Raw genomic sequence first — 121,740 nt, 5'->3', positions numbered from 1 at the left:
TATGGAGAAGAAGAGAATGTGTGCACTAGTTTGGAACACGATGAACACCCCAAGAAGAAACAGAAGAGGAGTAGGTTGTAAACCTTTTGCTTTCAGTTTTGATGTGAAGTAGGTTGTAAGCCTTTCGCTTTCAGTTTTGATGTTTTTATCGTATGGGAACGTTGTGAGGTGAAATTTTTATTTGTGTGTTGTACAACCAAGTGAAACTTTTTTCCTTTACTGGTATAACTACGATAGGTAAACTGAGTAATATGATTGTAAATTCTAAACTTGTTAATAAGTCATGGAAGTAATAAGATGGTGATTTATTATTAAAATTATGATTTAATCAGAATTATAAAAATTTCACTTCATTTCATTGCTTGTTAGCAATCATTTAGGAAATACACTGAGTTCTCACAGCTTTTTCGTTAATACTCACCTCGTAGCATTTAAAAATTTGCTAATGGTAGGAAATCAAGTTTATTTGTACATGATCGTATGAGAAATGAACCAAGAAAACATAATATAATTGGTATAACTACAAAATCAGTCATTCAAGTAGAGTATAACTAATATAAATAGAAATAATTAAAAAGTACAACTTTGATGTTTTCTGTAAAACTAAAATCTTGGTGAAACTTCGACCACGAAAATCCTTGGATAAAATTTCCCGCCCAGCTTTTCGAATTTCGAATTTCCCTCTTCCCAATTTGATAAAACCCCAAAATCGTTTAATCGAAGTATTAAAGACCTTTTTTGGTTTTCCCCATTCGCTATCTTCTCCTTTCTCTCTCTTCCCTAATTTATCTCTCTCCCATTCGAACTCCCCCCAACCCCGGGAGAGAAATAGTGGAGATGCCCGCTTCATCTTCCACGACCAGTGGTCGGAGATGAGTACAAACTCCGGGAATACCTAGTAAGTGTTGGTGCGAGGTGGGCATCACCGAGCTCATCTCCAAAACAAATCAAAACCCATATCGCCGGTATTATCGGTGTATCTATGCGGCGTCACTAAGGGTACATCCGTTTAGCTTTTGTTATTGAAGGCTTACTCCTTCTTCTTTTAATTGGTACGTTTAATCCGTTATAGCTTTAGAACGACAATCACGTCTTCAAATGGGTTGATGAAGTTTTCAACGATGAGATACAACAGTTGGACAACCAAGTTCGAATGCTAGAAGAAGAAGTTCAATTTCTCAAAGCAACAATAAGGAGTGAAAGTGAACTCGGTGAAGGTCCCAAAATAATGGAGCCCAAGATAAAGATATCAGGAGGTTGTGTTATTCTTGATGTCGTTTTAGTTCTAGGAATTATGATGTACAAGAAGTAATTCCTAAGAGACTTCCAGCTACTTTATGTTTTTTCTAAGTTTTTTTGTTAGTTTCTCCTAAGTTATGCGAAGTTGGATAACTATGTAGTTTGATCTATCGAAAAAGTTTCTATAATTTTTATGATGTTAGACAATTGAGAAAGTGAAAGTAACACAAAGTCTGACCTATTTAAACGAAAACGAATTTTAACTTTGTCTAAATTTTACAAAGTTGGACAATTGATTAAGTGAAACACACAAATTTTTACCAGTTTATACGAGCACGAACTTGTAGTTCATCTATTTTTTTCGAAGTTGGAAAATTGAAAAAGGTAAACCACGATCTTTCACCAACATTTGACATAGTTTCACCAACATTTAAACAAAGTTTCACCAAGTTTAAGACAAGTACGAAGATGGAGAACATTGAGAACAACAAGATTTACAAAAGACCTACAGCCCCATATCGCTGAACATAAGGGTCACTGCGTAGTAGAGACTGCCTGAACTCCTCAACCTCCGGCAAACGCGGATTGAACCTGATGTTAGATAATCCACCCTCGGTCTCAAGCCATAGATCAGGAGGACCAAAATAACCTGTGTAAATGAGTTTAGTAAACGTTTTACTCAACTATCACGTTTAAAACTAGACACATAAACTACACTTACTAAAAAATTTCCAGACCCTCCATATCTTAAGGACCACAATCACCTGTCCACGACCCTTCATGTTTTCAAGACCATCCCGGAAGGCATAAGCATCAGCGCCAGTTTCCAAACATTTTATCCGACTGTCACTATTCAGAATAAAAAAAGGTGCGTCAATTACAGTATAGATAAATTTTGCTTTGATCATTTGTTACTTTCTACTTACATGTTGTCCCTTATGTAAAACACCATCCTTGGACTTGCAGGGTCTTCGAAATGGGCTTCCGTGTTGAAGACCACTCCCATTGTATCTACCATATAAGTGCTACGTTTATCTTAGTTTCATAAATTTAGACAATCTAAATCACTTAGTTTCACTTACTTATACATAGTTATATTTTTAAAACATTAAAGCTATACAAAGTTCCGAATCCAAGACATGCGACAGTTGCGGTTACTAACATCTAAATCTGTGAATATATTTTAATTCTAGTAGCATTTATACCTATGGGATAGTTTCGGTCCCTGTGGTCCATGTGAGGGATTGCATGGATGTTCTTGAAGTCCATGAAAAGCCGATTGTTCAGAGGATCGATGATGTGGACTTGTGTGTTGTGCGTAGCAGATAGATTGAACCGAGAGCTAGTTGCCTGGAAACCTGGATAGGAACGGTTAACTTCTACTCGAAAGATTTCCACCCATTTTCCCTCTTGCTTCTCTAGGCCTCGAAACCTATCAGAATTCCCAAAAATGGTCATCTCCATCTTGGTTCCCTACATAAATAAAGTACAAGGATCAAGTTTTTATTATTCACCGTTACATGTTATTAGAAACTCGACAGATGATGATTTAACACGTACCTCTTCATCTGCTAGGACATATTTATAGAAAGGTCCACTGCTGGTAACATATGAATAGAAAGGGTAGATCCTGTGTATTTTGACTCTGAAACGCCAAGACGTGATCTTGGGGTTATAAGAAACTTCAGAAAGTTTATTGTAGTGTGTCATCTTGTTTGTTGAGAGAGGAGATGATGAATCCTTTTTGCTTTTCTTTTTGGTGAATTTTGCAGAGAAATGTTATATCCAGACTGAAGGAGACAATTTAACTTACTGTCGTGGAGTTTAAATGCAATGGTAATGATGATTGTAGACGGTGTAGTGTTGTGGCGTTTAAACGCAAATGTAATTATTTTATAAGAGACTTTTTCATGCGAGACGGGCAGTTATTTCGCGGAGTCCATCATTATCATTAATTACAGGTTTTTTCTCAAACTAAATACTAACATTTACATTTATTATCTCTTATACTGCTAGTTTATGTCATTAAATATATCCACTAAGTATAATAAGTTTTGGATACTGATCATTTCTATCAAAATATAACAATATACTATCTAAATTTTGTTAAGTTTTACATAGTTTCAAATATTTATACAATCTAAATTGTTACGTTTTTCTTAATTTCATAAATTTAGACAATCTAAATAACTCAGTTTCACTTACTTATACATAGTTATAAATCTTAATAAATTAAATTTATACAAATTTCCAAATTTCAGACATGCGACTGTTACAGTCAGAAGGCGTGTGAGAGAAGTCTTGCTTTCTCGGGGAGTCAATCAAATCACCCTTAAATGGACACGCCACTGCTTGAATCATTAATTACAGGATTTTTTTCAAACTAAATATTAACTTTTACATTTATTATCTCATATACTGCTAGTTTCTGTAATTAAATATATCCACTAAGTATAATAATTTTTGGATACTGATCATATCTTCCAAAATATAACAATATACTATCTAAATTTCGTTAAGTTTTACATAGTTTAAAATATTTATACAATCTAAATTGTTACGTTTTTCTTAGTTTCATAAATTTAGATAGTCTAAATCACTTAGTTTCACTTACTTATGCACTGTTATATCTTAATAAGTTAAAGTAATACAAAGTTCCAGTTTCAATTCCAAGAGATGCGACTGTAGGAGAGAGAAGTCGTGTCTTCTGAACTCGTGTCTCGTCGCGCCGTCTCCCCTTAAATGGAAGAGTTACAACTTGAACTTAAGTGGGGTAATAAATACTCAGTTTATACTTTTCTCTACACGTCAGTTGAACTTCCATACTACGTGTATTTCGGTTAGAGGATCATCCCCATTATAAAAGGGTTTATCACCTTCTCCAAATAAGTAAAACGAAAATCTCTCCATTTACCTGATTAAACAAATATCTCTCCATGTCGAACTTTAACTTGGCTTCTCTCCCTCTTTCCATGCTTCATAAGATTCTCTCAAAGGTAGCAACAAGCCATCTCCGGGACTTCGGTAGTGCAAGAATTTCTTTCTCTGGGTTCAATCAAATTGGCAGAGAAGAATACTTCTACCGATCTGCAGATCTCTTTAACTTGAATGACTGGATTGATGAGGCTAATGCTTTAAAGACATTCAGGCTTAGGTGCTACCAAGCCGGTAATCTAAAGTCCATCTACATCCGAGTTCTTCGTCCTCCATTTACTTGATGAAAGAAGGGAAAAAATCTGTCTTGCTGGTGAGACAGGATTGTTGTGGGCCAAGTATGTAGATGGAATGCTGAACTTAGCGTTTAGTGTTGATGCTAGAGGATTTTTTTCACAACTATCCTAGCTTTAGTCGTGAATTTGTTGATCGGATGAATTACATGATCACGACTTCGGTATCCTCAGGCCATTGGGGTTACTAAAAACCTGAGGTGTTTATGTCTCTACTGGAAAGAATAAATCTCAACGTCTCACATGATTGTTGGTGCTCCGCAGTAATAGAACCGGTGTTTGTAGTCTCCTTAGATGGATCTAGAACAAGGTGGACATGCAATCGTTGTTTCTGGCAATGTGCATTAACCCAATCTCATTATGCTCAAACAATATTAGAGAGATTTAAAAATTACTCTAAAAGTACGGCAAAAACTCCGTTAGATCCCCAAATGCACTTAACAATTCAGGTGAAGCGGTTTCACAAAATGAGTATGCACGTGTGATCGGAAGTCTCATGTACTTGACCAATTGTACCAGACCAGATCTAGCGCATGCAGTAAACGTACTTAGTCGATACACAAGTAATCCATGTCATACACACTGGAAAGCTATAACAAGAGTACTCAATTACTTGCGCTACACCAAAGATTTTGGGCTTCACTATAATAAAGAACCAACAGTTTTAGAAGGATACAGTGATGCTAACTGGATATTAGATTCTAAAAACTCCAAATCCACAAGTGGATATGTCTTTACACTAGGAGGAGCAGCAATATCATGGAAATCTACCAAACAAAAAGTGTTAGCCAGATCCACCATGGAATCTGAGTTCAAAGCCTTAGACAAAGCAGCAGAAGAAGCTGAATGGCTTAGAAATTTTTTGGAAGATATTCCTATGTGGGAGAAACCTGTGCCAGCTATACGCATACATTGTGATAGTCAATCAGCTATAGCTCAGGCTCAGAGTAATCTTTACAATGGTAAATATCGTCACATCAGAAGATGACATAAAACCATTAGACAACTTATCTCAACTGGTGTAATCACAATAGACTACATCAAATCGGCTGACAACCTAGCGGATCCATTTACAAAAGGTTTGCCACGAGATGTTGTTGCTAAATCATCAAAAGGAATGGGTTTAAAGCCTATAACGAATGAGGATGCTTGATTGCAACCCTACCTATCATGACTGGAGATCCCAAGACGTAGGTTCAAAGGGAAAACAAAATCAAACTGAATCTAACCAAAGCACTTGAGACAAAGTAGTCTCTTCCCAGATCCTAAGATGATAAAAGTGCTAACGAATGTGAGAAGGATAAGCATAAGCTTTTAATGATTCCATAGCTTCTAAAGCGGAGTATTACTCAATACTTTTCATGGTCAATCACCTAATGAGTGTGAAATGGGATCGTTTCTAGGAGAATGAATGCAAGACTATATTCTCTAAGTTCACTCATGAAAACCAGGAATAGTCCAGGGCCACAATGAACACAATAGAGAACTAAGTTCTACGAGAAAATGAAACTGCGTTATGCATGTTGTCTCGGTCTACATAAAACACTGGTTGGTTCAAGACACCATGTTCACCTTCTGGTAAAGTAAACCCAGCAGATATTAACTATGAGTGGCTCAAGGCTTAAAAATGCCACCAACTCAAACACAGTAAATTTTTCGCAAACACTCTCGATAAGTCTGTCTAGTCTAGTCAGGATTAGAATAAGTATAGTTTTTAGAGTCTATCGAGTCTGCATATGTTTAGAGTCATTTCTATTCATGTGGGGGATTGTTGGATCAAATAAAAAGGCCAATGGCTTTTTAATGAAATGTGAAAAGAAATGTTGTGTGCTGGTTAATTATAAAGCCCAGAATATTAATGAAATTGTCAAGTTGACAATGTCTAGAGTCCCACATCGGGGAGAATGAGAACAAGAGAGTAGTATATACACACTCACTTGATTAAACGGCTCAGAGAAAGAAAGAGCTCTCCATGCGCGCGCCGCCGCCGTCCGGCCGGCTCGGCTAGGCGTGGGCTTGGGCTTGGGTTTGGGCTTGGTCTTGGTCTTGGGTATTGGGTCTTGGTGGAGGGTCTCCGGCCCAATAAGATTCTTTTTGGACCAAGTTAAGCTCAACGTTTTGCCATTTAATTCCCGAAAAAAACAGCATGCATTTTATTTTAAACAACACGTAGTTCGTTTAAATACAACACGTTGTCTTTCTTCTTGATGATAAATTTAAACGAGAAAGATCTTGCGGAGGAAGTTTCGTAACGCCTCGCCTCCGATATCCTTGGGAGATTTCCGCCAACGTGCGCACATGCTGAATCAGTTACGGAAAGTGGCTCGCTTCTCCTCTTTATAAACTCGTCTCCTCCTTCATTTCATTTTAAGTTTTTACACAACGAAACCAGCAAAAATCCCTTAACGTAAGTCATAAATCCGAGAGTGTTTCGTAGAGTTTATAGTTCGATAGGGTGATCACGAGTGAAGCGTGATTCGTCTGCCATAGTTGTATCCTGGGACTCTATATTCGTACAGTCTCATCTCATTAATGGAGCGAATATTTTGAGTTAAGAAAAGAAATCATATCTCGACTCCATGTCTGTTTGCGAATACAATTTCTTATCGTTCTTGTATTCACATTCGTCTATTTCCTTAACATCGCTTTTATTATATCGTTTAGATCTGTCCTGTTTACCGGCTTCTACAATCTTAACTCAAAATTGCTTTATGTTTAAAGCTCTAATCGGGTTGAAAAACGATTAATAAAAACGGATTTTGGAACCGTGTTTGTGATTTGCTTTCTAGCACTTCCGCGAAACCTTTGTTCTTATCTCATTACGGGGTTTGCGATTTGCTTTCTAGCACTTCCGCGAAACGTTTGTTCTTATCTCATAACAGTGTTTGCGATTTGCTTTCTAGCACTTCCGCGATTATTTCATAACGATTTGCCGATTGCTTTGTAGCATTATTTATTTCATAACGATTTGCGGATTGCTTTGGAGGATTTTGTAAAGACACCCAGTTACAAACTTGAAAGTCAAGTCATGGCTTTCGAACTATCGTCAAGGGCCTTGGGGAGTTGGACTTTGAACATGATTATTTGCGAGAGGCCCTCTGATGAATAAAATGATGGTCAAAGCCTTGTCCGAGAGGATTGAGAGGTTCGATGCTCAAATCAAAATCATGAAGTGTAGACTCAAAGCTAAGGAAACTACCCTCAAAGTTCTCTTGAGAATCTCTTTTAAAACCTGCGAATATGATCAACCAAGAAAAACAGAGTTCGTCGTAAGTAGAGAATATCTTGCATAGTTTAAGGATCTGATCAAAGCTTCACATCTACTCTTGTAATGATTTTTTTCACAGAAACGGTATATGTTTTGTATTATCTTGTTCTATGTAATAAAAATAGTAAATCATCTTTACTTCTCTAATGTTTAATAACTAGTCTCTTGTGTCTATATGTTTCCATCACTTTACAAATTCGGTATACATGTATAAATATCAAATCAACATGTGGTTTTGTTTTGGAAGAGATTTTTTTTTCTAAACTGTAAATTTCATATTAATGAAAGGAAGATTGTACAAAAGCCAATCTAAAATATGTTCTATCATGGCAAAAAGAAATAAAAAAACAAGATAGAACAATGGTTGGGTTGGCACCCTGAGATTATAAAATCCAAAGAGACATCAGATGCTTAAACTTCTTCATGCTTTTCCTTGTTGTAATCCAAAGAGATGTTAATTTACTTCTGCTGTAGCTTTTCAATCACGATTTCATACTTTTTCCAAAAAATTAATCTTCCAATTGCATATAAAACTACTACACCGTCTTTATCTCATAAGAGACTTTGAACGCCTCATGTAGGGTATCTCAACAGAACCAATAACTCCCTTCATCCCTTCTTTCCGCTTCTTCATTTTCTGAGTGATGTCTGTTAGGACGTGAGAATCCAGATTGAAAATTACGAAACAAAATATGATGATAACGATAATATAAAGCGGTAAAATGTTTTAAAATCGATATAAAAAAACGAATACATGGAGTCGTGATTTAATCACTTTCCTTAACTCAATAAATAACCCTTAGGTGAGACGATTTCTGTACGATTTTGAGTCCCAGGATAAAACCACGTGAGACTGTTTTGCATCTCCCAAAACAGAATATGCGAATCAACTACCACGCTATACTCTCGAGACTTACTTTGAAAGACTAGAGGTATTGCTGGAACTTTGTATGTGGAAGCTTATCTTTATGATTCTTATCTAAGCGTAAGTCAATTTAATGGATAGGTAAGATGTCTATTTATAGGAGAGATTCACAAAGCTTAGTCATAAAGCAACTTGACCTGTGTCATTGAGTTTGCTTAAGCTTTTGACATTTGTTACTAAGTCATCAAGGTTAGACACCAAGTGGGCTTTAGCTTTTGCCATTTGTCACTAAGTTGCATAGCTTGGTCACAAAGTTAGATTAGTCACCAAGTTTACTTAGCTTAAGCCATTTTTCACCAAATAGACTTAGCTTAGTCATCAACTTAGTAAAGGGCTTTTCCATTATTTTACTCAGCCCATGGGCTTGCAACTTTGATGGACTTTCTCCATATAAATTACAACATTTACTTCATATTAGATTAGATTTTTTTAACTCAGGCCAATAGGCTTGTAAAATTCTATTCACACATACTTAATTTCTACTCAGCCCAATTGGCTTGTAATAATAGTTCCAACAATCCCCCACATGTATAAAAATAATCTAAACATATGCAAGACTCGAAAAAACTTATACAAATTCGATTGACTCGACTGACTAGACTTAACTAAGACTAGACAGACAGACTTTACGAGAGTATAATTGCGAAAAACTAACTGTATGTGACGTAGTAGCATTTTTCAGCCTTGAACTACTCACTGTTAGTATCTGTCAGATTTACTTTTCTGGTGGTGAACTTGATGTCTTGAACCACCTGAAATTTTATGTAATCGAGTCAACAGATATTAACACAACTGCGTTTTCTCGTGGTGTTAAATTCTCATGTTTGTGTTCATTTTGGCCGTGAACTTTCCTGGTGCTTCATGAGTGAAGTTGGAGGGTGTAGCCTGATCACCTCCTAGAAACGGCCCCATTTCACACTCTCTAGGTGATTGCCATGTGCACATGTCATAAACACAATAAAGTACCCTGTTATACCTTATATACATGTATATGAAGGCCATGGTCTTATCTCATTAAAAGCCAATGTTTAACCTTATACTTACAAGAGCACTGTTATCATCTTGGGATATGGGCTGGTTTCAGTGCTTTTATCGGATATTGTTTGATTTAGTTGTCAGATATCCTGTTTGATTTCGAGTTCTTAGAGTCAGATATCCAGTTTGCATCATTGTATCCTTCTAAGACTCATGGTTCTTTACCATAGTGCAGCCCATAACTTTTGGTGTATCGTAGATAATTCAATACCCTTGTTATGGCTTTTCAGTGTATATGACATGGATTGCTTGTATAGCGACTTAATACGTTTACCGCATGCGCTAAATCGGGTCGTGTACAATTTTTTAAGTACATCAGACTTCCTATGACCCTTTCATTCTCCACTTGCGACACTGACTCGTCTGCGTTTTTAGTTAAATGCAGTTGAGTGTCTAGGGGAGTTTTCGCAATTCCACTTGAGTAATTTTTAAACTTCGCAAGTATCTTTTAAGCATAATGATCCTGAGATAAAATTATCCCATCAGGAGTTCTTGTGATTTTAATGCTGAGAATAACATCCGCAAGACCCATGTCTTTCATGTCAAACTGACTATGAAGCATGTTCTTGGTTCGTTGGATGATAACTCTGTTACTGCCGATGATAAGAATGTCATCAATGTACAGACATAACAAAACATACCCGCTAGGAGTACATTTGAAGTATATGCATTTATCACATCCATTGATGCTGAAGCCGTTTGACATCATTACAGTATCAAACTTTTCATGACATTGTTTCGGTGCTTGATTGGGCCCATACAATGACTTCACAGGTCGACAGACTTTGTTCTTGACCCTGGACAATAAAACCTTCGGATTGCTTCATGTATATATCCTCTCCTAAATCTCCGTTTAGAAAAGTAGTTTTAAGATCTATTTGATGGATTTTCATGTCTCTTAATGCTGCAATTGCAATTAATATTCTGATTGAAGTTATTCTCGTCACAGGAGAATAGGTGTCAAAGAAATTTAGACCTTCTTTTTGTCTGTTTCCTTGCACCACAAGTCTGGCCTTGTACTTATCAATTGAGCCATCAAGTTTCAACTTGGTTTTCATTAGCCATCTACACCCTAGTGCTTTAAGCCCTTGAGGTAACTATGTTAACTCGTAGGTATGGTTCTGCATTATAGAATCCATTTCACTATTGACTGATTCCTTCCAAAAAGGTGCGTCGGGTGTAGACATGGCTTCGTTGTAAGATTTTGGCTCATTCTCAGTAAGAACTACCATTATAAAATCTTCACCATACGACTTTTTCTTACGAGCTCTTTTGTTTCGTCTAGGTTCGTCTTTCATTTCTTCTGCTTCAGTTACAGAAGTGCCAGAAGTACTCGCCTCATTAGAAGAGGTCACCGCATCTCTTTCTTCACGAGTGCATTTTGGATATTGTTTATCCTTACATGGAAATATATTTTCAAAGAATGAAGCATTCCTTGATTCCATGATTGTATTGACATGAATGTCCGGTATATCTGATTTATGAACCAGAAACCTATAACCACTGTTGTTGCGTGCATAACCGATGAATATACAATCCACGGTTTTCGGTCCAATTGTGACCTTTTTCGGAGGTGGCACTGCCACTTTTGCTAGGCACTCCCACACTTTGAGGTATTTGTACGATGATACATTACCTTTCCAAAGTTCATATGGCATTTTTCCAAATACCTTATGAGGTAATTTGTGGAGGATTTCATTTGCGGGAAGAAGAGCTCCCCCCCCCCCCCGCTGGGCTACACCAGATTCCTGCAACATTGCATTCATCATCTCTTTTAGAGTTCGGTTCTTGCGTTCCGCAACTCCATTAATTCCGGTGAATAGGGAGCGGTTGTTTGATGGATAATGCCATTTTGTTGACAAAACGTATTAAATCTTCCATCATACTCGCCTCCTCTATCACCTATGGCTATTTGGATAGTTTTTTCCAGTTGTTTTTCAACTTCGAGTTTATACTCGTTGAATTTTTCCAAGACTTCATCTTTACTACGTAGTAACTATACGTAGCAGTACCTTGTGCAATCATCAATGAAAGTCACAAAATACTTTTTACCGCCTCTAGTTTGTACGTACTTTAAGTCGCACAAATCTGTGTGTATTAAACTTAGAGGTTCGGTCGTTCTTTCGACATGAGGCGATGGTGTTTTCGTGAGTTTTGCTTGGACACAAACTTCACATTTGTCATTACTAATTTTGGACCTTGGGGATCATGTTTAAATTCATTAGCCTTTGTATAGACTTTTGATTTACATGTCCTAATCTTTCATGCCAAATATTAGATGACTCAATGATATAAGCAACTGGATTCTTATTCATTGATTTTTCGGAAATAGGTACATCATTTTTCTTAAGGGTTGTCATTGCACACATTTTGACTAATCCAGATTTAACAAAGCCTTTTCCTATGAAAGCACCATTCTTTCTGAGTATCAGCTGGTCGGATTCGAAGTGAATTCCAAAACCGTACTTACTCATCAGAGATCCGGAAATAGATTTTTCCTCATGTCTGGAACATGTTTTATGTTGGTGAGAATGATCTCCATTTCAGAAGTCATCTTCAACACAACTTTTCCAGTACCTTCGATCTTAGATTGACATATGTTCCCATCTTTACATGATCTTCAGATTTACATTTCTGATAGGTACTAAACATATCTCTATCAATGCAGATATGTGTAGTGGCACCTGTGTCATACCACCAAGTTTTGGGATTTTCTTCAACCATCTGAGCTTCCGTGACCACAGCACACAGATCCGCTTCAGTTAGGTTGGATTGATTTTTCCCAATTGCTTTCCTACGACATTCAGATGATTTATGTCCCATCTTGCCGCAATTGCCACATCTCCCTCTGAATTTATTCTTCATCGGAGGTTGAGCTTGTCTTTTCAAGCTCGAGGGTGATTTTTGAACAAGCTTCGGCTCGGATTTTTGAAATCTTGCCTTCCCTTTACCCTTGTTCCGGTACTCAGAAACATTAGCATCTTGAGTACAGAATTGCCCATCTTTGTCACGTTTCAGTGACTCATTCTGAAGCCGGGTAATTAAGTTTGCCAAAGTCAAGGCCTTTTGCTTGTAAGCAAGATAATTTTTGAAGTCTTCCCAACTTGGAGGAAGCTTCTCGATGAAGCAATTTACTGTGAAAGTTTCACAGAGCTTCATGCCTTCGTCAGCGATCTCTTGAAAGATCAATTGTAGCTCATGAATATGATCCATGTTAGGTAGTGAATCGACCATCACGAAGTTGGGAAATTTTACCGTAGCAAATTTTCCCAAGCCTACATCGAAGGATTTATATTTCTTCTCCAAAGCATCCCATAGATCTTTGGAGGTTTAGACCTCACTGTATACATTGAACAGCTGGTCCACCAAACGGTTTTGGATGTAGCCTTTACATAGGAAGTCACCATGCCTCAATGCTTCAAGGCTTGCCAGTGCCCTTGGATCAGTATTGTCCGCAGGTAGCACTGGTTTGACTTCGATAAGATACCGAGACAAATTCAGTGTTGTCAGAAAGAAGTGCATTATTTGCTGCCACAATTCTTTGCTGCCACTGTTTGAAGTTCGATCCATCGAACCTATCGGGCTGAAGTCCGCTTACGTTGCTTGGTACAACCGGAACTTGTGGAGGTTGCGATCCAAGTGGTAGATCATTCCCGGATTGGGTTGTCGGCTCACTTGTCGAATCACCTTTCGCCCCACTGACCGTAGTCATTATTGAATCTGTTCACAAATTACAAACCGTAGTAAGTAATGTGAACTCAATTCGAACATGCAATTTTAAATTGCAGATAATCGTTCTCAGAATCGCTAAGAAGCGTTCTTGAACTTTGATAGTCGTTTTCCGGATTTCGCCAAAAGGCTATCCTAAACGCTATTTTTCCTTTAGAAAAATGAGACCGTGAACCTTTCAATGAATGTCACGTAAATCATTTTCTAAGGATGATTCGTCTTTTTAACCAAAATGTTCTGAAGAAAAGCTAAAGAGCGTTCTCAGAACCGTTTTTAGACGATTTAAAAACGTTATAAATCCGTTTATAAAATCATTTAAAAATATTGTTCGCAATATTCAATCCGATTCAGGCGATAAGCAGGAAGTGGATTTATTGAGTTAAGTATGTTATGACGCTAGAATCCAGATTGAAAATTATGTGATGATAACGATAATATAAAGCGGTAAAATGTTTTAAAACCGATATAAAAAAAAGACGAATACGTGGAGTCGTGATTTGATCACTTTCCTTAACTCAATAAATCGTCCGTAGGTGAGACAGTTTCTGTATGATTTTGAGTCCCAGGATAAAACCACGTGAGACTGTTTTGCATCACCCAAAACAGAATCTGCGAATCAACTACCATACTATACTCTCGAGACTTACTTTGAAAGACTAGAGGTATTGCTGGAACTTTGTATGTGGAAGTTTATCTTTAAGATTCTTATCTATGTGTGAGTCAATTTAATGGAGAGGTAAAATGTCTATTTATTGGAGAGATTCACAAAGCTTAGCCATAAAGCAACTTGATATGTGTCATTGAGTTTGCTTAAGCTTTTAACATTTGTTAGTAAGTCATCAAGGTTAGACACCAAGTGAGGTTTGGCTTTTGCCATTTGTCACTAAGTTGCATAGTTTGGTCACTAAGTTAGATTAGTCACCGAGTTTACTTAGCTTAAGCCATTTGTCATCAAATAGACTTAGCTTAGTCATCAACCTAGTAAAAGGCTTTTCCATCATTTTACTCAGCCCATGGGCTTGCAACTTTTTTTTAACGCTGATTTATTATGATCTTACAATTATGATATGAGAAAGATTACATAGACGATTCGACAACCGACAATACTACCTGCCTTATGAAGACCTACGCCTAACTGCATCACCTGAGCCGTCCTATGAAGATCCACGTCTGGCCAGATTTACTTGCACCATGTTGAAGATCCCTTGTAAGCCTTTCTTCCGTAGTCTGCATAATTGTTTAATAAATCGCTCTCTCCGGGAGTTGAAACCTGGATTTCCTGTAATCTGCAATAAATTGCATAATCTGGGATTCGAACCCCAGACCTGGGTGTAGAAACCTTTAAACATTAACCAGTAGGCTACGGTGCTTCCACATGGGCTTGCAACTTTGATAGACTTTCTCCATATAAAGTACAACATTTACTTCACATTAGATTAGATTTTTTACTCAGCCTAATAGACTTGTAAAATTCTATTCACTCATACTTAATTTTTACTCAGCCCAATTGGCTTGTAAAAATAGTTGCAACAATGTCTCCTCCGTAACATTCTGCAAGAACCTTCTTTCTCATCGCAGTGATCTTTGAGCCAAAAGCAGCTTGTATCATTGCTTCAAGCATCTGCCACTCTCTATGAAGTCACATTTTACTTCACCATGATCGCATAGGATTTTGTTTCACATCGTTCTCCAGCACTAAAACCATACCCATGTCTGTCCCTTTATTCTTCTTACCTCGTGAACTTTTCACTTTCACTAAAACACAATGGCTACATGTTACAACATTCTTTTTATGGTATGTGAGCTGCTGAGCAACACTCACAAGCTTCTCTAGTTGCTCTTTGATTATAGTATATCTTGATTAAAAGCAGCTCCACCTATTTAGTTTTGGAATGATGCATGTGGAAGTTTTGCAAACCTGTTTGCCTTAAATTCTCATGTGATTTCTATCTCTTCTTGAAGAAGTTACATTTTGACAGAAGAAGAAGAGAAGGCTAAACAGAGGAACCGAGTAAAAGAAGTGAAAGAATGATGCTGAGCTGGCTCTAAGTTGATGAGGTGGAAGTGCAGTTGAAACTTGAAAGTCAAGTCTTTGGAGTAACTTTTAACACCATCGATTAAACGCGTCGTTATAGAACCGAATCCTCGAACAAAATAAAACTTTTATAATTTGAGATAACCGGTGCGTTTAGAGAGTTTGGGGGACGTGCGGCACTGATTGGTAGATTTATATTTTGGGGACAAACGACAAGCCCGTAAATGGGAAGTTTGATATCAAACTTTTGTAAGTGATTCGCCAGCTGAATCGATATCATACGAAAATCTAGCAAACAAAATCTAAAGGCACATGACCTTTACCGTGTTCATTAACGAGGGAGATAGAGAAGGGTAAAAGGAAAATCTGAAGTGAATCTTTCCTTTTCTCACAAGCCTCTCAACGGCTAAATAATTTGTGAAGTAAATCTTTCCATTTTTTTTTACCAGACGTTAAAGAAGAATCTATAAATATATCCAATCCAAATCAATTCACACAGTTTCTCACGCAATTTCATTTGTTTTCTTCTTTCTTCTTCCTGTGCGATAGAAAAGAAAACAACAACTTTTTTCGAGAAATCAACAAGAAAAGCCACCATGCGATCACCTCGTTCTTCCTCTTGTTCCAAGTGCTCTTCTTCTTCTTCTTCTTCAAGTTATTCACTCGCTGCAACGAGTTTGAAAAGCAGACTCTTGACGATATTCAAGAAAGCTCAGGAGCTTACTACTCTCTGTGATATCGAAGCCTGCGTCATTCATTATGGACCTGACGGAGAAATGAGGACATGGCCTGAGAACAGAGACATAGTGAGATCCCTCGCTCTCCGCTACATCCAGTTAGACCAAGCCAAGAGACGCAAGAAAAGCGTCAATCTTTACGAGTTCCTCAACAAGAATAAGGAGAAGAAGAAGATGATCGACAATTTCAAGAAGGCGAAGAGGAATGTTGAAGAACTAAAGTATCCAATCTCTGATCATTACACTCCCGACCAAATCAACCAACTGATTCACTCCTTGGAACTAAGCTACTCGAAATTGCAAGAAAGACGTCGTTTTCTTGCGGCAAAAGCAAACTTGGATGACCGTCAACATTCTTTGAACCCCAACCACTTCACCAAGTACCCACAAGAGTCTTGTGTTTATGATCAGAACAACAACAACTACAACTTTCAACATCTTTGCCTTTCAGATTACTCAACGTTACATTATCAGTTGATGCCTTATGGTGGTTCTGATCAGAACATGATGTGTATGGTTAACAACTTTCAACATCCTTGCGTCTCCTCAAACACAACAGATTACTCAGTGTTTCCACTAGAGCTACAAGAATCTGTGAGCAACTACGAGTTGAATCAGTTGATGCCTCATGAGCTTAATTATGGCTTTGATCAGAATATGTGTATGGCTGATACTACCAACAGCTGCAACGTTGAAGATCCATGTCTCTCAGATGACTTCTGCTTTGATTTTCAGGACCCTTATAGTGGTTTCATGGTCGGTAACCCTAGCTTCTCTCATGATTTTAATCCCGTTATGTCTTCAAGCTATGTCGATGAGAACAGACTACTTCAGGCATCTACTCTACCATCCCTCTAGCTCCAACCTTCCTAATCACAACTCTGAGATTCCAAACAATTTACCTGATGATCACAGAGAGTGAAGCTGTTTATGCATCTGCATGTTTTTATTTTGAATACGCATATATAAATATATGTAACTCTGCAAGACATAATTTTTTGTTCTGTTTATTACACTATTATTCATATATCTTTAATAAAACCTCACTGAATTTCAATGGACTATTTTATTTAGAAACATTGTGATATGTATATTTCTCGTTGACTGCCACAAGCAAACCCTTCTTTTGTCTCAACAGAATTAATTTCAAAACAATTGCTTCTGTTTTACGTTAATTCACTCTCACTCTGTATAACAACCAAACCAAAGCACCAAAATTTGATATATTTTTTTTGAATGAATGTTAAATTATATTCATCAAAAAAATCTGATTACAACTAGTGCACCTTTGTGTAAAACTACTCCTTACTCCTTTACATTTCTAGATTATAACCCCCAAGAAAATTTATTTCTATTCACAATCTAGCTCCAAACCAATACTGCAAAACTCCTTATATACCTTTCCCACCCTTTGTTCTCATCAGACTTAGCTTATTGCGAACTCCTTTCTCAATCAACTTCTGTAGAGCTGTTAGAGGCAAAGGCTTATCATCATGCTTGATCTTATTTCTCTCCCTCCATAACGCGTGGACCGCAGCTTGAAACGCATATCTGATGCAGAAAAGTTTCTTTCTTTCCATGGACTGATCTGTGATCAAGATTACTACGGCGTTCCAGTCATTTGTATAAGCACTACCCAAGATCCCTTTCACTAGGTGTTCCCATACCTGAGAGGAGAAGGAACAATCAAAGAAGAGATGATTCCACGTTTACCCAAAATGTCAATAAGAACTCCTTTATCTGACCATCTATCATACCAGAACGAGGTGTGCCTACCATTACCCACTGCTTTTTTGTAGAAAGAACTTGCCACCCCTCTCAATTTAAGCATCTTCTTCCACATCCAAGATCCCATTTAAATATTTTCCCTTACTTCCCAGAAGCTTTTCTGCTTTAGAAGCTTGAGCTTTATCCATTTTCCCCATAGAGATACACCAGATAACATTCTCCATATGAGTTTTAACCCATAAACTATGTTTAATTCCTTCAACGGTCGAATTCCCAGCCCACCTTCACTTTGCAGTTTACAAATGTCTCTCCAAGCAACTTTTGCCCCAGTTGACTTTAGCTCAGGACCAGACCAAAGAAATGATGAGCGGAGTTGTTCAATCTCTTTCATACACTTACTAGGAAGCCTATAAACCCCTGTCCAAAAATTTACAATACTCATCAGGACTGATTTGATCAACTGAAGTCTTCCAGCGTATAAAAGAAATCTACATGTCCAAGAGTTGATCCTGCTTCTGATCTTTTCCACCTGAGGTAGGTATTCTTGCTTCTTCATCCCTTGAGTCATCAGTGGAAGTCCCAAATATCGAACCGGAAGGTCCCCATCCGCAAACGGGAAGTTAGTTAAGATTCTCCTCTTCTCTTCTACTGAGACACCAGCCATATAAACTGTGGACTTCTCTATACTGATACAGAGACCTGACCATACAGCAAATTCATCAAATACTGAGAGGGCCCCCTCTATAGACTCCTTAGATCCTTCTACGAACACCATCAGGTCATCCACAAAACAAAGGTGAGTAAGTGATAGCTCTTTGCACTGCGGGTGAAACCTGAACTTACCCTGCTCCACTGCTTTATCAATTTTATGAGATAGGACGTTCATACACAACACAAACAAGTATGGCGAGAGAGAGAGCAGCCCTGCCTCAAACCTCTTGTACTTTAAAAATAGCCAGCAAGGTCCCCATTGACTTAAACGGAGAAAGATGGAGTAGTAATACACAGCTTAATCCAGTGAATAAATTTCTCCGGCATTCCTAGAGCCTCCAAACTCTTCAGTACAAAATACCATTGAACTGAGTCAAAGGCCTTTGATATATCAGTCTTCATCACACACTTGGAGAAACTTCATCTTTGTGGTAGATTTTTTACGAGCTCTGAAGCCAACAACACATTTTCCATCAGTAACCTCCCCTTCAAAAATGCTGACTGATTCTCTGTGATCACTTTAGGAAGAAGCCCCTTCAGCCTATTTGCAAGGATCTTAGAGACAATCTTGTATAGAACATTGCAGCAGGCAATGGGCCTGTATTCCTTCATCTCCGTAGAGTCTGTCTTTTTAGGAACCAGAGCTAAGATTGTAGAGTTGACCCCTTTAGGAAGAAAGCCAAACCGAAATACTGTCTGGTCTGCAATGATAAAATCCTTACCCAGAAAAGACCAAGTAGCTTTGAAGAACTCGCAAGAATAGCCATCAGGGCCTGGTGATTTGTACGATGGCATAGAGAACAGAACCTTATGTACTTCCTCATCAGTAACTTCCGACTCAAGCAAACGACAATCCTCAGCAGAACATCTGAACCCAAATAGATTTTGCAACTCTTCCACAGAGGTACCTTGGTAACTATCAGGTATCTGGTTTAAAAACTCTGAGAAAAATTTCTCAGCTTCCTTCTTTATATCCGAGTGGGTAGAGACTGTGTTACCATCTGAGCTCACGAATAGCGTTCTGAGCCTGTCTGCTTTTGATAGAATTGTGGAATGTCTTATTGTTTTGGTCACCCACATCTAACCAATGAAGCTTCGCCCGCTGCTTAAGAAAATCCTCTTCCAAACCCGCTACATGTAACCATTTTTCATAAGCATCAGTCTCCTCTTGAATGGTACTACTACTCGGATTTAGCAGAGTCTGATTCTGCTTGTCACAAAGAATTTCATGCGCCACTTTTGCTCTCTTTGATAGGTTACCTAGCTTCTCACGATCCAACTCCCCAATAAGAGGCTTCAATTTCTTCAGCTTTTTTGAGAATCTAAACATCGCAGAAGTGGAATGAAAAATATTTTCTGTTGTGTCCCAATACTCCTTTACCAAAGGAAAAAACTGAGGGAGACTACCAATGGCGTTGACGTACTTGAAAGGTCTTCGGATTTTTTCACTCGGCGCCAACAGTTGAATCTTGCATCTCATATGATCTGAACATCCTCCTGACTCAAATATCCAAAAAGCACTTGGAAATCTTTGCAACCCAACGTCATTTATCAGCACTCTATCCAACTTCTTGCAGATCACACCGTCCTCTCTTTTATTACACCATGTAAACAATGGACCCTGGTAGCCCATGTCAGACAGATTACAGTGAAGCACCATCCTTTGAAAATCCCTCATTCCACAAGGAAGCCTTCCCAAATCTAAGAATCTCGAATTTTCCTCACCTTCTAAGATTTCGTTGAAGTCTCCCATAATCAACCACGCCTTATTTTGAAACAAAGAAGAATTCTTGTGGTGACATATATCCTCCCATAACTCCTTTCTTCCTTCCACCAGATTACTTGCATAGATGAAGGTGCAAAAAAACTCCTCTTCACCTTGCATACCCACAGAACATGTAATCATTAGATCTGATTTGTATACCGGAGTGACACAGATTGTATCCTTCAAGACTAGCCAGATTCGACCACCTTGGATGTGCTCATAGTTTGTCATAGAGCTCCAATCCAGAAAAACCGTCTTTAAAATCCCTTATGCCTTTCTTTCCTTTACCCTTGTCTCAAAAATACATCCAAACTTCAAAGCATTTCCATTTACCCAATCTCTTACCACGGAATGCTTCAAAGGTTTGTTGAATCCGCGTACATTCCAGAAGAAACACGACATAATTATAGGTTTCGTCGAGAAGACCTTGTGCTCATGAGATTTGCATCTTGAGCTTTAGCCTTCCGACCTCTCTTCATCCCCTTTTTGTGAACTGACTTATCTTTCTCTTTGCTCTGCTGATTCAGAATGTGATCTTCCAACAGATCCGTATCAGAATCCCCCCCCCCCCTGGTTCACTAGCTTCAAATTCATTCGTTTGATTTCCCTGCTGCTCTTCTACCGGAATTTCCCCTTCCTCCACTTCATCACTAAGAATGGAAAACTTGGAAGCAGATATCATGACTTCATCAGTTTGCTTCTGTGGTGATTATATCTGAGCTCTTGCCACTTTAGATGGAGATACTAGCAACCAAGCTTTTGCTGGAGCCTGATATCACTCAAATTACCCTAAGGAGTGAATTACTCTCTCAAATAAGAGGTTCGGATGTAGTACTTAGGGATCGAATCCACAGAGACTCTAGGATTACACAATAGATTATGATCTTGAAATAAATATAGATCGAATGGTTTATAAGTTTTAAAGCAGTAAATGGATTGGTGAGCAAGTTTATTGCTCGATTGATTGTTTTGAAGTTGTTAACAGTTGGGTAAAGTAGCTAGATTCGGGTATATTCTCAGGTATAATAAGTAAAACTTAATTTGGGTTTTTAGGGTTTTATTAATATTAATTGTTCTTGAATTCAAACTAAGATATAATCCATTTGATTGTCTAATCTGGATCTCGGATCTCAACTCTCGTATGTTAATCAAGAGAAAGTGTCAATCGATAATTCTTTATGAATATCGATCGATACACCTTTCAAAATATCGATCGACAGGGCTATCGCTGCGTCGATCGATACTTCTTCCAGAAAGCTTTACGGACAGGTTTAATTTATATTCTCTAACTCACTAGATCAACTCTCGTCTGTATCCAGTCAATTAGATGATACTAGTTATTTTCAGGTATTGAGTCAAGCAATAGCTTGATCCCAATTAATCCTAAGATCTAAGTTTAAAGGGTGATATATCCTAAACTTAGCTTTAAGCACAACTAGATGAATGAACTATATTTCTAAACACCCTAACAATTGTTGTGTCAGTATTACATTTATCAACCCATTTGAGAAACCTAAATCTAACAGTAAGGACTACTCAGACATATTCATGAAACACATAGTTATGATGGTCTGAATAATACTTAGATAAAATAAACAATAAAAGTAAACAGAAATAGTGAAAGCAAAGGAGTTCAAGATCTTCTCTGTTTTGCAGTAGATGATCTATCTCTTCAATCCTAAGCTCTCCTCTTTCAGAATGGTGACTTCTTGCCTCCTCCCAACTAGGTCTCAAAGGTCTCTAGGCAAGTCTACCTCTAAAATGATACAAAACCCTAATAAATAGCCTAACAGGCGGTCAGAGACTAATGATGTAATTATTGAGACTTTTCTGAAACTTGAAATCTTCTAATTTGTCGTTAACTCTCGGGTGGCTTCACTATCGACCGATATGAAGAGCTCAACATCGGTCGATATTTGGTGATAACTGTCGGTCGATATTGAGTGGTGACCGTCTTGCTTCCAGCGAAGGTCAGAAGACCTTCAAATAGTTCCAAATATATCATTTCCTTGCAGATAGTACCTGGACCTGTAAATACTCTAAATAGACTCTATATAGTAGTAAATATATCTTAAAACACTTATAAACCATGGCTAATAATGGGTAAAATTCATGGTCTATCAGAGCCTCCTGAATCTCCACAATATCTGACTCTGCACTCTCTGTGATGATTTCTTTACTACCCTCATCCTCCAATACTTTCTCATGTACCTTTGCCACAACTTCTGTATTGACATCAATCTGATCATCAATTCGAATATTACTTCTTTCTCTCAGCTTCTTTCTCATCAATTTGATATTTATAACACATGCTACTCATGTTCTGTAGTCAGGGTGTTCCCAAAGGAGGTAAGGAAGTTTTGTTTTCAAAAGGAGAATTGGAAGTTACAGCGGCATAAAGACCAATGTTCGCAAGGAGAAGAATACACACTCCACTCTCGCAACTTGTTCTACAAACTCAGATCATAGTCCAAATACCCACTTCGCTTCACTCTCACGTCTTCATACTACTTGTCCTGTAAACTCAAGAGTCGTAATACAAATGTACACGCTTCAATCACACAAACGCGATTTTGACAGATTGTAAACAGGTCCGTTTCTTCCATTCACTTGTGACATTCACAAATTGTTAAACTACGTAATCTTATATAGCTTTGATCTCCTCTACTCTCTGTGCAAGTGATCGGTTTGGTTTGGATCCCATATAAATCTCACGATTCCCCAAAATTCAATCACAAAAAAAAAAAAACACAGAACAGTTCTCGTCTGTGAAATCTATTTGGAGAACAAGAAAGATCTGGAGACTGATCCTAAGAAGAACAAGAAGCTCATTTTGTCCAGTAAAGCGATGGACCAAGAACTCTCTTATTTTGATTTTTTAATCAGTCAAAATCATTTCAGTAACACATATCTCTCATGAAAGCTTACTGAAGACTTTTGGCATATAGTCAGATCCTTTTATATCATTTGCGCAAAACAAAGATCATACTAAAGTATTTATCTGACAAGGGAAATAGTTGTACAGAAGAACGAAGAAGAAGAAGATGATGAGGAGTATCAATGTACAGGCTGCATTGGTGATACGTTTCTCTCTGAATCAGTTCTCACATGTGAGCTGTTGTTTCTTTGATTTCATCTGACGTAATAGTCTGCACCAAAACAAATGAAGAGATAGGGCATCACATCTCAATACGTAAAAGTTGCTATGGTTTTGCTTAAAATGGAATCAGAATCTCAAGCTTGCAACTAGGGAAAGTATATTGATTTGAGGGTTGGTGGTTACCTGATCCTTCCCGGCGAAATCATTGTCAGGAGTTAAGAAAAGCATACAATGGCACTCCTTCCTGATGCACAAATGATAAAAAAATTCAGCACACGAGTATTATCAGAACATATAATTAACATATGCTTATTTAAACAGTTTATGAGAGAGCTAAGAGTTTTTTTTTTTTTTGGTTCGACAATTATTGCCAATTATGGGGTAAATCAAACCTCTACTTGCCCAGCAATCTGGCATTTGTAACCTCTATGGAAACTATAACGTGCGTATGCTTCTGAACACTATCAAATTACTAACCATAAACAATTCAGAGACAGTCCAGCTTATAACATATAGCCGGTGGTTTCCAAAAGAACCTCCTATGCTTAGTATACAAAACAAACACACACACGTAATGCTTTCTGCAGGAGGCAAATGTAGCTACTTCTTACCTCTCTCTCATAGGAACACAAGGACAGTTCCAAAAGCCCTGTCCAACCTCAGCAGCTTTATCATCATAATGTCTACACCAAAAAAAATAACAAATATGAGACTTTGTTCGGTTGATACAGACATTTCAAATGCTCTTAAAAAATAATGATAGCCCAGAAGCAAAGATCACCTGCAAGGACAAAGCGGTGCACCATACGAATCTTTATGCTCAGCCAAACCCTGTTCCCATAAATAGCCACTTCATTAGTTAAGAGCAAGATGTCTAAATGTTCACATGCATCGACCAATCTATTCTACAACTAGAAAGAAGAGTTAGCCCACTTGGTCAGTTAAACACTAGAACTCAAGAAGATGTTCACTAATACCAACTCAGCTTCACAATTAGAAGAAGAAAACTCAGCAACTTAAGCACTAGATTTCAAGATCAGCACATGAAATAACTCAGTTGCTTCTCCAAGTAGTTCGTAATCAACGCAGAAAGATAGAGAAGCTTTAGACGAAAACAACCACCTATTCAAGATTTCAAATCAAGAAAACAACGCTAAATCTTCTTCTGGCAAGTCATTATATACAAGTAGAAAGACGCAATCATATAATCAATCTTTGAGCAAAGAAGAAAGTTGGAAACTTTTTAAGGTTAAATTAATCAAACCTTGATGACGACCGAAGTAACACCTTTGTCAACACAGAAGTAAGTCCCTGAGCGACGAGCGTACTGCTCCGAGAACTTCCTCATAATCTCCACTGATTTCTCCGATGGTTCCGCTGCAACAACAAGAAGATGATGAATCCAAGAAGACTGAATCAAACTGGGGAATGAAGAAAGTATTTTTACATTTAGCTTGGATTACAAATCGCGAAGTTCTGGGAGAGACAAGTGGAGCAGACACGAAGCCGAAGCAGCTACACGAAACAGCTTGGGGATTCATTGAGAAAGTTTTGAGTCTTTCAAGATCAAAAGCTTAAGTTTTTTCTTCTTCTTGAAATCTGATTCTTTTATCTCTTTAGATCGAGTTAAAGATTTTTTTTATGTTGGTGCTTTCAGATATTTTTTTGCCACTCGTTACCAGAGACCAATGGTCGCCACACACTTGACTTACCCACAAAAACTCTGACTGGGTTAGAGACTCTTAATCATTGATTATAATCAAACCGGAAATAACCAGAGCTTCGGTTAACACCTGGATATTTGATTTCTTAGGTTCGTTTCGGTTGGCATTTAGCCTTTTCTATGACGGATTGGAGCTTCTCTGGATTACCAACGACACATTTTTCCTCTGTTTTTTTTTTTTTTTCTAACACAAGCAAGCAACCACAGGATATTTGTAACAAAAAAATAGGCGTATGAAATACCTAAAAGAATAATGAATGTTGTACTTAAAAAATTGAAACTAGTCTAGATTTTTAGATCAAGGTGACAAGATCTATGCCCAAAAGAAGTTACAAGGTCTGAAAGAACACTCGGTATAGAATTTGAATAAGACATGAGCTAGATAAATAACAAAAAAGATGTATAAAAGTTAAAACTAGTCATATGTCAGAGTTTTGGACGTTCGAATGTACGTACAATCGAAGTTTAGTGTCTGTCAGGTCGGCAAAACTTATTAACTAAACAGAAACCAATTGACCAGTCTTGCTCAAAACAAAAACGAATGAAAAGGGACTATAGTCCAGTCTTACAAGTAGTGTGAAGAAGTGAGAGTGAAGTGTGTATTTGGACTATGATCTGAGTTTGTAGAACCAAGAGTGGAGTTTGTATTCTCCTTGCAAACATTTGGTCTTTATGCCTCCGAGTCCACAGGACAAGTAGTATGAAGAAGTGACAGTGAATTCTCCTTTGGACTAAGACTACAAAAAAAAAGACATGTACTTTACTTGCAAGCATTGGTCTTTACACCGCTGTTACTTCCATATTGGTGTTTTGAAAACGCAACTTCCTCAGCTCCTTCAACATCATGAGTAGTCTTTGTTTTAAATTTGTAAGTGTGGTATTTTGTTTTGGTTGTTATATAGAGTAAGAGAGAGAAATCAACGTAAAACACAAGCAAATAAATTCGTGTTTAGACAAAATTTTCAAATTTCATTCGAACCATGGACAAACTTACAGCACAAGTAAGAAACAATTCTCTACTTTGTTAAAGATCACATGTTAAATGTTGACGGTGATGGACGGTGAAAGGGTTGTTACGTGGAGACATAAGCCCTGTTCGTTTGGTTGCCGCAGGTTTCAGCGTCAGCGTCAGCGGCAGCGTTAGCGGCAGCGTCAGCGGCGGCGGCAGCGGCGGCGGCAGCGTCAATGAAGACAGTTGTTGTTCGTTTCGCAGACGCTGACGCTGCCGCATATTATATCACGACCGCAGGTTTTATCGGCGTCAGCCGCAGGACGCGGCGTTCGGACGCGGCGTCAGACGCAGCTTCCTGCGTCAACGAAACGAACAAGAGTTGACGCAAAATGTTGACGCTGTCGCTGCCGCCGGTACCTGCGGCAACCAAACGAACAGCCCTATAGTGATAGCAAAGTCAAAAAGGAAAGGCTTGGTCACTTTGTCAACAACAACTTCTCACCAAACTCTCGTAAGCTCTCCTATAAATACATGATGTCTCTCATTGTTCAGTAGTATCCCAAAAACAAAATCACAGAGAGAAGTGAAGAAGAAGAAGAACGTGAGAGAGAGAGAAAAAAAAAAAATTCTTACGGGTATTTGGGATCGGGTTGAGAGAAAATTATTTAGAGAGTTCGGGTATTTTCTCCTATTATAATGAGAAAATTATTAATCGATTTCTCCGTTATAATTGAGAGGTTATAACTCCTATTATTTTTCTCGTAATAAATTCTTCTACCTTGTCCGTGGTTTTTACCCTTTGGGGTTTTCCACGTTAAATCTGGTGTTCCATTTATTACACTATTTCTCAAATAATTAGCTGCGACCCTGCTCTATCCGGTCCAGTTTTACAACAAGTGGTATCAGAGCATAGGTTCTGGAAGAAGCAATGGCGGCAAAATTTGAGATCGAAAAATTCAACGGCAGTAACTTTGCGCTGTGGAAGTTGAAGATGAAGGCTATCTTGAGAAAAGATGGTTGTTTAGCGGCCATTAGTGCAAGACCGGCTACATACACAGATGATGATAAATGGAACGAGATGGATGGGAATGCTATGGCAAATCTTCATCTTGCCCTTGCAGATGGAGTGTTGTCAAGCATAGAGGAGAAGAAGACTGCAAAGGAGATATGGGATCACCTTGCAAAATTGTACGAGGCCAAATCGCTGCACAATAAAATTTTCCTCAAGAGGAAGCTTTATACCCTTCGAATGGGAGAATCTACTTCAGTGACGGAGCACATCAACACCTTGAATACTTTATTTTCTCAACTCACTTCGTTGAGTTATAAAGTAGAATCACAAGAACGTGCTGAGCTTCTACTTCAAAGTCTACCAGATTCATATGATCAACTCATCATCAACTTAACAAATAATGTCTCCACCGACAGTCTAGTCTTTGACGATGTTGCAGCTGCGGTTCTAGAAGAAGAAAGTCGGCGCAAAAGTAAGGAAGACAGACGAGAAAATTCTCAAATAGAGGCATTGACGGTGATGAGAGGGAGATCAATGGAACATGGCTCAAGTGGGAGTCACAAACATGGTAGATCAAAGTCAAGAAGTAAGAAGACTTTTAAATGCTACCACTGTGGCAAGAAGGGTCACTTGAAGAAGGATTGTTGGGAATTGAAGAATTCCAACCCTCAAGGAAATGTCGCAAACACTTCAGATAATGGAATCGCGCTATGTTGTGAAGCAGCAATTTCAAGCGAAAATAGAAGAAGGTTCGCTGATATATGGTTGTTCGACTCAGGAGCTACATATCACATGACCTCTAGAAGAGAATGGTTCCATCATTATGAACCCATCTCAGGAGGATCTGTGTACAGTTGCAATGATCATGAACTTAAGATTGTTGGCACTGGATCCATTCAACTGAAGATGTATGATGGTACAGTTTGTACTATTCATGAGGTGCGACACGTGGAAGGCCTGAAAAAGAATTTACTATCTGTGGGGCAACTTGATGATCTTGGTTGCAAAGTTGAAGTTCAAAATGGTACTCTAAAAGTAATTAGAGGAGCACTTGTGCTTATGAAAGGAGAGAAGATAGCTGCGAAGTTATACATGTTAAGAGGAGAAACTCTGTCAGAATCAGAAGCATCTGTTGCTTCAAGCAGTTCCAGTGAGAAAGCTACTACGGTGTGGCATCAGAAACTTGGGCATATGTCTGAACAAGGCATGAAAATTCTTGCAGAGAAGAAGTTACTTCCGGGTCTCACAAAGGTATCACTATCCTTTTGTGAGCATTGTGTGACAAGCAAGCAGCATCGGTTGAAGTTTAGCACGTCAAATTCTAGAAGTAAAGTTATTCTAGAATTGGTTCACTCTGATGTGTGGCAAGCACCAGTTATATCACTAGGAGGAGCGAAGTACTTTGTGTCCTTCATCGATGACTACTCCAGGAGATGTTGGGTGTATCCTATCAAGAGTAAGGCAGATGTGTTTTAGTTTTCAAAGTTTTCAAAGCACGGGTGGAACTTGAATCTGAGAAGAAGATCAAGTGTTTGAGGACAGATAATGGAGGTGAATACACTGGTGATGTATTTAGCCAATTCTGTAAAGTAGAGGGCATCAAAAGGCAGTTCACTACATCATACACTCCTCAACAAAATGGAGTGGCAGAGCGGATGAACAGGACTCTGTTAGAAAGAACAAGAGCAATGTTGGGAGCTACAAGCTTAGAGAAGAAATTCTGGGCAGAAGCAGTCAACACCGCCTGTTATGTGATAAATCGGTCGCTATCAACTGCAATTGAGCTGAAAACACCGATGGAGATGTGGACAGGAAAGCCCGTCGACTATTCAGACCTCCATATATTTGGGAGTCCAGTGTATGTAATGTACAATAACCAAGAAACTACAAAGCTAGATCCAAAGTCTAGAAAGTGTGTGTTCTTGGGATATGCTGATGGAGTAAAGGGGTATCGCCTGTGGGATCCCACTTCCCACAAGGTTATAATCAGCAGAGATGTTATCTTCACAGAAGATAAGAAGATGGAAGAAGGAAGAAGCAGTTCAAAAGAAAGGTCAGAGACTGTAGCAGTACAAGTGGAAAAGGAGAATTCTTCTGGAGCAACACCAGAACACGAGGAAGCCGAACCTGCCGAGTTGGAAGAAGAACTTGGTAAAGGAAAACGTGTAAGAACTACACCAGCTTGGCACGAGGATTATGATCTGAACTGCAACGTTGCATATTGTCTTTTAACTGAGGACGGAGAGCCATCAAATCTCCAAGAAGCAATGAGCAGTCCAGATGTTTCTCAGTGGATGGAAGCAATGCAAGAAGAAATTGAAGCTCTACATAAAAATAAAACTTGGGAGCTCGTACCATTACCGCAAGGAAGAAAAGCCATTGGAAACAAATGGGTCTATAAGATCAAGCGAAATGGTGATGACCAAGTGGAGCGGTATCGTGCTAGATTGGTGGTGAAAGGATATGCTCAGAAAGAAGGCATTGACTGCAAGGAATTTTTTCACCTGTGGTTCGACTTACAACAGTTCGGATACTGTTGGCAATGTGCGCTACATTTGACTTACATCTAGAGCAACTAGATGTGAAAACAGCATTTCTTCATGGAGATCTTGAGGAAGAAATTTATATGCTCCAACCAGAAGGTTTTGAAGAAAAAGAAAAGGAAAACTTGGTTTGCAGCTTAAACAAATCTCTGTACGGTCTAAAGCAGGCGCCAAGATGTTGGTACAAGAGATTTGATTCCTTCATCATGAGCCTTGGATATAGCAGACTTCATGCAGACCCTTGTGCATATTTCAAGAGGTTTAGTGAAACAGAGTTCATTACTCTGCTGTTATGTAGACGACATGTTGATAGCAGGCCCCAACAATGATCGTATCAATGAATTGAAGGCACAGTTGGCTAGGGAGTTCGAGATGAAGGACTTGGGACCAGCAAACAAGATTTTAGGGATGCAAATTCACCGAGACAGAAATAATAGGAAGATTTGGCTGTCACAGAAGAATTATTCGAAGAAAATCTTGCGGAGGTTCAACATGCAAGATTGTAAGCCAATCTCTACCCCACTTCCTATTAATTTCAAGTTATCCTCCGGTACGAGTCCTAGCAGTGAAGAAGGAAGGATGGAAATGTCTCGAGTACCGTATGCATCAGCAGTGGGGAGCTTAATGTTCGCAATGATTTGTACACGACCAGACATTGCACAAGCAGTGGGAGTAGTAAGTCGGTACATGGCGAATCCTGGCAAAGAGAATTGGAATGCCGTAAAGAGGATTTTATGGTACATTAAAGGAACCTCGGATGTTGCATTATGTTATGGAGGATCAGACTTTGTTCTCAGAGGCTATGTTGATTCAGATTATGCAGGCGATCTAGATAAAAGCAAATCCACAACCGGTTATGTGTTTGCACTCGCTAGCGGAACTGTAAGTTGGGTTTCAAAACTACAGTCAATTGTGGCTACATCGACAACCGAAGCAGAGTATGTAGCAGCTACACAAGCTAGTAAAGAGGCGATGTGGTTGAAGATGGTAATGGAGGAACTCGGGCACAAACAAGAGAAAATTTTTCTTTTTTGTGACAGCCAGAGTGCCGTGCATCTTGCAAGGAATCCAGCCTTTCATTCAAAAACCAAGCACATACGAGTCCAGTATCACTTCGTTCATGAGAAAGTGGAAGAGGGCACGGTGGATATGCAGAAGATTCATTCAAAAGAAAACGTAGCGGATTTTATGACGAAAGCAGTCACTACTGACAAGTTTATTTGGTGTCGATCCTCTTGTGGCCTGAAGGAGACGTAAGCAATATGGAATGACAAGGTAGAAAGAATGGTGTGAAGATCCGATTGATCCTCAATCAAATCTTCAAGTGGGAGATTGTTAAAGATCACATGTTAAATGTTGACGGTGATGGACGGTGAAAGGGTTGTTACGTGGAGACATAGTGATAGCAAAGTCAAAAAGGAAAGGCTTGGCCACTTTGTCAGCAACAACTTCTCACCAAACTCTCGTAAGCTCTCCTATAAATACATGATGTCTCTCATTGTTCAGTAGTATCCCAAAAACAAAATCACAGAGAGAAGTGAAGAAGAAGAAGAACGTGAGAGAGAGAAAAAAAAAATTCTTACGAGTATTTGGGATCGGGTTGAGAGAAAATTATTTAGAGAGTTCTGGTATTTTCTCCTATTATAACGAGAAAATTATTAATCGATTTCTCCGTTATAATTGAGAGGTTGTAACTCCTATTATTTTTCTCGTAATAAATTCTTCTACCTTGTCCGTGGTTTTTACCCTTTGGGGTTTTCCACGTTAAATCTGGTGTTCCATTTATTACACTATTTCTCAAATTATTAGCTGCGACCCTGCTCTATCCGGTCCAGTTTTACAACATATTTGATCAAACCACACACATACAACAAAGAGGTTAAACTTATACTGTTGTTTCTGGAGACAAAAAATAGAAATTTAGTTACAAATAAGAAAAGAAGAAAACTTTTGATCAGATCGGTACGTAAACTTTGCAAGCGATTCCCTACTTTTGATGACGAACTCTTGAATTATGTTGGTGATCAGAGTTAGGTACTAGGTAGATTATGGAAAGAGATGCTCAACTTTGAGAGAAGCTTTCTTGGCTTTGAATCTACACTTGATGGCTTTGATTTGAGCATCAAACCTCTCGTCTTCCCCAAATCATCATGTTCAAACTCCAATTCCCCAAAGCCCTTGAGGACACTTCGAAAGCCATGAGAGAGGAGCTTTGCGATAAACTCCGTTAAGTTTCTGCCCAGCAACACTCCAGAGGATTTCATAAGAATGTCTCTGCGAAGCTTTTTCAAGTCCCAAACGACGAACACGTTAGGGCTGCTTTTGCTCCACGAGATGATGGGATCCGACGAACGATCATCGACAATCTTGGCCCTGTTCGTTTCGTGAATTGGATGAGAATTCCAGACGCTGCATCCGCACGCAGTAATTGGATGCAGCAATCAAATGTTGTTCATTTGCGATTCTGGAAATTTTGGATCATGCTTCTGGAAACTGTATCTGGATACAGTTATGTTCTTTTTGTATTTCTGTATTTTGTAACTGGATGAGTTTTATGTCAAATGACCAAAAACTCTTTATCTTCTCTTTTGGTCTAAACATATATATATCTAAAAATTCAATTTTCATGTTTTCACTCGTAAAAAATTATGTTTAACAGCAAATAAAATAGACATAAATAAAAATAAATATCAAATTCAATTTTTCATGTTTTATAACATTATAAAGTAACAATAATAAACATTAAACTCAAAACTCAAAGTCTTGAAATAACAAAATAAAAACTCAAAGTCTTGACTCAAAACACTCAAAGACTGAAACACTCAAACCTGAAACATAAACCATCGACATAAACTCAAGTCTGAACAATAGTAAACATAATCCCTTGACTTCAAGAAGATCTTCAAATGTCTTTAACACTCAAACCTGAAACATATAGTAAACAATACATCACACATGCTTCCTACAAGCAAATAAACAACTGAAAGACACAGATGCTTAGACTTTTAAGATATACACAAGTGCGTATACAAAATACTCCCATTCAATTTCAAAACATTTCACATACTAGAGCTATATATATAAACTCTTCACACATGCTTCCTTACAAGTAGTCTAACAACTTAATGACACATATTTCTAAGATTTTTATGCTAATCACAAGCGCATATACAAACGTGAGATGCGAGAGAGAGAGAGAGAGAGAGAGAGATGAGAATAAAAACTTGGAGGAAGTGACTGCTTGATGATCACCAGCACAATACACAACACATGCTTCCTACAAGTATAAATAAACAACTGAATGATCAGCAGCACATCAACAGGCACAACAATACTTTAAGAACTCAAATGACATTTTAACCAAGACAATAAAACTCAAATACAAACCTCTTCATATGTGAAGCTAATATGGAAGTTGACTTCCTCTTGCTATCCTTTCGGTGATTGCATCATGTCGAATCTCCATTGCTCTATCACCAGATGGAATGTATGGAGTATGCTCAAGCTATTCTACTGCTTGGTCACCATGATGTTCATACTCATTTACTGTTTCCCAATAAGTGAAATCACGGTCTTCATACGATGAATCTCGAATAAAACTGTGAAGTTCCATAGTTGTTGTCACAATCTTCACCCACTTTTTAACCTCATACTTCGGATGTTTTCTATCTAAAACCCTCCACTTCGCTTTCCAAACACCAAATGTTCTTTCAATCACAGAACGTAAACTAGCATGCCTCCGGTTAAACAGTTCTCTAGAGTTTGTTGGTGGTCCTCCCCTAGAAAACTGGTCAAAATGATACCTAGTTCTACGATGCGGACCTAGATAACCGGTTCTAGTTGGATAACTGGAGTCAACTAGATAGTACTTACCATCTGGTGGATGAGGGAAGAATCATGTGTCGCACAATGTGTAAGAACTTTTGTGTCATGAGCTCTACCAGGAACTCCCACGTATGAGTAGATGAATCCCATTTTCAGATTGCATATTGCAAGAACATTGATTGTCGGTTCTCCTTTCCTGCCTCTGTACGGTTTCGGATTATCAGACGGAGGACGAACAGGTAAGTGTGTTCCGTTCAAAGCACCAATGCAGTCTTCAAAAAACGGCATGTACCTATAAACAAAAATCAAGGTGGAGAGATCAATTTCACAAATTTGGCATTTGAAATGAAACAAGGTGGAGAGATCATGATTATATCAAGAACCTACCTATCATTGTTTACTAGAACAGGACTTGGAGTAGTAAACTCTCCTCTTGATGGCTTAATGATGTCTGCAGCAAGCTTTAATAGAACAGAGAGAACTTCATCTAGTTTTCTGTCCACCGTATCCACTGAACGTTGATATCTCTCATCCAAAACTCGAACTGTTAAATATTGTGCAACCATTTCAACAAACATTGCCACACTCTCTTCATGATAGACGTTGCATGTTTCTTCAAGTTTGTAGTATTGTTGAAGCCTAAAGCATAGATTCATAAAAGTACCTTGATTCATCCTAAAGATGTCAAAACATTGCTTGTCACTCTCAAACATGAGGCGCTGAACACGGCGCCAACCTCCACCTCTGTTTGTTCTGAGTATTTGCCGAGGAAGAGGAGGAAGATTTGTAACTCCATAAACATCTTCTAGCATATGATACATGATCTCTTCCTCTTCTAACATCAAATCCATATCATCATCCTCATTTAGCAATGTGAATGTATCTAATATCTGCCAAATAACAAGTAAACATGTTAACATTGTCACAAATTTCACAAAGCTCAACACAATACAGCTTTACTTTTCAAATCACAAACATCAAAGCAAAGGGAGCCGAGATGCTTTAGAAAAGAGACAGTTACCTCAAAGGAATAGATAGGTTTCCGAGACTTGTTGTTTCCGAGATGAAGCTTGAAACTTGTTGTTTCCGAGAACTCACCGGCGCAAGACTGCTAGAGGGAGACCAAAACAAATGAGATTTCCAAAAGGGTATCTAAGTTACAGACTAAATGTGACGAAAAACTTACCAATAGAGCCTGAGAGAGGGAGAGACTTCGATAGAGAGGAGAGACTGAGAGAGAGAGAGAGAGAGAGAGAGAGAGAGAGAGAGAGAGAGAGAGAGAGAGAGAGAGAGAGAGAGAGAGAGAGAGAGAGAGAGAGAGAGAGAGAGAGAGAGAGAGAGAGAGAGAGAGAGAGAGAGAGAGAGAGAGAGAGAGAGAGAGAGAGAGAGAGAGAGAGAGAGAGAGAGACTGCGAGAGAGAGGACTAGATTTAGGGTTCTGGGATCAAGGGTACGAGAGAATTCATGGTTGAAGAGAGGTTGCAGAGAAGAATCAGATTTGCTTTGACGGCGACAAAACAATTTTAGGTTTAGAAATCAAAGGTAAAATTTGTAATTCTTAGGATAAATTAAGGGTATTATCGACTTTTAATACTTTTGGATAAGTTTACTGTTTCTGGAAGCGTTTAAAAATCTCATCCAAAATTCCCGAAAAATCCGGATGAGTTGTGAAAATATATATGGATGTTGCGTCCAACTTAACCTCCTATTTCGCACCAAATGAACATCGGCCCGCGTCTACGTCTGAATGTCGCGTCCAGTTCACGAAACGAACAGGGCCCTTATATAACTGGATGTAGAACGAAGATATCATCCTTCTAATTAGTTATTATCGGTGGTGTGGTAGTAAAACCCTAAACCTCTTCTGAGATAGAGACAGAGACAGAGAGATCAAACGCAAAACGAGTGAAAGGAGATAGTAAAAAAGGAAACTTTGTGATTAGCTCTTTGGGAGGGGAAGCTGTAATTATATAGTGTGATTAATTTCAACGATCATATCATTTTAAATTTCTTTTTCTCTGTTCAAGCAATTGGACGGTCAAAATGTGATCCGATGAATTTCAACGGTCATCTGATTAAATTTCTTTTTTTCTGTTTGGTATTTTCCATCTTTTCCTTCGCAAATGGACGGTCGAGATGTGATCTAACAAATTTCAACGGTTAATGAATTACAAAGTCATTTTACATAGATTTCAAATTTATGTTTGGTTGAAGTATGTTTTGGGACAATTTAAAAGTTCAGGTACTTATGAATAAGCCGTTTTTCCGATGATATAGCCACAAGAGAAAGTCAAAACAAAAATGAAGAGCACAAAAGCATTAATAAATAGAGATCATTCCTTGACGAACTCGAAACTCAAGCAGAAACTTATAACAAATCACATGGCACAAAAATAATCACATGCCAAAGAAAAACTATAAGAATCAAAGAGACAAGACATTTAACAAATCAAACTATGTACACTTGTAAATTTTATTCATAGCAATATATTTGTATATATACTGTACCTTCTTGAATTTGGTTTGTGGTAATTTATGAATACTTTTATATTCATCATGTCCACATAAAAGTAATTGAAAGGCTATATTATAAACAACAGTCATTTACAGAAGAGCTGAATACAGTTTTACTCTGTTCCAATATACAAGGTTGATGATGCTTCTTCTTCACCTTTTGCTCATTTCCAGCTGCCATTTTCATAAAAAGGAAGCGACTTTGGTCCTGAAAGACATTCAAAAGCTATGAGCTCCAAACACTAAGACAAAACCACATTTGTATATCTCGTAGTTTGGTTTCCTAGAGATTACCGATGTTTTCTAAAAAGGGTTCACGGATTGGTACTTACTCCTTGTAACGAAGGTATTCATCTACAGTGATGGATTTAGCTCCACCATACCAGTTTATCAGAAATATATTCATTATCTCCAGTTTGAAGACACTGAACTCATGTCCCTCAGGCCAATCTACAACAAAAAGAAACACCAATGAATACAACTTTCATGAATCTGAAGCTAACAGATCAGAGAAACATATGTTCATTTACCCATCATCTCTGGATGCTTTGTGAAGAGAGCTTTTTTGGCTTCTTTATCTTCCTCAGATCCTTCATCCAGTTGCAACAACTGAGACATTATATGAGATACAGAACCGAAGCATATGTAAAAACAAGTTTGTAGTTTAATAAGAAAAAAATATCGGTTTTCTTGCAGAAGTTTATACTTTTCCGGTGAGAGTTAGTTTAGAGCAAGTAGGGTCCATAGGATCTCTTTTGCAAGTTCCAATGGGAGATTCACTGATTGCGAATGAAGCCCTCGAGTCTTTCAGTGCGTTTCTTGTGGTTGGATCAAGCATTGTCAAGTAAAAGTATGGTACACCCTTGCCTTTCCCCGGCAGACCATCACTATATGACACAACATTCCTGCCAAAAACAAGTTTGAAAGAGATCAAGATCCTAATAATTTATAACATATAATCTGCACACCCTAATGAGAAGACATATATCACATGTTTAGGTGATCAATAGATTAAGATTGAAAATCAAGTCGAATTTCACATGTTTAGAGGTCCAAAACCACAACGAATATGATTCCTATTAACATACCAAGGAAAAATAACACATTGAAGACAAAGATTACCCGAAAGGTGCTCCATCATGCTCAATGGACAATGTGCTGCAACAAGAATAAAATCACCAAAACGAATTAGTAACAAGGTTGGCAACAATTATATCAATACATATTTTTGCCAACGATTAACTCTTCCAACAATCTTCTCCATTCATACATACAAAGCTAACAATAAGTAACTAGTAAGATTTCTTGCTGAAGCCAATCCATGGCAAAACAAAGTTCCTGGATACATACACTTATCAATGATTACATTCAAACGGATCTCCTACTTGACTTTGTGTCAAAACCCAAATCAATTTCGATTTCAAAAGGGATCAAAGCTTGATGAAGCTATTCAACAGAAGAGAAGATCTCAGGAACCCAAATCATTTCTCAATCTCAATTTTGCAAGGATCAATCTTGATGAAACAAAACTCACCAACTTTAATAACATTCTGCTAAAAAGGCAACGAACTTTCCGTAATAATATGCCCCAAAAAGCTTCTAGTTGATAATTGAGAGAGACCCAGATCAATCAACTAAAAGCCCAATACTTAAAGAAGCTCAAGAATCATATTCTGGAGAGAAGAGTTTGCTCAAAGTTAGATACCTGAGAACACCCCAAATGTTCTGAGAGACAAGCCAACGAGCGCTTGCGGCAATATCGTGCCTATCAGGCTTGGCGATTCTCAAAATCCGAGAACAAGAAGCATGTTCAAGAACGGTCAAGAAGAGAAAGAAGAAGATGATGAGTTGACGAAGTCGAACTTGAAGTTCCATGCTTCTTTTCTTTTTGAGTTTGTGGGAATGGATGATGACAGAAACGAATCGAGAAAAGAAATATGAAGAGGAGAAATGTCAACTTCACGACCAGACCAGACCAGACTCATCCCCACTATGGGTTTCACTTTTTTTATAATTGAGTCTTATCTTCTCTTTGGATTTCTTATCTTCCTCTTTGGAGTATCTCATTTGGACAAGTTTTCTTTTCTTTTCTTACTTTTGTACTTATGTAAAACAGAAAGAAAAAAAGCAGAACTTACTTATCTAGAAAGCAAATGTTTGAACTTCGATTTCCATACGCCATTGATTTATGTTTTTTTTTATTATTAAATAAGAATGCTTTAGAATTGCCTGAAACTGAATAATCAATTAACGGGAAACGTTATTACTTTTGGTGAGCACATCGAAGGTTTTACATCCACTTTGGACAAAATGCAAAGCAAAGGTCTTTGGCGCTTGGAGTATCTTTTTCTCGCCAACAAACACTCTTATATCCATCTATTAACTTGTTGCAGCACCAACAGTCTTGATGCAATGAGTAGAGTGTGCATTCGGTGTGGATACAAGAGGGGCGTGCGATCTTGCTCACTGTCCCTGCGTCTCTACCTACACATTGATTTGAAACACAAACCAAAACTTTGTCGACAGAAAAATTTAAAACAAAATAGACATTAATAGATATGAGAAAAGATCTTTTACATTCATGCAGAGCGAAGAGTGAGATCATGACTATGCAGATTAAAGCTATATGTGATGATTTCATGCTTTTCCTGTATTGAAAGGATGTGTTATGCTTCTTGTCTTATTGAGTTTTTGTAATTTTAAATGGATTTTGATTTACATAAACCAATAATTTGATATTTTTGAGATAAAACAAAACAATAATAATTTGAGATAAATAATATTTTTTTCAAGATTTTCGTCAATGGTCAATTATCTCGGTCAACTTTCTATCTCTATTAAGCAATTTAATTTTAGTAAAATTATTTTTAATGCATTTTTATATGAGGCACATTGTTGAAAATAATAAAACTGCAAAAGTACTAAAATATGCAACTCTAGTAATCTCTATGCATGTACATCGGCGACTATGCTTTTAAAGCATATCCACTAAGAGATATTCTATGAGTATCTTATCAATAAAAAAAATTGAAGAATAAAAATACTGGAAAAAAAATTTTGGAAAAAAATTTAAAAACATTCATAACAAATATTTGGTTAAACTTTTTTTCTTTTTTTTTGAAACATAACTTTCATTAAAACTTAAGCATTCATGCCGCTACGCTAACGAGAGTTAATCATAATTCATTACAATCAATAACAATTTTAAGTATAAATAATAAAATTAGAAAAATTTTAAGATAAATCGACAGTAAATTCCGAATATGACTCAAATGCATTAAAATGTAGTTCATTACAACGCAATTTTTTTTTGAAACTTAGTCATTTTTTGATTTTTTTTTTGAAATTCCACATCTGAAGATATCATCAAAACGAGACATGTTACATCTTATAGTTTTATGATTCTGTCCAATCCAGATATCAATTCCGCTTTTTTTTTATTTTTCGGTTTATAAAGAATAGCTACCATATTAAAATTATATCTACTTTAGTTTGGTTCGGTGTATATACCCTCAGTTTATTCGGTTTATACCAAAAAACTATAAATATATTTATCCTTTATATTTTTGTGAATTTTACTTTATATGAGTAGATATTAGCTTTAATATAACACAAAGATAACTTGATTTTTAAATAGACTATTTTTTATTTTTATTTTACTATTTAAATAATTAGTAAACATATTTAGTTAATAATAGCAATAGTTTTATAGAATATAAATAAAAATATTAATAACCAAAATACTAATAAATAACTAAATATTAACACACATATTTGTCAAAAAGTAAAATTTCTATTTTTTTAATTTGATAAAAATAAAAGATAACTTTTAACTTAAAATAAAATAAAATATTACTAAAATCAACATTTTAAGTATGAGGATCATATATCAAATAAATTATGTATATATTATTAATACTTTTCTCGGTAAAAAGGTTTATTAATACATTTTCTTATGTGTTTTCGTTTTCCATGCAATAAGACGACATTGTCGGTCGAATCGCCACCATGTATTTATGAAAACGTTACCGCCTTTTTCAAATTTAGCGTACAACTTATACGTTAGCCAGTACTACCTTGACTTATAGTTTGTGAACATATACCCTATGTATGGGCATTCTGGGTCCCAATCGGGTTTCGGTTTTATCCATTCGGGATTTAGTTATTCGGGTTTATCAAAGTCAGTCTCATTCAGGTTAATAAAAGTTCGGTTCGGGACCGGTTCGGGTCGGGATTAGTGAATCTCCAAATAACCGGTATAACCCATTGTACTTTCGGATTCGGGTACCAATCGGTTCTTCGATTTAAAAATACACGATTTGTACATATTTTGTAACTAAAACATAAACGAAATCGGTTCTTCGAATTTAAAATACATGATTTGTACATATTTTAATAGCCAAAACATAAGTAAAATTGATTCAAAAATAAATAAAAACATCAAACGTGATCATTCACAATTAAGCGAAAGATAAACATAGTTAGTGATAGAAAGAAAACCAGATAAATGAAATCATAAAACAAAAACTAAGTTCTCGTGAAATGAGAAACATTATTCAATGAAAACAAAACCAAAATCTAAAACCTTTAGGCTTCAATTGCCATATTCCACCATCAACCTTCGTGTAATAGATAATTATTTTAGAAATTCAATAATATTTTAAAGTATTTTGGATACACACTATAAGAAAACATGCCTATAACGAGGAAAAAATACGAGGAAATATATTCCTCGTAAATTTACGAGAAAATTACTATGATTTTACGACAAAACTGAATTTCGTCGTAAAGTCGTAGTAAAGTTACAAGGAAAATGTTTCGTGGTAATTTACATGTAAATTTACGTCGATTTTACGAGGAAAGAGAAAATTCGTTGTAAAGTCCTTATAACTTTACAAGGCTTTTACGACGAAACATGTTACCATTAATTTTTGTGAAAATGTGTTTTAAGCATGCTTTACCAAACTGATACCCTCGGTTTAGATATTTTGGAATAACTTGATTAGCTGCTATCAAAGTTACACCTCGTGAACGAATAGTTGCTAGAGAAGAATCACTTTTGCAAGAAGAAGTGTGTATCACTGAAGTGGAAGTATTTGAACAACAAACTGATGACATCCTTCTAATTGATGTGGATAACCGTCAATATGAAGATCTTTTCGACGATATGACGGATGAAGAAAGTGAAGAAGAGTTCGATGCAAGCGATGATAATCATTGTACTGATATTGTTGAAAACTCGAATGATTCAGAATGATGTAATATATGTTTTAAATATTTTTAAAAAATATATAAATCAGTTTAAGACTTAATGCAAGTGTATATTGTTTGGTTATAATAATTATTTGTTGGCTTTTAAGGATTTAATTGGAGTTTAGGGTTTAAGAGAAAATAGGATAAATGGGAGAATGGGGGAATGGGGTAAAAGGGATATGAGGTTATAGGTAAGAGACTTTGGGGGTTAGGGATTTGATTTTCGGGGATTCAGATATAGTCGTAGTAAATTCGTCGTAATGGAAAACACGGGCCTGGTTTATTCCTTGTAATACACGTGTCCTTGTAAATTCGTTGTAATCATTTCTTTGTAAATTCGTTGTAAAGATTTCCTTGTAAATTCGTTGTAATGCTCTCTTGCAAATTCGTTGTAACTCTAAAAACGCGGGCCTGGTAGATTTGTCGTAAACATGTGTCCTTGTAAATTCGTTGTAATTCTTTCTTTGTTAATTCGTTGTAATGCTTTCCTTGTGAATTCGTTGTAACTTTACAAGGATTTTTTTGCACGAAACATGTTAACATTATTTTTGGTGAAAACGTGTTTACGCTGTTTTACCAAACTGATTTTGTTGTAAGCATTCTCAAGCCAAGCAAGTTAACTTCATTTCATACCCTCGGTTTAGAGATTACAGAATAATTTGATTATTTTGCTATCAAGTGGTTGTTTGATTATAGTACTTATAACTTGCGTTTTAAGGATTCAATTGGAGTTTAGGGTTTAAGAAAAAATATGATAAAGGGGATGATGTGGTAAAAGGGTATGGTGTAAATAGATAAGTGATTTTGGGGTTTAGGGATTTGATTTTCGGGGTTTCAGATATAGTCCTAGTAAATTCGTCGTAATAGAAAACACACGGGCCTGGTAGATTCCTCGTAATACATGTGTCCTTGTAAATTCGTTGTAATACTTTCCTTGTAATTTCATTGTAAAGCTTTCCTTGTAAAGTCGTCGTAAAATTTTCCTTGTAAATTCGACGTAAATATTCCTTGTAAATTCGTTGTAATTCTAAAAACGCGGACCTGGTAGATTCCTCGTAACATTAAAAATGCGGGTCTGGTAGATTCCTCGTAAAATTACGACGACTTTACGAGGAATGTTGTTTTCTTATATAAACTCGAAACATGAATGAGGAATTCCTCCTTCATTCATCTCAAACCACTCCTCTCCTTCTCTCAAAGGTTTATTGTTTTTAATATTAATTTAGGTTTAGGTGGTTAGTTTAGGTGGTTAGTTTAGGTAATTAGTTTAGGTGATTAGTTTAGTTAATTTGATTAGGTGTTTAGTTTAGGTGGTAATTTTAGGTAACAAAACTATATTCAAATATTAGGTTGAGGCATTTAAACGACTGATTAGATCTTTTTTAAAAAAAATTAAATATATTTTATTTTCTTATAATTTTATGTAATTAATTATATTAATATGTTTCTTTTTTCAAGGTGGCTCCTAAAAAGATGGAACTGACGGTATGAATAAGCTTCATCAATGAAGCCACAAGGACGTCTTCATCCTACTCTTCGAGACGGAACCCATAGATGAAGTACGAGACTCTCCAGTAAGAAACACCTCCAACAACTACTTCGACGGTGTTCTCCCTTAGCTTTTTATTTTTCAATTTTTTTGTTTTCTATTATTAATTTGAATATTATTTTATGACATTTATATATTTTTTAAAAAAAATATTTTAATTTTCAATATTTTATTTTATAAATTATATATTTTGATTTTGAATATTTCAGAATAATATAATAATATGACAATGAGATGTAAATTTCTCGTAAAGATTACGAGGATTTTACAAGTACTTCCTTGTAAAATCCTCGTAATCTTTACGGGAAATTTACTAGGAAATATTTGTAAATTCCTCGTAAATATTACAAGGACTTTACATTAAAAGACTTGTAAATTCGTCGTAAATTGTACACGTACTTAAAGACGACTTTACAAGGAAACTATACGAGTCTTTTACGATGAAGCGTAACTACGAAACTACGATGAAATACTCTCTTTCGCTTTTACAACGAATTTATTTCGTCGTAAATGTTACATGGAAGTTACGACGAATCTTGCATTACGACGGGCGTTTTACAACGAAATGCTATTCCTTGTTAATTCGTTGTAACCTATCTATTACAATGAATTAACAAGGAATATGACCCTTGTAATAAATATGTTTTCTTGTAGTGACATATTAAGAATTAAGATCATATTTGGTAGAAGTTATTTTTTGTGATTTAAATGTTTCGGGTTCTATCGGATATCCATTTAGGTCCGGATTCGGTTCGGATAATACCCTTAATCCAAAATACCAAAAAACAAGATTCATTTGGTATTTATGTCGGGTTCGAATCGGTTCAGATTCATTTTTATCGGATCGGGTTTGGTTCGGATTTTCGGGTTTCAGTTTATTTACCCAGCCCTAATATACCATGTGTTTCAGATCCCTTTTTTTGTACCGTCACTATTCTATCTTTTATGGCGAAAGGCTTACCCAATCAAATGAGATAGTTAAGAATTTATTAATGATTTTACATTAAGATTTTTGTATTTTAGTTAGTACATACAATTTATCATTAGTTAAGCACATATTATGTTAGAAAAAACTTTACATCAGATTTTTAATATGCTGTAAACAGAATCATCAGTGAATAGAATCGACAACCATGAACTTTCACAATATAGTTTAATTTGTTGTAAGTATAATATTTTCTTTTTCTAATTTGTGAGAGAATAAACCAGTATTAGAAAATACACTCATCAAGCCTCGAACTCCCGAAAAAAGCTCCCGACAAAAGCAAACCAACCAAATACTCAGATCTGCTCCGGCGTCGTCCGGCGCGTTCGCGCGCGTCCGGCCGCCGGAGGCTTCCCTCCTTCTTGCTCTGTTTTCCACTTTGCTTCCCGGTCACTCCCCTCCGCTGTTGCTTTGTTTCGGGCTCTGGTCAAGCGTCTCTTGTTGATTCCGGTGACCACTCGCGAGATTCGTCGGAGTTTGCTATTGATTCAGCTTGTGTTGGAGTCAAGACGCGGTGGTGTGTAGTGGATTTGGCCGTGGAGTTTCTTTTTTTTTTTTTTTTTTTTCGTGGCTGAGAGAGAGGATTGTGTTTTCTGAATTTCTTTTAAATTACGAACCCACACTTTACTGTGTTAGTAAGTACTGTCGTGTCTACATGTCTAATTTAAGGGGTCAAAGAGATGTTTCACTTTGCGAGACCATTTCTAGTGTTTGAGAGGATCGAAAGGAGATAGATATTAATTCTGGAGCTTGTGCTTCAGTGATGGTCGATTGTCGCTGATTTGCTCGTGTTAATGTTGGATTTGGAGTGGTTTTTATCTAGTTACCGGCTGTTGAATAAGACGTAGTCGGAAAGCTTTCTTAGGCTTTGCCTTAGGGTGATGGTATGTTGGTGCGTATGAGGCGCGTGGAGAACTCTTTCAAGGTCCAATGGCGAGACTTAGTTGGGATTGAAGGATGTTTACAGCAACGGTTAAAGATTCTAACCTCTTTTAGTTCAGTTATATGTATTGGTGATGTTCGTGTGCTTCCAGTCCTCCTTGTTACTCCTTTCTACTGGTGTTAGTGGTTGATGAGGTCTCGCTAGGTAAGTTCATCTTCGAGTGCATGGTTGAGCATTCCTTGCTGAAGCTTGGTTTTCACTCTTGTGCCTTTTGTCTCCTTTTTCTTGATTATATATTAGCTTTAAGGGTGTGTGTTATGTTTATCTTTTGGCTCCGGGTGGTATTTGTTACCTCGCCGGCTCTTGGCTTCGGGTGGTATTTGTTACCTCGCCGACTTTTGGCTTCAGCCATTGTCGTTATTGTATGCGTGTAACCGAATGTTTGATATAATTTTAATCTACTAGATGACAAAAAAAAGAAAACTAGCAAGTAGAATTAAGATTGGTATAGTTCTGCAGATTAAACTCTGATTAGTAGGGTTAGAGATCGAATCTGTCTGGTTTAACAAGTCCACGTTTTATTTAAAATTTAAACGGAAAGGGCGGGTCAACAGACTTGACGTTGACATAGCTACTACCGTTGTCGAGATACAATATTTTAATCTTATTTTTTCCGTTTACATGAATAATAATTTACCGTTTTAAATTATCTATATTATGCATCGAAAGAAAACCCTTTACATAAACAACTGTATATTAAACACCTCAAAGCAAAAAAAAAAAAAGCAAAAAAAATTCAGAACACAAATGTAACCATTCTGCGCGTAGTTAAGATTAAGTAATCTTCTTTTTATATATAAAAGACTTTGAATCACTTCCAGAGTGTCCACATAGGATTCCAGCTCAACGATTCGAAGCCCGTCCTATTGATACGTGTCATGTTTTTTTAAAACGCAACACTTCATTTAAATGAAATACAATACAAGTTTTTTTATGTATTGGGCTTTTGTTTCACTAGAAATATAAGTCTGCCAGCCCAGCCTTAAACAAAGAGACCAAGATCTTCTTCGCCAATGGCGATTTCTAAAACTAGGGTTCATTGTCTTCTTCAGCCTTGACAACCTAAGCCATCAATGGAGTTTCAGGAGGTTGAATGAGATGAATCGTCATGAAGAATCTATGTGTCCGGTTCGATTGTCGTTTCATCTTATGATCCTTCCTCTCATCTAGAACGTTACCTGATTCATTGAATCATTGCCTTTAACAACCTTCTCAACTCAGCAAGATAAAACATTCAATGTTTGGGATCTTATATCTCTTCTAGGCGGTGGATCTCCATCTATAAAAAGGACAGCTTTCATCCCTGATAACATCAGTCTCACAACTCCTGATAATACTAAAAACTTATTTTCAGTTTAGTGCTTCTTATTCTCATCGTTCTCACAATTCATCGGACGATCAAGATGCCCATTAAAGATCCTTCAATCAATCCTCCCAATACGTCTTGCTTTTGGAAGGTCCGAATGTGAAGAGGAGGTGCTCCCAAGAAGACAATGAAGAAGAATCGTTTCGCTACTCACCTCACCAGATCCAACGGCTTGAAACGTTTTCTCTCTTATTCTCCTCTCAACTATTCTCTCCAGTTCTTTCTTTCTGTTCTCTTATGATTGTGTTTGCAGGGCTTTCGATGAGTGTCTGACATTCAGAGGATGCAACTTAGCTTTGATGAACAGAAGCTTCAATTTAAACTGCACAGCTTAGAGAAGAGGTTCTAGCGTTTTCTTTATGAAACCTCTTTCATGCATTGTGATTGATCTTAGAGATTAAACTTCCACTAACATCTTTTTTGGCAGCTCGAGAGGGCTTCAAGCATTGCAGCTAAATCATGGGAGGCCACTTTCTCATCTCCCACCACTACTAAACCAGATGCACGTTTCTCCATTAGAGTTACTCCACAGTGGTCTTTTGCTTGATTTTATTCTTCTTCCAGGAAGTTGTTCTTCAATGACTGCCTCGAGTTTATTGTATCTTGGTTATCTCAGACAAGTCTCTGAAGATTAACATTGATTCGACCGCTATGAAAGAATTGCTTAGGCTTACACAAACTAATGAGCCTCTGTGGATCAAAACAGATAGATGCCTAGACGTTCTCAGTCTCAAAAGCTATGAGACTGCATTCCCAAGATTCAGTATTCGTGGAGGAAAGAACCACAACCTTAGAGTGGAAGTAATAGATCTTCTGGCATTGTTTTCACTAATGCAGTGACACTTGTGGAGATGCTCATGGACTCTGTGAGTAACCAACTTTATGTAGATTCTACACAGGTGGTTTGCTTTTTTGTCTCATATAATATTTTTTCATAAATTTCAGGTCAAAGCTCGAGAGCTTTTTCCTTCAGTCGTTGCAGCATCTAAAACTATTGGAGTGGTTTCATCTAGATTGCATGGAAATCACGGAGATGCCTTACATTTGACAACAACATGATCTGAAGGCGGTGGGATGATTCTGGAAGATCAAAGACGTGACTGCTTCTGTTTTGTATTTTGGAATCAATAAGATTAGCTCTGTTAAGCTTCTATGGAATCAAAAAGAAAAAAGATTAGTTCTGTTTTGCGACACTCACCGAATGCTACTTTCAATTATTTTTATATGAAACTCTATTTTCGTTTCAGAGCACTAAAACTCTCATTCTAATAGTTAAAAAAAATATATAATGGAAGATAAGTTATGACGCATATAAACAACCAATTATAAATAGAGAAATTAGGTCCAATAACACTAAAAAAAACTATAATTCACTAACTAACTAAAAAAGACCATAGGTGAATAAAAAATCAAAAATACAAAACGAAGACCAATTTTATGTGTTATATGTACTCTGCAATAATAAATAAATTATACAGCTTACCACAAAACGCAAAAAAACGTTACCATCAAACCATATAAACTTTATAAGAGTATTCAATCCAGTAAATCCAAACTAATTAAAACCAAACAGAACCAAAATAGAAACAATGTTTTGGATTTAGTAATACCAAAAATAGCGAATGAATGTTATTTTTAAGAAATCGCGGTATATGGATATGATTTGGTATATAAACCGATCAGACCGAATAAACCAAATAAACTGATCAATTAAAAAAACAGTAGTACAATTATATGTAAATTATATAATATAATTAATAATATATACAATTTTCTTATAATTGATTTTACTAATATGATCTTCATACTTATAATGTTGATTTTAGTAATTTAATATTTTATTTGGATTTTATTTAAGAAAATTATTTAAACAATACATAATTTTTAATTTCCTGCAAACAATGTGTGCTAATATTTAGTTATTTAATAATATTATGAATTACTTATTTTCTTATTTTTATTCTATAAAAACTATTATTATTATTAACTTAATATAGTTACTAATTATTTTAAATAGTAAAAAATAGTCTATTCAAATTCTCAAATATATTTGTGTTATATTAAAACTGATTTTTAATCAAATAAAGTCAAATTTATGATAAATTATAAAATACATATATATATATATATGTATATATATTTATGATTTTTTGGATTAAAACCAAATAAATCAAAAACTGATTATATAAAAACCGAGTCAAACCAAAATAAATATGATTTTGATGTGGAAGTTTTTTTTATAAACCGAAATATCGAGAAGCCAAAAACAAACCAAAACCGAACTGATATTCGGATTGAAAACCTCTAACTTTACAGAACATATATAATCGTTGTTGTGATAAAGAACATTTACTTATTTAAAAATATAAGTCTTAAAAACAAAAAACTAACTACTATAAAGACTATTTTTGGGATTTCGTATAGCGTTAAAATATCTTCAAACTTAACAGCCCAAACCATTCTTAGGAAATACAATAACAATATCCATAACCTCATTATTCATAGAATCGATAATTTAATTCTATATTAATCCTACGAATTGTGATTATCTACTAAAATGTAAGTGAAAAAACATAAAAATTATGCCCAAAACAATAAAAAAGACCAAAAAAAACGCAAATTTCCTAAAAGACACAGACACTAAAATGTAATTACCTACCAGTTTGTTACATAATACACAGACAATTATAATTTACAAAATATACGTCGATATATTATACATAGAGCGCATATTCCGCCCGTAGGGCGGGCCTATCCTAGTTTTATTATATAAAGTAGTGTTTTCTCTCTTCTCAGCTCGCCATGTCATCAAATAAGGTGAGGAGAGAGTAATCACAATATTACACACAAAACAAGCATATTATACCGGTTTGACGGACCGACCCTAGTTCAGTATATACACCAATGTTTAATTTATTGCTATTGTCTCATCTTCTTTGTATTTCTCTCCTTATAGATTCACTGATAATTTTTCATAGGATGCTTGATTTAAAAAAAAATGTTGGTAATTAATAATATAATGTTAGTTTTTTTAAGTCAAAACGTTATTTTGTTTAATTTTCGATTGATTTTCAGATGTTACCAGTATGATAATTAGTTCTAAACTAGTTCAATTTAATTAAAATTTTGAAACATAGGAAAATGATTTTTTTCTGAGTTTCTCTATTGAAGATATGAGGTATAATCCTTTCAGAATGTATTATTGCATAATTTAGATGTCATAACATTATTTGCTATGTATAGTGTGCAAAATTGAAAGCCAAGCAGTAGATGGCATTGCGATTCGGTTTGAGAAATAACGTGTTCGTTGTCGCCAGATGCTGAAATATGTATTATGATGGTGACATAGTTAATCCATTCTCATATGGTATTTTTGTGTTGTAGTTATAAAATAAAATAACAGTTTCTCTCATAATATTACTAATTAAATTTACTTCTACATAGTTATTCTCAGATGATGTGTTTGAAGTTAATAACCTATGTTTGAGGTATGTTAAATATTATCTAACTAGATATAAAAGAGATTTATTATTTCATGCTACTAGTTATTAGAATTTAAACTCAAGTCCTTTTTTGTAATTCAATCAGTTCTTAAATTTTTTATAAGGAAAAACACATTAAACCTCTTAAATCATTAATAAAAACTTAATAATAATTTATAAAACATTTATAGAAATTTATAAACTCAACTCTAACCTCTAATAATAAACCCTAAATAATAATCACTAATTCTAAATCCAAATGTGACAGTATTTTTGATTAAATATATTTTTTTAAATGATAACAAACTTGAAAGTATTTTAAACAATTTCTCATTTATCTAATATAATATTGTTTTAAGTGTTTTGTTAATTACTATATTTGAAAACTGTTGTTTGTGAGTTTCTAGTAAAAAGTTTTAACAAAATTAGGCCGTTTCTCAAAACAAAAAAAAAAAAAGGTTTTTACAAAATTGCACCCCCGAAAATAATTATAAGGCGGGCATGACTAGCTGTCAGCGACTCAGTGGCGAGTGGTATCTTGATCCGTTTCAATGAAAATCTCTGCAAGAAACAACAAAATGAATAAAAGAATTAAAAATAGTGTTGCTTATGACATCCTTGCATCTCTAAACAATTACCAGTAAAAAAATATCATCGAACGGGTCGGATATGTTTCATATCGATCCAACGTTTGTGGTGACTTAGATCACAACAGGGACTCCTCTACTTGTAGTAAGTAGGCTCCATCTTTGTTTTCTTTCACCTGGTCCATCCAAAATCAAATAACTCGTAAATTTTTGGTCAGTCGAAAAAAACTGAGGATCGCTCGTTAATTAATTCGCTTAATCTTCACCAAAAAGGGTAAGGATTTACTTTTAATTCTCTGATCAAAGATTGTAGATTTCGCAATTACGATTCAAAGACCGTACTTTCATGTCTTGTTGTTACTAATCTCATACGAACTTCTCCTGTTTTGCCCTCTTTCGCTCCTAAAGAATTGAATTGTTCTTTTTCTTTTTCCAAATCGCCAGATTATCAGTAAAGTTTCTGAATGATGCAGCTGATGTAATGGATCAGAAGAAAAGAATTATGACAAAGAAAACGAGGAAACTGGGTAAATATGAGGTTGGTCGGACCATAGGGGAAGGCAGTTTCGCTAAGGTTAAGTTTGCGAGGAACACAGACAGTGGAGAAAACGTTGCCATTAAAATCATGGCTAAGAGTACTATACTTAAGAACAAAATGGCTGATCAGGTACCCTGACTGTTAAATGTTGTATGGTTCTTGCTTTTGCTTGAAACTCTCTTTCTAATTTTTTCTTGTCCAGATCAAAAGAGAGATATCTACAATGAAGATTGTACGACACCCTAACATAGTCAGGTTGTATGAGGTCTGTCTATGTTTCCTTGCATCCGCCAAGTTTGTCTCTCCTTTTGCATGATGATGTTGCTTCGGATGTAGGTCTTGGCGAGTCCTTCTAAAATATATATCGTTTTGGAGTTTGTGACTGGAGGAGAGCTCTTTGATAGAATTGTATGTCATTTTATACTTTGTTATTACTTGAAAGTCTATGTAGTTCTAGCTTTCCACTTCAATTCTTGTTTTGGATGTCGTCTTCACTTCGTGCAGGTTCATAAAGGGAGACTTGAAGAAAGTGAGGCTCGCAAATACTTTCAACAGCTTATAGATGCTATTGCTCATTGTCACTGCAAGGGTGTTTACCACCGTGACCTCAAAGTATTATCCCTTTTTTGTTTTGGTTCCTTTTTAGAACATTTCTACTTGCATTCCAGGCTTTGATAATCTATGTGTATGATAAAATTGCAGCCTGAAAATCTTTTACTCGATAACAATGGTAACCTGAAGGTTTCGGATTTCGGACTCAGTGCATTGCCTCAGCAAGTAAGTTCTCACCACTGACTCTTGTTCATTTAGATACTTTTGATCTCTTTTTTTTTTTTAAATTTGTTTGTTATGTATTGAATCAGGGAGTAGAACTTCTGCGGACCACGTGTGGAACTCCAAACTATGCAGCTCCAGAGGTGCTTAATGGCCAAGGCTACGATGGTTCAGCAGCAGATATTTGGTCTTGCGGGGTTATTCTTTTCGTCATTATGGCTGGATTCTTGCCCTTTTCTGAGACAGATCTTCCATCATTGTACAGAAAAGTAAGTGGTAATTTACTCTCTTTTTTTTTTTTTTGCATCCTTATCAGGAAAATTGAATTAGTCATCATTACTTTTCTTACAGATTAGTGCAGCAGAGTTTTCTTGTCCACAGTGGTTCTCTGCAGATGTGAAGTCTTTAATACAGAGGATACTTGACCCCAATCCCAATACAGTGAGTGTTTTTGATTCGTCCTCTCCAAGCGTTCATGTTTGTTGCTATTTATTTAAAGTCTTTGGTAAATTTTTATCTCCTTATCTGTGGATGTTTCCCAATTAGTGCAGCGTATTCAAATTCAAGGAATTAGGAAAGATCGTTGGTTCAAGTTGAATTACATGCCTACTCGAGCAAAGGAAGAGGAAGAAGTTAATTTGGATGATGTTCGTGCAGTTTTTGATGGAATTGAGGTTGGTCTTTCCATGCTCTTTGTTCGTGAAATTTCATTTAACTGTTAAGATCGTTTAGGAACATTAATTATGCACAGTGACTTATCAAACATGTATCTCCTACTAAGATTATGAAAGCTATGGTATGGCCCACAAATCTACAGTGTTTAGTGCTCGTCCCAAAGTGGTAACCAAAATGCAAAGAAAACATCCTTATGTGTCTTAGCTCAAGCTAATTTTGGTTGCTTTACATACATTTGACCCTGTCAGTTGCACTTTTGTTCACAGGGAAGTTATGTAGCGGAGAATATAGAGAGAAGATATGAGGGACCCCTAATGATGAATGCTTTTGAGATGATTACATTATCACAAGGCTTAAACCTATCAGCATTATTTGACAAGCGACAGGTAGTACCTGTTTTGACATACTTATGGATGGTGTTAACCTTTGAATGGTGCGGTGTTCTAGTTCTGTAAAAAAAATATAGGTTCATAAGATAATTGGTTGCTTGGCATATTGGTAGATAGAAATGGAATCCGTGATGTTCCTTGCATGCATATTGGTGGCTTATCCTTTAAGATCTGTCTCTCGCAGGATTTTGTGAAAAGGCAAACCCGTTTTGTTTCTCGAAGGGAGCCTAGTGTGATAATAGCTAACATTGAGGCTGTTGCAACCTCAATGGGGTTTAGGGCTCATACGCGCAACTTCAAGGTATCTAATTCCTTATATCACCTACTATTATGCGTTTCTTCTCAAACTCTCTACTTTAATAGGTTTTATGTGTAAATTGATATGATTGCCAAGGAAACTTAGTTTATATCTCTTACGTTAAAAAATGGAAGATCTAGCGTAAACTTTTCAGTTTTCTAATGTCGAGTTGCTATGAACTGTTTTCTTGACAATGCACGCTATGTGTGATGAACAGACAAGGCTGGAGGGTTTATCTTCAATCAAGGCAGGGCAATTTGCTGTTGTGATAGAGGTTGTATTTCTAGTCTAACTTCATCGAGAAAAGGGGTTTCTATAAAGTTTTAAAATGAACGTAATATGCAGGTTTACGAGGTGGCACCATCGCTTTTCATGGTAGACGTTAGGAAGGCTGCTGGTGAAACACTTGAGTACCACAAGGTTTGTTAAATAATATCTGAGCTACAGCAATTGCGTTATCAAAAGAGAGAATGCATCATTGTTGTGTTGATTTTTGTGGGTATTGCATTTGCAGTTCTACAAGAAGTTATGTGAGAAACTGGAAAACATAATATGGAGAGCAACGGAAGGAATGCCAAAGCCAGAGCTATTCAGAACAATCACGTTTTGATTCAAGCCAGGTCCTCTCCTACTTCTGAATAACTCTACTTATAACATGCAATGGAGACGTCGAATAAAATGTAGTCGGGTATGAATAAATGTCAGTAAATATTCTCCAAGAAGATTGGAAAATATAAGCATCATGAGACGATTTTGGATCCATCCATTATTTGTGTATGGGGGGGACATACTTGGTTCTGAAAAGAAAGAAAAATACATGTCTGTGTGGGTTTGATTCAAAGGGATTGTGAGACTGAATGTGAGGTAAACTTTGTTATTGCAGTATGATTTATTGATTCGAAAGGAATGATAGTTATAAGAAAAAAAGAATTGTACCGGCGGTACAAAGAAGTGACGCTAAATAAAAGCTTTTCAGTTACCACACAACATGTGGATGCAGCATCAAAGCTCAAGAAAGGTGGGGTGAGAAGTCTCTTTGATGGCTCTTCCCAGGGTTTTTGTTCTGTTTCACTATTTGTAACGCCAAATTGATGCAAAAGATTAGAATGGTTGGAAAAGAAAACAATGCCCATCACGTGCCTTGGATTTTTGCACTTATTACACAAATATTGTTCTTAATTTCACTTCACCGATAAGATATCTCTACACATATTTGGTAACACACGAGAATAAACAGCCAAAAAGTTAATGGAGTAGAGGCATAAGCTATTTGTGCTTTGGGAGATTTAGTGTACCCACAAATGAGATTCAAATTAGAGACTTGCGCATTGAGTGACAACTGAGGCACAAGACACACAGTTGTGTTCAACAATGGACAAAAATGCTTTTTTCCATCTGACACAATGTCCAGTTCGTTGCAGAAAATTGCAGAGAAGTCAAAGTACTAATATGTACTGACAGAGTATAATTTCATGTTTCTTCTTTTAGACTGGCACCTACTTCACTTCTGCTCCACACACGTTTGCATGTAGAGTTTTTTTCCACATTTTTTTTTTGTTTTTTAGTTAACTTTATGGTTTTCTTACTCGACCACTCTTTTTTTTTTTTTGATTTTTTCTTCCTTCCTCTCATGAACAATTCTCTTTCTAAACTCTAAACTTCAATTCTCTTTCTCCTTTTCCTCTAAACAATTCTCATCTAAACTTCAAACAATTCTCACTAAAAATAAATTCAAGAAAGCAAGATCAGCAACACTCGGTAACAAAAAAAAAAAAAAGTCAAATGGAGAAAGAAAAGAAGAGGTTTGTGCTTGTCCACGGGGTCTGCCATGGGGCATGGTGTTGGTACAAGATAATACCACATCTCGAGGCTGCCGGTCACGGCGTGGTTGCAGTGGATCTTGCTGCGTCGGGTATAAGCACGATCAAAGTGGAAGAGATCCAGAGCTTAGAAGATTACTCCAAACCCCTGCTTGAGGTTCTCAGCTCGTATGATGAAGAACAAGTGATAATTGTTGCTCATAGCATGGGAGGCATACCAGCTGCTCTAGCTGCCGACATCTTCCCTCGTAAGATCGCTGCTATCGTCTTCTTGACAGCTACTATGCCCGACGTCACGAACCCTCCTGCTTACCCTTTCGAAAAGGTAATAATAATCTCTTCACTGATTGAAACAGTGTTGATCAGTTTCAGCTGATTCTGAGTAAAATTTTATAGTTTGTCCCAAGCATTCCACAAGAAGAGTTGTTGGACACCTTGTTCCGTAGCTACGGATCTTTACATACTGTTCTTTTCGGACCAGAGTTCATGGCCAAGAAACTATATCAACACTCTCCCGTCCAAGTAAGAGTATTACTCTAAGCTTAATCAAACCTCTATTGATTTGTTAGTAACAGTGAGTCCAATCGTATGTTAGGATCTTGAACTGGCCAAGTTGTTGGCGAGGGAAAGTCCTGCTTTAGCTACGGACAATCTTGCAGGGACAAGAAGCTTCAGTGAGGAAGGGTATGGATCGGTTACACGTATTTATATTATCTGCGGGGAGGATAATTTAATAGGTGAGGAGTACCAGCGTTTGATAATCAACAACTTTAAGCCAAAGGAAGTAATGAAGATCGAAGATGCAGATCATATGGCAATGTTATCCAAGCATCAAGAACTATGTGCTTGTCTCTTAGAAATAGCAGATAAATATGCATAAATCAAGACAACAGAAGCTATATTGGAATATCTATATTTAACTTCCAAAAAACACATAAATCAAGGGCTGAACAGTTTGGTTAACAGTGTAAGGGGATGCAAACTCTCATATACTTATGTTTCAATGTTATCCAAGCATCAAGAACTATGTGCTTGTCTCTTAGAAATAGCAGATAAATATATACATAAATCAAGGGAACATGCGATATGAGAAACTGTTAATGAATTTGCATCGCTTGGTTAACAGTGTCAGGTGCAAACTCTCATATGTTTCAATATGTTGCAAGTAGTCTTTTTCAAAGTTTTTTGCATTAGATATAACTCAAAGTTATCTATAACTTTCATACACCAAAAGAAGTAATGGAGTTCAAATATACACATCATATGTCCAATCCTCAAGAGGTCTGAGCTTGTCTATTTGAAAAAGCAGGTTTACACATTGATCACCTGGGATTGCCACAAACCCAGGCTAACAGTAAATCGTTTTACAAAAATTAAGATTCCAGCACAAAAACGAGGCTATATGAGAATTACATCCAGTTGCACATTGATAACATTGGATGGGGATTGTCATACTTTAAAATTTCGTTGCTGTTACATCTTTTGGTATCTTGCAAGTATATATTCGTTATTATATCATCCAGATACGGTTTATAGATCTTGACGTTTCATTGATATATAAGTTATAACTAGATTTTTGACCCGCGCTTAAAAAGCGCGGGTTTTATTTTTGTTGTTTTATCAACAAATAGATCGATAAATCTTTTATTTTGATTATATAAAATGTCACATGATCAATTTTCAATTATGCGGGTCAGTTATTTGTTACTTAGTTATATAAAAATGGTGGATATATGAATAGTTGAATATTTCTATAAATTAAATATAAGTCATATGATTTGATTATATAGAATAAGAAACTTTATAGTTTGTACAGTATGAAGAAATTGTGTTTTTTAAAATGTCTCACACAACCGTTTTATGTTTGTAAATAAGTTAAATAATGGTTGTATTTTTAGACATATAAAGCTGTCCAATTTTTTTTTAGTTTTATGATAAAGTCTTAAAATCATTTAGTTAGAAAATTTCAATATCTAATATTACTTTTTAAATTATTGGAGATTTTAATTTATTTGTTATTATCAAAAATGTTTATAGGCTATGAAATGGATTATAAATAAACATAACCCATTTGATTAATTAACAGATTTGACTATCAAAAGTTTATAGGCTACGCTTCTCAGATTACCAAAACAGTTTGATATATCGCAAATATTGTGGAGTTAGAAGAATATTCTGATTATAAATTTGGAATAATATCCTGGGTGTACCTTCGTTTTAGATTATAAACGGGTATTAATAATGGGGTATATTCGCTTGCTTAAATCAAAGGTACGTGTAAATCAAGGTAACATCATAATCCTTAAGCATGAATTTAGGTTTTATCTAAGTATATTGTTGTAGTTATATAAGCCCAAAGAAGTTAATTATTTAAGCCCGATTGTAGATTTCATTTAAGTATATAATTCTCTTGTTTTAAAAGTGGCGGTGAAACTAATACGTCCAAATCAAAGTCCATTTAAATTTAATGATAAGCCCAAATTTCGAATGACAATAATGCCATTAATGATAATTTTAATTTGTTCATAAAAGTAAGGTCAAAATTGGAAAACTTAAGTATTTCATTAAGGGTAAAAAATGGGAATGATCCCCTTTTAATGGTATTGATTTGATTAATTAACAGATTTGGCTATCAAAAGTTTATAGGCTACGCTTCTCAGATTACCAAAACAGTTTGATATATCGCAAATATTGTGGAGTTAGAAGAATATTCTGATTATAAATTTGGAATAATATCCTGGGTGTACCTTCGTTTTAGATTATAAACGGGTATTAATAATGGGGTATATTCGCTTGCTTAAATCAAAGGTACGTGTAAATCAAGGTAACATCATAATCCTTAAGCATGAATTTAGGTTTTAGCTAAGTATATTGTTGTAGTTATATAAGCCCAAAGAAGTTAATTATTTAAGCCCGATTGTAGATTTCATTTAAGTATATAATTCTCTTGTTTTAAAAGTGGCGGTGAAACTAATACGTCCAAATCAAAGTCCATTTAAATTTAATGATAAGCCCAAATTTCGAATGACAATAATGCCATTAATGATAATTTTAATTTGTTCATAAAAGTAAGGTCAAAATTAGAAAACTTAAGTATTTCATTAAGAGTAAAAAATAGGAATGATCCCCTTTTAATGGTATTGATAAGAATAACAAAAGCAATTATAACAATAAAAATATTCAAAAATTGGTAGGCATAATATCACAACTCAGAAAAAAAACACAGAAAAAAACATAAAAGAGAGAGAATTTGGATTGGGTCATCAGATAGGAGCGAAAGACTATGCTTCAGATTTGTAATCATGGTGATCATCTGAACTATGCATTATTATTCCTCACTTGACCCTTCCTTACTAATAAACTCAACAACAGTAATAATAGATAACAAAACAGCCTCATTGAAAGATTAGGTTTATCAACATGGATTAATTCAGACATATGCTTGTCTTAATCGTTTTAATCATCGGCCAAATTAAAAAAAAAAAATCACGATAAAAGGACTCAGAATATGGGTGGTGATATAACAGAATGGTCGGCAAATAGGCTTTTTTACGGCCAATGTTACGACGAACGAGACCTTAATATCAATCGTCACTGTCCCAACAAAAACTAAATCAAATCAATCGAAAACTAGTGGGAAGTAAATTTCAGTAAAGCCAGCGTTTTTCACATCAAAGTTCAGACGGTAATTCCATATTTTAGCAATAATCATCATCAATTCTACTTCCCACTAATCACTATTATTAAAAAATGTAATCGCCTAAATGGCTCCGTAGACCACAATAGACTCAAGATCCACAGGTTCCTATCAGAATAGCGAAACACAAACATCCGTTTATGTCCAATGTAGCATCGATGATCATTGCCAATAAAGCTATCGTCGACGTGGCATCGGACAATTATAAAAACAAGAAAATCAAACCCTCAGAAACCCGTTTAAAATCAACCACACAGAAGCGGACACGGAAACGGTGGGAAGTACGGTTATGATAGCCCAGCCCGGTCCGGGCAGCTTCGAACACGAGTCGTAAACGGACCCGGGTTAGGACCCGCGTACGGTCGTGGGGAGAAGACTGAACGGAGGATTGAGATACCAAAAACCGGATGCAATCCTCGATTCAGTCCGCCTCTGCGTTTAAAGTGTCATACGGCACTTCCTATCTTTTGGGAATTCTTCTTCATCGGGCTTTTCTTTTATCGAACTAAGAAACTATAAACACACAATCGATTAAGGATAAAGTCTAAGGAAACAGAGAAACAAAAGCTAAAGAAGACAAATGAGAAGATAATAGAGGTAGAAAGAGGAAGCTCAATTTATATAGAGGGTTGCTAGGCGGCGTAACTCAAAACCCTAATTCCTATAAGTTTTTTCCTTTCTCAAAATTAAATTTCATTAACCGGAAATATGGTTTACGGTTTACTCGTTTATCTAATCTAATAACCTATCTAAAATAGAAGTACAAAAAAGAAATAGCCATGAGTTTTCCTCATTAATTACCATCTCATACCATTACCATAAAACACAACCGTTTGTAGCTATTACTAAACCATTACTAAACCAGAACATTAATGAACCAAATAAATAAAGTTTATGTGCTAGATACAATAGATACTTTCCTATGTATCGTTGCATATTATTAAAACATTGAATGCAATTGTGATAATACATGAGTTCCTCTTAGTCTACAGAATCAAAACCATCAATCAATTCATTCCTACGTACTTTTTCATAACATTACTAAACCATCGAATGACATTGGATTAATTCCTCGGTTAATCTTGGTCTACAGAATCAAAACCAATATTTTAGATATATTAGATAGATACAAAATTAATTTGATTTTGTTTCATGGTTACTATGATGATATAGTATGATCGATATTAAGACCAACATGTAAACCATCTCTTATAAATATACAAAACCAGCGTAATCTAATTGATAGAATTAATTAAATTTTAAAATACTTTATTAGAAATTATCGAGGCACAAAATCACAACTAATTATTTATTATTTTCCGTTTTGAATTTACCTTCCAAAATTTTTTCCTATATCTAAGCAATCACCATAACAATTACGATTTCAATCAACTAACACAAGATTCTTATTTTCTTTCAAATCTTGCAACACGCATAATATCTAATCGTTAAAAACAAATATACTTATTATTATGATAAGTTTTTATAAAATGAAAGAATTTTGAAAAAATCCATAAGTATATTCGCTTTTTAATCCATTAAATCACAACTAACAAAATCTTTAATAAATATTTCGCATTTACCAAACCCTTTCCTATGCCAACTATATATATCTCTTCCCCAATAACGTGAAAATCATATCATCCTACACAGAGCATCCTAAAATATGTTTGTAAGCTGAAAACCATATCAACAGGTTACGTGAAAACCATATCAACAGACTTATCGCTTGGTGATCAACAGGTTACGTGAAAACCATATCAACAGACTTATCGTTTGGTGAAAATCATACACGGTTCTTCAATCTAATAAATTATTTTAGAATGTCCTACTTTGCTTTCACCTTACGAATTAATTACAATTTATAAGTAATAACTAACCGTGTGTGTGATAAGTCTGTGTTGTTGTCTTCTTTTGCAGCTCGATTGCTGGTACTTTGGTTCTCAGAACGTCCAATATCATGCAACACATTTTAAAAGGTGAATATCATTATATTCGTATTTATAAGACCTATGAGACAATCGTATCAAACCAAGAACACATACTTTTAACTTTGACTAACTGATTAGTGTGCATTCCCTTTGTTCTGTGATGTTAGCTTGAAATCCAATAACCTGCCCAAAATAATAGAGATGACAAGAGCTTGAACTTTTTTGTCAATAGATGTAATATACAGAATGGCAACACCCTACATTTGAATAGACCCCACGCCTCTTAGCCCAGTACTTCATGCATCTTAATGTTGATGGCTTACAAAATGTAATAGTCTATTTACCAAAAAAAAAACTAGGATTCAGCTGATTTTACCTCGAAATTTTGAACGAGTTTAAGAATCTGATCAGCAACCCTACCACCATTCAGACTGCGGGCAGTTTGCTCATCAACATTACACAACACGGAAGAGTTGAAGACATCCACATCCTGTTAAGAACAAGGGACCTGACTCAGCAAGAATATTTTAACTTTAGCGATAATTCATCTGAATACATGTATAAATCATGTCCGAAGGTTTAAAAAAAGGCATCCCAACATCTAAGTTTTCATTAAGGCCAACAATTTCCGAAAAGAGGTTTTTTGATATCTCAGCCCTAGGCCGAAGAGTAGGACAAAATAGCTTTGCTGAAGGTTTAAAAAAGGACAAAATATGTGAACGATAACATGCAACACAAGCACGAAAACCACCAAACAAAATCCAAGATAGCGTAAAATTAAACTATTACTAAAATCACCACTAAGTTTGTCCGGAAACAGAAAGTGCATATACTGAAATCACCTGTGGTATAACAAGAAGTGAAACGCTAGCATACAGAAGATCAATCGATATACCTTGGAACTTAAATTTCATGACAGGGACATGGGCATCGGTAACAGGTGTTGAAATTCAGTCACTTCTTCCATGTCATAGAATATATCACACAATAAGATGAAGAAATCCTCCTGCAAGAATAAACCCGTTAGAAACTTAAACAATATGCATCATTAAGATTTGTACAAGAGCCACCTCTCGGTTGACATAAGACGGGCCAATACATAAAGTGTCAATATCAGCCCCAGGTCCCATGTACCTGAAATCAAGACAAAGTCCTGGAAATTATTACGTTCAAAGGAACTTTCTGAGCGAATGAAAAATATCGGTAGAAGGCGTGTGTCTGTTTTTTCCCCGAAAAAAAAATATGGGTTTCGATTGTTTAAGGTCCACTATGTAATTGTAAAATATGATGGACCAAAATTTTAATCATAACAAAATGGCCCAGTTAAATACCTTAAATTGAGCTTGCTATATAAACTTTGCAAAAATCTGTACTTATTTTTGAATGTTTTTTAGTAACTTTTTCATTATTTTTGTAATGTTACTGTTTAAAAAATGTATTTGTTTTTAAAAAATCTCAATAAAACAATTTTAACTTTAAAATCAAATTTTAATCACAATATTTATAGTATAATTTAATAAAACACACACAAGTATACTTAAATCTCTAATATTTTAAACTTTAATGTTTACTTTATCAAGTAAAATGAATAAAAGTACAATAAAAGAAGAACACAATCTCATAGTTTTTAAACCGGCGCCAAACAAATTGAACAAGACACACCAATGTCAAAATTCATTAACCTATGAATCAATAACAAGAACATGAGCAATTATTTTTATAATGTTATTACAAATAAAAAATATATACTATGAAGAACAAATACCCGCGCGGGCGCGCGGATCAAAGGCTAGTTAACTTTACTTCTTGTAATATTTATTCTTACGAGTGTTAATTGTTAAAAATCAACAAAACTTTACCATAAATTTTGAAATTTTACTCTTCCTACAAAATTTATGCGCAATTTTGTGCTAATTGTAATAAACAATCAAAAGCAAGCTTTTCCTCTTACTTGATGAATGATGATATTGATGGCTTCCTGTGACTTCATTTCTTTGGTAAAGTCCTTGTCCTTTGTAAGTTTTTAGTTTTAGCATGGTCGGAAAGATGTGTGCTGTCTTTGGCTTCGATTGGTAAAACTTGAGTAATTGAAAAATGGTGGAAGATAAATTGAGTTGCAGAACAAAAAATATGAAATTTAAAACTTGCTGAATGCATAAGTTGGCTTGGGTAAGACAACAAACGTTGATGCATAGTTAGCTTGGTTAAGATACCGTATTGCAGCTCGCCAAAATGGTGTACGCTTGGGGATATCAACACCTCTATGAACGTTAGTGGCATCTTGGTAGAAAAGGATAGCACCATGTTGTTCACGATACTCCGTAATAAAATGAGCACTATTTTCAATCGCTTTTTCGATGGCAGACTTTCCTCGAGGTTGTCTTCCATGCCTTGAAGAAATTTGTGATCCATTAGGTGTTTCTGCTATGTCTTCGTTTTGGTTTGTGTATGTCACTGCTTCTTGTGTGTTTTGATGACTGGTTCATCTTCAACGATTTGAATATTCGGTATTATTTCTTCGGCCTTTATCAGATTCATTGTTTATTGATTTAGTCGACTTAAACTTGGTGACTGAACTGGTTCATCGCCGAATCTACAGTTTCTAAATACACTTTCCATGAGATCATACAAGAGGATGCTTTTTTATATGCACGGCATCAAGTATCTCCTATTACCACCATTTAAAAAATAGAGAAATTAGGAGCTCTACCAACGTACTTACGCGATATTTGCCATATACCAAAGGCGCGAATTGATGCAACTATTCATGGTGTATTTTTACCCTGCTACCCCTACTTCATAATCGTTTCAATAAGCCAGAGAAGTGGAGCAAATCTTCCTTTAAGATACGGAGAGATTTGTTTTCGACCGAATCTCTTTGTCAGAGGTTGCATATCAGTTACTGGTGGTTATACGAAACTTTTCGAGACTCGGAAATTTGATATTTGCCCTTTCTCTCTTCTCTCATTCTTCCATCACAAAATTAAACAATTTTCTGCTCTCACTCAACCAATCTATTGAGGAGAACGACGGCAGGCGACGGCCCCCTTGTCTTCTCCTGGAAAGGATTTTCGCTGTCGGAGAAGAACCCGCCGGCGTTAGAGTAACTCCATATCACAAGGCATGCGCAATCAGGCAAATCCTCGATGTTCTCGATCCTGACGAGGTTGAACACATTAGGGTTTCGCCATTCGGAAAATTGGTTGAGATCGCCGACAAACCTAGTTTTTCCAGGAGGTTTGGGCGATATATTATATCCAGACAACTCAAGGTCGCTAAGAAGCACGAGGCGTGGTTCCTCTTCGCTGGAAAACCAATTAGGTTTTCAATTCGAGAATTCGCTTTGGTCACGGGCTAAACTGCAGCAAATTCCCGAGAAGAAGCAAAAACAAATCGAAGAACTTCATGACTGAGAAACCATACTGGGGTGAGCTATTTGAATCACTGAAAGAGGTACCCGTCTCATCTGTGCTTAGGATGCTGGAGAAGAAAACAGTTGTTGACAAAGACATCAGGTTGAAATACGCATACCTCTCCTTATTGGCCTCCGTTATACTCCCGACGACACATACACCTCGGATCTCCAAAGAATGCGCCGAGAAAATCAAAGATCTGGATGCATTTTTAGTGTATCCCTGGGGGAGGGTCTCATTCGACATGTTGATGACCAGCATAAAGGAGAGAAAGGAAGTTTCCATGTCCCAGAACACAATTGCTCTTAAGGGATTTGTACTTGCTCTGCAACTTGTCATCGTTGAATGTGTACATGCGCTCACCGAAGTGGTGCAGGAAGGAGGTTCATCTGGCTCTGACGGTGATTCTGAGGGTGATGATGATACCAATGAGAGTGACAAACGTGGTAAAAAAGGCATCAGCCCTGGACACGCGTGCGACACATTTGCTGCAGAGAAGGTATACATATCCATATCCAGAGCATATTAACAAATTTGTTGCGGGGAATTTGTCTGCATCTACCAAAATGTAATGTCCTAATGTTTGGTCACATGCAGGCATTAGTTCAGTCGATCATGTTAGATGCGAACGGAGAGACAAACGTTGCTGCAGAGTACGAATGGTTAGACGACGAAGACGATGTTGGCGTCTCGAATATGTTGAATCTAATCGACCGACGGTTTGGTTTCAACTCCCAATGCTTTGTAGGTGGGTCAACGAAGTAGGAGGTTAATAGGATGCAGGAAGAGGGAAAAACAGAATTGGTAGGCCGCAAGATGGTCAAAACGAAGACAGGTAGCTCCTCTCACGGCCAAGAGGGCGTAGACATTGATTTGTTGGCCTATTTAGTCTCTGAAAAGCTCAAGGACGACTTCCAGCTCCTACATGGCGCCATATCAACGATCCAGGAATCAGCTAATGCCTTCACAGAGACTATCCTTGCAAATATCAGCGAGGTTTTTTGCACTGTCCAGGGTAGTGTCCACCAAATCGCATCCCTATCTGCTGACATACGTAAGCTAGCGGTGACGGTGCATGTATCTCCTCCAGATATGGCAAACAACCGACCCAACGTGGTGGATGCTGACACTCAAACAGTCCCAGATGTCCCAACGATAATTTCTGATGCAATCAACTTTGCAAACCGATCAACCCAATATGCTACTGCTGTAAGTTTATAGTTATACGGCTAAAATAATGTTGAACCGGTTAAGCATTATTCTCCCAGCTAACTTAATTTATATACAGGGTGGTCAAAACGCTTCGAACTCAAACACGGCGGCGGGTGGGGTGACAGACAACAGTTGCCAACCAGGCTTTGAGGCCGATCATTCAGCACCACAATGTTCTCAACAAGAGCATGTAGGTCCACAACCTTCTAATGCACAAGTGGACTCGGTACGTAACCTTTACAATTATCTCTTTTCCATCACTCCGCAACTCTATCTTAGGTGATTTTATTTCCACCTCCCGACTGTTTTAAATAATGCAGACTCTTGATCCTGCTTTGTTGTTTCCAAACCCAACTTTCTCGCTTGGCCTCACGCAGGAGGCACGTCTGGAGCGGCTTAAACACGCCAATGTCACCATAAACACTGACCACGAAAGTGTTGATGAAGACCACGAAGAAGCATATATGGAAGAAGCTCCACCTGTGTGTAGGAAAAGCAAGCGGCATAAGGTACCAACGAAGTCCCTTTTGGGTGAGTACGAATGCGATAAAGGCTTTCTGAACCGTGCAAGAAAGGAGGTTACAGATGCGATCTATAGGGGAGGGAACATTGATTACTCGGCCAAGTTTTCTGCTCTAATGGGCAAGATGATGACGCCATTGTAAGTTCATAATTCGCAGATATTGATCAATTTAGGAAGTTATGGAGTTTTTGTTGTTATTAGCTGGCTAACAGCTTACCATTTATTTGGTGAATAGTGACATATCAACTGAAAGGGGGAATATTTGAAGCACTCAGCTTTACGAGGTAGTTGAGAGAGCAACCCAACTGTCGCCTCAGGTATGTTTATTCCTGCTAATATTAGAAAGTGTCCCCGCTTTTCCATGTTTATCATTAACATATGTGGCATGAATCTTCTCGAAACAGGTTGTTGATGTCCTTATGTTCCCCACAAGTGCATTGTTTTGGTCGTAATCATCTCCTAAGCAAATTCCCATTTGGGTTTTTATGGACACGTAGTCCGTGTCGCAGTTCACCAAATTGTACACTGAGTTCTCAAAGGTCTTAAGAAAAGATAGCTTCAAGTTCACCGCAGACGTTGTTGACATGTTTCTGCAGCTCTCGTCTTATGCCGATGCTGTTCGTTTCTATTTCCCATTCTTTGTGGACAAAAAGTACGGGGTTGCCATTTGTGTAGATTGCAATAGCTGGACCGCTACTGTCTTGGACTGCAACACCGCTCTCCGGACAGACTACATGATGACTAAAGATGTAAGACTAATAGCTTCGATGTTTCCATATCTTCTGAAGCAGGTTGGAAGGGAATTTGGCACGAGAGACGGCAAGGTAATGGGATTTGAAAGGCCCCAGGACCATACCTCAGCAAAATGCAGTAACACACTCTGACGTTTCATCTGTGCTTCTTATCCAAGCCCATGCTTTGGGTGGGGTCGATGCTTGCAAATGCATAACCCCGGACGTACTCGACAGCCAGGTGGAGAGGCTGGTGGTGACCCTATATGAGGCAACTGTCGGTGCCCTCTGATGTACTCCATTTACATTTTAGTTATCAATCCCAAAAAACGACAACCCTTATCTTGCTTTCCTCTTATATTATGATAACTGAATGTGTATGGAGTGTCCAAAAATTCGGATTTTATCTACTGTTCTATGTTTGGACTCGACTTTGATTGAGTAATTCTTTTTCTATTTTCTTCTGCTCGATGTAGTTATGTTTCCTGTAACCGGCCAAATTTTATATTTGCTTGACAAGTATCATGTTGGGGGTCCAAAGGCCAAACCATATGAAAAAATTTCATACAGATGGCCCACCAAATTAAACATTCGCAGCCCAGTAAAGGTAACTAAAAGGGCCTCATTCCCAAGGTTTTACTATACATTTAGGGCTATTCGGACTACATAAAGCACCATATTTCACCTCGGTGCTAATATGTTTGCCGATTACCTCACACATCTAATTCCTGTCGACAAATGGCAGAGGAGAGCATAGATCCTCGTTTCAGGTGAATTCTATGACTCCCTTCTATGTATATACACATTTACTCTACTCGCAATGAAGTCTAATGCATCTGATAAACCAATAGTGGTTCTGTCCATTTCACGGTCGGAAAGGTTAAATCGTTAAGTTTTGGATATTGCCATGGAAGTAGGACCTGGCATTCCTCGGAGGTGTCCGTGTGGAGCAGCGACAGTGGTACTAACATCGAAAACCAAGGATAACCCTGGCCGGCAGTTCTACAGATGCGGGGTAGTTTTTGGGGAAAATCACGTGTTCAAGTGGGCTGATGATGCCGTGCTGGAGGAGATAGAAGCACTAGCGGTAAAGCAGTCGGTAATGGAGAATGAACTGATTGAAATCAAGGAACAACTTCTAGATATTAAAAAAAGATATTACGGAGATTGTTCAGGTGGTTGCGGCATTTTCTTCCAAACTTCGAAAGTAATGTGAGTTATGTATGAAGAAGAGATGAATTGCTTAGCCTCTGTCGCCACCCTCTGTTTTTATTGTAATGTAAACACCATGTTTTGTATCGACGGCCGCCTTATGAATCATCAATCCGGTTATAATGACTCCTTTGGGTAGCTCTGAATAATTGTATATATCTACATAACTTCCGTTCGATTGGTTAACAAAATGCGTCAATGGATAATTTGAATTCTAAATGTATTACTTATGTTTAGCCGTACAACTATGTGTAATGTCTACTAATAGCAATAATGCGCTAAATTATTAAGTTTCCGACTAAGCCCTCAATTAGCAGGCTACAGAGCATTTTGATCAGCCAAGCCGTATAAGGGTTAAGGATGTTAGCCGTATATTTAGATTTATGGGGTTGGGTTTAGGGTTATATAAGGGTTTAGGGTTTATAGTCTGAGAATGTGTTAGGGTCTGTAGTGTTATAAGGGTTTAGCTTTTTGACCCATAAAAGGGTTTAGGGTACTTAATGGATGTAGGGTTTATTGTCTCCTTAGGGTTTAAGGTTTAGTATTATATAAGGGTTTATGATTATATAAAGCTTTAGGGATAAGGGTTTTGGGATTTGGGTTTAGGGTTCGGGGTTTAGTGTTTAGGGTTTAAGCTCTCTTAAGGGTTTAAGGTGTAGGGTCTCCTATGGGTTAACAGATTTATGGTTTATGGTTTAGGGTTTATAGAGTCCTAAGGGTTTAAGGGTTTAAGGTTTAGGGTATATAGTGATTCGGGTTTGGGGATCCGGGTTTAGGGTTTAGGGTATATAGTGATTAGGGTATAGGGTTAACGATTTTGGGTTTAGGGTTTAGAGTTTATAATCGCCTAAGGGTTTAGGGTTTAGGGTATATAGTTATTTAAGGGTGTAATGGTTTGGGGTTCATAGTCTCTCCGGGGTCTAGGGTTAACTGTAATGCCTACTAAAAACTTAGGTTTAGCCGTTGAATGAGGTATAAAGTCTACTAATAGCATTAATGCGCTAAAGTATTAAGCTTCCCGGTTATGCTATGGATTAGCAGGCTACAGAACATATTGATCATCCAAGCCTAACGATAGCTTGTTGGGAGATGAAGTTAGCCTTATATTTAGATTGTTATGGTGGTTGGGATACGGGTAATATAAGGGTTTAGTGTTTATCGTTTATGATTATATAAGGGTTTAGAGATTAGGGTTTTGGGATTTGGGTTTAGGGTTCAAGGTTTAATGTTTAGGGTTTATCTCTCCTAAGGGTTTAGGGTGTAGGGTCTCCTAAGGGTTAACGGGTTTAGGGTTTATAGACTCCTAAGGGTTTAGGGGTTTAGGGTTTAGGGTATATAGTGATTCGGTTTAGGGTTTACGGTTTAGGGTTTAGGTTTAGGTTTTGGGTTTATGTCTCCTAAGATTTTAGGGGTTTAGGGTTTAGGGTATGTAGTTATTTATGTGTGTAATGGTTTGGGGTTCATAGTCTGTACATGGTTTAGGTTTACTGCAATGTCTACTAAAAACTTAGGTTTAGCCGTCTAACGAGGTTTAAAGTCTACTAATAGCATTAATGCGCTAAAGTATTGAGCTTCCCGGCTACGATCTGGATTAGCAGGCAGCATAACCTATTGATCATCCTAGCCTAACGATAGCTTGTTGGGAGATGAAGTTAGCCTTATATTTAGATTGTTATGGTGGTGGGGATACGGGTAATATAAGGGTTTAGGGTTTATCGTTTATGATTATATAAGGGTTTAGGGATTAGGGTTTAGAGATTTGGGTTTAGCGTCTTCGGTCTAGGTTTTTGGGTCCAGGGTTCATGATTATATCAGGATTTAAGGTTTAGGGTATTGAGTTTAGTGTTTAGATGTATTAATGGTTTATATAACAGTTTAGGGATTAGGGTTTATGGTTTAAGGTTTAGGGTTTAGTGTTTAGGTCTTAGGGTTTATGGTTTAGTGTTTAGGTCTAAGGGTTTAGGGTTTAGATGTATTAATGGTTTATATAAGGGTTTAGGGATTAGAGTTTAGGATTAGTGTTTTGGTCTTAGGGTTTAGGATTATATGAAGGTTTTGGGTTTAGGGGTATTTATGTCGTTCAGTTCAGTTGTAGTACAAGGGATTAAGGGTTTGTTGTTTAAGCTATAAGGAGTTGAACATTACTTAACCAGTTAGAAATTGCTTTACAGATGTATGAAATATGTTAGCCGGGTACTCAAATGTTATATGACGACAGTCTAATTGTAGCTGAGATAACTCAAAGTCTAAAAAGCGAAGAGAACTCATTATTTATCACCACACAACGTTTATCCAAATCCCCTACATACCCCAGATGGTGTAATGCTAGTTAATTTAAGAGAATATTAAACATAAGTAGGAATTTATTCCACCATCTGCAACCTCCAACCATCCAGTACAATTCTTCCAATCGCCAAAAGTTCCCTCCATGCTTGTTTCACCTGATGCTTATCTTAGATTGGGTTCTTGCAAGTGGCCTTGTTGTGTTCAACTCCCTTGCACCTGCCGCATTTGATCCTTCTGCGAACACATTTCACATGTTTACATTTAAAAATATGTTGTGTTAATTGCAAGATTACCACGCAAGACACTGTTGATTAAATAACATGCAACTAAAGACCTACACGTTTTTCGCCTCTTGAAAAGTATCTCAGCTTCTTAGGCCTCCCCGGTGGGTGTCGCGTAGCTGGTGGACCCAACTAGAGGTCAGACACAATAGAAGGCATTCCTACCCCCACTGGTGAGGCTGATTCGGGGAGTATAATTCCTTCATAGGCACGATTCAGGGAGTCTAGCTTGTATTCATCAATAACCAGTTCCTCCACATTTATCTTAGCTTTGAGTGCAGCAGCAATGGCGTGAGAGCATGGAATAGCTAGCATCTGAAACTCAAAACATCAAGTCCTTGTGCAGAGGTTAACATGGAAGCTTCCGCCAGTTTTGTTGCGTATCTCGTACTCCTTCTTAGCTATGTCGACCACCTCATATCCTCCGGTCATCTCGAAGTTGTTTGTCAGGATTTCTTCAATGCGTGGGGGTGAGAACTCCACCGCTCTTGCTAGCCGAATCACGTCTCTTTGCAAACCATGTCATTAGCTTCCCCCTGATGAAATCGATCAATTGGACAATGGGAAACTCTCTCGCCTTGCTCAAAACAGAATTCCTAGACTCAGCGAGGTTGCTGGTCATAACGTTGTACCTGTTTCCAGGGAAATGGGATCGCGCCCAATGCTCAAAACCGATCTCGATTAGGTATGCTGCACACTTTGGATCCATCGCTTTAATCTCGTTGAATGTAACGTAGAAATCGCTCAACTTATAAGCCCTTGCTGCCTTCACAACTAGGTATTCCAAATGCCTCCCACGAAAATTGGACCTGATGTTTCTCTTCAGATGGAGAACAAAAATGCAGTGGCCTGAACTTGGATACGCCTGACATCAAATTGTTTATGTAGCCGAGTTAATGCATTTGTTAACTATACATTAAATTATCTAGTCTGCCAAGTACATTTCTAACAAGGTTAAAGAATTATATTTCCGGCTAAACAAAATACAATCATCCTAAACTCAGTTACTGACCTTGCTAATCCCTTTGTAGATGGAGGGATGCCTGTCGGATACGACGACCAATCCAGGCTCATTGGGCACAAATGCTGATAGGTTTTGGAAAAACCACTCCCACGACTTGTCATTCTCGCTATCAATAATGGCGAAGGCTAAGGGAAAGATTTGGTAGTTCCCATCTTGGGCTGATGCCGTGAGCAGACATCTTGCATATCTTCCTTTTAAATGAGTCCCATCAATGACCACTACCTTCCTCATCCCCTTATATCCTTCAATTGAAGCTCCTAAGGCGAGGAACATATATTTGAACCGGTGGCCCCCTTCCTCGGTTTGGTCTGTGCGTAAGTTGGCTAAAGATCCCGGATTTTCTAAGACCAGATTATTTAGATAAGACGGAAGCTTTATGTAAGAAGCATTACACGTTCCGTGGCCATTATCCACAACCATATCCCTTGACTTCCATGCTTTCCAGTATGAAATCGAGACGTCATGGTCACCACGCATCATCATTCAAATTTCCCTCAGCCTAGGCCCGATACCGTTTTCAGCAAATTTTGCTTTCATCAGTTCTCCAATGACCGCTGAAGTTGTTTGGCCTTGTATCCACCACGCTCTGCAATTGAACATGTATGAACGCTGGCAAGTTTTCTCACCTCAAAAACCTCTGAATCCTTTAGCTTTGTCGCATACACACGCCATGGGCAAGTTGAGCTAATGCATTTCAGTATCATCATGCTCGGATCTGACTTGGCGCTACGGTAGCAAAACTTTTTAGCAATAGCAAACATTGCTATATGCTGCTTGAATGAATCACGGTTCCTGAACATCATCCCAACTTTGAGCTGAGCTCCATAATCATCCATTTCACCTGCTTTATTAAAGAAGCAAAGTATTAGTTACAGATGCATAATGTGTAAGTGAAAAACCTAGATAAGATATCGGTTTAAGTTTAGAATAGCGTTGGAAATTACCGGTCAAAAAGGTAGGTATTGTTAATACAACTCACTTAACCGGTTACAAACGAAGATAGTATATCGACTAGCAAATTTAACACGGTTAAATTTATATTTAACCCCAAAACAGGCCACGAGGTTAAACTTTTTAATATCCGTCCAAAAGTCTTACAATACTCGACTAAAGAAATATTATTCAAACCATTTATTTAGTTGGGCTTGCAATAAACAACTTGGTTATTGTATTGGATATGCTAGTGTACAAAAAAAATAAGAGCTTTCAAAACATACTCAGCTTACTTGTGAATCAATAAATATCATATATTGCAAGCTAACTTCATTTAAAGTGCCATAACTTCATTACATACATGGACCAAAGCCACGAAAATTTTCATCCTTGATGTAAACGTTTACAACATTTTGAACAACCAACAAAAAACTTCCCAACCCCTAAACACGTTCCCTTTATGCCGCCAAGATGCCATCATTCAAAAACTGAGACTTCAAACCATGAAAACCATACCCTTTGCTACCGGTTAAATAAAAGTTTAACCCCAAAAAATCATCCCCTGGGTTATACTTTATCTTAACCGTCGAAAAGTTTCACAATACCCGATTTTATACATACTAAGTGAAACACAAACATATTTAACATAGACCATGAAGCTTGATTTAAATCAGAACCCACCCTGTGTATCGCTCCCCTCCGAAGATGTGTTGTCGACATTAGCAGAGGGGGGGTGTCAGAGCATCACGTTCCCCTGAGCCACATCCCAAACCTAGTGTCAGTGATAGGCCGGGAAGAGTGGAGTCGACCTTCTCTTTTGTTGTTCCGGAAGGTCCATGCACAACAACATCTCCCTTGCCTGATTAAGAATGTAGACTTAGTGATTTAAACTTGGACTAATGAATTAGAAGTCTAATGAATATATGCTTCATAGATGAATACCTTCATCTCCAATTTCCCTTGGTGCGATGGCCGATTCTAAGAGAGTGGAAATGATAGCAGTGGGCACAGTTGATGATTCCCCTGCTGTCTCATGCAAAGCAACAACATCTTTATTCCCAACTTGAGAGATGACACCACCACCAACCAACGTCTGGTCCTGAGTCAGACGTAGGTCGGACTCCTTGTTGTTGGTGAGGAGGAAAAGCCCTTCCACAGACTGGTAGTTATCTTCTATTAGCTCATTCCAGAAAGCTGAGTCCTGTGTGACAAGGCCACCATCCCTCTAGGCGTTGTAAAACTCTGGATAGTCCAACAAATCCAGCCCGACATCCCAAAGCAACGATGGGGCATCTGCGGCGGGGATTTTTGCAAGTGGTTGAGGCTGCAGAGGAACGATCACACCTGTGTTCACCAAAAATCCATTATTAAATGCTCGTTTTTATAAAAATTTGTTAAAGAGTTCATCTCTACTAAATAGCCGTCCAATACACCTCAACAAACGTTATTACTTTGTATAGCCGATTAACACAAAAAAATATACCTCCAGTTCCTTCTAAGTTTCTGTTCCCTGTCCCACCCGTCTGAGAAACATCCACCATCTCATCATCATCATCAAGTTGAATGATCTTTATTCGTTGTGTAACCCCAAAAGATGGTTGAGGGCGCAGAACCCTGTCAGCATGTCCAATCTCCAGCGCAACACGGTGGAGGATAAGTATCTCTTGCTCTCCAAATATCTCATTCATCACCCTCTCACTAGTAACAAGCCTCTCACCCAATACCAAGCCTGAAAAAATTACAAAAAAATATTATTAAAATTCTTGGATTAGCATAGTAGTTGAAGAACATCTAATCTTTCCCATCACTTACTCTCGTATCTCGCTCTAGCCCTTTCATCCTGACCATCACCGACCACGTAAGTTGATGAGCCGATGGTGAAATCGGAACGACAGAGGAACTGGAACTCAGCAACATTCTTAGCTCCAAATGTAACAAGAAGTGTTATCTCACTAAGCGGGAGTCTCCTGCTAATTAAACTGACAAGGTCAGCTGTCGTAGCAATTGTTATCGGCGGTGACGGTCCACTTGGAAACATCATCCAGTCAGGCATCCCGTACGTTATGAGGACCGGAGTAGCATTGATGACTTCTAACGTTTCAGGGGAATCCATGTACATAGTGAAGCCATAATCTTGATGGTTTGGGACAAAGTGCCACTGTTCATGTCCGTTCTTCTTCCAATCTCCACGCCAGATTCGGAAAACACGACCCATTTCCTGAGACACATAACGATATATACATAAGACTCAATCGAAGGATTCAATCATTTGAAAAACATGGATTAAATGCTCGACTACATTAATAAACAGACATAACAACAAACTCGCTTTTACACATTTAAAGCTCCTTAATAACTCCATTACCTTTGGCCAGAGATTTTGCAGAGTTTCCTGAAGAAATGAGAAACCGGGTTAGACTTCTTTATAGACGCACACAGGTTTGCGAAGATCTTCTCTCACACGAATCAGAGGGAAATCTTTTCTTAGATTCGGTGTACAACTGCGCCGTTTCCGTCAGACTTATCTCCAAGATACTGTATCGTTTTGTTTACCGATGCAATATCTTCTAATGTAAACGAATTTTTTTTCATCTTTCCAAATCTAGCTAAATATTTTGTGTCAGAACTAAAACCCTAGAAGCCTAAAACCGAGAACAAGAGACATGAAGCGTCAAGGGTATCCTAGTCTTTTTCACTCGTCTTTGGCTGCCACGTCGGCACAAGTTTTCGGGCTTTGGTGTTTCGCTAATATGGCACTCTTGTTATGTTTTTGGCCTAAATTGCTCTAAAAAATATTTAGTTGAAATCACACATTAAAACCTTAAAACAATATGTAATGAAAATATAATTTTAATCGTACCTTACTATACGTTCTTGCCACCATTCCTCTGGCATGTCGATCTCACTAGGGTCCTCTTTGACTGTAACTCTGCCTCCGGTACAGTTTTTAATGTCATATAAACAGTATAACGTCTCCGTTCATAGTCATAATAGTTTCGATTTTGTTGTTATTTTAAGTTTTACCAATACACTAGGATCGGAATTAAGTTATTATTTTTATTATATTTTGGAGAATGAAACAATAGTTTGGCTTCATTTGGATTAGGGGTGTTCAATCCAGATATCGGGTTGGTTTCGATTCGGTTCGGTTTTTTTCGGTATTTTGGTTAGTAAAATATAACTACTATTCTAAATCCATATTTACTTTGACTTTAGTCTTTCACATACTTTTGAAAGATTTCAACTGGACAACTAAATTGATCAGCCAATCTTGTTGCTTTAAATCATTAGTATATATATATATATATATATATATATAAATATATATATATTATTTAGTTTGAATATTTATTAAATAAAAATTCATATGCGTTATATTTTATGATCATTTGCAACTTATTATAACAAAAAAAATAATCTATTGATCACAAAATTTTCAGAGTGAGAATCTTCAAATTTCTAATAATATATAGACGTTTTGAAAAATTCAAAATATAACATATAAGAAAAAATATAAATGTTTTTATTATATATTTAATGTGATTTTTTTATTATCTTTTAATAATATAAAATTAAAAAAAGAACTAAGATACCAAAATTGTTATCAAATATTTATTCATAATAATTAATCTTCATATATACGTTAATCATATTAAGTAATTTCGTAGCTTCTAATAAAGGAAAGTGCAAAAACAATATTTGGTAGATTATATATCAATTCGAATATTCGATAGTTAGTTTAATAAAAAATATAATGTAAGTTAAGATGGACCAACCTATTTTTTTAAGAATAGTATATTTTATATAGTCATTTATTAAATGAGAATTTATAATCATACACTTCTATGATCATTCATATCGTTTTATAACTGAATATTTAAATCATCGATAACAAAATTTTCAATGTGAAATCTTTAATAAGTTTATAATTTATAAATGTTTTTGAAAATTCATTGAAAGTTTTAATATTAAAATATTTATGTAATCTTATGGTATATAGTTTAATCTATATATATGTATATATATATATGTTTTATTATTAAATGATATTTTTTACTCATATAGTTTTAAAATCATGTGTATTTTCTTATAATATTAAATAAAAGTTCATATTAATACAATTATATGATCATTTGTAACTTATTATGACAAAAAAAATAATCTATTGATCACAAAATTTTAAGAGTGGTGATCTTCAATTTCTAATAATTTATAGACGTTTTGAAAAATTCAAAATATAACATATAAAAAAATAAATTTTTTTTTATTATATATTTAATGTGATTTTTAATATCTTTTAATAATATAAAATTTTTAAAAAGAACTAAGATACAAAAATTGTTATCAAATATTTATTATTCATAATAATTAATTTTCACATATATGTTAATCATATTAGGTAATTTCATAGCTTTTATTTAAGGAAAGTGTAAAACATTTTTTGGTACGTTATTTATCAATTCGATAGTTAGTTTAATAAAAAGTGTAATATAAGTTAAGATGGACCAACCTATTTTTCTAAGAATAGTATATTTTATATAGTTATTTATTAAATAAGAATTTCTAATCATACGGTTCTATGATCATTCATATCATTTTTTAACAAAATATTTTAATCATCGATAACAAAATTTTCAATCTGAAATCTTTAATAAGTTTATAATTTATTGAAACTTTTAATATTAAAATATTTATGTAATCCTATGGTATATAGTGTTTAATCTATATATATATATATATTTATTTTATTATTAAATGATATTTTTTACTCATATGGTTTTAAAATCATGTGTATCTTCTTATAATAAAAATGTTAAACCATTGATCATTAATTTTTAACATGATAATTTTAATTGTTTTAGTCATTTACTGTCGTTTTTAAAAATTCAAAATATAACATATACGAAAAAATCTAAATTTTACTTTTATAGCTAATTTGATTGTTTTATTTATTTTAATGATATAAAATTAAACAAAAAATGATGGAGGAGATATAAATTGTTATCAAATCTTTATTATTAAAATCTTTAATTGTCATATATATATTAGTCATTTATGGTAATTCCGTAGGTTTGATTTAAGGAAAGAAAATAACATATCATATCATTATATCATATAGTTTGACCAACTTATGTATCTAACAACATATAAAAATCGAATGTGGACCTACTTATTTTTCAATTGAATGTAATTGACTACCTAATTGAGTGCTACCTATGCATTGGAGCCTATTTTAATTAATACAAAATTGAGGTTACATCTCTTCAAATGTTCCTCAATTAATATATAGGCGATTGATAAAAATAGGATGAAAATTCGCATAACCGTCAATTTTCAGCTCACAATCATATATTTCTAAAAATACTTTTTTTTTTTTTTTGGTAACTTTTCTAAAAATACTTGATGCATGTGATCCGATTATAGCTTATTTGCCTACAAATCTAAGAGATTAAAATAAACGATTTGCATGGAATAATAAATGTGTATTTATCGAACAAAACATATTTACGTAGAAACCAAGAAAACAAACATAAAAATTAGCTCACACAATTTTACTTAGACACGGGATAGAAGATGAATGAATTATGCTTTAGGTTTGTCACCAAAAGCTATTGATTTTCATAAAAAGTTAAAGAAGGCTGCATTTTAGAGCAACCAAAGTTATGTTCTCACAAACGTTAGAAACTGAGTTCATAGGAAAACATATGAGAGCAAACCTTAAATATGAAGACATATGGACCTTGATTATCTTCTTGTTAGAATAATATAGGGCTTGGACTAATTAGTTTTTTCTCTAGTTTCACTTGTGAACTTGGCTTAGTCGCTTGGTGCACTGTATTCTTTGGTTCGGGATTTCAGATTTTGATATTAGAGAACTCATTAAAGGGACGACGAGATATTTTTGATACAAATGACAAAACTACTTCATCATCATAAACACAATATAAAATAGTTCTACTACTTCTTTAGCAAATACATTCCATCTCTTAACTCTAGTTTCTCTTCAGCGACTAACCGAGAAAGAAAGCTCTGAAGCTGTTGCAGTGACTTGTCATAAGCAGGATCAGCTACATAGAACATCTACAAAGCAAAGAAAACAAAACAAACTTGTAAATTCAATGTGAGAAGAGGTTTGATGTCTTTTGATTGTACATACCTTGAGTCTGTTATGGATCCCATCTACTGCCATGCTACCATTTGTGAGCATTGCCATAATGAAGTTCTGAAAAAAATTGTTGAGAATTTGTTTAGATTTTTAGGCAAAATGAAGTAGAATAAAATTTGCCCTTAAGCATCATCAATACCTTGTATATTGTCGTTTCTTTGCGAAGCTGGTCTTCCACATAGGCTATCGATCTTTCACTCTCTTCGTCACTTGCCAAAAGCTCCTCGCTTTCGTTCTTTGCAGAATCAGTTATGGACTCAACAAGTGTAAACACATTAGCATTTGACTCTCAAAACTCCCTTATTTCACGAAACTTTATTACTTAGCTATTTCTTCAAACGAATGGTTTATAAACTTCAAGCAGAAGACTACATCCACAATATGTACCTTGCTTATCCAGAAGTTTACTCTTCGGTTTAATAGGTCAATGGGTATTCCAATGGTTGCAGCAAGATCTATAGAGGTCCAACTGAAAGATTTACATGATTTTAGTAACATTGGAAGAAGAAATTATTCATAATGGTTGATTCATGCAAGTTACCTTTTCTTTTCTTGAAATTGCATGATAATTGCTGCATGTGTGGGGGAAACTGTGAACTGCACGGACCTGTCTTCAAATTGCAACTCCAACTGATTCACTCAAACCATTTCAGAGGGTGACATTTGTCAGTATCTGCTTTCCCATATACTCCAAAGTTTATGGTTTTATGTAATCGCAGCATCAAAAAGATAACAAAACATGAATCATTCACTGCTAACGTGTCTACGCAAAAAACTACCTTGACAGAGCCAAGATTTTTCTTCCAGAGTAGCTTACGAGGGGTTTTGATTTCATGATACCGATTGGCATAATCTGATAGCAGATTGTCAATAGGAGCAGGTAACTCTAGAGGCTCATCCTGAAAAATCCTCCTCAAATCAAGTAAATGGAAGCAATCACATTTAACAGATATGGATGAAAAATCAGAATGAAGAATATAGGACTACGTGAATTGGTGGCCAGAAGTTTGTTGAAAGTATCGTCGAGGTAAGAATATCAACAGACAGCTCACTCTCTCCTAACTCAATGTCTAAACACAAGGGGTGGACACATGTAAGATTCAGATAGGAATCTACGTAACAGTTGTAAAACTGAAAACTGAGAAGATTCCAGAAATATAGACCTGTTTGAGATGCCTTTTTAATGTTAGTGTTCACTCTCTTAGAATCAATCAGGTCGTTCAGCATTATCTCACATCTTTGCATACTAGCTTCTCCAAAATGTATCTATTGGCATTACAAGAATGCAACAATGGAGAAAATACACCAATAGTTTGCCAAGATTAAACTTTAATAGTGTTTGATAAAAAAAAAAACTTTAATAGTGAAAAAAATGGAGATTACCTTGAGAAGCTCGCCAGTGCGTATCTCAGTGTCGATGTCATAATCAGTCTTGTTGAGAAGCTTCTCAGCGAGCATGACACGATATTCGTTTACTAGTTGTTCTTTAGATCCAATTATATCAACAAGCAGTCCAAGTATGTTTACTTTCCTCTGACTGAGGCTACCTTTTAAAGGATCAGCCTCGACTGGGTCTGGTTCCCATCTGAAGACAAAGCAGGTCAGACAAATCCAATGCCATCGGAAGATGACAAAACAAAGATAATATACAACAGAAAGGATACCGAGATGCATTGATCCATGCTTGCTTATCATCAGTGTGAAAATCATCATCAAAACCAACATTCTCTTGAGTTTCTTCATCCCTCATCAACTCTTCAAGAAGACTATCCCCAGGGGAACCATTTGCATTCCGTCCACTTCCATCCGTAAGCATAGTAATAATACATTTAATGGTGTCTTTCCGTCCGCGTAAATAGTCTCTGATTGGCTCAGCCACTGCTTCCAGAAACACACCAGCTGGGTCTATTGCTCTAAGGGCTTTAATGGTCGACACATACTGATGCAATATATCATTCGTTGACGCACCAGCAGTAAGCAAACGATATTTCAGCGACGAGATAAAAGATTCGACTAGCTTAGAGTGCTGTCTAGTGTATTCAAGGCACTGGTTCAAGTCTTCAATAGCAGGAGAACTGTTCCATCAACAAAATTTCCATCAGAGATACAATATTTGAAATGGGTGTCAAGTTAGATATGTGGGGAGAAAAAAAAAACTAAATACCTCTCGGGATAATCAACAATGATCTCAAATAGATTGGCTATCCTTAAATCTTGCAGTGTCTCATACGCAAAATATTCCAGCCTTAATTTCCACCGAACAGTTCCTTGGGAAGGAGTCATCACTTTGAAGAAACTTGGAGATGGACAACAAGCCAGAGGAGAGGTAAGGCAAGATGATGTGGTACCATAACTTATGGAATCACCAAGATAAGAAAGAAGCGCATTAAGGAACTGAAGAGGGACTGCCTGGAAAGAGAATTCAGATGTCAGGAATCGCCAAATAACCAAAATAGTGTAATGGTACGGTGAGAATCTAAGCGTACCTGAATCCATTCTTTTATTGGTCCCAAAACAGAAGTCCTGTACTCATCACCAGCCAGATCATGTACTTTTGCCTGGGGATGTATACACATTGCCAAATAAGGTAGAGAGTTATATGTATACTGACCACATATAAGTCTCAGTGAGGCAGATTCTGATGCATAAAAGTACCTTGAGAAGCAAGAAGATTGCAGAAGCATAAGCATTTTCAGCCAGAGAAGTGAAACCAATGCTTCTAAGGTCACGGACCACCTTCCCAATGTTCTTCACCAACTCGTCATGTCTTGAATAGCCTTCGTCAGCATCCATTTCGCCACTCTCGTCCAAATCCATGCCATCACTCTCCAGTTCTTGAGTATCATCTTCATCCATGATTGCGCTTAGCTCCTCCAGCTTTTCCTTAAAATACCAGTGCAGTATTTCTGTAACAAAGAGACGGAAAATTATGAGAGTAATGACTGAACATGGTCAAAACAAGTGGAAAAGATACTGATGATTACGAAGGAACACACTACTACCCCCAATGATTGTTTAGATCAGACTAGATCGAAAATCAACAACGAAGAAGAAGCTACGGAAAGATGTTTATACCAGGAAAATGCTGAGGAAGAGTAGTCATCAAAGTAGAAGACAACATTGACTGGAATCTCGAAAAAAGTAGTTCAACTCTTTCAGCATCTGAGTTCAGCCTTTCTTCTTTAAACGACTTCAAAGCATGAACAACCATGGACGTACACTTGTCATGGTACTGCTTCTCTCTAGATATTTCTTCCAAATCAAAGTAGAAGACAACATTGACTGGAATCTCGAAAAAAGTAGTTCAACTCTTTCAGCATCTGAGTTCAGCCTTTCTTCTTTAAACGACTTCAAAGCATGAACAACCATGGACGTACATTGACTGGAATCTCGAAAAAAGTAGTTCAACTCTTTCAGCATCTGAGTTCAGCCTTTCTTCTTTAAACGACTTCAAAGCATGAACACTTGTCATGGTACTGCTTCTCTCTAGATATTTCTTCCAAAGCTTTGCACAACACTTGGTGAATCTCTTCTCCGTAATCCTGTCCGAAAAGCATCTATTTTTTAGTCAAAACTTACGAATAGAAAAAATGAAAAACGTCAATCTCAGAATATTAAGCCATCCACCAAGCGTTGTATCTACTTACAGTATGGTTCTTGCCGAAGTAATCATCAAGATGATCCCAAAAACTCAATGCACCACTCTTCTCAAAAGCTTGCTGAAACAAAACAAGTGTCCGCATAAAAGATCATCACAAGAGAAGAAACTGGAAAACTCAAGGACTTAAGAGTAGAATTTGTAATACCTCGAGTGATGTGAGGAAGTGGTCACGAACAAGAGAATCAAGGCCGTACTTGCAGAGAGTAGAAACATGAGACACGAACTCCTTCTCGACTGAGGAGTCTCCGGCGCCGGCAATGAGAGACTCCACGGTGGTGAAAAACCCATCGTAGCTTTCTGTAATTTCCCGAATCGCATCGTCCGATAGAGTCTCTAGATTGTACTCGGATGAGCCTAAAACTTCCATCTACACAAACTTCCTAAAACCCTATGACTAAGAGCTGTGTAACCGCAAGCAAAGACTCTCCGTTTATCACTAGAAGAATCAAATACAAGTCTCTTCCTTAAAAAGCTCTTCCTTAAACCGGAACGAACCGGAAATCAAACATCGGCTCAACCAAATGGACCACATACATACTTGGAAGAAAATGATCCGAAAATATCCGTTTATATATATAGAGCCGGATAAATAAACCCGGAAATATAAAAGATTGCAATAACTTACATCTTTCACGCACAACTATTATCTAGGGTTTATCGATTGTGTTAAAAGGAAGAGAGCGATCTCCAAAGCGATTTCAATGGCGGAAGATGATTACAACGAAGTTGATGATTTGGGGTATTCTCTCTTTCTCTCGGTTACCTATGCTTGTATTAGGTTTACGCTCAATTTCAAAAGGATTCAGTTTTCTCCTTAAAAAAATTGTAAACGTTTGAGAGAAATTGGATTAGTTATGTCAAGATTGAAAGTGGTCCATGCACTTCTTCGATGAACTTGTCGGTTGATAGATAAAGAGGCTATTTTTTTTTTGTGACCGCTAAGATTTTCAGAGCTCTTGATTCCGAGAGAAACTTTTCTCATTTTACAGTTTAGTGAAAGTTTGCAGTTTGCTAGTTTTGATGCTATGGTTAAACCCCATTTATCTATGTTGTTTTCATTCGGTGGTTCAATTTGTTAATGTTTGTCTTGACTCTTTTTTTTTTCTTTCTTTCCTGCAGTTATGAGGATGAGCCAGCGGAGCCTGAGATAGAAGTAAGTTAAATCTTCTTCCTTGTAGAGAAGACATTGATATTGCTTGTTAACACCAGCTATTTTCTGATGAGTAGGAAGGAATAGAGGAAGATGCTGATATGAAGGATAACGAGGACGTCGATGGAGAGCCTCTTGAAACAGAAGACAAGGTCGAGACAGAACCTGTACAACGTCCTCGGAAAACTTCCAAGTTTATGACCAAGTATGAACGTGCACGTATCCTCGGCACTCGCGCTCTGCAAATTAGGTCTGCTTCTGCCCTTGTTCTGTTGTTATTGCTTCATTGTCTCTCTCAAGTTATAGAACTTGATTCTTTATGCTGTTATTTTTTTTGGGCTGATACAGCATGAATGCTCCTGTCATGGTTGAGCTTGAGGGTGAGACTGACCCACTTGAGGTGCTTACTACTTTACTTGCGCTCACTTATTCTCTATCCTCGGTTCTTTCTGGACATCTGAGCTAAACTTTTATGATATTGGCTTATAAGATTGCTATGAAGGAGCTGAGGCAAAGGAAGATACCATTCACTATAAGACGCTATCTACCTGACGGGAGGTGAGTTTGCCTTGGTCGTATCGAATATCTTTAAAATAAAGATGATCTGTTTCTTATGTTTGCGTTTATGATTCGGAATCAGTTTTGAGGAGTGGGGAGTTGATGAGTTGATCGTTGAAGACTCATGGAAACGTCAAGTTGGCGGTGATTGATAATCTTGTTATTGCCCAAATACTAATATGTATTTTGCAACAAGCTTGTTACTTCTCATGACCGTTGATGTATTATCTGCTATGTTGCTCCAAGTTAAAATGTTGTTAACCGCCTTGTTTACTTTTCGCCTTAACCGCGAATGTAGGAGAAAGTTAACTGGAAATATAAAGACATCTGAATAGCAACTTGCATATTGGTTTTATTCAAAATATTGTCGGCTATTGCTTATAATAAGAACTTGTTATCTTAACTTAACATGTTATATCATAATTGTAATATCTTAATAAATCAGCGTAAATAAAAAAAAAAAATTAAATCGAGTTCGTCTACATCTACAACAAATGATTCGAATTCAAAATTGAATTTTGGTTTTGGGTTCATTTATTAAATTTTGTTCCGGTTACATCCGGTTAACTTAAAACCAAACGGTATAGGGATTAAACCCACCGAATCAGAAAGTATATGCTTACTGAAACTCTCCCGGCGACTCAGCAGTAGAGTCAAACTCCAGCTTCAACAATGGCGGATCACCACCACAATCATCAACAACATCGACCGAATCGTCTTTCATTGCCTGCCCGATCAATCGGAAGAGCTTACCCTTCGTTCCCATACACTCCAACACCAACCCCTTCCAAAACCCGAACCAGATCGATCCATGGAACCACTAAATCCTCAATTTCATTTCTCCTCCTCATCCTCTTCTCTTTGCGATCTCTCTACTCTCTCCTCCCTTTCCTCCGCTCTTCCCCTTCCTTCTCTCTCTTCCCTTTCACCTTCCTCGTCTCCCTCCTCTCTTTCGTCTTCTCTCTCGCTTTCACTCTCTTCTCTCCCTCTAAGAAAGACTCATTCCTCCGCCACAACCGCACCGTCTTCTCGATTACCTTATCTCAAACGAAGCTCATACTCGCGAAATCGGGGTTTCTAGCGGTCGTCTTCCTCCTCCGATTCCAAGCTCTCCGCTACTGCAGCGCCGCTGCTATGATCTTGGCCGAGCTCTCCGGCACAGTCTCCGCCAGAGTCTTGTCGGAGTCTAGGAATCATCACGGCGGAGCTGGATCGTCCAAGGTTCGTGGGTTTTGCATTTTGTTCGTTGGGTTGTTGTTGTTATCGATCAGCTGGGATCGTGTAGATTGCTTCCCTTTCTCTTCGTCATCTGTGAAGAACTGCTTGAGAATATGGCCTATGCTGCTTCCGTTTCTATCTGGCTTCTTAGGCTGCTACGAGAAGGTTTCAATGAACTGGGTCGAGATCAAGCAGCTTGATCAGAAACGGGTTCGTTTGATAACCTTGTTTCTCACCACTGTGTTGCTGTTCCCGCTTGCTCTTTGGAGCTTTGTTGAAAGCGATGAAGCTGGTGTCTCCTTTGGGAATCTAGGTTGGCCTTTAGCTAACACTGTTGTGTTCGGAGTACTCTTGAGCGAGAGTTACAACGACGATAAGTTGAGGAAAGACTCTGAGAGGGAGTTTCTCGTTACGTTTCTTTGCACTATTGTTTTGGAGCTCTTCTACTTCCCTGAGCTTTCTCTTTGGGGACTGTTGCTGTGTGGTTTCTTGCTTTACGTTGCAGTTAGAGAGTTAGACTCTTCGGATTATCAAGAGATTGGGATGGAATCTCCTGAGTCGTTCTCCACCGTGTTTATGAAGCCTATCCGCCATATTTTGAGTGAGAAGAAGTCTAGAAAGATTGCGCTTTTTCTTCTGATCAACACTGCGTATATGGTTGTTGAGTTTGTGGCTGGTTTCATGAGCAATAGTCTTGGGCTTATCTCGGACGCTTGTCACATGTTGTTTGATTGTGCTGCTTTGGCGATTGGGTTGTATGCGTCTTATATCTCTCGTCTTCCTGCAAACCATCAGTTCAACTATGGCCGTGGGAGATTTGAGGTGCTTTCTGGTTATGTCAACGCGGTGTTTCTTGTTCTTGTGGGAGCTCTCATTGTGCTTGAGTCGATTGAGAGGATCTTGGATCCTCAGGAGATTTCTACTAGTAGTCTTTTGGTTGTTTCGGTTGGTGGGCTTCTTGTGAATGTTGTGGGGTTGATTTTTTTCCACGAGGAGCATCATCATGCTCATGGTGGAGGATCTGGTTGCACACATTCTCACTCCCACCAGTCCCATAGCCATAATAAACATGAGGAGCATCATGAGCATGATCATCATCAGCATCATTCTCATAACCATAAACATGAGGAGCATCATGAATGCAACCATGACTATCATCATCATTCCCATAGCCATACTCATGAGGAGCATCATGAAGACAAACACAGCCACGGGCAAGATCATGACCATCATCATTATTCGGATCATAAACCCGTTAAAGGCGAAAACAAGGAGCATCACCACATTGACCATAACATGGAAGGGATCTTCCTTCATGTTTTAGCAGACACCATGGGGAGTGTTGGAGTTGTGGTTTCGACACTCTTGATCAAATACAAGGGATGGTTAGTTGCAGATCCAGCAAGCTCGATCTTCATCTCCATCCTCATCATCGCTTCAGTCATTCCGTTACTCAGAAACTCTGCAGGGATTCTACTGCAGAGAGTCCCCAAGGCTCACGAGCACGACCTGAGAGAAGCAATGAGAAACATCCTCAAGACGAAAGGCGTTTGCAGTATCCAGAGACTGCATGTATGGAGCTTCACGAACTCAGACGTGGTGGCTACTCTCCATCTCCTTGTGTCAGCTGATTCAGATAAGACGGATACTAAGTTGCAAGTCTCACGTTTACTAGAAGATGCAGGAGTCAAGGATTTGACTTTGCAGGTTGAATTTGTTAACTCATAGCAATTTATATAGTTTTGAGAGTTGTCACTGAATACATAAACATCTAAAACTTGTTTCAAAATAAAATGTTTCATTGCAGTTGTGTGATTTTTCATTAAAGATATGACCATATATGAATAGTGTAGTAAATCGAACAAAAAGTCCGACTTGAAAACTTCTGTTCTGCAGTTACATTAATATATATGCGTAAAAGCAATGGTGTTTATAGTTATTACAAAGTGTTGTTTTAAAATCCTTTCAACATGGCAAGTGAGAGTGAAGTGTAAACTTTGAGTATTTGTTATAAACTTCTAAGTTTGGTGTTTTGGTTTCAACGACTACAGTCCTTGGTATAAACTCTTAAGTTTCGTGCTCTGTTTTGGTTATATAGAGAGTGATAGAAAAGTAACATAAAATAGAAGCAAATGTTTTGAAAATTAATTCTGATGAGACAAAAGATGGATCTGCTGTGACAATCAATGAGAGAAATACATATCACAATGTATCTATATAAACTGTTTCATTGAATTTCTACGAGTTTTCATTAAAGATACGACGATGCATAAATTATATGAATTGTGGTACTAAACCGTACAAAAGGTCTAGCTTTAAAAGTGCTGTCTAGCAGAGTATATTTATCAGTACCTATTCAAAATAAAAACGTGCAGAAGATACATAAACAGCTTCACTTTCTAATATGATCAGCTAATTTATCAGGTAAATTGCTAGGAATCTCATAGTTGTCGTTGGGAAGGTTGGAGCTAGAGAGATGGTAGAGTAGATCCCTGAAGTAGTCTGTTCTCATCAACATAGCTTGAAGACATGTCAGCATTAAAATCTTGAGGGAAGCTAGGGTTACCGACCATGAAACCACTATAAGGGTCCTGAAAATCAAAGCAGAAGTCATCTGAGAGACATGGATCCAGAACGTTGTTGATGTTGGCAGTATCACCCATACACATGTGTTGATCCAAGCCATAAGGCTCATGCTGCATCAGTTGATTAGGTTCTTGTAGCTCTGGTGGTTGTCCGTTTGAGACCCAAGGATGCTGAAAGTTGTTGATGTTACCCATACACATCATGTTCTGATCATAAGTACCGCCATAAAGCATCGAGTGATAACGTAACGCTGATTCTTGTGCCGCTGAGTAATCTGAAACGCAAAGATGATGTTGAAAGTTGTTGTTGTTCTTATCATTATAGACAAAGCTCCTGATTTTTCAACACAGACTCTTGAGTGAACTGGCTAGGGTTGAAAGAATGTTGACGATCCTCCAAGTTTGCTTCTGCCGCAAGGAAACGACGTCTTTCTTGTAACGTAGAGTAACTTAGTTCCAAGGACTGAATGAGTTGGTTGATTTGGTAGGAGAGTAGTGATCAGAGATTGGATACTTTAATTCTTCAACATTCCTCTTCGCCTTCTTCTTGAAACTATTTATCATCTTCTTCTTATCTTTCATCTTGTTGAGGAGCTCGGGGCTTCTAGCTCTAGTGGTAAAGGGCTCACGGCTGTGAGTTCCGCCACCTGGGTTCGAAACCCGGCCACTGGAGAATTCACATGCGGAATCCCAGCGCCTGAGACCGAAGACCGTTCGCGGTGAGCCACATGGTGACAGACCCTGGTAGCGTCCTTGCTCGCTTCGGTCTCTAGTCTGGATCACCACGATGGGGTCAGGATACTCGGTTACCAAAAAAAAAAAAAAAACTCGTACGGATTTATGCTTTTCTTGCGTCTCTTGGCTCTGTCTAATTGGACGTAGCGACGTAGCTAGGGATGTTAAGTCATGGGTTATGGCCGAACCCTCTCTAGTGTAATATAAGCCCAACCCTATTTTAACCTAGTCTTATTTTAACTCTTCTTTAATTATAGGGTTAGAGCTGGTACTAGTTTTAGCCCAATTAATTTTTATGCAATGTAATAATGTTTTGTATATCAAATTTAATCAAAATTTACATGTTTTAAAAACTCAAAATATGATTATATAAATGAAAAAGTATCTTTTATTCATTTTTTTCATTTTTGTCCTCAAATTCAAAGTATGAAATTAGAAAAACCAAAGTTTACATGTTTTTATTCATGAAGTGTAAAAGTCAAAGTTCCAATTTAGCTTTATAAAGTATAAAAATCAAAAACAAGAGAGGTGGCAGTCAATAAGTCATGTAAAGCAATGTCCACTCTCCAAGTCTCTAACATTCGTTTCAACTTCCACTCCACTGTCCACTCCACTCTGCAAAAACAAGAGAGATGGCAGTCACTAGAAGTTCTAGTCTAGAACAAACATGAGATAACTAAAGATCGATTTCAACAAACAAAAAAAACATCCAAAACAAAGATGAAACAAATGTCATGAGCTAAAGCAGTTACAAACTGATAAATAAGCATGTGAACTACAAGAGTATGCAATCTGCAAAAGAACTCAGATAAACAAAAGAAGTACAAAAAACCCACAACGTAAAACCCACAAAGAACACAAGTTATATTATTTTGTTACAGAACACACCTATGAAGCAAAATGACGCAAAATACAAAAAACCCATAAGTAATCTGCTTAAAAAGTCCAATTTTATTAAACCAATCGTGAAGTTTAAACACGGAACGGTCCAATAATCATCAACATTCGCTATACAGGACGACACAAGCTAAGACACAAGCTACAGTCTTAGACAACAAGATACATCTTATAGTCTACCAAACAGCAAAATACAATCTCAGACAGCAAGATACAATCACAGACAGCAAGATACAGTTTACCAGTAGTCCAATATCAATATATCAACTTGAAACGAGCTAAAGCAGTTTACAAGTTACACAAAGAGCTAAATGCACGGAAGTTACCAAATGTTTGAATCTTCATTTCCTGAGCTACTTGCTCTTTTATTAGCATCCTCATCATCATAATCAAAGTACTCCTCAATGTCTCCTATATCACGTAATCAGAGAAATCATTTAAACAATGAGTTAACCAACAACACTAATTCTTAAAACACTTAATTGAAGACAAGGAGTTTACCTTCAAACTCAACAAACCCGCGTAGCCAGTTTCGCGTACAGATCAATGCTTGGACAGTTTTAGGGTGGAGACGGTTTCTAAAGGACTCAAAACCCGACCTCCCACACTAAACGCAAATTCAAACGCAACAGTAGTAATAGGAATGCTAAGAATATCACGGGCAAGCAAAGCTAAGTCACCATATCTGTGTTGCTTATCTTTCCAGTAGTCTAACACCTCCATATCTGAGAAAGCCGAAATATCAACCTTAGTATCAGCCAAATACATGTCCAGATTTGTCCTTTCGTTGTTTGAACCAAATTGGATACACCTTTCAAGCTCAAGCAGATCCTATATTCAAACAAAATCAGAGATAAAAAAGCAATTAGCCAATTATTAAGAGGTCAAAATAAGCAAGAACTTTATGTCAAATACTTACATCATCGAAATCATCTTCAAGAGGAGATTCTGTAAGGAGCTCATGTGGAGTTTTTTTTGCAAATCTGGAAGAACTTTCAGATGACTTTGAACTATACTCTTTATAAAGCAACTCCAAGCTCTTCCTCACGACTTCAACCTTCTTCTCGGAAGTTCTAGGATCCAGCTTATGATAAGCTTCCTTAAGCATATGCAGCTTAATCCTTGGGTCTAGTACTGCTGCCATAGCTAAAATAAGACTGTACTCGTCCCAGTATTTAGCAAACTTACTTTTCATATCCACAACCATTAATCTTATCTCATTATCCTTACACCTTGCATACCTCTTCAACAACAACTCGATCTTCCATACTAGCATGAAATAAACACTGGCTGTGGGGTAGTTGACTCCAGAGAAGTATGCTGTGATTGTACTAAATGGCTTCAAGAAGTCTCGAATCTTCTCACCGCGATCCCACTCTTCTTCAGAAGGCAAACATTTGTAGTTTCTATCATACAAATGCAGATTATCAAAGGCTTTACGAAACTTGAGAGCTCTCACCAACATCTCGTAAGTGGAGTTCCACCGTGTGTCCACATACAAAGATAAACCAGCACTGCTCTCAATACCAGCGCTCTCAACACACGTAGCAAAAGAATCCTTCCTTGAATCAGAAGCTTTAACGCTCTCCCTAATGTTCACCAAAAGACTAGAACCTAACTCTAACCCTTTCTTGACAATCAGATTCGAAATGTGGGCGCACCACCTTACATGGAGGAACTTTCCATCGCACAACAAGCCATTCCCACTCTGCAGACGATGAGTAAGGATCTTTTACATGTTGTCATTAGCAGAGGCGTTATCTAAGGTGAGGGAAAACACTCTTCGCTCTAACCCCCACTCCTTTAGGATATCAAAAATCTTCTTGGCTATTGCTTCACCGGTATGTGGGGGTTTGACATCGCAAAATGCCAAGATGTGACTGTGTAGCTTCCATTTCTCATCAATATAATGAGCAGTGAGGCAGATATAACCCCTCACTTGGCTACGACTCGTCCACAAGTCAGAAGTGAAAGACACTCGACCTTGGTAACTTGCAAACGTTTCTTTCAACTTCAGCTTTTCTATTTCATATCTCTTATACACCTCCCTACTTGTGGTTTGTCTACACATATGCTCACATTCCGAATTAAGATACTTGTCTCTCTCCCTAACCTTTTCGCATTCTACATAGCAAAAAGGAAGGTCATGATAAATTATAATCCCAGCCACCATTTCCTTATCAATTTTGGGATCATATTCAACAACTTCGGTTTCATGTTTTTCTGGACAAGAGCGTGAATGGCGATTCATTGTTGAAGTTCCATGAGTCCTATCTATAACTAACTTAATACCGCAGTAGTGGCGTTTAGCTCTTTCTTTACCATCAGACTCTATGCCTATTTCTATGAATTTAACTATAATATTTGTTATTCTAAATTTATTAAAATTTTGATTAATTTTTTTTTGAATGAATGTTAAATTTTATTCAAACAAAAAACCCCTTTGGTTTACATGCTTCATATATAAGAAGAGATTCAACTAAACATTTTTATAATCTAAAAAACTTCTATAGACTTGAGACTGGTCTTGTTGAGAACCAGAAACTGAGTCCATCTACCAACCATGTGCGATCTTCTCTTTGAACTGAAGCAAATCTGTTTCTGATATTTTTCTCCATGATTCAATGTTGTTGTATTCAAAGGCTTTTCTCCCCATGCCTTCTCCCATTTCTCTCCATCCATATACCATGAAATACCGTTTGGAAAATGTATCTCAGTGTGAACTGTCTCGTGGTGGTTTGATTCACAGATATCAAATCCACTATCCTTCTCCAATTTCTCGTAAACTCATCTCCCATCACTCCTTTTGCAAGATTCTCCCACACTACTGCTGAAAATCCACACTAAAAAAACAAATGGTTCCTTGGTTCTATCAGTTCATCACACAGAGAGCAAGTAGTGCTAACAGAGGCTCCCCACTTCATCATCCTATCTCCCGTAGCTAATCTATTATGCATAGATATCCACGTGAAAAATGCAAATTTTGGAGTTGCATACCTGAACCAGATCCCTTTACTCCAAGTGCACTTAGTTCCTCTTGTTCTCAACAACTCCCAAGTTGATTTCGTAGAGAACTTATTCTTGAACTTCTCATCACTTGTTTTCCACATTCCAACGTCCTCCTCGACTGATGCCGCCTCTTTCCATTTAGTAATCTCGTCTTCCACCAGATTTAGTAGTGGGATTCGATGTCTTCTTCTACGGTGGTTAACTACATCCTCAACCATAACATACTTCACAGTACCCATATCAATATAACCCCTCGTTCCAATTTTGATTAATTTTCTTATTTGCATTTAAGTTGGTTGTTGTCTTAGATATGTAAATATATTTTAATAAGATTATGTATGACTTAAGATATATTGTACTTAGAATGAAATAAAAAATAAACTAAAGTGTGTGATTCCAAATTACATAAATTAATATAAATATAATATTATGAAGTTTCATGTATATATATAAATTTTACAAAAGAACTAAATTGTAACAGTTTGGTAATATTTTATTTCCATTTATTAATATGTTTTGACTCAACCTATAATTTAATTTATACTTATAAAAATTATCATTCTAAAATTATATATTCTTATTGTAGTTAAATCTATGACTGTTTGAAAGTATGTTTACAAAAATAATATTATTGGATTGTTTAAGATTATGTTTTAAAAGAAATAGTAATTATTTTTTAGTGTCAAGATTATATGTGTGAAGTTTTTTCTATGAGATCACATTATATAAAAATATATTTTTTTCATCTAAGAAAAATATATATAAAGAAAGTATTTTATTAATTCAAAATCTATTTTATGTTATTTAAAAATATGTCTTAAATGGAATATTACTATTTTGTAAACTTTCCTTTTTAATGAAAACATATTATAAATACATATATTTTCGTTTTTAAACTTTATAAATGTTTCCTTTTTATTATATATGTTATTTGAAATTTTTTTAAAAGGAAACTAAATAAAAAAATTAATAATTGTATTTAAATATAATATTTTTAATTCATTAAGAGTATCTCGCTAATAAACCATCGTTAAAATTAACGTGAGCGCGACACTTATGAAACTGACTTCTCAAATAATATTATAGAGATATGTATATATAGAAATTATCAATTTATAATTTTAATGGGACCATTGATTTACATAGAATTTTCTAACATATTATCATCTTATTATTTTATCGATTTACGTCAAATTTTGAATCGGTTCAGATTAAAACCGGTGAAATTTATTAATTTATAGAGATTATTAATGTATCGAGTACTAATTTATAGAGGTTCTACTGTATTTATATGTTTGGTTTGTTTCGATTTGTTGAACTTTAATGTGGGTTAGTTTATTTTGTTTTGGGATTAGACCATGTCTTACAAAATTTCTAATTCATTCCTATTTTGGCATCAAATTTGTTATAAAATAAAATCTCCTTATTATTTTTCCGCAATATATAGAGATTACTATTTCTTTATAGAGAAAAAACAGTTTTATATATTTAGAAGAAAATATGATAATGCTATTTTAAAAGAATGAATTACTTATCTCTATTTAAAGTTTTCCTATTCTATATGAAAATAGAAAAATACATGATCTTAGTAAATGATCTTAGTAATTGCCTGATTTAATTTTACATTGCACGACCATCACCATTTCCGAAAATATTATCTAACGCTACATCTCACATTTCACAATCCGTTAATATGCCCAGGAAATACATATAATCCGTTCATAATCATACTTTATACTAAATCAAAAACATACTTCTTGTGTTGTAAGTAAATACATAGAGTATCGTCGTATAGTGTTCTTTTGGAGATTTTTTTTTTACGTGGAACTGTGACCCCAACTTGACGGACAAAACGTGATAATATATTCTTTGGCAGCGCAAGAGACCAAAGGAGGAGGTGCGTCATAGGCATAACTGTAATAACTGGGACATGCTTCTTTAAACAACATAGAGTACGTAGTTCGCTTGCACTTATCCGGCGTTCCGTACGCATTCCGACAGCAAAACCTGTCGTTATCAAACGCTAAGCAAGCACTCTTGCATGCCACGACTCGTCCTTCTTTGTTCACAACCTACAGAAAGGCGAAAATTAAAAAGGTATCAATATTTCAAAGATCATAGATTATATTTGAATTAGCTAAAAAGAAACGTCTCCTTTGGTCAAAAGGTCACCATTTTGAGGTAGCCAGTCGAGAATATTTTTTTTCTGTTTTAGATTGATCATTTTAAATATCCCGGGTATGAAAAAGAAAATGTAAGTAAGAAGTATACCTGTAATTCTTCGGGACATGTGGTTTTGAGATCTCTATGGCAACCAAAGATGGTGCATTTGGATGACATGGGCTTGGAGGTCACTGTGACCGGGAGATTATAACCGTCCACAAGACTTACATCATAGAAATTGAGTTTCGATTTGTCTGCTTGTACCGCAATTTGGATAAGTGTTGCCGGTGGTTTTCCGATCAACCCGTTACACTCCAAACGTCCATCACAATCACCTAAGATTCGTTGTAATACAACAACAATTATACTTCTACAAGCATTATCTTATCAACCATCGTCATGTCATTTATGTGGGATAAAATAAATGAAAAACACCTCCGAAAAAAACTTTTTTTACGAAAAGAAAATGGTCTGTTCAAGCATAACTATGAATTGTATGACTTTAGATTTGTTATCACTACCAAAAACAAAAATAAAACTAAACCACCTAATGAGATATATCAGATTAACTCTAAGGTATTAATGTAAACATTTGTGTGATCAAAATGCTAGTTCGGTAGAATACTTAATTAACATAAAGGTCTGAATGGTGCTCAGGTATTCAAGTACCTAAAATATGTCTAAAACACACTATCATCATTTCTTACGCTCCATACGTTGTAACCATTTCAAATAGAAATTTTGCTTTTAAATAAATAATTTAATTTTTTCATATGGTCTATGGCACAAATATAATTAAAATTACAGTTACCCGTTTCACAAGCTTGATTCCAATTTGAAGTGAAATCACAGCCTGTTCTAGCCCAAATACGACCATTCCAACCCCAAGGAACATCAATGCGTCTGGTATTTCCACATGGCAGGTAAAATCCACCGGAGGATAGCACCGGGTGGCCAGAGTTGGGGGCAACAGCCGGCCAAATGGGAAATGGGCATTTATTTTGCACATAGAATGTTACTTCATGACATGATACTTTACCTATGAACATATAGCATTGATCATATATAGTCATTGCTCATGATAAGATCAAAAATACAAACAATGTGTGTTTTTTAAAAGGAAAAAATTACCATGTACTATACAACTTATAATGAAAAGATGAAATAGGGAGCTAGATTGGATTCTCATTGGCACTTTCGTTGGAACTTGGCTGTATCATTAACTGATATTATTTTGAGTATTTATAAGTTACAAGATATGTGATAAAGTTTTCAAAAACAATTTATGTTGTTGTCGATCGTAAATTATGCTTAAAGATTAGATTATGGAACCAAGTGGTGGTAGACTAGTGGCAATCTATTGGGGTTTGGTGTGTACCCACATCAGTCATGGGTTCGATTCTCCCTGGAAACTAAATTATCACTACTTAGCCAGTCTAGGCTTGGGCTTCCACTACAAGAAAACAGCAAGGATACTGAGGAAAAAAATCGTCGGAATTTTGTCGGAATAACGTAATTCCGACGACATACCGACGAAACAAGTCCTCGGAATTTCTTCTTTCCTCGGAATTTTCCGACAGAATTCCGAGGAAACAAATTTCCGAGAAAATTCCGAGGATCACTAGTTTGTCGGAAATCTCCTCGGAATATACCGAGGGAGAACTCGTCGGGATATTTCATCGGAAGTTCATCGATCAATGCGTTTTTGGACATATATCCATCGATCGATCCTTTTATAAAAAAACGTTCGGAATATACCGAGGGACATCTCCCTCAGAATATTCCGAGGAACATGTCCCTCGGTATATTCCGAGGAACATGTCCCTCGGTATATTCCGAATATTTTTTATAAACAGATCGATCGATGGATATATGTCCAAAAACGCATCGATCGATCGAGTAAAAAATATAATTAAATTCCTCGGAATGTAAAAAATATTAATTTTTTTTAAAAAAATAAAATTTTTGAAATTTAAATTCGAAAATATAAAATTAAAATTAAAATTGAAATCATATTAATTAATATTCAAAGTTTCACAAATAAAAATAAAACATTCCGAGTTTTTGGAAAAAAATAAAAACTACGGGTCTGGCACGTCCGGGAACACCTCGTTCGGGTACATCCTCTGCATCATCTCCATCATTTGCTGGTTCAGCCTCCTCTGTGCCTCATAGCCCGCCTGTTGAGCCGCCATCTGGGTCTCCAACAAAGATATGCGATCATCCTTGTCCTTCAATTGAGCGGTAAGTACTTCTGGATCAACAAAGGGCGGTGGAGCAGAAGAAGGAGGAACCGACCGGGTGCGACGACCCAAACCGACCAAACGTCCCTTCCTCTTTGGAACCGACTGAATAGAAAATAGCCAAATTTACAAATTTAAACCAAGAAATAAATGAATTGAACTTAAAAAAAAAGAACTTACGGATTCAACGATTTCGTTGATTCGAAACCGGGACAAGTTGGTCGAAGCCGTCATCCTCGGTTTGAAGCTGAGACACTTCGTCTACTACCTGAGTTTGGACCAGGTCGACCATGTCCCTCACAAGACCGTCATCAATCTGGCCGGTCTTCTTGTTGGTATACGCCCTCCTCATTAGGGCGAGATCATCAACCGGCTCGCCATCATTTTCTTCCGCCTTGTAAAAAACATAAATTAAAGAAATATTAGAAATTAGAAGAAATGCACAATAAATTAAAATTCTGAAACTCAAATAATTGAAGAAAAAGCGGTTGAACTTACCATGCGATCTCCCAGAGTGGCAATAGATTGAGCACCCAAGTTATGCTTGTAGATGCCCTTTCCTTTACGGTCGCTCATGCGGTTGGTGGAGTTGGTTGAAGAAGTTTCTTTCGTCTCTTCCTTATCCCAATGCGCACACAACTCCTTCCAGACCGACACGTTCATCGACTTTGGGACCTTTTAATAAAAAAAAAAAGAAAATAGTTTAATAAATAAAAAAATAGTTTAATAAATAAAAAAATAGTTTAATAAATTAAATCGAACCTTATTGATTTCCCACTTCTTCTTCCACTCGTGGATCTGCTTCCCATAGTTGTCCATAACTTTATGGACGAAGTGGTGATAGATAAAGAGCGTCTCATCAGAATTCCAGTTGAACTCTTGCTGAAAAAAAAACACAATTAGTAGAAAATTTATATTAAAGATTAAAAATATAAGTAAAAAATTACAATACTTACCGCAAACTGACGAAACCACAGAACCTGCTTGTCGGTAGGGAAATGAGTGAAAGTCGGATGTCCCCTGTCGAGGGCCGAGTACATCATATGGTTGATCCATGCGCTGATCCCGTTCCCGGATCGGTTGAACCTAATAGAAAGAACAAACGGTTAATAATGAATCCAAATTTAAAGAAAAAAAATGTTTAATTAACATGTTTGACCCCGTCCATGTGGATACGGAGTGAGATACAGAAGATGGTCACGACCGGGCTTTTGAACCAACTCCGCAACACTCATCACTCCCGGAGGACCCGGAGGAGCAGGAGCGGATGCAGCAGCGGGAGCGAGAGGAGCAGGAGCGGGTGCGGCAGAGGGAGATGTATGGTTGGAGCTGTGGGGCGAAGGGGAATCCTGAAAATGGCTGGAATCCCGAGACTGGCTCCCCGTACCACCACGACCACGACGCTGTCGAGGCCGGGTCTGATCATCATGAAACCTGTAAATTAAAAAAAAATATTTAATAAATACATAAATATATAAATTAATTTTTTAAAAAAAAATTTCCCAAATAATTTAATCACAAAAAAAGATTTATAGATATTAAAAATATTTAATAAATATATAAAAATAGTTCTAATAAACAAAAAATAGTTTTAATAAATAAAAAAAAGTTTAATAATTACAAAAAATAGTTTTAATAATATATATAAAATATTTTTAAATCCCAAATAATAGTTTTTAATCACAAAAAAAGTTTTATAGATATTAAAAATGTTTTGTAAAATCAAAAAAATCGAATTTATATACAAAAAAGATTTTATAAAATCCAAAAAATCGAATTTATATAGAAAAATTATTTTGTAAAATACAATATAAAATCGTTTTTATAAATACCAAAAAAATAAAAAAATTATAAAAAAAATCTAAATCAATTCAACAAAACAAATTATTCAACCAAATCACAATTCTAAACCTATTATACAACAAAATCACAATCCTAACCAATCACCCTAACAAAAATCTATCAAAACTACACAAAAACCTAACAAATTGAACCTAAGAGAGTGGGATAGGGTCCTTACATGATTTTTTTAAGAGAAGTGGGAGATCGCCGGAGATATCGTCGGATTTCAGGGGGGAATCGTCGGAGAGAAGAGAGGAGTCGCGCAGAGGAAGAAGAGAGAAATGGGGAAGAAGAAGGGGCTCGTGGTTATAAAACCTATGGTCCGACGGACATTATCCGTCGGAATTCCATCGGAATTCTAATTTCAATTTTCGCAAAATATTTGCCCGGTAAAATGAAAATATTCCAAGGAACATGTCCCTCAGTATATTCCGAAGAAAGGTGTCCCTCGGTATATTCTGAGGAACATGTCCCTCGGTATATTCCGAATGTTTTTTATAAACAGATCGATCGATGGATATATGTCCAAAAACGCATCGATCGATCGAGTAAAAAATATAATTAAATTCCTCGGAATGTAAAAAATATTAATTTTTTTTTAAAAAATAAAATTTTTGAAATTTAAATTCGAAAATATAAAATTAAAATTAAAATTGAAATCATATTAATTAATATTCAAAGTTTCACAAATAAAAATAAAACATTCCGAGTTTTTGGAAAAAAAAAAAACTACGGGTCTGGCACGTCCGGGAACACCTCGTTCGGGTACATCCTCTGCATCATCTCCATCATTTGCTGGTTCAGCCTCCTCTGTGCCTCATAGCCCGCCTGTTGAGCCGCCATCTGGGTCTCCAACAAAGATATGCGATCATCCTTGTCCTTCAATTGAGCGGTAAGTACTTCTGGATCAACAAAGGGCGGTGGAGCAGAAGAAGGAGGAACCGACCGGGTGCGACGACCCAAACCGACCAAACGTCCCTTCCTCTTTGGAACCGACTGAATAGAAAATAGCCAAATTTACAAATTTAAACCAAGAAATAAATGAATTGAACTTAAAAAAAAAGAACTTACGGATTCAACGATTTCGTTGATTCGAAACCGGGACAAGTTGGTCGAAGCCGTCATCCTCGGTTTGAAGCTGAGACACTTCGTCTACTACCTGAGTTTGGACCAGGTCGACCATGTCCCTCACAAGACCGTCATCAATCTGGCCGGTCTTCTTGTTGGTATACGCCCTCCTCATTAGGGCGAGATCATCAACCGGCTCGCCATCATTTTCTTCCACCTTGAAAAAAACATAAATTAAAGAAATATTAGAAATTAGAAGAAATGCACAATAAATTAAAATTCTGAAACTCAAATAATTGAAGAAAAAGCGGTTGAACTTACCATGCGATCTCCCAGAGTGGCAATAGATTGAGCACCCAAGTTATGCTTGTAGATGCCCTTCCCTTTACGGTCGCTCCTGCGGTTGGTGGAGTTGGTTGAAGAAGTTTCTTTCGTCTCTTCCTTATCCAAATGCGCACACAACTCCTTCCAGACCGACACGTTCATCGACTTTGGGACCTTTTAATAAAAAAAGAAAGAAAATAGTTTAATAAATAAAAAAATAGTTTAATAAATAAAAAAATAGTTTAATAAATTAAATCGAACCTTATTGATTTCCCACTTCTTCTTCCACTCGTGGATCTGCTTCCCATAGTTGTCCATAACTTTATGGACGAAGTGGTGATAGATAAAGAGCGTCTCATCAGAATTCCAGTTGAACTCTTGCTGAAAAAAAACACAATTAGTAGAAAATTTATATTAAAGATTAAAAATATAAGTAAAAAATTAGAATACTTACCGCAAACTGACGAAACCAAAGAACCTGCTTGTCGGTAGGGAAATGAGTGAAAGTCGGATGTCCCCTGTCGAGGGCCGAGTACATCATATGGTTGATCCATGCGCTGATCCCGTTCCCGGATCGGTTGAACCTAATAAAAAGAACAAACGGTTAATAATGAATCCAAATTTAAAGAAAAAAAATGTTTAATTACCATGTTTGACCCCGTCCATGTGGATACGGAGTGAGATACGGAAGATGGTCACGACCGGGCTTTTGAACCAACTCCGCAACACTCATCACTCCCGGAGGACCCGGAGGAGCAGGAGCGGATGCAGCAGCGGGAGCGAGAGGAGCAGGAGCAGGAGCGGATGCAGCAGCGGGAGCGAGAGGAGCAGGAGCGGGTGCGGCAGAGGGAGATGTATGGTTGGAGCTGTGGGGCGAAGGGGAATCCTGAAAATGGCTGGAATCCCGAGACTGGCTCCCCGTACCACCACGACCACGACGCTGTCGAGGCCGGGTCTGATCATCATGAAACCTGTAAATTAAAAAAAAATATTTAATAAATACATAAATATATAAATTAATTTTTTTTTTTTTTAAAATCCCAAATAATTTAATCACAAAAAAAGATTTATAGATATTAAAAATATTTAATAAATATATAAAAAATAGTTCTAATAAACAAAAAATAGTTTTAATAAATAAAAAATAGTTTAATAATTACAAAAAATAGTTTTAATAATATATATAAAATATTTTTAAATCCCAAATAATAGTTTTTAATCACAAAAAAAGTTTTATAGATATTAAAAATGTTTTGTAAAATCCAAAAAATCGAATTTATATACAAAAAAGATTTTGTAAAATCCAAAAAATCGAATTTATATAGAAAAATCATTTTGTAAAATACAATATAAAATCGATTTTATAAATACAAAAAAAATAAAAAAATTATAAAAAAATTCTAAATCAATTCAACAAAACAAATTATTCAACCAAATCACAATTCTAAACCTATTATACAACAAAATCACAATCCTAACCAATCACCCTAACAAAAATCTATCAAAACTACACAAAAACCTAACAAATTGAACCTAAGAGAGTGGGATAGGGTCCTTACATGATTTGTGTAAGAGAAGGGGGAGATCGCCGGAGATATCGTCGGACTTCAGGGGGAAATCGCCGGAGAGAAGAGAGGAGTCGCGCAGAGGAAGAAGAGAGAAATGGGGAAGAAGAAGGGGCTCGTGGTTATAAAACCTAGGGTCCGACGGACAATCGGAATTCTAATTTCAATTTTCGCAAAATATTTGCCCGGTAAAATGAAAATATTCCGAGGAAATTCCGACGGATAGTAAAATATCCGTCGGAATTTCCTCGGAATATTCCGAGGAAATTCCGAGAAACTAGTGTTTGGGGTTTCAAAACATCAATTTTTTTTGCCGTATTTCATTTCTTATACAATTGTAATGCATACCATTGAGGATTCTTTGTATAGATGAGCATAAACCATGAAATAACAAATTTCAAAACTAATTGAAAGTATTCTCTTTACCGTTCATTAAAAGGTATAAGTGTTTCTCTTATGTTGTGGGATTTCGTTCATACAATCGGAAAAGTGTTAATTATACGGTAAGGAACAAATTTTTGACTTCATAATGAACGTAAGACACTTAATAAGGGTTATATAGGTGTTATTCAAACCGCAAAACGTTGTTTTTGGTTTAAAAACCCTATTTCCTCGGAATTCCGTCAGAATATTCCGAGGAAATTCCGAGGAACTAGTGTTTGGGGTTTCAGTACGTCAATTTTTTTTTAAACGGATCGATCGATGGATATATGTACCAAAACGCATCGATCGATAGAGTATATCAGGTGTTCCTTGGAATTTCCTCGAAATATTCCGAGGCTTTTCCGAGGAAACAGGGATTGGGGTAACAATGTGATCGATCGAGAACAAAATCTCGTACGTTTTTTTATAAACGGATCGATCGATGTATATATATCCAAAAACGCATCGATCGATCACTAAGATGGACCAAAGCGTAACAATGTGATCGATCGATTAGATTATCCCATCGATCGATCGAGAATCTCAAGCGTTCCTCGGAATGTCCTCAGAAAATCTGGTAAGTTTTTTTATAAACGGATCGATTGATGGATATATGTCCGAAAACGCATCGATCGATCACTAAGATGGACCAAAGCGTAACAATGTGATCGATCGATTAGATTATCCCATCGATCGAACAAGAATATCAAGTGTTCCTCGGAATTCCGTCGGAATATTCCGAGGCTTTTCCGAGGAAAGAGGGTATATCAAGTGTTCCTCGGAATACTTGATTTCCAAAATCTCATGTATGTGTCTGTAGTATACATCATCTCCTGATGCAGAACAAACGCCAGCATCATAAGTCGTACTCGAATGTCTCCTCTTCTGAGTTGTGAATGCATATCCTCGAGTACAAAATCTCGGATATGACTTCACAACAAAGTTTGGTCCAACGACCATCTCACGTATCCAATCGTCAAATGTTTCACCTCTGGCCAAATCTGCAGACACCTATTAATAGCACATATATATATATGTTATATCAATAAATGTGAATTAGTATAAATATGTGATAAAATATATTTTAATTTGTTTAAAGCACTCACATAAGTAAACATCCATCCAGTAAATTATTTCTGTTTCATTTCTTCTAGTTCGTCCTCTGTGGCGTATCTATACTCGAACCGCTTTTCTGCCATGAAAATCTTTTATATGATGACAATAATGTAATTAATTAAGATTTAAATTTTAACTTGTTAAAATAAAAATTTGTAAGCTAATTTATTCACCTCTCATATTGAAGAACGTCTTCGCAGTTGGTGAGCAAATATGTTTGCAAATGACTGCGCTCCTGCTCAGTAAGTCGATGGTCCTTTGGTTTTCCGCCAAGTCGTCCAACGTCTGTGAAAATGTCTGGAACCGTAACATGATATGTTGCCCGTTCGCCTCTATCATCATGCCGAGCAGGTCTTCTGTTTTTGGTTTGAACTTCTGCTGGAAAGTAGTACTCGGCAAAGTTTGAAGTTTCTTCATTGATCATATGTGCGACTATAGAACCTTCCACCCTACTTAAATTTTTCACCATCTTCTTCAAATGGAACATATACCGCTCATACAGATACATCCATCTATACTGCAAAGGACCACCAAGTTCCAATTCTCTTGCCAGGTGAATAACAAGATGCTCCATAACATCAAAAAAGAGGGAGGAAATATCTTCTCAAGGTTGCACTGAATCACGGCTATGTTAGTCTTCAAATTTTCAATACCTTCAAGAGTCACTGATCTCGTTCATAAATCGCGGAAGAAACCACTTATCCCTGCAATTGCTTCATGAACATTTCGTGCTAATAGTTCCTTGAAGGCGAACGGAAGGAGGCGCTGCATCATTACATGGCAATCGTGGCTTTTCAAGCCAGTAAACTTTCTTTCCTTTCTGTCGATACAGTTACGCAAATTTGATGCGTAATCGTCTGGAAATTCCACATCGTTTGAAATCCAATCAAAGAACGCATCTTTTCCCTCTGCATCAAGTCGGTATATGGGAAAAGGAGCCCTATCATTCTCATCAACATGAAGTTCTGAACGAGCACATATATCGACTAAATCCAGTCCTGACTTCAAATTATCATTTGTTTTACCTTGAACATTAAGGATCGTGTTCATGAGATTGTCAAAAAAGTTCTTCTCAATATGCATGACATCTAAATTATGCCTTAGCAGGTGATCCTCCCAGTATGGCAGATCCCAGAAAATATTTTTTTTGTGCCAGTTATGTAGTTCTCCAACAGCATCTACCGGAAAACGCTCATGTCCACCGACGTCTGGCGTCCTTTCTGCACCAAAATCTCTTAGTTGTGTCTTCAAATCTTTCCCACAAATTTCCGGAGGTGGACTGTCAAACACCCTCTTGTTCTTCGTAAACAAATTCCTACTCCTACGATATGGATGATCAGGTGGTAGGAATCTCCTGTGACAGTCAAACCAACACGTTTTCCTTCCGTTTTTTAGTTGGAAAGCATCAGTGTTATCTTGACAATATGGACATGATAGCCTTCCATGCGTTTTCCATCCAGACAACATACCATATGCTGGAAAATCACTTATTGTCCACATTAGTACTGCCCGCATTTGAAAGTTTTCTTTACACGAAACATCGTATGTTTCAGCACCTTGAGCCCATAGTTGTTGCAACTCATATATTAGTGGCTGAAGAAACACATCAAGTGATCTCTTAGGATGCTCTGGTCCGGGAACGAGAATCGAGAGAAACGAAAACTCTTGTCGCAAGCACAAGTTTGGGTGTAGGTTGTATGGTGTAAGAATGACGGGCCATAGAGAATACTGTCTTCCACTCTTGCCAAACGGACTGAAACCATCAGTACATAATCCAAGGTAGACATTTCTTCTCTCATACGCAAAGTCGGGATACTTTGATTGGAAATGCTTCCACGCTTTTGCATCTGAAGGATGTCTGATCTCACCATCTGTTGAGTGCTCCGCATGCCATCTCATTGGTTGCGCTGTGCGTTCAGACAGATACAACCTCTGCAACCTTTCCGTCAAAGGTAAATACCACATCCTTTTATATGGCACTGGAACTCTTCCACTCGTATCTTTATAACGAGGCTTTCCACAAAATTTGCATGTAACCCGCTGTTCATCCGCCCTCCAATAAATCATGCAGTTGTCGCTGCATACATCTATTACCTGATACGATAAACCAAGACCAGCAACGAGTTTCTGAACCTCGTAGTATGAACCAGGAGCTACATTATCCTCGGGTAGAATACCTTTTACAAAATCAGCAATCGCATCCACACAGTCTTCAGCCAAATTATAATCTGTTTTAATGCCCATCAATCTTGTAGCAGATGATAAAGCTGAATGACCATCTCTGCAACCTTCGTACAATGGTTGCTTTCCAGCATCCAACATATCATAAAATCTCCTAGCTTTTGCATTGGGTAAATCTTCCCCTCTAAAATGATCATTTACCATCTGCTCAGTACCTACACCATAATCTACATCCGTTCTAATTGGTTCTTCTAATCTAACCTCTGGCTGAGGTTCGCTAATACTACCATGTTCATAATCAGTTTCCCCATGATGATACCAAATTTTGTAACTTCGTGTCAACCCACTCAAATATAGATGAGTCCAAACATCTCACTCTTTAATAACCTTTCTATTTTTACAATTAGAGCAAGGACATTTTAACATACCTGTTTTTGCTTCCGGTTGTCGGTGAACTAACCCCATTAATTCGGTTATACCTCGTTGGTATTCTTCCGTAAGCAATCTCGTGTTCGGATCCAAATGAGGTCGATCGATCCAAGAACGAAAATAATTTGAAGAATACATATTTTTTATGAATCAAATTCGTGTGTAAATAGAATAAGAGGGAGGATGAAGATATGGAGTGAATGAAGAGGAAGAGGACTGCTTGTATTTATAGTTTAAATCCTGCCGACAGACCGAGAAAATTCTGACGGAATTCCGACGCCAACGGCTAGTTCGTCGGAATTTCCTCGGAATTTTGTAAAATCCCCCAACGGCTCTCCAACGGCTATAATATTTCCTCGGAATTCATCGATTTTTTCCGAGGAACACATTTTTCCTCGGAATTCCTCGGAATATTCCGACGGATTGATATTTCCTCGGAATTCCGTTGGTATATTCCGAGGAAATTCCGAGGAAACACAAAATTTCAGAAATTTCTCGGAATTTCCTCGGAAATTCCTCAGGATATTCCGAGGATTTCATTTTCCGTCGGAATGTCCGTCAGAATACCGCTGTTTTCTTGTAGTGTTCGGCCCAAGTGGTTTACATGGTGGGCCATAACAGATGATTGGTCCACCCCCTGACATTAGTCGGAAGGTATTCCAAACTCGGGTCAGGTAGTGTGGTACGCTTTCGGACTAATCTACTCTGTAGCACTAAGTGCGTTTCTCCCGGGGCCGACCGGATCAGCAGATAGGGTTTATCAAAAAAAAAGATTAGATTATGGGTAGAGCTAAGGTTTAATCTTTTAAGACACGGGAGTTGATGTCGCTTCCGATGGTATTTAAAAACTTTTGACTAGTACTACGTTCCTTTTACGAAAATCAATGGAACGATGAAATTGCAAGTGTTTTGGGGGTAATTGGATTCTTGCAACAAAAAGAAAAACTAAATTGTAGTTTTATGAATTTGACAACCATATATACACACCCACAAAAAAATGTTTATCATTGTACTGTTTTTTATTAGTACTATATCTTATCTATTTTTAGTAATTTTATTCATTAACATTCTTTTAGAAACAGATTGGATCGAATATAACTAGTGATATGGTAATAACATCAATGATAAACCAATACATTATCAAACTCTAATATAAGCTAAATACTTTATCAAATATCAGTAATAAACCGATACAAAAAAAGTAATAAACCGATACTGATGTTTCAACCACCATTTTTAATCAGAATGTTAATTAACACTTGGACTTTGGAGCTACAAACCGATACACATACCAAATTAATAAAATTGTTTACTGCTTTTTCTGCATAATTTTTTTCAATATAACCAATAAATATACTTTAATATGCAAAAATTTGTTTAACTATATGTATACTGTTACTGCATGAATGCATTCTGTAGATTAGGCAATCAGTTTGTAAGAAATAAAATACACAATACTTACGTAGGTACGTTCTTTGGAAAGGCCGCAGACCCACAGCCCAATCTTTGCATTTTACTATCATTTCATGGAAACTTTATCCGTTGTTCACTATATTCCATTAAACAAAAAAACTGTTTTTGCCACACTATGTGACATAGTGGTTTGTGTTAGTGTTATTGTTGTATCAACAACATCTGACTTCAAATCTGTAAAATGTATATTAATAGCAAAAAAAAAAAAGACTAATCCTAGAAAATTATGATCTTCGGATAGCTTAAGGAACATGTAAATTAACCCTTTAATAACACAACCAACTTTAAACCACTAACCTATAAGCGCAATTGCTATCGAATAAATATACTGTTAATTATGTTAAAATTTGATCTCTAGTTTACAACGCTACTTGTCATAAGCACTGGCATTGAACAACATTTTACATTTATAATGCTATTTACTGGAATTGGTTGAGAAAAAAATTAGATTATTTTATTTTCGTAGGTGTAATTATCTTGTTAATTACTAACGTATTTCATTTTCATTTTGGCTTTGACTCTTGAGGATTTTGTATATAGGTTATTGTTATTATGTATCTCTAATCTAGTCTATTTTTACTCTTTTCTCGATGAAATATAAATTAGCATACTTTCTATCTTTGATGTTTATTGGAGTATGTTTTAATGGTGCTTTGTATATTTACAGTTAAGTTTTTTAAACATTCGTTCGCCCAACCATATATTATTCCCATCTTCAGAAAATGCCAATACAATTTCTTTCAAATTCTTATGATTTTCTTTTGATCAAGATAGTTGTTACCTTTAAGAAACCACAATGTAACATAACTCTAGCTCATTAAACCTAGGCGCGGATCCAGCTTTACCAAGAATTTTGTAAGAGCATATTCAACTTTTTTTTGTCAGCGAGCATATTCAACTTATTTATTTTAATTATACACTATTTTCCACTTCACAATAGAATAAAATAGGTTTACTCCACAAATAGAACAATAAAAATTTTGATTATTCATTATTATATTTCCCGCTTCAAAATAGAAATAGAGTTAGAGTAGAACTCATTTTCAGTATATAATTACTTTTGAAAAATAGAGTTTTATATTAGAAATGCTTTAAGACACAAATAAAAAATGTAAATCAATTTCCAAAATAAAATAATCATCAAGGTTTGATGTTTATTTTTGTTTGCCTTGCCTACATAGTAATCTTTTATTACTAGGAAATACTCTAAAGAGACATCACAAAAAACGTTGAAACTCAGCAAACTACTACAGGTCCAAACTGGCATTGGTAATTGTGTGTTTTAAATCAGGTTTGATATATAAAGTCTAAAACTACTTTTGATCTTATTTCCCAAACTCTGTTTCCTCTCTTTCTTTATTTATTCATCACTTTATTTATCTAAATTTTTAATTCATTATTTATGCTTATCATTAAATTGTACTACATTTCATATTTTACTATAGTCGACTGCCCTACGAACGGGATATACTTTACCTGTGATCTAGATTATTATTTTTTTGTATGATTTTGTGGTTTGTGTTTTATGTTTGCATTTGTAAGAGATGCGTGTGATAATGATTTTTTGTTTTTAGAAAATTTTAGGTGAAGAGGGATTATACGTGATAAGATATGTTTTGCTTGTTTACAATAGTTGTTTATATTGTCCAAAAAAAAACAGTAGTTGTTTTTATATAAGGAGATGTAGCATTAATATGCTGTGAGGGTTTCAAATGGTCTTCATGTGATTTCCTTTTGCAAAAGTTTATGTGATTTGTAATATTTTGGGTTCGAAAGGATTGGGTTGTGGGTAACTTTTGTGTATGTTATAAGAGATTACTTTTTATGTTGAAATCATAATCTTACGACATGCTATTGAAACGGAAGTGGTGATTATTTGAAGTTGCATTTCTTAGAAGTGACTGCACCAACAAAAATTACCATCTCTTTGTTATTTCATATATAGAGAGGATCCCCAACAGGGATTGCTCTTGCTTCAACAATCAGGATACGATTGTATGTTCTTCACTTTGACAAAGAACAGATTGCAGAAGCAGCGTTCCACTGACATGTATCTGCACCTGCCGTTGATGTATCCAGACAGTTGCTCAATATTTTGTTCAGTGCATCACCGAGAGATAGAGCTTCTCTGAATTCCTTCTCAACATAACCAGAAAGCTCTCGTGTCGGAGCCAAAACCAAACAAAAAAAAAGTTCTTCCCACGCTTTTCAGACATCAAATCTACATAAAAACCATATAAAATGTGAATATTTGAGTCCTCGAATATGCAAGTACAATCATAGGATTGACAAAACCGTGTTTAGAGTAGACCTTTTTGATTCTGTCAATGACATGAATCTCAAAAGCAAGAGTCTTTCTAGTTCATGTCCTTAGCACGATCTTGTATCTTTGGCTCAAGCACAACTCTTTACACAAACAACAAACATCAATATTGAGTTAAAAATCAGATAACTTTCAATCGACCCCATTTCAGAAAGAAGAGCTTACGTGAATAGGAAAGAGTTTCTGAATTCCTCTAGCACTCAAAGCTTCGAAAATCTCCGGAGACATCTGAGACTCACCTATCGCTAACCCATCACCGATGTTGCTGCTACCAGTTTTTACTCTTGTGTGAAGCAGCGTAATCTTGAGCCGCAAATCCGGCTAGAGAACCCATCGAGGCTCTGACTTGGAGGGTCAGATTGGAGATGAAAGTCTTTGACTTTCATACCAAAAGGGTTTGAAACCTGGAGAACAACGATAGGTATGACATTTATGGTAGATCGGAGACTGTAGGGGCAATGGCGGCCGATGGAGTAAGGTGCAGAAAAGAGTGGTGTTGTTGTTATTAAGCTTTAAAGCATGAACTTAACAATAACCGCTAATGAAGATGTTAAGTTTCTGGGAAGAGGAAAAATGAAGAGACGATACCATTACGAAGAAGGTGGTTTGATAAAAGCTTTATTTATGCCGATAAAATTTATACGAATGTAGACGTATAAGGCTTTTGAAGCCCAAATAACACATTAAAAAAGAGGTGATGCGTAACGATAAAAGCCCATTGGATTTCAGATTAAATGAAGTGATGCGTTTTGTTCTCTTGTGACACGTGTCATACCCACATAGGTTGACTTTCTGACCTGGGGCGGAGGTGACGTATCCAATAGAGAGCAAGTTTTTATTATATAAGATGTTTTTCGTATTTCAAAATGAGTAAATTCTAATATTTTACATATTAAAATACAACATACAAATTAAATTTATTTTCAAGTGAGAAATTACAACTTCTGTCAATCATTTTTAACTAAAACCTAAAGCTTTTGTTAATGATAATTTTGTCATCACACACCCTTTTAATATTGCATATACTATGTTTGACTGTGAGATTAGAAAGTCTAAAAAACTTCTTTTTTCTTACCTTTTAAATAAATTAATCACCCAAAAAGTTTGTAAATTTTCTCCCTCTTCTTTTGTGTTGTTTTTTCTAAAGCCAACATGACTTTTACAACTTATTTTTCCTTTTTTTTAATTTTTCTCAAAAAACAGTTTTTTTTATTTTCCTTCGTAAGTAAATCTTTTATTTAAGTTTGTAATAATTTTATTAAAATTCAAGATTGATAAATTAATCATTGATTTTTTTTGTTCATTTGAGATCATATTGTACTACTTTTACAATCATATATATTTAAATTTTTAATAGTTGTAGAATTTTACATTTAAAATAAAATATTTTAAATATTATTCATCAAAACTTCTACAATTTTAACTATCAATTTGATTTTAATAAAACATAAATCAACATATGAGGTTTCAACCGCCAAATTCTCTACTGCCATAGTTCTAAAGCCAAAATCATTACCAATCTGAGCTTATTGTTCGGTTCCATGGGCATGGTTATTGACGTTGTGACTACAAAGGATATACTGGAAATGGACGGTTTCTAGTGTAATTAGGGTAGAGGCAAATAACTGAAAGAATTACAAACATTCATATATATTCAAAAGAATTACAAGACCAATTATATCATTAAAATAAACCTATTCAATTATACAGTTTGAAATATAATACAATAGTTTTATATATTTGTTAGTTTATATATTTGTTCTTCCATGTCGAGTAGAATTTAAATCTATAAAACAAATTACCACATATTATTTTGATTCGTTTAATGTTGCACCACAATATACAATATGAATAACTTACAAATAGAAAAACAATTAAAAACCGTCAATTGCTGACAAAAAAAAAATAATAATTAAAAACCGTCAATTAGTTATAAATGTTACTATCCTTTATAAATTGAACAGACATCAACACGGACTATCACTATATCTATATACTATACTAAAAGGAGATATAATCTCCTCTTAGAGTATCCACGTAGGCACAAAAAATCGTCTAATCAGAACATTTTATTTTGACACGTCAGACAGGCTTAAGTCACTTCTAGGCTTCACGTTTTTGTTTAATTTGGAGTGGGTTGGGCTTCGTTTGCATCGTCTTTAGCCTTCTTTCTTTTAATTTTGCGTGATGTTAATAAAGAGTGAGCGACATGGCATTAAGGCTGAATCACATGCCAATAATAAAGTGTGTGTTATTTAAGCAACCAACCATATTATTTTTTCATTACTTAGTGAATTTTTTTTGTAACAACAATATTATTCAACAAAATTACTTAGTGAATATTTTTTAGTTTGGGTCTAGTTCTGTTTATTTTTAGTGTTGGAATGTAAATCTAAGATTAACCGTTTAAGAAGAAAAAAAGTTGAAGTGTCTTGGATTCGTTTGGTTTAGAAACTATTCTCACTATTTCAAATTGTAAGTAATTTTACATAAAAATACTATTATTAATTTTTTTTTACCTTTTAAAAATATTATTTAATACTCATAAGTTTAACCAATTATAAAAAAAACATAAATAATTCAATTGGTCACACAATATTCAACAAAGACAAAAGTGCATTAAAATGTTCAAACTAATTATATTTTGAAACAAAAAACAATCTTTCTCCAATTAGCTACTTAAATTAGAGGAATAATAAATAGTCCATCCGTTTCAAAATAATACATGTTTTAGAATTTTCACACTTTTTAATAAAATATATTAAAACTTAGTTATAAATACATAGTTTTTTTTGTAATTTATATTTCCTATATTTTTAAGCCAATAAAAATTTAAAAATACAATTAATGTTCTTGAACTTAACAATTTTTCATTATTAGTTTACAAAATTTGAATTGAAAATATAAAATATGTATTTTTGAAAAAAAAAAAAATTCTCTGGAATATTCACCTTTTTGAAAAGGAGGGAATATGAATTTATTCCAAAAAAGCAATGTTCGTCTAGCTCCCAGGAGCAAAGGAGGAGTTAGTTTCCAGCATTGTCCCCGTCATACATGTCGTTTGTCTCCATCAAATATTTATAAATGATAATGTAAATTTTAGTTTTCAAATTTAAAATATTAAAAAAATAGTTATCTTTTTAAGATAAATTTAAAAAGTGATATCAAACTTGGGATAAAGTTTGATATTAAATTCTTCAGAAATCAGAATATGCATTTGTTTCTCCAAAAATTCTAAAAGTGATGTTCATGTATAAATGCAGCTTCTATTTTTTTCCTTCTATGTTCTTAAAATTATTTTTTCAAAAGAACTTTTGGTTCATACACTATTATTCTTTGTATTTAATTAGCAAACAATTTATCCATAACTGTATATTAATTTACAAAAATCCGACACCAAATAAGATATAAACTTATTTATTATAATGTTATCAAAATTATATTAGAACAAAGTTACAAAAATAACATTTACACATTCTAAAAAAAATCAAGTATAAATAAAAATTTTTTCTACAGCAAAAATATTGGTCACTAATATTTAATAGTACGTTTAATACGCTTCCAATTAATATTAGGGAAATACCCTGGGATAGCACTGAAAAAATGTATGTCACAAATATAGACTTTAAGAATTAAAATGACCAAAATGTTTCATTAAAGAGATAAATATTACCTTATATCCCTAAATTTAACTAATCCAAACCTTAGAGTTTAGAGTTAAAGAGGTGGAGATTTGGGATTGAGATTTAAAATTTTATAAAATAAAAAATTAAAAATTAAAATTAAAAATTTGAAAATAAAAATTTGAATAATATTTTCAAAAAGTATTTTCGAATTACAAAAAGAAAATTTGAAAAAAAAAATAAAAAAAATTTTGAAAAAAAATTATAAAAAAGTTCGAATTTGAAAACATATAATCTAAAACTATAAAAAATTATTATTTTTAAATTATTATTTATTATTTTTGTTTTTTTATTTTTTATATATCTAGGGTATTAGGGTCATTTTATCTATTAAATAAAATATTTTGGTCATTTTCCTCTTTGTTCTTTTTTTTTTGATCAAAACTTGAAAATGGTCTATTTAAAAGAATTACCCTTAACTTTACTTTATAAATTAATATTTTTACTATTTAATAATGCACTGTCAGACAAATCTTAATTGGTTTCAGTTCTAAAACAGTCAACAATAATCGTTATTAAAAATTGACATAAAACAATGTTAATAAATTTAAGGGCATTATTGAACAAATATTTTTTGTTCTGATGTGTTTTACTTATATGAAATTTTGTTCCCTAAAGTGTTTCAAATCTTATATAGAAGCAAAGTTTGCAAAACATTTCAGGAAAAAAGTAACCCAAACTACATTTCAGGTTACTCCTTTCATTTCATATATTGTAATTGGAACTTATTTGACATTAAAATAGCTCGGTGCAACAACATATAAAATCTTAAAAGTCATATATATCAAAAAATTACCATAAAAGTCAAAATAGTAAGTTGTAAATATTTTTTAAACACTATTTTCATTACAATCAATGAAGATACAAAGACCGGCGATTACCATAATTCCGATAAGAACAGTCCGTCGAACCAAACCAAAGGTCCCTGGAAACAACATCTCACACATGGGAGACAAAGATCAACAGAGAGATAACACAATTTCTAACTTTCCCAATTTAAATTAGAATAAACAAGGATCAGATCATAAGAAACCAAGAACAAAACAATGCATGTTGACTGCAATAGAGCTCCTTTGAACAAAGACAAGGTGAGGACTCTAGACTAGGACCTTTGGCTTGCATCTCCTGCTATATAGAATAGCACATGCAATATAAAGACCAAAGCTTCATACACCAGGAAACAGAACAATTAAATTCATTAGTCGTCAACTGGAATGGCAGAGACAGAGAAGAGAACTCGAAACACTATGCGAAGCTTGATGGAAGAACAGATTTTGATCAAATCTTAAGGGTAATGAAAAGGAGCGAAACAACTCACAATCGAGCTCAAACTTGCTCGAAAGATCGAGAAGGTGGAAGATCGAAACCAATAGTGAGCCAAAGAAAGCTCAGAGACGACATGCAACACAAACAAAACATCACAGGGTTTCAAAGATAAAATCAGATCTGGAGGGTAAGAAAACCCAACCCGCTTTAACTAGCTATATCAAGCAAAGTAGATCGATTAACATTGCATTGAGATCATCACTAAACTCATTAATCTTCTGAAAAGACAAAATCAAAACTTGATTAAGTTACCCAAAAATAAGAACAGGAAGAAAACCAGATGATCTCAGCTGACAAAATAGGATAAAAAACCAAAATCAAAGATCCAACCCCAGCTCTAAAGGAGTAACCGGAATCAGAGAAGAAGCGTAACAATGAATAATGGAAGAAAGAACAGATTTTTTTTTTTTATGAAAGAAAAAAATTAGATTTTTCTCACGACAATAGTAAATTGTAAATGATCAAATAAACACAACTATTCTAAAATTAAGATGACAATTTACATATGATAAAATATGATATAGATAAATAAATTTAAAAGTACAATCCGCGCGTACAGCGGAAAAACGATCTAGTATTATGTAAAACTGAGATGATATACATGACCCACAATTCAAAAGAGAATTTAATAAAGTACACATTACAAACAAACAAAGCATATAACTACAACTACGCAATTGTTTATTTTATTTTATTTTATATAATCTTCACCGTGACACATGATACGAGTATTATCCACTATTGGTTTCATTGGGGTTAACAGCAATACTAATCGCTAATAACATTAATTTAACAATAACAAAACATCACTGTTTTACTCTCAAGTCTCAACACACAGTTTACCAAACCACTGTTTCAAAATTTGAAAATCCCCTTCATAAATAAATTAAATACATTTTTTTCATCAACAATCTCAATGTCGTCTCTCTCTCTCTCTCTTTGACCACCTCGAGTCACATCACAGAACCTTGACCATCAACAACACAACACAAACCCCATAGATTCTTTACAAGTAAACACTCTTTCTTCTCCATTTCTCATTTTATCGTTCTTCTTCTCTAGTCATGAGCAGACAAACTCCAAATCTCGAGTCTTCACATGATTCTTCTTCCAATGCTGACTCGAGTCAAGTGTCTGGATCCGAGAGCTTCAAACCCAGCAGCAGTAATGGCTCCCAAGACGTAAAGCTCAACAACAGTGTCAGCTTAAGTTTCTGTAGCAGCAACAGTGTTAGCAGCGAAGCTAATCTCGAAAAGTCTCAATCTTTCGATACGAATGAAGCTGCTTTCAAAAGGGTCTTCTCTCCGTCGAAGCCGCATAAAGGGAACGATCTCCGATGGGACGCGATTCAGAGCGTGAAATGCAGCAAGAACGAGGATCTGGGTTTAGGGCATTTCAGGCTGTTGAAGAAGCTGGGATGCGGAGATATCGGGAGCGTGTACTTAGCTGAGCTTAGAGAGATGGGATGTTTCTTCGCCATGAAAGTGATGGATAAAGGAATGTTGGTGGGGAGGAAGAAACTGGTTAGGGCTCAGACCGAAAGAGAGATTCTCGGTTTGCTGGATCATCCTTTCTTGCCGACGCTTTACTCCCATTTCGAGACTGAGAAGTTTTCTTGTCTTCTCATGGAGTTCTGTAGCGGCGGAGATCTTCATATCCTCCGGCAAAAACAGCCCGGAAAACATTTCTCCGAGCAAGCCGCCAGGTTACTTTTTGCTTTTTGATCTCTTCAGTTTCATGTTTTTTGGGTTTTTGTCCGAAAACATAGTGGATCTACTGTTTTATCTAATCAACGGTCATGATTCTGGGTTTTGTCTGAAAGTGAAGTCAAATTGGGTTTTTGTTTGATCAGTGTGTAGCTGTAAGAATCTGAATCCATTGAACTCTGTTTTGTCTTTTTCTTGACAATGTTTTGGGTTTGGCTAATAGTGAAATCAAATCTGAAACCTTTTCACATTCTAATGGATTGTCTGTTTTTGTCTGAAAGTGAAGTCAACTTGGTTTGTTTGTTAAGAATCTGAATCCATTGAACTATGTTTTGTCTTTTTCTTGGCTAATATTGATTTTGATTGTTTCTGTTTTCGCTCTTTTAAGAATTTGAAACCTTTTTCACATTCTAATGGATCCTCTGTTTCTCGAATCTGCAGGTTTTATGCTTCTGAAGTGCTTCTTGCGCTGGAGTATCTTCACATGATGGGTGTAGTGTACAGAGATTTGAAACCAGAGAATGTAATGGTGAGAGAAGACGGTCACATTATGCTTTCGGATTTCGATCTCTCCTTGCAGAGTTTCGCGAGTCCTACACTGATTCAATCCACCTCACAGCCTTCTTGTGACATTGCTTCGTACTGTGTCCAACCTTCTTGCATAGTAGATCCGTCCTGCAGATTACCAATAGCATGTATCCAACCATCGTGCTTCAAGCCTCGTTTCCTCAACGGTAAACCAAGAAAGGCCAACAAAACCGAGAAAGGTGGTTCAGATTCACTCCCAATGCTGATAGCTGAGCCAACGGATGCTCGGTCTATGTCATTCGTGGGAACTCACGAGTATTTAGCACCTGAGATCATTAGAGGAGATGGTCATGGAAGTTCTGTTGATTGGTGGACTTTTGGTATATTCCTCTACGAGTTGTTAACCGGGAAAACGCCGTTTAAAGGTAACGGTAACCGCGAAACGCTATTCAACGTTGTTGGACAGCCGCTGAAGTTCCCAGAAGGGTCTATAAGCTTTGCAGCTAAAGATTTGATTCGAGGTTTGCTTGCTAAAGATCCTAAGAAGAGGCTAGGTTTCAAGAAAGGTGCTACAGAGATTAAGCAACATCCTTTCTTTAACAATGTCAACTGGGCTCTTATCAGAAGCACAAACCCGCCAGAGATACCGAAACCTATCGATCTTTCGATACTAAACGAGACCCTCAAGTCATCAGTTCAACAACAACAACAAGAAAAGCATTCACAACAATCAGATTCTTCATCAGGTCCTTATTTAGAGTTTGAGTTCTTCTGATGAAAAATGTATGGGTACATGTATTCATCTTCTCCATAAATTTTTCTTTCTTTTTGCTTTTAGCTTTTGTTTCGGTTTTTAGCCTCTGTATTAAGCAACAGTTTTGCGTTTGCGGTTAGATTATGGTTTGATTAGTTGAATTGATCATTATCGATTTATCTGTTTATAAAGGTTCAAACATTGAAGAAAACACAAGGAGTTGGGAAATGGTTTAGGAAAAATCATAATCTTTCGAGTCTTTTGTTGCAGGAAATTTTCTTTTATTTTTGGTGGTCCAATCGATAAAAGTGAAATTTAAAAAGATGCAAACTTTTATCATATAAATAAAAGTATATCTTATAGGTTTTGGTTTGGGTAGTTGAATTGATCATATTCATTTTTATTTTTTCTAGCTTTTTCTAAAAGTTTTTATCTATATGTTAGTCCCCACATCAAGTTTATAGGCTTTTGTTTTCTTTCATGTTTTGGCTTTTAAAGCTTTCTTACAAAGACAAAACAAAAACCTTTTTGCATGAAATATTCGACTTTTTGTAACAGTTATTCTCTGCATATGCTAAAAAAAATTTCCCAGAGAATGTAAATTTTCTGAAAAGAAAACTGAAATGAGACAACACATAGTAAAAGAATGACATGTACCATCTTTTATGCCAAGGTCGCTAATGGTGAAAGAGAAGCATCTACTTTAAGATTGGCACAATTCATATATAATTGAGTTCAAATCAGAACCCATCAATACAATTAAAACATGAAACCCTTTTTATTACATCCATTGGGTTTCTTTAAAATATTACAAAGGTGTAATTCCTATATTAATGGTTAATGACTAATTATTTTGTGAGATTTTGATATCCCTAGACTATATTTGCGAAGTGATTTTACCACATGTTCTATCTACAATCTTGTAAAAAATGATGACAAGGCTAACAAGATTGATGACTTGACTTATAGTTAATATGATATGGACAATCACATTTATTACTGACATATATTTTTGGTACACTTTATAGAATATGACAATAACTAATATATTACATTTAATGTTGATTTATATTTTTGTTAAACTTTTTAAAATATGGTAATAATTCATAAATCATCACTAAAATAAATATATTGAAATATGCATTATAAATTTCGAAATACATTATTTAATTGTATTTTTATAATTATACAATTTTTATTACTAATATTTTCAAATTTTTCTACATCTTTTTTAAAAAATTAATAAATTGTTAATCGTAATTTCATTAGTTTCTTTTAGATATCTACAAATTTTATAAATATTGTTTAGTTATAATTTTTAATAACTATACAATTTTTATATGATTTTTAGTAATTTTATACAAGTTGATTTAATACATTTAACCAAAATAAATAGATAAAAAAATTATCTAAGATTCAAATTTTAAATATATTACATATATATTATTAAATGTAATTTAAAATACACAAAATTATTTTTTTTCTTAAATTATGCTTAAATAATCAACTTTATATTAAATATTAGTCAAAAATAATAAATATATAATATTAATAAATTTTATTTTAAATATAATTTAACTTTTAAAAAATTTACACTGCACATAGTGCAGAAAAACACCTAGTTTGAAATTATTAAAACAGTAAACTCTACGTAACACATGTTTTCTGTCCAATTAAAATCATGTAAGTTTATTATTTACTTCCTAAATATATGCATCATTATATTTTTGGTTGAAACCAAAACAACAGCAACAATTTCAACAGAATCCAAGCGTATCTCGATTTAAACTTTTGTGCATAATATTATATTTTCAAGCTAATATATGATTATTAATTTAGAGCTATGAACGAACATATATATATTTGCAATGCTTTCATGGTACATATACTTTTCTATATACTTATATTTGTTCATAATATAAGTAGTTTTAGAAGTAAAGCCAGTTACAAAAAAAAAGATAGTTTTGGAAGTAAAATATAAATAGTTTTAACATTTCAATGTAATTTTTTTATCTTTACTAGGTATCGTGTGACCAGTTAAATTATGTAGTTTTTTAATAATTCGTTGAAGTTAGCACTAAATGATATTTTTTCAAAAAATAACATTTTTAATCCCAAATATTTTTTTTGGTAATATTACTTATATTTATATTATTAAAATATAAGCACTATCTCGAAATTTTCATTGATGTGAAATGTTATTTTACGAAAAATGATATTGAATTTAGTTTAAAGTTGTTATATATCACTAAGAATAATCCTGTCATATTAAAATTGTTACAATAAATAAATATTTAATATTAAACATTAAATTTTAAAGTTTTATAAGATATAGTAGAAAAATATCTTAGGGTGAAGGATTAAAAAAATCCTTAATAAGTAATTGTGAACATATTAAAAATCTTTAAAAGCCTAAAATTAAACAAGAGTTTGAATATCTGTAGGTCTACAAATTTAGCTACATTAGCATTTGGTTCCATTTACACATGTCTAAAATGTGGTAGTAAGACCATTTGCATCTTCACTCCGTATTTTAGTCCAAAATGAGGGTTTTTTCTTTTTTGTAAATATGACTCAAAACTTGAAGTCAAACACAAAATTAATCCATATTTTTTTTGGAATTTTGACTTGCTTTTTTCACTCCCAAAATTCAGATTATTCACGAAAATGCCATCATTTTTTTTTGAAAATGCATATTTTACTCTATCACCCTCGTCTTCTTCAAGTATTCATAATATTGTAATTGCCATCAATACACCAACCACCATGAACAACCAATTTGAAACTCTTAATTCACCTAAAAATCGATTTACACTCTTTCTTTCTCAATTCTTATGAACGAAAAACAACATTTATGTACTTTCTCTCCATATTCATCCAAAAAACCCCAAGATTTTGATTACAATTTTTTTACGGTTTATAGAGCCATTGAAAGTTACGATTCTCGGTGGGTTACTTTCGTTTGAGTTTCTGTGTGCTTGGAGAAGACTTATGTATGCTAAGGAATTTATCTCACTAATTTAAGGTATGAAATCGAGATTTTATCCAGATCTTTTCGCCTAGAAGACTTACCCGGAAGTCTTCTGGCTGTAGAAGATTTATATGGAAGTCTTCTGGTCAATGCAGATGTTAGTTTTGCAATTCACTTTTAAATGTGTTTAGTTTAGACGATTTATACTGAAGTCGTCCATTTTTGTTTGTTTTAAAAAAATCTCGAGGAACCCAGAGACGACTTCCATGTAAGTCGTCTAGAATAAACATGTTAGTTTTGCATTTGACCAGAATGTGTCAGAAATTTGACTTCTTCTGGACGACTTACTTGTAAGTTGTCCAATAGAAAACCAAAAAATCAATATTTTATTATAACTAGACGACGTCCAAGTAAGTCATTTCAGGTTAGTTTTGCAATTGAAAAATAAAACTTAAATATTTAATTTATTCTAGACGGCTTACTTGAAAGTCGTCCGGTCGACGACTTACTTGAAAGTCGTCCGGTCGACGACTTACACGAAAGTCGTCCAAGATTTTATTCTGAGATTCTGGTCAAACCTTGCTTATCTTGGACGACTTCCGTATAAGTCGTCGGCCGGACGACTTTCAAGTAAGTCGTCTAGAAAATAAGTTTTATTTTCCAATTGCAAATCTAACCTGAAACGACTTATATGGAAGTCGGCTAGTTATAATAAAATAATGATTTTATGGGTAAGTTGTCCAGAAAAAGTCAAATTTCTGACACAATCCGGTCAAATGCAAAACTAACATGTTATCCTAGACGACTTACATGGAAGTCGTCTCTGGTTTTTTTGAATTTTTTTTTAAAACAAAAGTATGTCAATATTTACAAAGGAAGACTTCCAAAGAATTCTGCTGTAGAGACGACTTCTCTGGAAGTCGTTCTTTGTAAAATTTTAATTGCGAAACGACCTAAATGGATGACTTCTACGAAATTCTACCAGAAGATCTCCGTGGATGTCGTCTACGTCAATGTTTAATAAACTTGCAATTTCTTTAAAACCATAAAGATTTTTTTAACATTTTCTTGTTAATTCATGTTTATTAATCAATATTTGGGCTACTTAATGAAATTTATATCTTAATTGGTGATATTTATGATGTTACCAACATTCATGTTAATTAAAGTTTTTAGCTAATGTGCTTTTAACTCATACATGTTCTATGTTTGCTAATGTGTTTTATTTTGAATTTTTGCAGATGGATCGTCAGTTACATGCAGTGTATGGAGAATGGTTGTTGAAAGATGGCTGTTGGAATTTTGTGGTTGATAAGTTCAAAGGAGCGAGACTGTTCTTTTTAAGTGAAAGTTCGACACATGCTGAACTTGTTGCAATGGCTCAAGAAGATTATAACCTGGACATGAACACCGAGTCTGTGGAGTTACCTACTCATTACCAGAAGCAATGATGCAACGGATGGCTTCAGACACCCCTCCCATTCGTGTTACAAGTGATAGACAAGTTCGTAACTTGCTCGAGATAACTAAAATGCATGAAGTACGTATTTGTGTATCAAGCCTTAGCAAGATGAGAACGGTTCCAGAGGAAGGGGAAGAAGATGATGAAGGGTATGAAGCTGATGAAGGGGATGAAGATGATGAGGATATGGCTGAAGATGAAAATCATGATGG

The 121,740-nt window shown here is 35.9% G+C and overlaps 15 protein-coding genes, 1 long non-coding RNA gene, 5 other non-coding genes and 1 pseudogene across 25 annotated transcripts; 8 read left to right on the top strand and 14 right to left on the bottom strand.

Annotated features, from left to right (window-relative positions):
- Window positions 1-15,902: 15,902 nt before the first annotated feature.
- Window positions 15,903-17,256, top strand: LOC106393830 (agamous-like MADS-box protein AGL75). The gene has a single exon (XM_013834488.3). It carries the CDS (start codon window positions 16,055-16,057, stop codon window positions 17,051-17,053), a length of 999 nt encoding a protein of 332 aa, XP_013689942.2. The 5' UTR covers window positions 15,903-16,054; the 3' UTR covers window positions 17,054-17,256.
- A 6,086-nt stretch (window positions 17,257-23,342) lies between these two features.
- Window positions 23,343-25,209, bottom strand: LOC106390938 (ferredoxin-thioredoxin reductase catalytic chain, chloroplastic). Its single transcript, XM_013831495.3, has 6 exons — window positions 24,947-25,209; window positions 24,764-24,876; window positions 24,281-24,330; window positions 24,111-24,182; window positions 23,683-23,743; window positions 23,343-23,548 (listed from the first exon to the last, which is right to left on the bottom strand). Exons 1-6 carry the CDS (start codon window positions 25,038-25,040, stop codon window positions 23,504-23,506), a joined length of 435 nt encoding a protein of 144 aa, XP_013686949.1. The 5' UTR covers window positions 25,041-25,209; the 3' UTR covers window positions 23,343-23,503.
- An 8,025-nt stretch (window positions 25,210-33,234) lies between these two features.
- On the bottom strand, window positions 33,235-36,248 carry LOC125586105. The gene is made up of 6 exons (XM_048755916.1): window positions 36,162-36,248; window positions 34,576-34,665; window positions 34,219-34,444; window positions 33,942-34,098; window positions 33,603-33,846; window positions 33,235-33,516 (listed from the first exon to the last, which is right to left on the bottom strand). Exons 1-6 carry the CDS (start codon window positions 36,246-36,248, stop codon window positions 33,235-33,237), a joined length of 1,086 nt encoding a protein of 361 aa, XP_048611873.1.
- On the bottom strand, window positions 35,994-38,165 carry LOC106390935 (protein CREG1). The gene is made up of 6 exons (XM_013831490.3): window positions 37,773-38,165; window positions 37,190-37,225; window positions 36,774-36,972; window positions 36,598-36,676; window positions 36,400-36,517; window positions 35,994-36,275 (listed from the first exon to the last, which is right to left on the bottom strand). Exons 1-6 carry the CDS (start codon window positions 37,940-37,942, stop codon window positions 36,251-36,253), a joined length of 627 nt encoding a protein of 208 aa, XP_013686944.1. The 5' UTR covers window positions 37,943-38,165; the 3' UTR covers window positions 35,994-36,250.
- Window positions 38,166-45,721: 7,556 nt separating this feature from the next.
- LOC106391248 lies at window positions 45,722-47,409 on the top strand. 2 transcript variants are annotated; one of them, XR_001278482.3, is made up of 4 exons: window positions 45,722-46,342; window positions 46,417-46,505; window positions 46,591-47,029; window positions 47,109-47,409. It is a non-coding gene; the product is annotated as an uncharacterized LOC106391248 (long non-coding RNA). The 2 variants fall into 2 exon arrangements; XR_001278481.3 differs by having other exon boundaries at window positions 45,732-46,505.
- Window positions 47,410-50,258: 2,849 nt separating this feature from the next.
- On the top strand, window positions 50,259-54,110 carry LOC106390930 (CBL-interacting serine/threonine-protein kinase 24). Of its 4 annotated transcripts, none has more exons than XM_048754813.1 (15): window positions 50,259-50,506; window positions 50,677-50,899; window positions 50,973-51,035; window positions 51,107-51,178; window positions 51,275-51,382; window positions 51,473-51,547; window positions 51,634-51,813; window positions 51,896-51,985; window positions 52,096-52,218; window positions 52,486-52,605; window positions 52,793-52,909; window positions 53,124-53,180; window positions 53,252-53,326; window positions 53,421-53,526; window positions 53,790-54,110. In XM_048754813.1, exons 2-14 carry the CDS (start codon window positions 50,714-50,716, stop codon window positions 53,514-53,516), a joined length of 1,362 nt encoding a protein of 453 aa, XP_048610770.1. In that variant the 5' UTR covers window positions 50,259-50,506; window positions 50,677-50,713; the 3' UTR covers window positions 53,517-53,526; window positions 53,790-54,110. The 4 variants fall into 4 exon arrangements, with proteins under 4 accessions (XP_048610770.1, XP_048610768.1, XP_048610771.1 ...); XM_048754814.1 differs by having other exon boundaries at window positions 50,361-50,377; window positions 50,451-50,506; window positions 50,706-50,899; window positions 53,421-53,809; XM_048754811.1 differs by having other exon boundaries at window positions 53,421-53,809.
- A 303-nt stretch (window positions 54,111-54,413) lies between these two features.
- LOC106390929 (methylesterase 4-like) lies at window positions 54,414-55,753 on the top strand. The gene is made up of 3 exons (XM_013831482.3): window positions 54,414-55,051; window positions 55,123-55,248; window positions 55,322-55,753. The coding sequence occupies exons 1-3, from the start codon at window positions 54,689-54,691 to the stop codon at window positions 55,604-55,606; spliced, it is 774 nt and encodes a 257-aa protein (XP_013686936.2). The 5' UTR covers window positions 54,414-54,688; the 3' UTR covers window positions 55,607-55,753.
- A 2,228-nt stretch (window positions 55,754-57,981) lies between these two features.
- Window positions 57,982-58,074, bottom strand: LOC125586763. Its single transcript, XR_007323297.1, has one exon. It is a non-coding gene; the product is annotated as a small nucleolar RNA snR60/Z15/Z230/Z193/J17 (small nucleolar RNA).
- A 149-nt stretch (window positions 58,075-58,223) lies between these two features.
- On the bottom strand, window positions 58,224-58,326 carry LOC125586767. Its single transcript, XR_007323300.1, has one exon. It is a non-coding gene; the product is annotated as a small nucleolar RNA Z43 (small nucleolar RNA).
- A 45-nt stretch (window positions 58,327-58,371) lies between these two features.
- Window positions 58,372-58,444, bottom strand: LOC125586755. The gene has a single exon (XR_007323290.1). It is a non-coding gene; the product is annotated as a small nucleolar RNA snoZ7/snoR77 (small nucleolar RNA).
- Window positions 58,445-58,474: 30 nt separating this feature from the next.
- On the bottom strand, window positions 58,475-58,624 carry LOC125586800. Its single transcript, XR_007323328.1, has one exon. It is a non-coding gene; the product is annotated as a small nucleolar RNA snoR2/U65 (small nucleolar RNA).
- A 221-nt stretch (window positions 58,625-58,845) lies between these two features.
- LOC125586805 lies at window positions 58,846-58,913 on the bottom strand. Its single transcript, XR_007323333.1, has one exon. It is a non-coding gene; the product is annotated as a small nucleolar RNA U49 (small nucleolar RNA).
- A 3,335-nt stretch (window positions 58,914-62,248) lies between these two features.
- Window positions 62,249-63,761, bottom strand: LOC125586104. The gene is made up of 3 exons (XM_048755915.1): window positions 63,757-63,761; window positions 63,360-63,659; window positions 62,249-62,831 (listed from the first exon to the last, which is right to left on the bottom strand). The coding sequence occupies exons 1-3, from the start codon at window positions 63,759-63,761 to the stop codon at window positions 62,492-62,494; spliced, it is 645 nt and encodes a 214-aa protein (XP_048611872.1). The 3' UTR covers window positions 62,249-62,491.
- Window positions 63,762-64,544: 783 nt separating this feature from the next.
- LOC106393826 lies at window positions 64,545-66,386 on the top strand. Its single transcript, XM_013834485.2, has 5 exons — window positions 64,545-64,976; window positions 65,056-65,205; window positions 65,300-65,640; window positions 65,771-65,819; window positions 66,000-66,386. Exons 1-5 carry the CDS (start codon window positions 64,545-64,547, stop codon window positions 66,384-66,386), a joined length of 1,359 nt encoding a protein of 452 aa, XP_013689939.2.
- A 3,758-nt stretch (window positions 66,387-70,144) lies between these two features.
- On the bottom strand, window positions 70,145-71,516 carry LOC106393825. Its single transcript, XM_013834484.2, has 3 exons — window positions 71,025-71,516; window positions 70,491-70,877; window positions 70,145-70,327 (listed from the first exon to the last, which is right to left on the bottom strand). Exons 1-3 carry the CDS (start codon window positions 71,514-71,516, stop codon window positions 70,145-70,147), a joined length of 1,062 nt encoding a protein of 353 aa, XP_013689938.2.
- A 6,313-nt stretch (window positions 71,517-77,829) lies between these two features.
- On the bottom strand, window positions 77,830-82,313 carry LOC106390927 (anaphase-promoting complex subunit 2). The gene is given in 18 exon segments (XM_048754810.1): window positions 77,830-78,050; window positions 78,127-78,192; window positions 78,275-78,422; window positions 78,424-78,434; window positions 78,523-78,604; window positions 78,677-78,765; window positions 78,915-79,034; window positions 79,123-79,205; window positions 79,299-79,401; window positions 79,519-79,720; window positions 79,800-80,210; window positions 80,300-80,544; window positions 80,622-80,693; window positions 80,791-81,041; window positions 81,211-81,350; window positions 81,595-81,677; window positions 81,783-81,854; window positions 81,942-82,313. Coding segments are annotated over 18 exon segments (2,523 nt in total). The 5' UTR covers window positions 82,164-82,313; the 3' UTR covers window positions 77,830-77,927.
- A 72-nt stretch (window positions 82,314-82,385) lies between these two features.
- Window positions 82,386-83,866, top strand: LOC106390928 (DNA-directed RNA polymerases II, IV and V subunit 6A). Its single transcript, XM_013831481.3, has 6 exons — window positions 82,386-82,535; window positions 82,916-82,949; window positions 83,024-83,196; window positions 83,295-83,346; window positions 83,437-83,504; window positions 83,587-83,866. The coding sequence occupies exons 1-6, from the start codon at window positions 82,498-82,500 to the stop codon at window positions 83,654-83,656; spliced, it is 435 nt and encodes a 144-aa protein (XP_013686935.2). The 5' UTR covers window positions 82,386-82,497; the 3' UTR covers window positions 83,657-83,866.
- Window positions 83,867-84,008: 142 nt separating this feature from the next.
- Window positions 84,009-86,528, top strand: LOC106390926 (probable zinc transporter protein DDB_G0291141). Its single transcript, XM_048754809.1, has one exon. It carries the CDS (start codon window positions 84,177-84,179, stop codon window positions 86,448-86,450), a length of 2,274 nt encoding a protein of 757 aa, XP_048610766.1. The 5' UTR covers window positions 84,009-84,176; the 3' UTR covers window positions 86,451-86,528.
- A 189-nt stretch (window positions 86,529-86,717) lies between these two features.
- LOC111205287 lies at window positions 86,718-88,293 on the bottom strand (annotated as a pseudogene).
- A 677-nt stretch (window positions 88,294-88,970) lies between these two features.
- On the bottom strand, window positions 88,971-91,062 carry LOC125585540 (zinc finger BED domain-containing protein DAYSLEEPER-like). The gene is made up of 3 exons (XM_048754808.1): window positions 89,859-91,062; window positions 89,441-89,770; window positions 88,971-89,350 (listed from the first exon to the last, which is right to left on the bottom strand). The coding sequence occupies exons 1-2, from the start codon at window positions 90,402-90,404 to the stop codon at window positions 89,483-89,485; spliced, it is 834 nt and encodes a 277-aa protein (XP_048610765.1). The 5' UTR covers window positions 90,405-91,062; the 3' UTR covers window positions 88,971-89,350; window positions 89,441-89,482.
- Window positions 91,063-93,478: 2,416 nt separating this feature from the next.
- On the bottom strand, window positions 93,479-95,388 carry LOC125585539 (thaumatin-like protein). The gene is made up of 4 exons (XM_048754807.1): window positions 95,243-95,388; window positions 94,923-95,150; window positions 94,220-94,446; window positions 93,479-94,020 (listed from the first exon to the last, which is right to left on the bottom strand). The coding sequence occupies exons 1-4, from the start codon at window positions 95,298-95,300 to the stop codon at window positions 93,766-93,768; spliced, it is 768 nt and encodes a 255-aa protein (XP_048610764.1). The 5' UTR covers window positions 95,301-95,388; the 3' UTR covers window positions 93,479-93,765.
- A 19,432-nt stretch (window positions 95,389-114,820) lies between these two features.
- On the top strand, window positions 114,821-117,272 carry LOC106392140 (serine/threonine-protein kinase D6PKL1). The gene is made up of 2 exons (XM_048754806.1): window positions 114,821-115,812; window positions 116,255-117,272. Exons 1-2 carry the CDS (start codon window positions 115,172-115,174, stop codon window positions 117,114-117,116), a joined length of 1,503 nt encoding a protein of 500 aa, XP_048610763.1. The 5' UTR covers window positions 114,821-115,171; the 3' UTR covers window positions 117,117-117,272.
- The last annotated feature ends 4,468 nt before the right edge of the window (window positions 117,273-121,740 follow it).

The sequence above is a fragment of the Brassica napus genome, chromosome C4, assembly GCF_020379485.1.
Source record: "Brassica napus cultivar Da-Ae chromosome C4, Da-Ae, whole genome shotgun sequence".
Lineage (NCBI taxonomy): Eukaryota > Viridiplantae > Streptophyta > Magnoliopsida > Brassicales > Brassicaceae > Brassica > Brassica napus.
The sequence above is the reverse complement of the archived record's forward strand: the minus strand, read 5'-3'. Positions and strand labels throughout refer to the sequence as shown.

Coding starts and splice junctions, on each gene's coding strand:
- LOC106393830 (XM_013834488.3), top strand. CDS start 16,055: ATGCGATCACCTCGTTCTTCCTCTTGTTCCAAGTGCTCTTCTTCTTCT.
- LOC106390938 (XM_013831495.3), bottom strand. CDS start 25,040: ATGAATCCCCAAGCTGTTTCGTGTAGCTGCTTCGGCTTCGTGTCTGCT. Junction 24,183..24,280: donor GCACCGCTTTGTCCTTGCAG/GTGATCTTTGCT, acceptor TTTTTGGTGTAG/ACATTATGATGATAAAGCTG. Junction 23,549..23,682: donor ATTTCGCCGGGAAGGATCAG/GTAACCACCAAC, acceptor GTTTTGGTGCAG/ACTATTACGTCAGATGAAAT.
- LOC125586105 (XM_048755916.1), bottom strand. CDS start 36,248: ATGGCAGCTGGAAATGAGCAAAAGGTGAAGAAGAAGCATCATCAACCT. Junction 34,099..34,218: donor CATCTTTAGGATGAATCAAG/GTACTTTTATGA, acceptor AATATTTAACAG/TTCGAGTTTTGGATGAGAGA. Junction 33,847..33,941: donor GTTCTAGTAAACAATGATAG/GTAGGTTCTTGA, acceptor TTTTGTTTATAG/GTACATGCCGTTTTTTGAAG.
- LOC106390935 (XM_013831490.3), bottom strand. CDS start 37,942: ATGGAACTTCAAGTTCGACTTCGTCAACTCATCATCTTCTTCTTTCTC. Junction 36,973..37,189: donor CATGATGGAGCACCTTTCGG/GTAATCTTTGTC, acceptor TGTTTTTGGCAG/GAATGTTGTGTCATATAGTG. Junction 36,518..36,597: donor AAAGCATCCAGAGATGATGG/GTAAATGAACAT, acceptor TTTTTGTTGTAG/ATTGGCCTGAGGGACATGAG.
- LOC106390930 (XM_048754813.1), top strand. CDS start 50,714: ATGGATCAGAAGAAAAGAATTATGACAAAGAAAACGAGGAAACTGGGT. Junction 50,900..50,972: donor AGAACAAAATGGCTGATCAG/GTACCCTGACTG, acceptor TTTCTTGTCCAG/ATCAAAAGAGAGATATCTAC. Junction 52,606..52,792: donor CATTATTTGACAAGCGACAG/GTAGTACCTGTT, acceptor TGTCTCTCGCAG/GATTTTGTGAAAAGGCAAAC.
- LOC106390929 (XM_013831482.3), top strand. CDS start 54,689: ATGGAGAAAGAAAAGAAGAGGTTTGTGCTTGTCCACGGGGTCTGCCAT. Junction 55,052..55,122: donor CTGCTTACCCTTTCGAAAAG/GTAATAATAATC, acceptor AAAATTTTATAG/TTTGTCCCAAGCATTCCACA. Junction 55,249..55,321: donor ATCAACACTCTCCCGTCCAA/GTAAGAGTATTA, acceptor ATCGTATGTTAG/GATCTTGAACTGGCCAAGTT.
- LOC125586104 (XM_048755915.1), bottom strand. Junction 62,832..63,359: donor CTCCTCAATAGATTGGTTGA/GTGAGAGCAGAA, acceptor AAGATGAACCAG/TCATCAAAACACACAAGAAG.
- LOC106393826 (XM_013834485.2), top strand. CDS start 64,545: ATGCAGGAAGAGGGAAAAACAGAATTGGTAGGCCGCAAGATGGTCAAA. Junction 65,641..65,770: donor GGCAAGATGATGACGCCATT/GTAAGTTCATAA, acceptor GAATATTTGAAG/CACTCAGCTTTACGAGGTAG. Junction 65,820..65,999: donor CAACCCAACTGTCGCCTCAG/GTATGTTTATTC, acceptor ATGGACACGTAG/TCCGTGTCGCAGTTCACCAA.
- LOC106393825 (XM_013834484.2), bottom strand. CDS start 71,516: ATGATGCGTGGTGACCATGACGTCTCGATTTCATACTGGAAAGCATGG. Junction 70,878..71,024: donor TCTACAAAGGGATTAGCAAG/GTCAGTAACTGA, acceptor ATTTGATGTCAG/GCGTATCCAAGTTCAGGCCA. Junction 70,328..70,490: donor CGGCTAGCAAGAGCGGTGGA/GTTCTCACCCCC, acceptor TTTGAGTTTCAG/ATGCTAGCTATTCCATGCTC.
- LOC106390928 (XM_013831481.3), top strand. CDS start 82,498: ATGGCGGAAGATGATTACAACGAAGTTGATGATTTGGG. Junction 82,950..83,023: donor CAGCGGAGCCTGAGATAGAA/GTAAGTTAAATC, acceptor TCTGATGAGTAG/GAAGGAATAGAGGAAGATGC. Junction 83,347..83,436: donor GTGAGACTGACCCACTTGAG/GTGCTTACTACT, acceptor TTGGCTTATAAG/ATTGCTATGAAGGAGCTGAG.
- LOC106390926 (XM_048754809.1), top strand. CDS start 84,177: ATGGCGGATCACCACCACAATCATCAACAACATCGACCGAATCGTCTT.
- LOC125585540 (XM_048754808.1), bottom strand. CDS start 90,404: ATGTTGGTGAGAGCTCTCAAGTTTCGTAAAGCCTTTGATAATCTGCAT. Junction 89,771..89,858: donor TTGAAGATGATTTCGATGAT/GTAAGTATTTGA, acceptor GTTTGAATATAG/GATCTGCTTGAGCTTGAAAG.
- LOC125585539 (XM_048754807.1), bottom strand. CDS start 95,300: ATGAGAATCCAATCTAGCTCCCTATTTCATCTTTTCATTATAAGTTGT. Junction 94,447..94,922: donor GAATCAAGCTTGTGAAACGG/GTAACTGTAATT, acceptor AACGAATCTTAG/GTGATTGTGATGGACGTTTG. Junction 94,021..94,219: donor CATGTCCCGAAGAATTACAG/GTATACTTCTTA, acceptor GCCTTTCTGTAG/GTTGTGAACAAAGAAGGACG.
- LOC106392140 (XM_048754806.1), top strand. CDS start 115,172: ATGAGCAGACAAACTCCAAATCTCGAGTCTTCACATGATTCTTCTTCC. Junction 115,813..116,254: donor TTCTCCGAGCAAGCCGCCAG/GTTACTTTTTGC, acceptor TCGAATCTGCAG/GTTTTATGCTTCTGAAGTGC.